The sequence below is a fragment of the Drosophila ananassae genome, chromosome 2R (assembly GCF_017639315.1).
Source record: "Drosophila ananassae strain 14024-0371.13 chromosome 2R, ASM1763931v2, whole genome shotgun sequence".
In the NCBI taxonomy this organism is placed as follows: Eukaryota; Metazoa; Arthropoda; class Insecta; order Diptera; family Drosophilidae; genus Drosophila; species Drosophila ananassae.
Window position 1 is genome coordinate 26772610 of NC_057928.1, and position 113288 is coordinate 26885897.

The window sequence follows — 113288 nt, forward strand, 5'->3', positions numbered from 1 at the left end:
GGCTGGCATAAATTAGCCTGTAATTATAGGGGGCCTGCTGAGGGCTTCTTTGTTCCACCACCCTCCCCCGGCAATTATGCTAATTTTTTGCCTTTCGGCCACCAACTGACGCGCAATTTAGGAATTGTTAAATAGCCGAAAATTTTCATAGCCAAGGTCCGAGGGCTCTGGCCTTGATGGGCGCTTAATTCACTAAAATTTGTAGCAATTGCAGTTGAAATTTCTGGACCTGGTCCCGGCCCTTTCTGATTTATAATTAATGGCGATTCTGATGATGATTTGGCGGGAATTGGTGCAGAATACTTAAATATTTTCAGCTGGCGAGTGCTTGTAAAGGATTTTTAATTAAAGTACTGCCGGGGCAGTGTAAACTAGCCAAACTCCACTGGGAGCTATAATTTTATTGGAAAAGTTTCCGAATCAGCAGTTTTAATTATTCTAAAAACATTTCATTCCGCCATATTTAATTGGAAAGCTATACGAAACTTTTCGGCTCCAATAAGGGTCGATTATCTTGCTCAAGAGCGTTCAACAAGTTAACAAAAACACAACGACCCCAAACTGACCCGAATTCCCCAGAAACTTTTCCAACCATAAACTGTCCAATGGTCAGTGTGAGATGGTTAGGACGTTGGACGTACAGTGGGAGAAGCTTGGCGAATATTAAGCATAGAAATATAGCTGAGCTGAAACGGTTCTCGCAGTGTTCTTCTATGTGTCCTCAGGTTTGTCCAAACCCCTTTGATTAGTTTTCAGTTTATACCCGCTTATCCTTCCGCGCCCGGCATCCTGGAACAGCTGCAAATTGAGTTTACTTGCATGTTCGGCACATACCACTGGACAGGGAATTGGCCGGGCCAGAAGAGGACCTTGCTGGGCAACCATATCATACCATTCATACATTTTCAATGGCATTTAGCTGGCACTCGCATGAAACATGAAAAGATGGACTCTATTGATTCAGGGCCGTTGCTTTTGTTTCATTTCATCGGTCTGGCCGAGCAAATTGTAAATACAATTTGGGATTTACAGATGGCCCTGAATGTAATTTAAAGCAAATACCAAAGCTTTGGTTTATTGAATAGCCGGACTGCCCGACTGGTTCCTAATTGCATTTCGGGGAGTGGAGTTTCGCAAAAATATAAAGTTTACGAAGTTCGTAATACGAACTATAGGCAAATATTTGTGGGCGTCCTTGGGCAAACACTTGGTAGTTAACTCTGCGTTAGCTTTGTAATTGGTACTGGAAGTGCAGCAGTTAATAATATTACCTTAATATACGGGGCAATACCTTCCAATTGGTTTTCCCGATTCATCATTTGCATAATTGAGTTCGGGAGGCTTTCATTTAACAATTTAGCCCAATTATATGCTAATTTGTGAAAACTCCCATCGAGAGAGTAAAAATCTGTGATGCAATCAGAGCAAATCAATTCAGCCGCAATTTAAAATTAAATGCTAACGAAATTGCGCATTTTTGATATCAAAAATTAAAGTGATTTTACTGCCCGCCCTGTTCCAGGCAATTAAAATAAAGAAATTATGCAGGACAGCGTCTGTCGGGGACTTAATGCGCATCTGTGTCGCAGTAAGGACGCGCCCCCTTCCGAATCTTGGAGGAACCATCCACAAAGGCCCTCGGGACTGTTGCATGAGTGATGGATGCTTGGAATTTTGAAATTTTGAATTTATCTGCGCCGTCCGTGACATCTCAATCGATTTCTCGCATTTCCGGTCCTCACAATTGAAGCCATACATCATATGTACCGGAATTGCTGGCCATTTTCATCCACCAATTGGGTCATCAGCGCAGCCTCCTTTATGGGCTTCTCGAGTGCGTGTCCACCCACCACTTCGCTGCGGACTGGGGCTGTGACAAATTCGCTTCACCCTCTTGATTAAAATTACAATTAATCAACGCCCTTGACGCTGCCATTTGCTTTTCACTGACTTTTTACTGTCATTTGTGCGTTTATTGTACTTGTCCCTGTAGCCGCTCGAGTGAAATTGTGCGAGAAAGATACCCAGTGCTTGACTTTTAAGTGCCAATCACGAATGGCTTTTGCTACTTTCGGGGGTGTAACCTACCGAAAATGAAATTAAACGAGAGTTTCTGAGTTTTCAGGTCCCGACAAAATTTCCTAAAGCCCAAACTTCCACTCCAAATTATCAGAATCATTCCAGAAATCGAATAAATATTTATTTCAATAGAAAAGAAATTATATCTCTTACCAACTGAATCGCTCGCAATATAAAAAGCTTAAAATTATAGTTAAACTATAACTAAGTCGTTCTTTTTAGTAGACGCGCTTCGCACTTACACAACTAGAGTGAAACTTAGTCGATTGTATCACTTATCAAGCTGGCTTTCCCTCAAGTTTTCCAGCAGAGCGAGGCCAGAGCAGATGGGGCTCGAGTCCGCTGAAGCAACGCTGGCGGAAAAGTTGTGGGGCAGCTTCGATTCGTTCGTTAATTGGTCTGTACAGGGAACCTTACTCTAGGGGTTGTAATTTACAGGTGTCGCTAAGTCTACAAATAGGTTACACTCTCACAGCCAGAGAGCGTCTATGGCGTCCTCCACGTCCTCGTCGAGCTTCGCTTCCGGCTGGGCCGGCTGCTGCCCGCTGACTAAGATAGTCTTGGCCTTGACCTCGTCGGAGGTGCTGAGCAGGACCATTAGCAGCACACTGCTGCGCCGACCGAGCTCTACGTCCTGATCAGTGCTGCTTGGTCCGGTCTCCCGGGTCTTCTGGTTCCTCAACTTCCGAAGCCACTCGGTGGTGGGCCAAATGCACTTGCCGCTCCCGCTGCGACGCCTCCTGGCTTGGTGGCTGCCGCTTCCGGAGAAGCTCTCGCCTTTCTTCTTCGGGCCGTGTAACATTTCAACCAGGCTGATGTCGTTAGCAGCCTGGGCACATCCATCAACTTCAGTTGCCACTGTCACTCCAGCAGTGGATGTTGCTGTTGCCGCTGCTGCGTCTGCTGCTGTTGATGTTGCTGCTGCGGCCGACACAGTCGCCCGGCCGCTACTCTCCTGCTAGACATTCGTCACTTGCGTCGTCAGGCCCAGATCGATGGCCAGGCTCTTGCTAACGGCATCCGTGTGCAGCAGCCGCTGCCGCCCATAGCCGCCCAGACCGTTCCCGCTGCCTCCGCCCCGCGCCTCCCCGTCCTGCTGGGACAGCGGCAGCCATTTGTCCAGCCAGCGTGGCCGGAAGAGCAGCGCGAACGTGCTTCGGAATTGGCGGCTCATCGAGCAGTAGAGTATGAAGTTGATACTCGAATTAATAAGAGCCAAGATGTCCATTAGGTCACCTGCAACGGGACATTGAATCGCAATAAGTCCAAGGACATGTAAAGTCTCTAGGAAGGGGAGAGGTATAGCATAGGTCTTATTGGAAAATGTTCGTCATGTCATAAAAATTGAGTCGAAATAAAATTGTTTGTACTAGTACATACAACATGTCAAGGCCAGCACCGAAAACATCGAAGGCTCAAATTTGCGGTGCAATTATACGATTCAACGGTGCGTATGATTGATGGCCTGGCCGACCACTGACGAACGAGCCATAAATTCAAGTCAATTATCATACCCAATAAAGCAATTAATGGAGGAAGGGGTTGGAGTACTCACTCAGCTTTAGGTAGCATTGGGTGAAGAAGGCGTCGCCCAGCACTGCGTTCAGTAGGCCCATGATGCCCTGCGGGAACTCGGTGATCAGAAAGAGCAGAAGCACCGCCAGCAGCATCCTTGTGGTGCGGTCCGTCTGCTTCTCCTTCTCGAGGAGCTTGCTGCTCTTGGGCTGCGAGATGGCGACCACTTTACCGTTGACTATCGGCTGCATATCGCTTGCTGCGTGGCAGGCGAGGATCTTCCGTCTTCGCTTGGCCTCCAGGAGCGCCCCGATCAGGCGCACGGACAGGACGGTCAGGGCGAAACAGGGGATTAACTTGATGAGGACACTGTATATCAGGAAGGTTGCGTGCTTCAGCTGACGGTCGTGCAGGGCCAGGGCGCTGTGGTACAGCCTGTAGACGGTGACGTTCCGCTGCCCCAAGGTCGGCCCCGCACTGAGGGTCCCCCTCGTAGTGGTGCTCAGAGTGGTCGGGGGCAGTAGAGTGGTGGTGAGGCTTAACAGACTTACGGCAGTTCCATTGGCCACCATCGAAACACTGGGAACTGCCCAAGGACCATCTGGCGTCGTGCTGGACACCAACTGCACCGTCATGTCCTCGTCTCGATTATAGTCCAGGATATACTGGCTGAGGGGCACCGACCGGATCGTCTTGCCACTGGCGTCCAGGGTCTCCAGGAACTTGGCAATGGCGGTCACCAGGTAGAGCCACGGGGATACCACCAGCACGCACACCACGTACGCCGTAGCAATGGTGATCAGGGTGGTGCGCATGCCGCACCATATCCGGTTCCGCTGTGGATAGCTCACAGCGATATAGCGCCACACGGCGAGGGTCACCGTCAGCCAGATGGAGATGGTGTGCAGGACCTGCGGGAACACCGAGTGAAACTTGATGAAGCACGCCCAGCTGTAGCTCAGCTGCTCCTCCCGCGGCAGCCGGGCGCTGAGTATATAAACGTGGACCGTGTAGGGGATGTACTCCAGCATGACTGCCAGGTCGGCCACCGCCAGACCGGTGAGGATGGCGTTGGTGGGAGATCGCATCTCCCGCCGAGTCAGGACTATGATGTTCAGGGTGTTGGCAATGGTTCCCAGGATGCAGACGATGAGCGAGAAGTAGCCGTGGAAGTACTTGTAGCTGTTAGGAAAGGGACGGAGCTTAATTATACATCAACTTTTTAGCAGTGCTTCATAATTCAACCTATTGACCCCCATATTCATTGGCCTTTGACACCTTGGCCGGAGGCAATTACACACATGATTTGATTATGCACGCCCCGGCAGACAAGGCAGCTGGCGAATCATTATGCAAATTGCATTTAAAAAAATAATTAATATGCAGACATCCCCCGGGAACGCGGCCCACCCCACGCCACTCACTTTGTGTGAAAATCATCGATCGCCGTGCCGCAATAATGCGGCTGCGACATATTCGTGACCATGCTGTCAATGATAAGCTGACTGGATGGATGGTGTCCTGGTCGGCTGACCAGCGGCTGACTCCCTCGTGGTCGTGAATCGGCTTCAGCTGCCAGCTACCAACTCAACGTCGCCTCATTAATATTTCCTTTTCCGAGCTCCCGTGTTTAAGTATTCCTGGTGCGTGGCGGAAATTTCCTGCAAAGTAAAAAAACAAACGCGTTAGCTGAATCAAGAGTACGTGCTCAAAACAATTTAATTTTGTCACATTTTCGCAGATCAAATATCCAAAATAGCTGCGCGTAGCATGACACATGCAAACGAAGGTGGCATGCCATGGAGTTTTAGGTGAAAGTTCAGGACGGGCGGATATACGAACAACCAAAGAAATGTCATGACCACTCTCGACCATGGTCAACAACGGGGGAAACCCAAATAATGTCGGCAATCAATACGCCCGAGAATCGGGCAAAACAAGATAGTTGACTCATTTTCCCCAACCGACTGAAAGCTAAAAGGCGAGGGCCTGTTCGGGGAAATGCTTACCGCTTTGTGGACATGATTCCATCAGACAAGTGCAGAGATACACAGACCCTGGAAAAAATCAGATGCAAGACCTCCGCTGTGGATCTTAAAAGTTTAGGAGGGAACTGCAAGTATAAACCTAGTCCCCAGGACTCTACTCTAGTACTCCACTAAATCTAGGGCCCATTCAGCAGACGGTTGGCCGAAATTGGCCGGATGATTGTCAGACATAATACAATTTGGGGCAGAGAATTGATCTCCTTTTCCATTCGTACTTTTCGTGTTTTGTTTGTGATTTCGAGCAGAAAATCTTGTTTTTGGCTCTGTAAGCTGGTCCAAATTCCTACACAGTGATTATGTCTTCACAAAGAGCTCTCCTCTGACCGACCCAGCTTATGCCGTGTGACTTGGCTAATTCCTGGCCCTAGTGTCTCCTCCCTCCAGCCAAGCAGAATGCGCTGAATTGCCAAAGTTTTCCTGACCATGATACCGATAAATAATACTTGTCATGAATGTTGAATTATCGGCACAGACTCTGAATATTTTGTTACACTCCCCCTAAATGAATTCCGAATAACAGGCTAATTCTGGCATGTGGGGCCTCATAATTGAATTCCGTATTGTTGCAATATTTCGGACAAGGCCGGCAAGAAGTAAAGACCAAGCCCGCAATGTAGGGCCATAAGCAAATGCGAGACAGGGCTGCCGCTAATATAACTAATTCGCACCGTATGCCGCACATTACGGCTGATCTGGGAAGGAAGTGCAGGAACCTGAGGCTAATGAAATAAGTGGGGAACAAGTTAGGAATGATAAAATCCATCTATCCCAGAGCTTTAATAGTAGTTTCCGTATACTCTTAAAAATATCTTAAAGCGCACAAAAAATACACAGTGCTGTAAGGATACACTTTGAACTGTAGCTCCCTACAACAAAAATGCCTTTGGACATTGACCATCCCTAATAGCAATGTCAAGTGCCTGGAGTGTCTCTTTAAGTTGTGTCGAGTCACGTAAATGCGAGGACTTGTTGGCGATGACAGAAACAGCTGAATATGTCGTCCTGCCAGGCAGGGGAAAGGTGAACGAGGGCCGGCTGGCCCATCTAAGTGCCTGGCGATGGCAGCTGACTGGCAGGACGAAAAGAGGACGGTCGGTGGTCGGCATCGGGGGACAACACTCGCCGCCTAATAGACAACGCAACACAACACACAACAGCCATTTAAACGATCTAATGAAGCCATCGCGACCAGTGCCGCTGCATTATTAATGCCTCCCCCTCTGTCCAGCTTAATGGCTCCACATAATCAGCCATATCCTTCCTTCCCATTGGCAATGTTTTAATTAAAGCCCGCCACCACACCCTTCGACATTTGGCCGCAGAAATTGAAGTTTGATTGTGGGCGGACATCGAAAGAGCACATTGTTGTAATAGCATAATCTGATTGTCTGCAGGCGTTAATTTGTTTAAAGTGGAATTGGATTGGGATGCGATTATGGAGTTAAGGGAACAGTAACTGTGTCGTTGGGCTCACAATTAAGGTCGTGTTCACAGCACTTTGCTGTCCTTCTGGGACGGAATAATGCCCTACAGCCCCCCATCCAGCTATGAGCTCTGCCGAAGCCATTTTCCGGCCAAGTACAATTACATCTTGGGCAGCTCCTCGAGGCAGGACAAAGCAGGCCAAAGCCAACGAGTACACCGAATGTCCCTGTGATTCTTTTGGCTCTGGGCCATACAATAAGCATATAGTGCTAGTGTTCGACCACACTCCACTCCACCCAGGCTACTGGCATCGTGTGGACTGAAAAGCAGCTTTTCCCGGCACATTTCACTGCCCGGAAGTGTTTTTCGCCCCTGAGAGCCCTCAACCTGATGTGGTCGGATCCGCTAGAAATTTATGAATCGAAGAGCTTCAGCATACATTATCCGCATGCCGGGGAGCCACTGGGGATGGGGAATTATGCTGGGAGGTAATGCGGCGATGAACATAACAGCCACGTGTTACTGACCGGGTTCACCTAACTTTAAGGTTTCGGGTCGGAAATCCGGTTTCGCGATGCCACACGCACACATGCCCCTGCGTTCGCATATTACGAGCCCGGGCTCGAGCACATATTTACCGGAATTCAACATTTGACTTTCAACTCGACGGCGAAAAGCAGTGTGCTTTTAAAGAGGAGTGCGCTTTTAAAAAGTGGACCGCACATGGTAATGGGAAAGTAAAAAGGCTGCAGCCGGAGATGTATGAAAATATTGATCTAAAATACAGAAAGAAGTAAGTAATGCTCAAATATATGAAAGTGGGGCATGTGAAGTATTATATTGAGTATTATTTTGTATTCCTTCTCTGGTGAAACTAATTTAAGGCCTGTGAAAGCCAACTATACGAGTTGATTGAACACTTGTCAGGAACAACACTGCGTATGTGAAATATTCGTAAAGTGGCAATCAAATCTCTACGAGTCATAAACAACATGTCAGGGAATTTTTCATTCGATTTTTCTCTCTTTTAAGTGACCAGCGGTCGAAACACAATCAAAAATAAAACGCAATATGACTTGCGGCTTATTCAGAGAAATCGAAAAAAAACTGAAGCTAAATCGGGTTTTTCATTTTTCCACAGCTGTGCTGACACAGAGTCGGGCTGGGATACAGCTGGAGGGTGATTTTCTAATTCCCCATTTCACACACCGCCTACATCCTTTTTGCTCCTTTCAGCCTCGCCAGGCCACGCAATTTCATTTGGGGCTCTGCATGAGGAAATTCCTTGGCTCCGCCGGTTGCCTAATTGTTGTGGTGGCCGGTTGGGGGCACGAGAAGGGTCCGGCTTTATTTTTTACAGTTTTTGTGCAAACTTTGTTGCATGTTGTTGCTTGATTTTGGCCCTCTCGACAGAAGCCCTCTTGAAAGTTTTCACCACAGCGTGCTTCGGCTACATTCGTTACTTGTTTTCTGCAATTTTCCACTTCGATGTCGAGCAAGTTCTGGGCCTCCTTGGGAGTTTAGCCGGAAGCACGTGGTGGGGCACATTCGTATCAGTGGGCCGCTAAATTAACTGGATAATTTATAGAAACTTTGACGGACAGCTGCCGCTCATTGATTAAGGTCTCCGGGCAACCGAAGACATTCGTCTTGGCAAGATTGAAGGGCATTAGTACATGCTTATGAGTGGTCCGGGGTACTATTCTTCCATTCAAAAGACACTTAACGGTCTCTGAATGTGATTGTGGGGGCGCTCCTTCATTTTTTTGTTCTCGCATGTTTGCCAAAGAAGTCCTGCCGAAGATCCTGTGTCACTTATTGTGTAATGTAAAGTGCTCTGCCCATGAAAAAAGTGTCACACTTTCCAAAGGTTTTCTCGCTACGTCTCAGGACCTTACGTAACATTTTGATTTAAGCCCTACGACTTTACTCGGTGGCATTGCAGTATTTGCCTCGATTTCTCCCAGTGTACTCCCTCTATTTGCTCATTGATTTAATGCTCGCTTTATCGGAGCCCAAGCCCCGAGCTGACTCAGCCGCGGATGTGTGCCCCAGCTGCTGTGGGCGGCTTGGCGTCCGTAGCCGGAAAGTGTCAACATGGCGACGTGGCGAGTGTCAACGTTTCGCCGGCGCCTCGCTTAAATATTTACCAAGTTAAGGCTGCCCGAAAGTCGACGCTCGTCGCCGAGCACGGGCGCCTTTTTTAATTAAGCATTCACAAAACGCTGTGGCCCAGTAGAAACAAATATGTAACCCCGCTGACAGGTGGGGCAGGGGGATCAGGATCAGGACCCACAAACATGTCAGCGGTTGTCTGTCAATTGGCAATCAGGCAGCCGCAGCGGAAAAGAGAGGCCTCAACTGCACATGATGCATCTATAAAAGGTATTATCTGGCCCCGGCCATCTTTTCTCTCTTGGCCAGCGACTTTCTTCATCTGTGTTTTTAAAACAACAGAAGAGCCCCAGTTGGCAATAAAAAATGATTAGTAAGTACATTGGCAATAAGGGAGTATGAATTAAAGGACTTCTTGTTTCTAAAATCATGCTGTGGCAGTGATATTCGAGCCACTTGAGTTACAGCCATTGTACTAGCCATTGTTTGCTTTATTTTACCCAGATTAGCTTCGTCTGCAATTTTTTGTCTTCTGGTGTATTTAGGTTAATTAAAATGTTAGACAATGCCATCTGCATTTCGTAATTGCCTGTGGTTGAGTCTCTATTGCACAAAAACATTTCAGTTTTCTGTTTCTGATTTGCATGACTTTGAACGAGAGATGTTGGGTGGGATGGGGCTTCCAATGGGCTTATTCGCCATAAAATATTTATGGGCCTAAATGCCACTTATCGCCGCCGGAAAGCGCCCAATAAACCTATATTAAATAGTCATATATGTGATTGATAAACTATTAACGGACCGTCGGCCATAGTGCATCCATTAGATTAATATTTCTGCCCGGAATAAAGGCAGATCTCATTTGGATCCAGCGGAGTATAAATGGGGCTAGTGTCACGCCACCTATATTTCGGTTATATCATTATTGGAAGCCACTTGTTGCCCCAATTCCCTCTCAAAATCGGAGACATATGGGCTGTTTACTAGCACTGCTGGCTCAGCAATTCATTTCAATTTAGGGGCTCTCATGTGTGAGCTGACACTTTTCCGTCTCTGTTCGCCGTGGGCTGTTTGCTGTTCACATTTTAATTTGTTTGCTCATGGCTCATGGAATGATATTAATCTGCCGGGCTTATCGGACTTGTTTATTGTAGTATGTAGTCAGGCCATCGGCACTTTATTGCTCATCGACAGGTTTATTACAGTGGAATTCCTCTTGCACCTTCCACAGGCCATCCGCACATCCGCACAGTTGATTAGCAGCATAAGCCCTGGCTCTCTAGCGATTATTCCCTTTGTCTCCCGACCCATAAAGTGTATCAATAAATTACCGACATTTGTATATGGGTCTGTGGGGACAGTCAGACGGAGCCGGCGATAAATAGAATTTTTCGCACCTCATTGTTTTAGTGACGAGCAGGTTTATTTTTGGTCGGTGAATGAAGCGATTTTTGATAAATAAATAGCATCAGTAGTTTACAGTGTGGGGTGTGCTTTGAAAAGAAACCAAATAGTTGAAAAGCGTCTTTATTGGCCTGTTTTACGGCCCTACATTTTTTAATTATCCTAATTTTACGAGGGAAAAGCCCCAAGACAGCTCTCCCTGTTTATTGACTAATAATTTCCACACTCCATTGGCGATCATTAACAGGCTTTGGCTTATCCAATGGCACACACTGTGTATCTGCTAAGCAGCAAAGCAGTAAATAATAATTTCATTTTTCAGAAGCAATCAACTCGCCTTTCCTCTGCGGACTAAGCCACAGCAGCTGTTTCGGTCGTAAATTCAATTCGCTCTGGCCGGCAAAAGACAAAACTCTGTTGGCCAGGTCCTTATGGAGCTTAGGGGGCTGGCATTCTACAATGCTCTCGGCTTATCGTAGCTTCGGAATCGAAAATCGACAGGGCCGTACCCGTTCTCGCTTCCAAAGGCGGAAACTGAGCTTAGCTGCTTCACCACCGGGGGCTGTCAGGCAAGGAAAATAATATCCGTTTCTGCCATTGAACCTAACAAGCACCCCAAATTTTTAAGAGGAAGTGCAGTGAAATTACATAAAAACGAAAAGCGTAGGGGGAAATTCAAAGTAGAAGGATACACCGCCAAAGGGAGGTATTTTCCATAAACTGGTTAAGAGACGGTCCAAAACAAATTTTATTTTTCAAACCTACAAGCTCTATATACAATGAAAGCCATTAAACCGTTTTAGAGCCCGACTTGGCCATCACTCTAAGGGCCCGTTTGCCGCGGCTCGCATCGAACTACACTACTCCTCGAGAACAACCAATGATACAAATCCCTGCCACTTGTGGCAAGCACGTCCTCGTGTCGCCATGGCGAATTTCGATGGCAAGGACATGACAGGCAATTGCCCGAAAAAATCCACCGAACAAGAAAAACTTGCCCAAGTCTGCTCAATATTATTTTTCAATTTATTATCAAGTACCTGCTGCTGCTTCGCGGTTCGGTGGTTTTTATTTCGCAGAATTTTCTTTCTATTAAAGCGCCATCAATTCGGCGGACTAGCCGTCATGCTACAGCATTTAGTGTACGTCCAAAGGCCAAAAAAAATATAATAATGGCGTTAACTGAATTTCCAGACGGCTGTAGGGCGACTAGACGAGGGAAAAATGACCAGCACTCGGCACAGGCGGGGAAAGTGGATTCGGGCGAATGCCATCAATTTTTCATAGTTAAACATTTTAGCTTCCATGTCATAATAAAATTAAACGACTTTCCCACAACCAGCTGGTCGCCGCCGGCGATTGTTTGCTTTGGCTCCTAGCAACTTTTTGCTGATACTGCCACTTTGCTGGTTGCCCAGGATGTCCACAAATTTCAGGATATCAGAAGCAGCTTTAGCAGTTTAAAGTGATTGATCGTTACTTAATTCTCATGACTCTTTAATTTAATGTCTGCACTCGTTGGAATGTTTCCCAGGCATTTCTCATTAATGTGCTAAAAACTTTTCTTCAAGAAATGTAGGGCCCGCAATTAAAAGTCCCGGCCCGAAAGTTTGTTCCAAACAATCCCACCTTTGCAGGAACAATTGCCCCGGGCCGTTCAATACTTTAAGAAATAATATTTCCCTGGATAACTTTTCATTTTCCAGCTCGCACTCGCTTCGCCTCCGGCCAAAGTCATAATGCCTCGGTTCACCTCCGGCTGATCCCATTTTGCGCCGTTTTTCGGGCCCCCCTCCCGGTTTTTGGGAGCATCAGACCCGCGGCAAGCTCCATTTAGCACGCAGCCACCGTCGTGCCATACATACTAATACATACTAATCAATGGCGGGGAGGGGGCGCGGATAATGTTAATTTGGCGGAGCATTCCTGGGGGCGCCCAGCACCGTCGGAGGCGCCTCCGATATGGAGGCGTGTGTGCGAATAATATTCATTAGAAAATTACGCACATTTTTTACACGCCCACCCCCCAGCCACACACGCCAATTGGCCTTGCAGCTTCATGATTATTAATAATTTCTGTCAGCATCCTGGCGGGTAGCGCTATTTAACAAGTATTTTAGCCATATTTTTTAGCTGGCAAGCTTTTACCTGATGCTTTGCGTATTTTACGGCCACTTTTTATGTCCTTTTGAGACGCGTGTCACGAGCAGGAATAACCTAAATTGTATCTTCGTAAGTTATTCCCACGGAAGCCCACACTTAAATAAAGCAAATGCCGGGGCCTGGGCGACACATTATTGGAATTAACCGGCGGAGTCTGTCGGGAGCACTCTGCCGGCTGTAGGCTCAGGCCTCACACCTCTGGCTCGTTGACTTTATATTGCTCATACGCACTGTTGGCCGCGCACACACTCTGTGTACTCTGAGCACACTGCGGAAGGTGTACATGTTGCAATTAAGTTTTCTCCCCAAGGCTGTTTCAGGCGTTTCTGGCTCTTGAGGTTTTCGCATTTTATGGCAGTGGCTTTTGTACTTTCGTGCCAGTCCTTTTTTGTGTCAATCGAACAACTCGACGAAACTGAACCTGATTGAAGCTTTAACAACAAAGATTTAAAATTCAACCTTTCCTTCTCTTTAATAATCAATGACAAACCTTTAGCCTGCAGAGTTACTTCGTAAAAAATGAATATTCAGCAAGAAACACAAAGCAAGTCGCCAAATTTGCAAAGCTCTTGTCGCCAACGGTCGGTCAAAGGTAACAAATTCTTCCGAGTCAACAAAGGCCGACGGGGAACAAAAGCCGTCTTCAAATGCTCGGTTACCTAGAAGTAGACACCACTGGGCTGCCCAGAAGGAACTCGACTCGACTACAACTAAACGGAAACTGAATGACCAGTTTCGGGGATTTTTCCACTCTCGTTTCTGTTTGCCTTCCCATTTCTGCCCCGAGACTCCGGTCTCCTGAACTTCCTTTCGGCACTTTTTTCGGCAGGACTCTTGAATCGTATTAGAAACTGTTTCAGAGTGGCACCTGCCACCTGCTAAGCCGAGCCCTGAGATACAAAGCAAGTGTTTTAATTAAATTAAAGCTGCTCAAAAAGCTTAAAGTCCGGGCCCCGAGTTCCTTTGAGGAAATTCCTTTGAGGACTCGAGAAAATTACACTAGGCCGAGTAGGTTTCTTGAATGGAAATGAATGCAGAAAGCCCGAGCCGAAATAGCTCTAACTGCGAGAGACCTGCACCTAGTCAAGGCCAAGTGGCTTGCAACACACTTGGGTCTACGAGACACCCCCCTGCACAGGCAGGACCTAGTCCTAGAAGCTAGCACGCGCATGGTACAGAGTCTCTGACTGAGTGCCTGCCAGAGAAGTCGAATGGCAAAGTGTTTTTCAGACGCGTTACGTTTCTAAACCCCAAGCGAAAGCCACCTGCCACCATATAGCATCTGAAGGCAAAGCAAAGTGCTCGGTTCTAAGTGAGTGTCAGCCCGCCAGCCACGCCCCCTGTAACCTCCTTGCGGCACCCGAACTGGACCATCGACATGCATTCCGGAGGATTTGGGTGGGCTTTAGTTTTTATATTCTTTGCTTTTCAGGTCTTGTGGTTGAATAAATAGTGACTGGCTTTTTCTGTGCAATCCTCGTGGCGCCTTCTGGCCCAGGTGAGGTATTGGACAAAACGGAAGCTTGGGCTAATGCCATTACCTCATTGCAATCGGTTCGAACCTATCGGTTTCAAGCCCGAAGGTGCGGGCTCAGGTTGAATAAATTGGTTGATGGAAGATGGCCAGGATCTACTGATGACTGCCTCGAACGGCATGATATGTGGGTTTTTTCTCTCGGAAATGAACAAAGTCATGCCTAGTTACCAACAGAACTTGGGGCACAGTTTTAGCAAAGTAATCCCACCTAAACAATAAAAAATGTTATTCGATTTTTACTAAGGGTATGTGGAATGCACTTGTTTCGGAATGGGTAGTTCCCGTGTAATTAAGCTTGCCGTATTCAAAGACGCTTTCAAACCAGCATGGAACAATAGCAGTGGCATAAAAATGTTACAATTCTCCCTGGAGGAGGAACCTTAGATCTTTCGCCTGCCAAGGACCTCACGTTCCACGCCTGGCTGCTTGTGAAATGTCAACGGCAGGTAATGCGTCCTCACTGTTTCCTGTTTATGCCCCAGAAGTCTAAGCGCAGCAGTTTCCCCCAAGACTCGCACGGGGCCCCATGCCCCTCTCCAAGCGCCTTCAGTAGTGCGACTTGCCATCTGTCTTTGCCGGAGCTTGTTGATGCCTCGTCTGGTTGCAATTTCCATTTCTTTTGTTGCGGTGAAGAAAAGTACCGAAAGAATCTCGAGTTGAGAAATTGGACAGCACACATCAGGACGGTGTGGGAATGATATGTGGTTGGCATGCCCCCGATAAGCGTATGTAAATTAGACTGAGAATCCCATTTGTATCGTGAAACTTAGCAAGGTGAACGTGCCATGCTTCGAGCACAAACTTTTCAGAAAAGTAAGGAATGGATTTAAAGTCTCCAGATGTCCGAGTGTCGTAAAGCAGTCTAGTAACTGCCGTAAAGACCACACTTCAGCTTAATGTATCTACTAGCAATAAACGGGAAAAAACCTTTTAATCCAAACCCCCGACTCTTGGATTAATAATCGCCGAGGCGATGTGTCAGGACAAGAAACTCATAACTCAGGACAAGTGGTCCTCAAGCGTATCCCGCGCCTGGACGGGACATAAACATAAAGGAATAACGCTGAATCGTAACTTTCCGCTGCCACTGATAACTGATTCTGGACCAGCTCGGCCATATTGACAGATACCAGGCAAGCAAACGAGAAAACTAGCCAAGAAAGATAGAAATAATGAGAGCCATCTACGATACGACTTCCACTTATGCTCTGCTATTTGCTACATGCTGAATGCCACATCCATTCGACCAGATTGAGCGCGATTCATGGAGCATGAGCAACAGTTTGTCTGGCCGTCAGAAATCCACCCACGTCCCACGTTCCGCGCCCCACGAGCTCCCTTTATAATCTTTTAAGGACCGCTCTCTGACGCGTCTTTTGTCTATTTGCCGCCTGCCCTTGGCTTTGTTTATTTTCGCAAGCGTGTCCAAGTCTCTTGCCCCCAAAAAGGCACTTGAGCTTAAAGACCCTTTCCAAATAAAGAGACAGAATAAAGAAAACAGTTTCGGGAATAGTTCGGTTCGGTTTAAATGCCACGCCAAAAAGAATAATTGCATTGTATTGATACTGTCGTCTGGGATCTGATTAAGCTGGGTCATATTTATCCTTTCTGTGCCAAGGAGTCCTATTTAAATTTATATTCTCTTTACAAGACCTTAACTTGAAGACGAAGACCCAAAAAGTAATCATTTTCTGATAATATGGTAAGTCGTGGCATTGCATTCGTGGCTTGAATGGCGCTTTTCATTTAATTAAACACCCGACAGGATGCACAATTTCTACTGGCTTTTGGTAGCATTCGTCGACATCCACAGCACTTAGAGGCAGCCATCGCTTACAGGCGAGACTCCAGCGCAGCGCTGACAGATTGCAATATGGGTGCCTGATATGGCTTTTCCGACTGTTGCCAGATCCGCCCCCTGCGTATGCGTAATACTTGCCCAGATTTATGCAATGCTATTTTCCAACTGAACAAGAGCGGGGTGGCTGGCGGGGAAGGAAGTAATATTTATACGAGATATGGTTATGGCCCGCTCAAGCATGGCATGTGTGGAAACTTTGCGATTATGATGGGGCCCTGGTTTTGACCTTGCATTTAGTGTTGCATGAAAGTATTACGCACCGCCCCTCAACCCCGCCCCGCAACCTCTCTACATGCCTCGGCGCGACCCCGATTCTTTTCAACTACTCGATGCTCAGTACTAGTAAAATGAATTATTGATCCATTAAACGTCTTAATCCTCCCTAGCAGTGGGCCACATCAGAATTAAATCTTCAAAAAGGAACGGATTATGCTTTTTTCTGCTTAAATGTCTGCGTAGAGCTTAATGGGCCTAGGCGCCTTGAACGGGGGGCTTGAATGGCAAGAAGAATGCAGAAAACCAGCCAAATCCGTTGACCATCTTTTCAAGTTTTCAGGCTCATTTAAACTTTTTTGTTCCTTGCCCACACACACTCACTCCCTCGCAAAGCAACTTAATGTGGCACTAAACTCTTCTATATGTGTGTTACATGAGTTGTTACAGCACAAAACTTTGCGAAGCGCAAACTTTTCAAACAGGCTGTAAAATGTCCCCACTTCCATTATCAAGAGTCGACAATTTGTGCGAGTCACATGTGGCTCAACGGCTCAACTTTTGGCCTCTGCAGCCCACATTTTCGTTAAGCAGATGAAAATTATTATTACAAGCTATTATGATTTTAGGGACAGACCCTCAAGCTCATACGTAATGCATTCCAGTAAGTCCTGAAGTCAAGTTAGGAATTAAGGACTCATTAAGTGAGTTTTTAGCAAGCCAAGAGAGTAGTTCTCAAGCTAAACATCCTTCGTAATTATTTTTACTTTGTCTGGGGCTTGTAAGGTAAAGTTTTGCCTTAAATTGTGTTTATTCAAATGATACTCAGAGCCAGATGCAGATGCCAGTGGCGGAGTGACCGAAAAGCAGTAGCTGCGGAGTGTCTTGGCCAAAAGCCAAAAGGCAGCGGTTGGAGCCATTGGCACGTGGCTCCGGTTGCCCTGAGGGTGTTGCGGCGAAGCCCCCCACCCCAATGGACAATTACTGTCTCATCTGGGCGGACTTCGACTCGGGGTCTGGCACTGGCAGCTGGCACAAAAATTAATTAGCTGCGCAACTTAACCGAGAACGCCAAATGCGAAGGCGAAAAGTTCAGGCTGCACAATGGACTCGTCGCGTCTTGGCTTTACTCGGAAAAGGGATCGTGGGGATGGGTCTGGTCCGAGCTGAAGTGCATGGCAACGGCTCTTGACATTGACATTCCCCGACAAGACACCCAGTGGACTGAAGAACGGGCCTCCGTTCGGCGCAATAGATGGCGATTCTATTTTCCGAACAGACTAGAACAAAACCCATGCTAAATGTGTCAACAATTGGAACGGCAATTACAGCCAGCGGGCAAGTACATAAATTCAGTCACATTACGGCCTTCGCACATGCAGCTAATTGCTGCAAGCTGTTGACTGGCCGGGCACATCCAGTGGCCACCATAAATTGAATGCTTTATGCATTGTGTGCTAGTAGCTGTCCCGTCATTTCCTTAAGGGAAATTAGGAAACTTTGCGCTATCTGGGCTGCCGTTCGGTTGCTTTTTGTTTGCTGACTGAGGCTCCTGCTTGGCCTCTGCAAATATTTTCGCAACAAACCTTTTGTCCGATGTGGCGGCCATTGTTGGATACATGTGTCCCATTCCATGGTGCGCCATAGTTGACTTTTATTTATTGTGGGCCATAAAAAACAGCAGGCAGCAAACAAAGTTGAAAGAAACCCAAAAGGAATCTAGAACAAAATGCTAAAAATTGTATACATTTGTTTGAGGTTTTCTTTGCGTTCGCTTCCCTCCACGGTGGCCGCTTTTCCCGCATTTTCACTGTAAACTCAAATTTTATGCTTGCCAAAAATATCTGTTTCTCCTCAAAACCCCACTTTTTACGACTTTTTCCTACTTTTCCGACTTTTTGCTTTGCATTCGTACATGCCATTTGCTTCTCGCCCAGTCCGTTTTATTGTTTATTTGTCCATTGACAAGAACATCTTGGAAACATACTCCTACTTTATGCTTTCCCCAGAAAACTCTTTCGCAGCCAAAGGTCCTGGGATATTGGAGAAAGTGCTCCCTGGTCGCCAGTTGAGTCTTCGGCCGCTGGATTGCACTTCTGCGGCCACACGATCATAAAAAGTGTTTGATAAATTTATTGCCGTGTAAGATGAGAAAAGTTAGCTCGAGAAATGCAGATGAGGGATAGGTCTGAAAAGTTTTCGGGGTGTTCTCGTGTGAATTACACGGCTGCATATGGGTAACGGGTGCCTTAATTAATTGGTAAAGTTTAAGATTTAAAAACAACAATGCAAATAAGTTGGAACATTAATATGAATTTTGTGCAAGTTTGGTACAGCTTGGCTAGTTCCTGGAAAGTCTCTTCTTAACTTACAAAAGGAGCTAGAGTTTCTTGGAATTTGTTGATTTTCCGAAAGATAAGCCCTTAAAAAATTACCATGAAATTATTGTTCGTAGAATTCGTTTCGAGACAATGTGGGCGAGTTCTGATTCCTAAATTTCCAGTCCACTCAATTGCAGGGAATCAGAGTTCCCTTTGAGCCACCTTTCCCAATCTTGACTTGGAAACTTTTCCTTTGTCCTGTTTTTCACTCCTACCTACATATATCAATCAACGGTGCACACCCAGAAGATTACACTAAATACAATTTGCAGAACATTAAGCACGGGTCCCCAACGGATCTGGCAGCCATTATGCTAATCAGATAAACCTTTTTGCCGGCCACAAATGAAATAAAATATTTAACTGGGCCCAGCACAGATGCCAGGTACCAATAATGGGAATAAAATGGCCATCGTGCCGGACAAATATTCAGGCTCCGGGGCTGGAGTTCAACGCCCAGCGGAGTGTCTTTGAAGGGTTTTCCAACTTACACGAGTCTCGAAACCCACTCCGATAATCGCGCCAATAAAATGTCACTGCGCCGCATGTAATCGAAACAACTATTGGTTTTCAAACAAGCGCGAAGTGCTCTTCCAAGTGGCACATTTTGGTGTTTTTCGAAGCCGAAACAAAAAACTTTCGTACCGAGAACAGTGCCGCGGAGGAGCGAAAATATTCCGGGAGACGTGCGTGCGGCACCGCAATGAAAAGCCAACTGGAAAAGCGTGAAAAACCTCTGTGCTGCTGCGGCGAGCAGCTCGGAACATCTCGGGGCGACGCTCGGCTTTTCCTGAGCGCCTGTCGAAAGTGTTGCCAGCTTTCTGGCGCCGACGCCGACAGCGACTGCGACCGATCAGCTGGTCGGCGGGCGGGAAATGGGACCCACCAGAAGCAACTGGTGCGGCTGGACGGGGAAAACAGGGTCCACTTGGCGCCCACAGAAGCAGCAACAGCTGGACGACTTGTTGAAGTTGCAGCCGAGAGAAAGAAGCCAGTGGCAAAGAAAATCGTTCACACTCTCTTTGTCTGCAGAAGCTTTGCGTTTTACTTTTGCTGTTCCGCTGACTTTTCCAGTGGAACCCATTCGACTCGTTCTTATGAATGAAAGGTCCTAGTTTGGCTTTTTGGCGCGCAAAGTCCGTGGAAGAGCGACAACCTTCCGAACTTTTCCTGGTCAAAGTTATGGTGTGCGCAGCCCATCCATATGGTAGTAAACCCTTTTTCGGGTCGGATCACTTGGCGTATGAGTAATAAATCATGAAATAAAATGATAAACTGCGCCGCCACTTTCTCACTTGCGATTTTGTCGGTTTTGGGCCAACTACACACATCGAACACTGCCATTACATAGTCGGGGCGCAAATGGGTGTTTAAAATCCCCTAGAAGTGCTCGTAAAACGTTCGTTTATCTTATTTGGAGGCGGTATTTATTTGCTTTTTATTCTATTTTTCACATTTACAACGGATTCTCTGGCTGGATTTATGGGGGCCCGAACCGATTGAGAAGAGGGCTCTGCAGGGCGAAATTTATGTTTGCATTTCAATTTACTTCGCCCAGAAGCCCACATTTCGGGCATTGTGTTTAGCATGTTGATTAAAGTGAGCTATTTATGACCCGATTTCCTCGGGATAATCCCAACGGCTAATAAAGAAAAACACTGAGGAGCATCTGTCTGGCAGTTCAATCACCAGCACAAGATATAGAATTCTATAGAATTCTAGAGAGATCTGCAAATTTAAATTTCCAGTTTCTTTAATATCCTCGCTGCCGTAATGCCATGTTTGGCCTCGGACTGAAAGGAATTCTGATTGACAGAGCCTCTGGGGGCGGAATTAGCTCCCCTTGGAAGGAATACACAGCATTTCCTTTGCCGAATCATCCTTCAATTTATGTCACATTTCGAACAAAAATCTGACGCTTCCAGCCTGCACCTCTTGTGCTCGGATGGGGGTGCCCCCAAGGCGGGTGTCTCAATTATGAGCGCCTAAGTGCCGTTAAAACCAAATCAATATTTTGCCTCTTCTCCGGCAAGAGCGTGCGTGGCATGAAGAATGCGGAACGTTGACAATGTCCTGAATTCCTGCGAATGGGGCAGCCATTAGATATGCGAGATCTGCGAGTATGGGCGCTGCCTCGGCATGAATTTCAAAATGACATTCAATAAGCATTCGAGGTGTTCAATTATTTTTCAATTGCATCGATTTGCGAGCCTCCCACCGAAGAAATTCGATTATACTTGATGGGCCAACAAAAGATGTACACTGGAAAAAGTATTTTACATGGAAATATAAGTGCCACCAAACTATCATGAAAAAATTACAATATTTAATACATTGTAAAAAGCTCCTGACACCATTCGTTTAAAGAATATTACTCAGCATATGCTGGTTCCAGTCTTATTCTCTTTTCAAAGTGCAGAATTTTGTGTTTCGGTGCCCTTTTCTTCTTTTCTTCCTTTTCTTCCCCGCACGTGACCCATTGAAATAAGCCTTGGCGGAAGTCGTTGGGCAACCATTTTTTGGCATGAGATTTGGCCAGCTCCCCCGCGTTGCCGCTCCATTTGGCCTTCACACATGCCCACGTTTGCTACTTTGCATTAAAGCTCCCACCAATGGAAGTGTTTAGTAGCAGAACTATACCCCGCAGCATATCCCATATCCTCTGGAACTCAGACGTCGCCTGTCCAGCCGCCCGTCCGCCACTCAATGGATATGCGTGTTAGGATTCCCAATATAAAGCCCATGGAGCAGGAGAAGTAGACCAATACGAAGGATACCGGAAATGCTGACTTGACAACAACAGACCCCAAAGAGCTTCCGTGGCTTCCCAACCGCAGACAAAGCCTCCACTCCGGTGCGTGCTGTTTTCGGAGCCCAAACCGATAATCCCAAAAATCCACATGAAAATGTGGGCGAACTGACCATTGTCACAGGATAGCCTCTGGGTACCCAGTGACAGAACAATAGCCTGAAGAACTCATTAGCAGAAATCCTCTTCATTTTTTTTTTAATTTAAATTTTTGCCAAACATATGGGAGGAAAAATGATTATAGCATAATAGAATTTCAAGAAAATTCTAGCAAAGAAAAATCCGAAACAGAATCGGCAGTACTTTTTGTGCCATCCCACTTGTAAATAGGAGCGCTTCTCCTCGGGTTCTGCAGCTCAAGCTACTTTAAGGACTCGTCCAGAGTGTTGTATGTTGTAGCACAGCTGCTGCCGGAAGCTGTTGATATTTTGTTAACAGATTTATTTGCGCAACGTGTTCACGCTTTCATTTGCAATTTTCCACCGGCAGTCGGTAGTCTGTAGACTCGCACTTTCCCACTTTTCAGGCTGTTCGATTAACCAGAAGAGTGCTAGTGCCTGGCTCAAATGTTTTGTTCCATTCACTGGCACTCGCAGACAAAAGAAATGAAAGCATTTGAGGAGAGGCTGCCATTCCCTGTCAAACCCATCTCAAGGGGGCGCAAAACTGAAGCGTTCCGATCCATTCAACCGACTCCCCCACCAGAGGTCTTAGATTTGGGCCTTGGCTTTGGGCATTGGGTGTGGGTGTAGGTGCGGGTATGGTGTGGTGGGAGTGGGTGTGGGAAAAGTTTGACAGTCCCCAATCAATCTGTTAGTTTGGAGCATGGAGACCAGCGGAATGCGGCCAAAAGGAACTCGGCTCGGCTCTGTCAATCTCCTGCCGATTGAAGTTGATTTATCCGGGTGAGAGCTTTAAATGGCTTTAGACATCACTGAACTGTCCGCAGACTTGATGAAAATTATAAAAGGCAAGCTTGACTTACGATTTTTGATTATCTTCCCACCAATAGTCGAGGTAATGTGTGCCTACAAATTTAAAAGGTCATTTAAAGTGCCTTTAATTCATGGCTTTCTACGTGACTGCGCCTCAAAGGGGCGGAAATATTAAAATTTTCATGTGGCTTGGCCGGGCTTTCTTGCGCCGGGGCATGATTTAATTAAAGGTATCCCTCGGGTTTTATGCAAGCCCCCTGAAAAGTACCTGAAAGATACGTATTCGTTCCTGTGCAGCGGAAAGCGTTTGTAAGTCCGGGGGAAGCCGGAATCTTGACGGCCTTGATGCCTCTCCATTCTCAGTGTATGCGGCTTTGTTTTTGACAACACAGGACACAGGCAGTCACAGAAGGCATCAAACCGTCTGTCTGCGGGCTTCTTCATCTTGTTGTTGGAGGGAGAATTTTATTTTAAATTTGTGTCACATCAAAGGGCGCCATTTCAGTTTCGTGGCAGAGGCAAGCCTTTGGGAAAACCTCTGCATTAATTCGACGAAGCTTAACCCGCAAAGTATTCATTGAACTTGGAAAGACGAGTGCGTTCCGAGTCCTTAAAGTTAATTTGTTCCTGTCATTTCCATACCAGTTACTTTGCGCCCTCGACATTCTTTTCTTGTGGGTTTTGGGATTAACTGCAAATTTCTTCAAATAAATATTTGTTTAAAATCTTGGTGCTATTTTATGCCTTGACCTTGGCATTCACTTTTCGGTTATGAAACACCTAAATTTTGGCCAAAACTCTCTCGACTCGAGCCGCGTAAATCAAACGAGGAGCACGAGTTTATTGTGGCTTTCTGTTTGCAGCTGCTCCCTGTCCCACGGGGGATTGGAGTTCCAGATACTTTCACTTTTGGAAGCATTAAATTTAGTTTGGTATTTTTATCAGTTTCTCGGGGGAAGGGACAAAGAGAGCCACCGGAAAATTTGCGAAAATACGCTGCAGTACGATACGGCCAGAAGCCATAACGCGGGGGTCGAAAAACAGTGGAAGCCACCAGACAAGAGCTGCTGATTAATTGATTCTTTATCGGGAACGCTTCTGCCCGACGCCTTTCGGCTACAACGCCTCAACTTTCCCGGCGCCGCTGCCCACGCCCTTTCCTTCCCAGGAAGATGGGACGGAGAATACAAGAGGGAAAACGAGTGGGAAAACAGACGCCACGCCATTTATCAGAGAACCTCGAATTAACAAGCTTTAATGTCGCGGATCTCCTGGGCAATTAAGACGGAGACTCCGCACTTCCAGGCGACGTGTGCTCCTGTCAGGAGTAAGTTACCAGATCCGAGGGCAAAGTGGAAAAGGATGTAGGGAAATGGCGATGCAATCAGCTCAAGTGAGTGCTGGCAATTTGTCGTCATTGTGCCTGTGCCAGCGTTTAATGCGAAAGCTTCCAATTAGCTTAATTAATTTCGATGCTTATTTTCCAAGGGTAAAAAACAAAAAGTCCGAAGGGTCAGTGCGGGAAATCACAAAGGAAAGGCTGAAAATTAAAAGGAGTTGAAAGTGTTCAAGAAAAGGGCTGAGGTCATTTGCTCATACTTTTGAAGAGGTCTTTCGTAATGAGAGCTTACCAATTAAGACATATCGGGAAAGACATCTTCAAAAAATTATTAAGAAAAACAACTGGAGACCTAAACTCCGCTTGTTATTCAGAGTCCATTGGTCCCGTATTGAATTCCTTTCGATCCAAAAACTTAATAACAAAAGCCAATGGAGACAGTTGAATGAACCCAGCTTTTGGGTGCCAGTCGATACCATCGGCAAACAATCAAAAATATCTACTCTGCAATGTGTTTACAGCCATGAAACGTTTATTTGCTTAACTTAGATAACAACAAGGGCGACCAAAGTCATTAGTTTATGTACAAGAGCCAGCACCCACTATGAATAGCACTCGAAAAGAGAAGAGCCCCGGATGGCCATTTTCTAATTCCCGGCTATGGCCATCCCAACTGCAATATGCATGCATATGTGTACTGCGGCAGGATTGGGCTCCCTTGGCTACCAGCAGCCCTGCATGAGACCCAATTGCTGGATGGCCCCGCAGCCGACGCGGTTCTGCATGTAATCCGGGAAATTGCTCTGCAGCACTCGCATCGTATTCCGTTTGTAGTCGGGCACCGCGTGGGTCACCAGCTGACAGGTTTGACTGCGGTAAACCGGCTTAAAGTTAGTCTCCGCGAACGTGGAGTTCGTGTCCCAGCGATACACCTCCGCGTCGCCCTCGTTCCGGAAGAAAATAGCCGAGCCATTGTCAGTTCCGATAATGACCATGCGGCTGGGTTTCTTGCCGAGATCTGCGGGTCATACAGAGTCAGTAAAGCGTTTAATTTTATTTCTTACGAAACTCACCCAAAATTCGTCCATCGGCCACTCCGCTGCGCAGGTACTCGGACTTAAGGGAGAAGAGCTTGCTGGTGCTTAGGTAGGTGAAGTAGAGCTCTGTGGAGCCGCAGTCGCGGCGGATCAGGGCTATATAGAGCACGTCCCGGGAACGGCACCCAGCGGTGACGGCCTTTGGCAGCACCACCCTGAACCCGCGGTCCGCCTGCAGATTGTAAACGATGATGGCCCGATTGGCGGCATCACTCACGTAGACGAAGCAGCCGCCATCGGGGGCGTAGTCCACCACCAGGTACTGCAGGCGGGAGCTGCTCGAGGTCAGTCCCTCCAGAGACACTGTCTTTAGCACCTTTCCAGTCTTGACGGACATGGCCACCACTTTCGGGGGGCACTTGCGGACAGGGGTCTCCAGGGTGTTGACTATGCCCGTGTCCAGAACCCAGAGCACCTCGTTCTGGTCCACCACCAGGTCCACCACAGACTGTAGTGCCTTGCAGTTGCCCTCCTCCTGCAGGTCCCAGCAGGGATACGGCTTGAAGGTTGTGGAGCAGGTGCCCGGCTTCACGTTGGTCTTAACCAGAGTGGCTGGAACGCCCTTCCGGTAGCGGGGCAGGGCCAGGTAAATGGTGTCCCCGATCAGCTGGGCCCTGGTGGCGATCACGTTCTTGGGTATAAACTTGCCTGAGCTCTTGAAGAGCGACTTGGTGCTGGCGCAAGGGAACTCGAACTGGCCGCCCGTCCACTGAATGGGCTGGGCGTCGGAGTGGGCGCGGTCCGGGGTCCACAGTCCGTACTTAGTGCCCTGGGATCGGACCAGCGAAACTGGCACTCCTAGCGCCAGGATCAGGGCGAGCAAAGTACCCGCGAGCAGTCTCATTTTCGATGCAATTTGGATTATAGTCAGCCGAATTGTGCTCCGAGTGTTGGCCAAGAGGCGTGCTTATATATTAGCCCGCTTGTCCACTGAATCTGACCAGAAAGTGGCAACGTGCCGCGCGGCCAATTCTCAATTTCCAAACTGATTTTTTTGCAAACAAGAACCTTGGCCAAAACTCATTCAAAAACGCCACAAAAAAGATAGCTATTAAGTGATTAAAGACCCGTTGAAGTTCTGTAATGCAGAAAATTGTATAACTTAGGCGACTCTAAGCCAGACATTCCCTTCCGTATGCAATCGTCAAACAGCCCTTAAGGCAGCTGCTATCTTTAATTACCGTCTCTAGCTAAGCGTGGGCTGTGAAACCGCAGAAATTCCGCGGAAAAGGGAGGAAAGGAATTCCCTTTTGTGTCCTTCCCTCCTCCATTAATCAGAAAAATGGCAAAGCGACATTGCAATTACTGCAATCAATTGGGGACGGAAAACCGACAAGTGTCTCCTGATTGGCGGCGATATTTTTAGCTAATTAATTGCTGGTGCAACATAGGAGAGAGTAACCTCCAATCTTAGTTGTGATTTTCTCTGCCCCAGCACACAAATCTCGCCCCAAATGGAGGAAAAAATTGAGGAAAAATCACTTCGGAGCAGCATCTCTTGCCGTAAATAGGTTAAAGCCCCTCGATGGGGCAGACTACCCGGAATCGCCCCCGGCCGGATTCAACGTGTTTGGCATGTTAAATTGTCAGCCAAAACCCGCATTCCGGGTGGCACTCCCCCCCACCCGAGCCAAGTGATTTATGCCAACTAGCAGCCGCCAACCACCAGCTCCGGCAGCTCCCACACTCGGAGCACAATCAAAAAAATTCATGACAAGCATTTCCGGGCTTCTCATCTGACATAATTTATGTAAACACTAACCGGCAAAAAATCGGGTGGAATGGAACGGTAAGAGACTGCCGGCTGACCCCCATTAGCCCACCCAAGGAGTCAGCCTACTCCTCGGGCCATTTTCCACACATTACATTGACAGTTTTTTTATTGCCGCCTTAACGAGGCGTATGCGTCATGAGCGAGCCAGGTCCGAAAGTTTCGGCCAACTTCTTTAAACTTTCCGCCGCAGAGTCGGGGCGTATGTGTGTCAAAATACGCAAATAAGCCAATAACAATAACAATAAAAGCAAAAGAACTGTCTGTGGTCACGTTTGATTCGGTTTGCTAAATGGGCCGCATTCACTTTTCCGCTGAGGAAGAGCAATTTTCGATTAGTCGGGAATTTATCATAAATTAAAAGTGAATCCGTAGAAGGTCACTCCCAGTACAGAAGCACCATTTGTAACCATAAGAATCGGCGGTTAATCGGAGGGGAAGAGCATTCAAAAGTCGATAGTCCCTCGTTTAAGAGTGTGTATTAGCTGATCCCCTAATATATGGGCTTTCACTTAGCTGGCTTCTTTGTTCGTCTCCAAAGTTTTTGTTTATGTCTGCTTAAAGTTCGCCACTGGGCTTCGACTTCAGCACTTCGATGAATTGCCATAAATTGTTGTTTTATCGAGCAGCCATCTCCGTTTAATTATTTTGCAATGATTAATTCATTAGTTCTTTGGTTTTATTTCAGATGCGAATTCTTTTTCGCAAATGGCACTTGGCAGTCTGCTTTCCGAATTCTCTATTTGTATTATTGGATTAGGATGAGCCCTTGTTCTCGGAACAGTGAATCCCCATTAGCCCGTTTGTGAACCCAGTCTTTAATAAATAAATATACCGGAACGAAAAGAGTATTCAGCTTAGCATCTCGAGTTGAATTTTCATTTCATATATGTATGTTCGTTTTATTTATATACCCCGTATACATATTTATTCCGCCATGAAGCTGCGGACGGCAGACTGGCTGACATATCAGCCCTTATTTGGGCGTGTGTCTGCTATAAATTCGGAGATTACGATCGGGACGGGAGGCAACTTATGGCAGTTTATTAAATCGGATTTCGCTCAAATTCAATCTGCATGTAATTTGGCTTTATTGGGAGCCGAGTCTCGGTCAGCCCGCTTGCGGAAAATACCGAAAAGGGTTATCTTGCCCATTTGTTGGTCCTCGCTTATGAAAATATTGACCAGCCGCCGGACCTATTTTTTTCGAGTTGCACGAAGATTAAACTTTATGAGATTTAATGGCAGCCGACTTCTGGCCATAATTCAGTGCACGTGCTGACCACTTTTCCGCCCGCACAAAGGCCAAGACAAACAAAGGACTTTCCTTTAGGACATCTCCCTTCCCTTTCCCTCTCCCGGAATGTGTCAACGCATTTTTTATATGTCGTTATTTGATGCGTGGGCATAGAGGTCTGTCAGAGTTCAACGTCCACGACGGCGGAGCACACCTCTAATGCAATTCAACTCATAATCGACAGGCGTTCGCATAAAAAAGTATTAAAAAGTTACCAAAGGGGGCACCCGGATTTGAACCGGGGACCTCTCGATCTGCAGTCGAATGCTCTACCCCTGAGCTATACCCCCGACTTGGTGTTGAAGCTCTGGGAGTGCCTGTTGAAGGCACTGGCTGATGAAATATCACTTGTATCTTAAAATAGAAACTGAATCAATGGAGACTGTTTATGAATCGAATGCGAAACAAAAGCTGCAGGCCCGAACCCGAATTCTGCTTAATTTTCGTGTGATTCACATGGGCTGACTTCATTGATTCTCCGGTGTTAACATTACTGCAATCTTATCAGCCAGAAGCCAGCAACCGCCCCTTAGCCCGCAACTCTTGGCCAACTGATAGCTGGCAGATGTTATTGTCAGCTCGAAAATATCTGGAAATCGTACCAAGCCGGGCAGCCAAAGTTTCTGTCGCAGACGTCAGTGCTGGTATCCAACTTTCTTCCCATTCGGAGAACTGTTTCGGTCTGACCTCTGAACTTTAGTTGGCCAACAAGCGAAAATCAGTTTCCAGTTGGCAACTAAACAATTGATTGATGGGGGCAGAAGCAGTAACGCTGATTTCAAACAAAATTCATTACTAACGTTTTTGTACAAGGTATACTCAACGGACGACTGTATCCTGTTCGTTCAAAGTCGAATGGAAGTCCGAATGCAATTGTTATCGTCTGCAGAATGGGCTAAGTTCCGCATTGCATAGAAACCAAACTCTAAAGCCATTGGGGGTCTGGCCGATTTCCGGCGTGGGCCAGACGTGCTGGCTGGCTGTGTATCTTTGTGTCAAGGGGGGTTTGCGGTGAAGACACTTGTTCCCCCCCATGTTTACCAGCCGGCTACCTTGCTGCAACACGCTCCGTCAGCTCGGTGCACCAATCTGCAGGTCTTATATTTAAACACCAGTCTGTACGCCGCTCAGACAGTTCTGGGTTCTTTTCAGACGTGGCTCCCAAGATCTGAGCTCCTCCGTCCGCCGCTACACCATCATCCGAAATGGCAGCCCTGCAGCCATTGATGCTCCTGCTCCTCGCAGCCTTTGTCCTGGGAGAGTACAGTTCCTCCACCGACGAGTCTTCGGACAGCGCCTCGAACGCCGTAGGCGGCTCCAAGTGCGACAAGAATCCACTGGGCGAGCTCACCTTCCAGCTGAGTGGCAGCAGCCTGCATTGGCCCTGCGAATCCACCAAGAACATATACGTACAGTCGGGAAGGTACGTGCCCCGCAACGTGATCGTCACCCGGGCCCAGCTGCAGCGAGACTCGGCCTTCGTGGCCCTGCCTCGGTACAAGCAGGGCGTGCCCTTTACCCTCGGAAAGGTTAACCTAAAGAAGGGCGAGTGCCTCACGAAGATCGCACCGTACCCCTGCTGGGCCATCCAAGAGGAGGGCAACTGCCAGGCACTCCAGTCCGTCGTGGACATAGCCGTGGATCAGAATGTGAGTTAAATTAACGGCAGTGCTGTTCAACTGCCATTTGTGACTTTAATTAAGGCTGGGTCGCGGGTCTCCGCCACTCTGATGGCATCAAAATACTTTTTATACCTTTATGGTGAGTTGATGGAAGCTAGTTGAAGGTATATATGTACATATGACTGCAATATCAATACTCTTCAAATTCTTCAATTTATATGGAGTTGCTGCCTTTCTACTTTTTCATTTCAAGCAATTGAAGTTTATATTTTTGAAACAAACAAGAGGGCACAAGCCTCTACAGATCCCAACTAGCCACCGACTCCAGGGTATCGCTACCCATTACCCGTCCTCGACCACACTTTTTAACTGCTCGATGCTGACGACCAAAAATTGCTTTTTTAATCAAATAAACGGGGCGACAAAAATGCAGCGCTTCAAATAAAACGCGTGTCTGGCGATTGGCGCCAGTCAGCTGGTGAGGAGAAAGACCCCAACAGACCCCAACCGACCCAACTGGGTTGAAAAAACTGTTGCGTAAATGAAATATTATAAAAGGGCAAAGGCTGTCGCTGAAGTGCCCAGCCAGAAATGCAGCGAAAGGTTCTCAGAAGCAATTTCCATCCGATAGGGAAATGTCAGACCCAGCCAGTTCACACAACTTCTGTTTCGATTTCCGCTTAAATACTTGTCAGCGCAGATATTTCAAAGTTGGAAGCTGAATGTTAAAGACTGATAAGCTGTGACAGGTTTATTAAATATTGCCAATGTGCATGTTACATGTTACATGTTTGAAATACAAATGATCTGTTTGCAAGGCAATCCGCAAGTCAATACTGCGACTCTAATAGTTAGCCATCAATCCACACTCATTTAAATGCCACACACAGACTGCAATTGTGCAACTGAAGCGTTTATGCAAAGCACTCTTATTTTATTTGCACAAAAGTGGCAATCGCAATAACAATCACTGGGATGTGTGCGAATGAATTTATTTGTTTGCACAATTTTCCATTCAGTTCATGTATATTCATGCTTTTAATAATTTGTTTTTATGAGAACGTGTGGCGTTTTTAACGACAATAATGTTTTAATCAACAACCACGGATGAAGGGCCCGTGAAAAGCAATGAATATGATTCGTTAATTGAACGCATCTATCCTTCTGGTTTTAGGGACTCCTCTGGGCTCTTGACGTGGGCATTGTGAACACCCTGGAGCAGCCCATCCGGCGCTGCAGTCCCAAGATCGTGGCCATCAACACGGCCAACAACAAGGTGGTTAAGAGTATCGACCTCAGCGACCTGGTGACCTCCGAAAGCCGCCTACAGTTCATCGTGGTCGACTACTCCAAGGACAACAAGCCGTTCGTGTGAGTACTAGAATATAAACTCTTCAAAAGCACCTCCATAAGAATCATCTCTAGGATCTAGTTTCACTCGCACCTCATAAAAGCCAACTTTCTCCAGTTGCTTAAAACGTATAGGTTCCTAATCGCTACCTCTTCTTTTAAAACATAGCTACGTTGCCGACGCCGGGGCCCGCAGCATACTGGTTTACGACATCACCGGAAACAAGTCGTACCGTATTGTCCTGCCCAAGGCCACCGCCCCCACCAATGATGTCCTGTACGTCGCGCTGACCGCGAAGCCAGATGGAACCTCTACCCTCTTCTTCAGCTACCTGAGCTCCCCCCGCCTCTACTCGATCAAGGGAGAGTATCTGCGGGTGGGACAGGGCGCGGGCTCCATCATTGACGTTGGCCCCAAGCCCTACGGAAAGCAAGCGGTGCTCCTGGGGGCCGATGGGGGCACCTCTCTTTTCTTCCGCTACAAGGGCGAGAACGACATCTACCTCTGGGACTCGGAGACGTGCTTCAAGGCCTCGAACCTGCAGGAAGTCCAGAGGGGCGGCGACTGCAGACTGTCCACCCAGGTCCTCCCGGGTCACAAACGCTTTATGTGGGCTCTGGAGAGCAATTTCCACGACTTCATCTCCGACAAGACGGGGTGCAACGGGGCCTCCATCGTCCTGCACCCAGTCGTCCGAGAGTGTGACGACTGAGCCTCCTGGCTTATCGTCCTTTAAATTACCTCTAAGTTTCCTCTTCCTCTGTTTTTGTTATTGGGGCTCAATAAAGTTTGTTTAAATCTTAAAAAAGACGATTACTAGCCGAGGGTCTTGCCTGGCCTAATCAGACCGCCTATGTTTTGACCGATATCTTCGCCTACGTCTGGGCTGGGCCCGTATGAATTGATAAAAAGTTGTATTGCTATCCCTTATGCGGACTCTGATTAGGCGTTTTGTTTGTTTTGGGAAATAAGAACGCAATTTCATTTTTCGCCGTGCAGAAATAATTTTAATTACTTTGAAACCCAGTTGACACTATAGTATCGGTATAGTTCTACGAATGGGCTATTCTAAGAGCTTCTTGAGCCAATCTTATTTTCTCATCTTCGTCCATGCTCAAGCATAGTAGGGCATATTCGTTGAAGACTTCTCCCTTGGGGCAGCTCCTTACTTCGAGCTGCGAGCTCATGCAGAGACAGTACTCATCCTTGGCGGGGTTATTGGGGCACATCATCACCTCGAAGTCGCGACAATCATAGATTCCGCTTTCTGTCCGGCAGGCCAGGATCTTGGGGTCGAAGTGGTAGCCTGCAGGGCAGGTCCTGGCCTTTAACTCTCCATCAACACACTTGCAGTAGGAGTTTCCCCAAACGTTTTCGGTGGAGCACTCGTAGTTGTAGTTGCCGATGCACTTGGGAGTCTCTTTCGCTTGCAACTCCAGGTTGCGGCTGCTAACAACACATCCGTGGTTCTGGAAGATATACCCGTCGTCGCACTTCAGTAATAGGGGATAGAAGGAGGTGGATCCATCGCTCATGCAAATGTAGTAGAAACGAGAGTCACCCAGCCACGCTCCAATCTGGCCGGATTTACTACAGCTGTACTGCTGACTCGTGCACTGATCGCTCTCCCGAGGCAGGACACAGTCTCCCGTCAGTGTGGAGTACCCGGCTCCATTGGTGCACTGCCGCGGAGTGTCCACGTTTAGGGCACTGCACTCGTGATACTTACGGCAGTCGTAGGGATCTGGAAACACACCCGGCTGCTGACAGCTGAAGGGCCCACGCTGCGGCACCAGGCACTTGGACTGCCAGGTGCATCCAAAGGTGCCCTCGTCGCTGCAGTAGAAGCTATGGTCCGACTGGCACTCTAGCATGGAAACTGTCTGCCACTGGTCACTGGAGTCGTGGATACAGTACCCCAAGGTGTTGCAGTCTAGGCATACGAAGCCCGACAGGCGCACGTTCTGGCAGGGGTTATCATCCTCGCTACCAACCCGTGGGGATGGGCCGATACTTTCGCCCAAAGCCCATCCGACGGCAATGGCAAATACCGCTGATAAAAGCTGATGTGATGGCCGCATTTTGAAGACTGTTGGTAATTTTTGGGGAACTGTCTATTTATACGGCCCGCCTCCTATCAGCCTGCCTGTGTTCTTTCCTTAATTAAAAAGATAAACCCAAAAGAACTAACAAAAATGAAAACAAATATATCCGCTTTAAGTTTCCAAAGAGTGCAATAGCTTTTGTGGATTTAGTACACGGTCACTAGCCATAACGATATCTTTGCCAACTGACATCCTTGAGCGGAATATCATCAACGAATTATTGATTGATTAAAACACATACATTTTAAAGCGAACACCCATATGCCACTGTTTTAAAATTCAGAACCCACTACAACATCATTTTAAAACTTTATTGGTATTCTAAGTTATTCCTCGTTGTAGTGCGGACCATAAAGTAATTAATTAGCAACAACTTGCTAACAACTACCTGGCACACAGGCAAAAGACGTTAAACTGAAGATAGTTCCTCCCAGGCATGTGAAATGCTTGATTTCAGCCCCCTTGTCGGAGCAGTGATAGTATCCCGAGCAATCAGCTGGATCGGCGAAAAGCCCGTATCGCTGACACGTTTTGGTACCATTTTCACTGTCTTCACTTTCCCCTTTGTTGGCCGGAAAACAAAACTTTCTCTCGGTGTCAAAGGAGTATCCATCGGGACACGTTTGAGTTACGTACTTTCCGCCGATGCACTGGCAGAAGACGTTTCTGGCGCTTCCATTGGGGCAGGCAAACGGGGTGAACTCGTCCTGGCACTGAGCTGCACCGATCCTGCAAACAGAATGGCTTGCATCGAAGTGAGTTCCCTCCGGACATGCATGGATCTGCAGGTGCTTATTCCAACACAAGCAGTATTCTTCAACGGTGACGGAAGTAGGGCATCGGCTGATCTGGTAGTTGGTGCACTCTGTGCTGTTCTCAGAGACACACAGATCAACATTGTCATCGAAACTGTATCCTCCAGGACAGGAATAGTCCGCCTCCCTAGAACCTCTTGGTGGGGGCACTTCAGCTACTTCCATCGCGAATGTCAAGCAGGCAAGAATCAAAACATGCTGGGGCCAAGGTGTCATGTTGGAAGTGGATGAGGAGGAGTCGCCTGGAACTCTCTTATATATGAGTAGATAACCGATGAAATAATGTTTCTGGTTGATTAAATAGACAAGTTCAGTGAATTCCAGTGGTTGGCCTTGAAGAACCTTTGAACTTTCTTGTTTTCATGACAGACTCACAGATTGAAACTGAATGATCTCTTATATTAGTCTTTCTGATAATGAGGAAGAACATTACTAAGTTCGCAAGTTATTTAAAATCTCTACCATATTTATGCTTTTATTTTTCTTAAGGTTTCTTTAAAAATACACTCAATTAAGGACAACGCCACGAACTCAACAAGTCCCCAGGACGCAGGAGGACAGCTCGGGACGGTAGTAGGTTCCCACGGGACAATCCATGTGTCGCAGAGTGCCATTCAACGCGGAGCAGTAATAGTACTTCCGGCAATCGTCCATGTCGGCGATGAGACCCACGTGCTGGCAAGTGGTGGGCATCACGTTAAAGCCTCCGTCGTTCGGGTCCTCGATTATCTCAGACGGATTCGATGGATCTGTGCTGGGGGACAAGACATTCGATCCGGCACGGCACACATAGTCCATGAAGATCTCCCCGTCATTGCAGCGATGCAGCGAGGGATATATTACGAGGGAATCGTTCAGGTTCTGGTTAACTGTCGACTTGCAAACGTAGAAAATATTGGGGTTAGAGGGCCAGGCGGCCACGAAACCGGCGTTGGGGCAGTTATATTGCCGCTGCAGGCAGACTGGGTCATTCAAGGTCAAAGTGCACTGACCAGTCCGGGCATCAAAGGCCTTGTCGTTGCCACAGTCCACGGCAGCGGCCACCAGAGTTGCGCCCACGAAGTAGCACATGTGGTACTTCTGGCAGTCGTATGGGTCCGGGAAGATGCCTTGTGATGTGCACTGGAAGTTTCCCTCGATTCCAAACGGGTGGCATGGACCCGTTTCGTTCGTGCAGCTTCCTAGGCGAGCGTTGCAATAGTATCCGTTGGCCACGTCACACGACTCCACGGGGATATTCACCCAGCCATTGGAGTGTCGCACGCAGGTGGCGAGCAGCTCACAGGACTCGCAGATGGGTCCTGGAGTCTGGCGGCCCTCGCAGGAGTTCGACTCCCGAGGCTGGATGCGCCTGGTGGTCACTGTAGCCGCCAGTAGAGCTGGCACAGCATTAAGAATCAGCTACAGAAGAAATTTTAACTCCTTTTAATAAAATATGCCAGTTTTAGATTCCCCGCCGAAAGATTCTTTAAATACCAAAAACTCTAATTCCTTAACACCTCAGATACAATTTTTAAGAGAATTACATCCCTAACTCGGATACAATTTAAAAGAGAATTACATACCAAAGTTATTTGTAGTTTTTTGGAAAACATGGTGACGTATTCCCTTCTCTTTTGTAGATTGAAACGTTTGTCCTACTCCTCCGAGTATCGTCAGTGGTTTGAAGCGATGCTGCCTCCGACGACGGCAATGAAAGCTCAAAAATAACAGTAAAGATAAGGGGCCAGGTCTTTATATCTCTGGCCGGGTGTTCGGTTTGCCTATCTGCTTTCGAAAGTCAATTGGAGTTGGGCAAAGATTGGAGCAGCGAAGATTCTAAAAGCAACAACAGTTCCAATGCCGCAATGATGGGTGAGTAAACTATTTTCTTTTCCCCTAACTAGATCTTTCTCAGGCAGACAAGATTGTTTAGTGAGTAAATATAACCGATTTTCGCTTCACAAAATTGATGTGTTTATGGGTCAATATTTGCAACTCTTTCTCTGCCAATAGCTATGGCCGGCCGGCTTATTTGAATTCGCTTGGTAAGCTTAAATATTCGGTGTACTCTGGGCTTTGTATGAATAGGATTTGAAATGGATTTGAAGTGGAAAAGAACCTTTCCATCTAGACAATAGCCTAGACAATAGCTATATAATAAGCTTACTGTTTATAAGTTTGTACTTGTTGCTTTAAAATGGTTTCGCAGCACTAAAAAACTAAATGGAATTTTAAAGTTCCCTCCTATATTCGACATATACGGAGCAATCGACTATCGACTTTGAGCGAAGACACGAACCATGAAGCCGAACGTGGGTTTCCCTGCAAGAGGTCATCTGGCAACACTCTCATTATAAATAAATATCAGAGGTTGAAAATTGGATTAGTTTTTAACTTTTTCTGTATTAAAAAGGCTAGGACAAAGAGCAGGGACTGCAAACGCCTCAGCTTTTTGCACGACAACCTTTGTTTTGCCCAAGAACAGCGCCAGCGGCCAAGGATACCTTAACAGCGAAGGACTCGTTGAGTCATCGCCCACACAGGAGGGAAACAAAGAAACAAAGGATGAGCAAATTAGTTGGCGGAAATCTTGAGTTTGTGCGAGAGGATGACTTTGTGGAGTACTACATATTTCCCAGACTGCCGGACAATCTGCGGGAGCCGACGAAGCTTCACCAGCAAATGGTCGAAGTTCACAAGGATATAAACGCCATCGTGAAGGAAAAGACGCTTGAACGAAGCTACCTGTGGCACAAAGATGAATTCAAGCTCCAGATACGCACGGGCAGCCCTGAGGAACGCCTTCTAAACGAAGAAACCAACCCAGAGGAGGAAACGAACATGGGTATAATGCTTATTCTATAAATAGTAGATTACAGAATTGTATATTGTATTCCTTTTCCCTGCCCAGGTGACCTCCCGCCCCATTTCCATGGCGTAACCCACTACGGCGACAACATTGCGGACGAGTGGTTCGTGGTCTATTTACTTACCGAGATAACACGTGCACGCGGTGACTGCATTGCCCGCGTCTGTGACTCTGACGGAGAGTTTCTGCTCATCGAAGCAGCGGAAGCGCTCCCGGACTGGGCCTCGCCGGAATCTTGCGAGCGGCGCGTCTACATAGTTAATGGGGGCCTCCAACTGCTCCAAAACTCTGCTGCCACCAGCCAAGACGCTGTCATATCGATGGCAAATGCCCTCCAACGCATTCGCCTAAATCCCACTCTTTACCGCTGTTCCCGCGAAATTCAATCCTGTATCGATACCCGACTAAAAGAGTTCCAGATCGCCCAGCCCCACTTCTCTATACACCGCCAGGTGGTGGAACTTCCTCAAAGTGCGGCTCAGCTCCTGAAACAGCAGCCTGGCTTGGTCTCATCGGCTGTGAGGGCATTCTGCGATCGCGATTCTCTTGACACTAAAGCGCTACGCACGATGCGGTTCTTTCCCCCTGAGGCGCCCCGCCTACGCACAAATGTGGGATTCACTCGATGTTTATACGCCATGCTGATGCACCAACAGTACACACCTGAAAAACGACTCGGCTGGAATCTTACGGATTCTATAGCTTATCCAGAGCTATATAAGGAGCAACTGCTAGGCGTGAAACTGGCAAGCGGCCTAGAGATTTTGGCCAGTCAAGCAAAGAGAGTCGATGGGCAGAAGCTGGAGGAGATGCCCGCCTGGCGCGCATACCTTCGGAGCCTACAATCGAAGGGATACTTTAAGGATAATCTGGAGGGCAGTGCCGAATACCAGCAACTATTGTCAAAGGCCATGGACTACTTCCGCGGAAATCAGGAGCGCTTTCGTACCACTCCGCGAGTGGGAGCGGAGATTCTAGAACTTCTTCTTCATCCGGCTGAAGCAGCCTCTGAGGAGCTCCGCGACGAGGAGAACAACCTGCAACCGAGCGATTCAGACGATTGGCTAAATATCAGTGCTGAAGATCTGGATTCCATGTTACAGGATCGGTACGGGCCGCACAAGCTATATAAGCCCAATGGGGACATGAATGCCGAAGAGTTCACCAAACAACTGTCTGATTTCCTCGACCGGCAGTCCAACTTTGAAGGCATCGAGCACCAGGGCCACGAGCTAGATTCCGATGACGACGAGCCAGAACCGAGGAAGCCCGACGATTCCACATCGTCTGGAGCCAAGGTGAAGAAGAACCCATCGATGCGCAAGGCTTGCCAACGGAATTCTCTAATTCAGCAGGAGGAGCCAGACAGCACGCATGTGCGAAATTTCCTTGACTTTGTCATACCCGAGGACAACTGGGATTCCAACTCCGAAATGAGCGACTATGCGGACGAAGATGATCTCGAGAGTAATTTGGACCGAAGCCTATCTGGCTCCGGGGCCGGCAACGTGTTCCCATTGGACCGTCAAATAAAGTCGTATATGGAGCAAATGGACCGGGAACTTGCGCAAACCACTGTCGGAAAAACTTTTAATGGCAAAAAAAAGTCGGCGCAGGCCGAGGAGGATGACTTTGACGACATCGAGGATTTTGAGCCCATCAATATAAATGTAAACACTCTTCGCAACATGATGGACAGCTACAAATCACAGGTTGGCGGGTCCGGTCCCGTCTCCAATCTTTTCAGCGCCATGGGCGTGGGTATGGCGGCAGCTTGCGAGGATCAGGACCCCAAGAATCTCTCCGAGTCGGCCGTGTGAATAATAGAATACATTATAGAAGTCAGTCGAAATTAAATGTGCATAACTGATTGTAATATGGGGAATATTCTTATCTACTCTATAGCTAATCCTTGGAGGCAGGCACAAAGTTTCCGTAGTCGCGACGGACTTTCATTGGCGGCTCGTTGTTTGGAGAATCGCGGCGATCGTGGGTGCGCTTGTAGCCACCAGACCCATCACCATCACCGCGATCCCGGCGGTCGCGGTTGTCGTATCTGTTGTTGCGCCGGTTGTCTGTGAACAAAATGTCAGAAATATTCCATTGATTGACCTGCACCTAGATCGTACCTCTAAATCCTCTGTCGTGGTGGTTGTAATTCCCTCCTCCACCGCGCCGGTGCCAGCCCCTGTCACCACCTCGTTGATGGTGTCCGTTGAAGCGATTGTGGTTCTTGTACGGATAGCCAGCGTCCCTTCCGCTGCTGCCCCCGCCGCCTCCACCACCACCTCCGCCAGTCCAGTTTTCCACGATTGGCGGATCCGGGAAAGGTTTGCTGCAGTGCGCCATAAACTCCGGGTCATCGTCTGTGAAGCGCCCGGTGAACTCCAACTCGCACTCCTCCAGAAAGCTGATGTCCCTATCAGCCAGACGGTTGATCTTGCGATTCGGATCGACCATGATTCTGAGGCGCAAATCTATAAATTTAGCTTATTTATGTTTTTAAATCCTAGTCTGTTTAGTTTAGCTCAAGCTAGAGATGAGATACCATCGATAGGCGCCGCACTACATTTTAGTGCGTTTGTCAACACTGAAAATCGGTCGAATCGACACTGTAGTTCCACAAATCCAAGAGGAATAGGGGGTGCCTCAGATTAAAAGCAATGAATCGCGGTTAAGATGTCTTCAATTAGCAAAGCGAAGGGACCTTAATGAAACAGCCGCCTGCAGTAGACATCGAAACATGACCCGCCTCGCGGCCACAGCCAATCACGAAAAACAGTCTACACGCACAAGCAGAATAAACAGGAGCACCCCACCGCCCTGTTAGTGGCAGGAGAACTTGGAATCTTTGCCTCCTATGACCATGGAGCAGTCGGTGTCAGCGCGGTGGGTACGTCGCTATCGCGCCTTCTTCCTCGTCCTACTGCTAATCGTTGGCATCCAACTGTTCTTGGCATACAAGTCCTTGGACATTGCCGGTGGCAGTGGCTCCGGATCTGATGAGATCGAGCTGCCAGGCAGTCTACCACCTCCGCCGGCTGTAGGCCAGACCCGGCCGCAGGCTCCGTCTATTACTAGGACTAAATTGACTGCTCTCCAGCTGGGCTTCCAGCCAGAGTGCGACATTCTTGCCAAAGAGGCCATATCTGCGCTGCAACGCGCCAAAACGAAAGACTGCCGAGAACATATCGCACACACAGCATGCGCCATCCAGTCGGGTCGCTTCTATGCACCCCAGCTTCGTAGTAGCTGCCCGGCTGGCAACCACACGGCCAACGTGTCCCTAGGCTGCTTCAAGGACGAAAAGGAGCGGAGGATTCTCGCGGGATATTACAGCAGCGCCAAGTCCTCCAACTCACCAAGCAGTTGCGTACACCTTTGCCTTCAGAGCGGCTACCCGTATGCAGGAGTACAATACGGGAGAGAATGCTTCTGCGGATTCGACCCACCGCCAACGTCCGCCAAGCTGCCGGACTCTAGTTGCAACATCAAGTGTCTGGGCAATGGAAAGGAAATATGTGGAGGCTTCTACGCTATGAACATATACGAGACGGGTATAGCCAGTAAGTCGGACTTGAATTTGGGAGATTCAACTTTAGTCCTTTGAAACCCGTTAGGGCTAGAGGGGATTAGAGTGGTATCTCTACTAAAAGTCTTACTGATTTTGAACATCTCTCTTGTATAGAATTTACTGCCCAGGTAGCAGCTACAAGCGCACCGGTGGGAGCCAAGCGCGTGCGGATCGCATTTCTGCTGACTCTCAATGGAAGAGCGCTGCGTCAAGTGCATCGACTGTTGAAGGCGCTCTATGCACCGGAGCACGTTTACTACATTCATGTGGACGAGGTAGGTCAACGACCGGAACTGAACAATTAAAGTGCGCTGAAATAATTGCGCTAATCCGCACTATTTAAGTGGGTCTTTCGTTAGCTGGGAATATGTTCACTCGGAAATTTGCTTACTGCAAAGATTAGTTATATATACTATGTTGTATATGCATATATCTATGTAGAATAAACCAGCTCTTATGACCCATTTCTTAAGAGTCTGGAATCCACACTTTTGCAGACACATAATTGACACATAAATTGTATTATATTTTCATTTTCCGTTCATTTGTTTAGCGCCAAGATTACCTTTATCGGAAACTGCTGGAACTGGAGCCGAAGTTCCCAAACATTCGCCTGGCCAGGAAGCGCTTTTCTACCATCTGGGGAGGAGCCTCCTTGCTCACCATGCTGCTCCAGTGCATGCAAGACCTACTCAGTTCGAACTGGCATTGGGACTTCGTTATTAACCTAAGCGAGAGCGATTTTCCAGTAAAGACTCTTGACAAGCTGGTCGATTTTCTGAGCGCTAACCCGGGCAGGAACTTCGTGAAGGGTCACGGCCGAGAAACCCAGAAGTTCATTCAGAAACAGGGCTTGGACAAAACCTTCGTTGAGTGCGACACTCACATGTGGAGAATAGGGGATCGGAAGCTTCCAGCAGGGATTCAGGTGGACGGAGGCAGTGACTGGGTTGCTCTCTCCAGGCCATTTGTGGTCTATGCTACCCATCCGAGGGAGGAGGACAAGCTGTTGCAGGCTTTGCTGAAGCTTTTCCGTCACACACTGCTGCCAGCAGAATCTTTTTTCCACACCGTCCTGAGGAACACCGAGCACTGCACCAGCTATGTGGACAACAACCTGCACGTGACCAACTGGAAGCGGAAGCAAGGGTGCAAGTGCCAGTACAAGCACGTGGTGGATTGGTGTGGTTGCAGTCCAAACGATTTCAAGCCGGAAGATTGGTCCAGACTGCAAGCCACGGAGCAGAAGTCACTATTTTTCGCACGGAAGTTCGAGCCTATCATAAACCAGGCCGTGCTGCTTCAGCTGGAGGAGTGGCTTTACGGTCCCTACACTAGCGAGTATGCTAACCTACACGGCTACTGGCAGTCGGTGTACCATCACGAGGATGTGTATGGGTCGGGAAACGACCTGGCGAGGAGCATCGGCGATAGCGTTATGCGATTGTCTTCCCGCCAGTGCAAAATCGATCCTCTGGAGCTAATAGAACTGACACACTACCTTCATCGCGACCAGTACAAGGGCTTCCTGATGCGCTACCGGGCCAGAGGAACAGCTGGAAATCCATTGCATGTGGAAACACGAGTGCGCCCTGTGCAGCATGGAAAGCTGGCGAGGAATGCTCGGTTCAGCAAGCGGCTGCGCAACTTCGAAGTATCTACGGATTTCGATCAAAAGGAACAGGTAGCTCGAAACTTTGGCAAAATGTTGGGCCCCCAAAGCGAGCTCCTGCTGAGTTACACACTCCAGGCTTCTGCGGACTCTGGAGGAGCTGCACATTCCTACAACCTCACATTGCTCTGGATCGACCCGTTGGGGCGACTGCAGGACTTTAACGAGCTGCATATTGAGGACTCCGCCAGCGATGTGATCAACCACTCGAAAACGCTGCTGAAGCCACCACTTACGCCGGGAATCTGGACGGCGAAACTAATAGGACGCAGCTCGATCTACGCGCAGCTGAAATTTTTGATATCGCCACTAGCCTATTGGAAAGGTTACCCGGTGGACACATCTTCTGAAGCGGAGCGTTTGAACGGAGGCTTGGCTGTGGCGTTACCCGACGACTTTGAGCTTCCCGTGGAATGGCAGCAACACCTTCACTCTGACGACGAGCAGTTCACACTGCGGGAGGAAGCCACGGCGAGAGGAAAGCTTGTGGGTCGAGAACTGCACGGTTGGATTGATGGATTGGTGGCCAAGTTCTTTCAGCTGCGCGAGAGCTGTGTGGTGGAGGCAGATACCGAAGTTTCGCTGCCACTCTGCAGCGATGTGGCGTGGAGCTCACTGGCTCCCGATCCCAAAAGCGATGTGGATGCCCTGCTCAAATGAGCCACGATTGCCAATGATGCGTATTGTTATTAATTGTTTAGTGTAAATACTCGCCAGGTTTAGATACTTTTCGAAGAGTCAATTTTATAGATAGTTTTCTTCCCCCGTTTAATTTTTTAATAGATTGTTGTGATAAATGTCAAATTGTAACTAAGCGCCATCTAGACTGGGAGCGGATCCTCTTCGCTCCTTTAATTTCCATGTTTTTTTATTTTTAAAGCAAAGCATTTTGAGTATTAGATAAGAGAGCTAAGTAGGATCGAACGCCTTGTAAATATGCAACGCACTGGACACCAAATGGACACCTTGCAGTCAAACATCGTGGATATCCCCCAGTTAACTGTAAATAAGTTAGCTAGACGCAATTCCTTAGCTAAGTCATAAGTTAAGACACCACCAGATAGCAATTGAATCGGTTTATCAACAGTTTCTTCTTCGATTTCTCGCGTTTATTTCACATATCAAATTATCCAAAAATAAATGAGCAATTCTACATGTACTAGAGATGTGGTCTTCGACAGATTCCAATTGATTTGCATCCAGGGAGCTTGGGGCTGGAATTCCAGGTATCGGTTTTGAGGTTAGACCTAAGTTGACTTAAAGCCCTACGTTTGTACTGCCGTTCGGCCGCCGACTACTCTCGGCTGACGACTGCCTAGATGCACAGGTCCTCGTCGGGATCCTCCTCGTCAAAGTCGTCGTCGGCATCGGGGGTGTAGATGATGTTTCCCTCGGACGGTTCACTGGCGCTGTAAAATAAATGGTTCCACGTTTTCATTTTTCGCTATCTGGTATTTCCCACGCTCACCGTTCGTAGGGCAAAGTAAGGGCGTTGCGGGCCACCACTTCGTCCTCGTCCAGCTCTATCTTAAAGGTGCTGTTGACCGGCTCGGGTGTCTGCTCCTCCTCGGCAGACAATTGGGGCGCTGGGGCTGCAGGCCCTCCATCCAGAGGCGTTACCTGAAACTCGTTTTTAGTCACTTTGCAGGAGTAGCGTTTGTTGGTCACGCCGCCGCCAGGCTTGCGTGAGATGAGAGATAGGAGCGTGTCGGTTTCCAGGCGCAGTACCAGTTCGGCAATGTACTCGCAACCAGCCAATATATAGGTGGCATCGGGGTGCTGCAAGTGCTTCGGAGAGGCCCAGAGGAAGACGCGGCGGACTTCCTCAGAGCGACGCAGACGATTCAGGAAGCCAAAGACAAAGGCGGGTGGCTGGTAGCAGAGTAGGTCGGCCAGAGTAGGCAGGATGATGTTGTAGCCAGCGGGTTTGGCTCCCGGACAACCCACTGTTTGCTCATCTGCCGCCTGCGTCGTGGTGCCGGAGACACTGTTGGTGGCACACTCCGTGATCAGGGCATTGAAGCTGGACACGTGCTTCAGATTGGCGCCCGTGGGCAAGGCCTTGATGGTGTCCGCTTCCTGACCCTGCTCATGCAACAGGCCATCGATGAACTTCGGCGCGAGGCGCTCCCGATTTAGCTCATCTATTTAGGGTTTGGAGGAAGAGGAAACCATGCCAGGCGGCTGTTACTTTCTTGACCTCTAGCGGATAATCTTTTCGACTCACCGATTATCAGGACCACCTTTTGCTGGGTCACTAGGAGATTGGAAAGCATTTTGGTTTGTGCTGCAGAGCATTAAGTGTTCCAATTTAATTTATTTTGAATTTTATCCGAGCTTTAAGTCAGAGTTGCCAGCTTAGCTTTTTTCCCTCTAAATTAAGCTATTCTGAATGGCACTTTGAAACTCTAAGCTTGTTACTCTGGAATTTCACATAATTATCTCTTTATGACGGCAATTACGAAGAAAAATAAAAATAGCAAACGACGCAGATATAGAATTGACGGCCGATAATTTTTGGTGGAGATGATTCAGATGTAGCCTTTTATTGGCTTCTTTTTAGCCGTTTCTAGCCATTTTGAATTTGAATCTTCGGACACCTGGTTCACAATAGTTCCATGCTCTTCTTCTTGCTGTGTTTTTCCAATCGAGTAAACAAAACAAACCGCAGGGGTATTAAGTTTCACCTTTAAGCGTAAAAGTGATTTTCCTCAACCGTGCATTGCCTACACATGAGATATCAATGAATCTGAGGAGTATTATAAGTATAGTAACCTACCCTCTGAAGTCTTGAGAACAAAGCCTTCCGTTTTTGTTTTTGAAAATATCTGAAGATCGAAGTATAAATCATTGAATACCGCTACCTGTAAGTTGATGCCATATTGGAAGTTATCCGTAAATTTCCGCCACGCTTAAATGTTCTTTATGAAAATAAATATCAAGTTAGAAAGTCAAGAGAACTCCAGTTTCTCCATTGCTAGTACTCAACAGGTGGTAGTTTGCCGACGTGTGTGTTTGTGCAATGCATGGGCGTAGTAAAAGGGGGTCAGGAGCTTTAATAAGATTGTAATCTTTCCTCTTAACACGTTGTTCCTCAGTGACTAACCTTTCGAAACTCATTTTCAATAATATCCCTCTTTAGAGCGCTAATCCCGTCCCTGTTGCACTCTGGCTGTTTTGAGCTTGCTAACAAAAGCTCTGTGCGGGCTAAGGGGTGGTGGTCGGAGGGATTCTGGGCTTTCACCGCCTACGCAGCCTTTGCAGACATTTTCACCGCTTTTCCTCCATATGGAAGGCGCAGCTTCCTGCATTCAAGGCATTCTGTTCAACAAGTAAAGACGTCAATCCCCGAAAATCGAATAAAAACTGTGAAAACCCGCACGTCACCGACCCAAAGAGCTGTTGAGCGATAAAGATACCGCGGAATCAGTGCTAAACCATTCCATTATCTGAGGCGAGCAGAAGCATCCACTTTGTGCCATGTTATTCTCACTGGGTAAGCCATTATCAACGATTACCGGAGGAGCTGAAAAACGCAATTGTCATGCAGCGCAGTGGCTCAAGTCTCAATAGGCTAGGGGAATTTAAAAGAAGTATTTCGCCTAAGCCCCACCCCCTTCCCGAAGGCTTATCCTGGTCTGGCATACTAACCAGCAATACTTGGCACCCACTCAACAACACAACCCCCAACCATCCCACCCCCCTAGAGAGTCCGTATCAAATACCAAACAGAAAACAAAGTCAATATCGCATGCGAGAACTGGCCCGAAGCGAGTTGGAAGAGCTTTTTCTGTGAGAAGCGGGTGGCGGCTGGCACTTTAAAGTTTCATATTATTTTCGACTCTCCCAATTGGAACTTCGAACCGGTAATGCATGTACGAACCGGGCTAAGATCGTGGTGTGAGCCCGGACAAGTCACGGAGAGTCCGAGCCCGGAGACTGCCTGGAGAGTATTCGCGACAGTTGATGAGTGGCTGCCCTACGTGGAGCCTGGCTATCATTCGCGCCGTGCACCTCGAAGTGTTCGGTTGTAGTTAAGCGGTTGATTTCGTCTGTCGTAGTTAGTGGATTCGTGGGTGACGTTAATTAGCCTAGATTTGTGTCTTGCGGCAATTAACTTGCCGTTGCATGTGTAGTTTGCGGATTATTGATTAACCAGCGCTAACCACCAACAATGTCGAAGGACGCGGACGTGGAGCAGGCGACACCCGGCGAGGAGCAACAGGCCGCACCCTCGGTAGAATCAGCAGCCCCCACCATGGTGTCCACCGCAACGACGGTGATCGCAGTGACAAATGGAGAGGCGCCAGCAGAAGTGTCTCCCGCCGCAGGAACAGAGGCGGCACCAACACCAGCAGCACTACCAATGGCAGAGCAAGTGAAACCAGCGACAGCAGCAACAACCATTGCAGGCATTGAACTGGCCGCCGACAAAGGTACACATGCAGCGCACCTGCAACAGGTAGACAGTGAATGGCATTGGATTTGGCTTCAAGTTTGATTAGTGCAAAGTAAAATCAATTGCTGCCAGCAGCAACAAGTCGAGTTTAGATTTAGTAAAAGTTGTGGCACAACGCACACACCGACTGGGAATGGCAGAGAAAGACTGCAGCGGCGCCCATCCGCTCCCCCTCGGAGGCACAACCCCAACCGGCGCATCACGACTCGTGCCGAGCCAGGTTTCACTTCAGTTTTCCAGACAACACACACTATTGACTCGCTTTATTTATTTCACTTTTGCTGTCTTCGAATTTTTACGCTTTTCCAAAGTCATCAGTCCGGTCGTCATCTCACCCACTTGGTTTTACTTTCTGTGTGCTGGGCTTGTGCAGACTGTGTTTTTTCTTCAAATTTTGCGCACGATCTGCTGCAACGCTTTGCTGGCCGGCTCTGCTGACACGCCCACTTAGCCGTAATAATTAACAGCCATAATCGCAATTGATGTGCCAATTAATTTCCCTTGCCCAGCGCAAGGTATTTGTTGTGGTATCTGGTCTCGAAGAGGCTAAATGGAACGGCCCATCTTTGAAGACTTGTTCGATAACCGACTGAGGGGCGCGAGGCTGTCGTGTTGGGCATTCTAAATATTCTGTTTACTCATTGAATAGGTCGTATGGTTCCACAACTCCTACTTCTGGGCTTCTGGGGGCACTCTCATTACCCGCAGAATTTCGAGAAGAGTTTAATTTATTTAATGTGTCATCGGCATACCACACCTCATAGCACAACAGGTACACGCTTCAGATGCTATTTAAAGCTATTTATATCAGATGGTTCTACATGTGGACCGACTGATAACATGTCCCGGCCGCAGTCCCCGCCAGACAGATAAAACACAGAATAACCCTTCCTTGGCGCAAACAGTTCTGGGTAAACAACGACAATGTTTACGCTGAATTAGCCAAATTAGGCCTCCCGAGGGCCTGCGAACAGGCTTTCCCCATTATTATGAAATACGATAGCTGAAATTTTTGGATGTCGAAGCCGTCAGTTGTTGGCCTCATAGGAACAGTTGTTTTCGAAGCAAATTATGCCTGCCATCCAGATCGAATCGAACGGAAGCAAATGAGTTCAAGGGGGCTTAACAATTCCCTTAACTTTTGCCTATACACATAGCAGCAGGCATTGAGGAGCAGCATAATCGCGTGTAATCAGCAAGTGTTCGAGGCTATCTTAATCTAAGGTCCCCAGGAAAGGCGCCGAGCCATAAACCCATTACATGTGTATGTGGAGAGAACTCTGTTCTGTTCTGTTTGAAATCTATATCGAAAGATTAGATAGATGATAATGGGAGAAATGTCTAAGTAATCAGATCTCAAGATTTTTTTCCGCACTTTAGGCAGCAACAAAACCAACATGGACCCGGCGCTGATAAATTTCAAGGTGCTCTATGTGCTGACGCAGCTGGTGGGCCTGACTATGATCGTTCTGGTGGGCACCTGGATCGGTCAGCACTTTGGGGGCCTGGGCGGCACATCCAATCCCAAGTTGGAGTTCAACTGGCATCCGCTGTTCATGACGATCGGCTTCATCTACCTGTATGGCAACTGTAAGTAGATGCACCGCAAGGCGCGCCACTAACTGCACTCCCATTTGGACTTTGATTTTAACTTTTTGACGCCAATCCCACAGCCATACTCATCTACCGAGGCTTCCGCACCACGCGCAAGAAGACGCTGAAGCTCACCCACGCCGGCATCCATCTGGCCGCCTTCGTTCTCACCGTGATTGCTCTGAAGACGGTATTCGATTCGCACAATCTGGCTAGTCCGCCCATCCCAAACATGTACTCTCTGCACTCGTGGCTGGGTCTGTCGGCGGTGATCATTTTCTCGCTTCAGTACGTGGCCGGTTTCGTGGCCTTCTTGGCTCCTGGTCTGCGGGAGAACTACCGGATCGCAATGATGCCGCTGCACATATACTTCGGGCTCTTTGGGTTTGGCCTGGCGATTGCCAGTGCCCTCATGGGCCTCACCGAAAAGGCTATCTTTGCCATGTGAGTATCTGGGATTGAATCATGGCTAGGAATCTCATGAGCTTCTCAAATTTGCAATTAAAATTTTTCAGCACAAACCCACCTTATTCTACTCTGCCGCCTGCTGGTCTCCTGGCCAATGTGATTGGAGTTCTTTACGTGGTATTTGGCGCCCTAGTCGTCTACCTGGCCACCGAACCTTCGTATAAGCGCAAGCCGATTCCCGAGGACACGGCCCTTCTCACCTCGAGCTCTGCCAACGAGTAAGGAAGTTATTGGATCCCCTGCCAGCTGCAGTACTTACTTGGAGGCCAAACTCTGTGCACAAAACCAATCACAAACCGAAAACCAAACAAAACTGGAACCTGATCCCATGGATGGTGCTTTTTCGAAAGAACGGGGATACCTGCTGTTGTATTCGTCGAGATGAATGTTTCTTTCTGTAGAAAATAGATAAATTAATAATGACTATGTATATTATGCGTTGTATAACATCGATCTATCCACATACGTATACCTGTATCGAAAAGGGTGCGAAGCGAGTGCTCAAATTTAACGTGCTTAACCTCAAGAACTTATGCTGTAAACTGTACGAACTATGCTTTATTGTCTTTTTGTGTTATAATATATATTAAATAAACTCGAAACACTAACAGTCACCACTGATTTCGCTTCCCCCCGTCAGGAGATCTGTTTCCATCGACTCCTCCTCCAACTCATCCTCCCCCTCATCTAACCCAACTCCGGAACTGGGTGATATCGGGCCAACAAAGCTGGGCGCGAATCTCAGGCTCAGCTTTTCAAAAAGCATATAGTCGCTCTGGTTGTGTTCTGCAGGGTGGTTGGGCAGGAACACCAGCCCTTGTTCCAAGGCAACCAAGAAAGTTGGCACCTCGCCCAATCCCTTCACAAATGTCATTCCTCGGAAATTGCAGCGAATATTGTAGCGTCGCAGGACTAACGCAGTCTTCAAGGTTACCTGGATTTCGTTGAGAACTCCCGTGCTGGTCATCCGGGAGGCCATGTTAACGGTGTGTCCCCAGATGTCGTAGTACGGCTTTGATAGTCCAACCACGCCGGCCATTACGGCCCCGTGCGAGATGCCTGAGGGGGGTTCATAAAGGGTTGTTTACAAAACCAAATTGATTCAAAATTGAGATTTATGATTAGGATAAACTGTTGGGCTTACCAATTTTGAGGTTGCCCTTCAGCGCTTCCTGAATCTTCCGCATTATTCGCAGGAGTCCCAGGGCGAAATCGGCCATCACAATGACAGCCATATCGTCATCATCGTGCTCGTTAGTCTGGCTGTGTACTGAGGTCGCCTCCCCTTGCTCAAGTGATCCAAAACGAACGCTTACTGCAAAAATAAAGTTGTGGTGGTCAGGTAAGATGGTCAGATGGCGAGAAGCAGATCTACCGTTGGACCGCCGACGGTCGGAGCTCAGCTCGGACACCCGTGGAATATTTAAGGAAGAGTCCGCGCCGTGGTCTACTTCCAAGCCACAGGCCACCATATACGTCCATCCCATGACCTTTATCTTTTCGATTTTGTACTTATTGTGGTAGGTGGCGAGCAGATCGTCGAAGAAGCAAATAAACTCGTGCAGTGCTCGCAGCCCCATCGTGTCCACCTCACAGTTCTCTATAGAGGCGAACATCACGGCAACCTTGTCAAAGTTCTCATAGTATAGTTGGTCGTGGCGATTGCGTTCCTTAAAAACCTCGGCCACATGCGCGGGCAGGATATTGGCCATGATGATCTTCATCGAGTGCGTCCGAAAAGTCGTTTCCTTGAGCTTGTCCTCGTATCTGAGACGCATGCTGCAAGATAGCTGGAGGGTTAGTGGATATCCCTTTTAAGATGTGTCTGTGAGTGTGTGAATACGCACAAAAAACAGGACTTTTTAATGTAAGCCAAGTGGCGCCCCAGCAGCGCATAAATTATAAAAAAGCTCAAGAGATACCACGTGTGGGCGTAATCCGACCTAAGACCCTCGAATGTGGATTCCGAGCGCTCGAAGGCGAGCCCGTAAAAGGCGTGGATGGTGCCAAGGTGGGAGGCCACCAGAATAGCACCCACTATCAGCTTGAGGAAGAACGGAAATCCGTCGATTATGAGAAGGATGAAGAGTATCACCGTCACGCCATAGGTCACAGACTGCAGACACACCCCACAACTTAGCTTTTAAAGTGCATTCAATATAAAAGCGTGACATACCCAGGGCATAAAGCAAGTCATTAAAGGATGTTCGTTCAGTAGATTGGACACGATAATCTCCACCTCCAGCTTTGCAATGTCACAGGCAAACTGCAATGGGTTGGTCAGAGATAGGGCCAAATCATGGAATAAGTTTTTCTGGATACCCACCACCCGCAGCGAGGTAAGAGTGTAGAGCAGGATCACTCCTTGGATGACAAGTGCCGATCGAAAAAACACAGAATCCTCAATGAGTTGCGAAAGTTTGAAGAGCCAGAGGCTGAGGAAGAACGAGGGATAATCCGAAACCGTGTGTCGCGGGTTTTGCAGCCACAGCTTTTTGTAGGCGGCTACAAAACACAGAACAAACAGAGTCAACAGCAAACCCACAAGTATCGGTAGGTGCTCATTGCTGGAGCTGCGGAGCAGAGGTTAGGAGAATTCTTTTATTTCCGAGGAGCACTTACATGTCGACAGTGCCCATTACAAATATTACCAGACCGCCCAGGAACATCAGTGCCATGCTGTATGAGATTAAATTGTCCGGTTGATTGTGGAACCTCTGCTCCCGCTTCCAGCTGCGAAATATCGGAATAAGGAAGTGCACCTGACCGTTGAACATGTACCGTTCAGTAAGCTTTTCCATTTGATCACCCCTATCTTTGCAGTTGAATCTGTCTTCTCGACCAACCGGCAGTTTCTCCACCTCGTGTACCATTTCGCGCACCGTCTTGGTCTCGATGTCATCGAAAATGTGACCCAGGCTAAAGCGGTAGGAGGTCACCGAAGAGCTGCTGACAAGCTCTTCCTCCGGATCGGTAAACTCATAATTATTGTCGTTCACTCGGCCGCTTATTAGGTATGTGTGTATCATTGCCTTTTTCAAAATAGGGTCCTGATTGGCCTCTTCGGTGCCCTCCTCGTATAAATACTGATCGTCCAGCAGCCTCAACGTCCGCGCCGACACGTGTACCATTCCGGGACGCCCGGACACTTCTAGGCGATTGGTGATATCGACGTCCTTCGACCAAATATCGAACTGCCACCTAATCCGCCCGATGATCCCCGCCAGCAACTCTCCGGAGTGAACTCCAATGCGCAGATTAATGCTCAAATGGCGTCGGTGGCTCAGGTCCTTGGTAATACTGATCATTTCCAGAGCCTGGTCCACGCAGCTGTTGGCGTGGGTGGGAAAGTAGGTCGGGATGCCAGCCACACAGTTGTAGGCATCGCCCAGGAACTTTATGCGAAGCGACCTATTTCGCTTGGCTGCCAAGTCGAAGTTGACAAAAAGCTCATGCAGGATCTCCACCAGATCAGACGCTTCCAGTGTCGTGGTTAGATACGTATAGTTCACCATATCCGCCACTAGAATGGACACCTCCGGGAAGGGCTCGATGTATAATTTTCTGTGGAAAGTACTCTTTGGGATAAACATGCGACGGAAAAGAACACTCACCGTGTAATGGAACCACTACGTGCGAAGTTATCGTCGTCTTGGAGACGGGTCTTGACATCTTCTTGAAGGGTACGCACCATAGTACGTGGAAGAATCGACTCTAGCAAGTCCTTCTCTTTTTTCATGACCGCCTTTGTCAGAAAAATAAATATTAGTATGTAAATCAGGAAAATTTTCAAACACCCACCTTTAAGGCTATGTTCTGAAAGACTAACTGAAATCGTGTTAGTATGACGCGCAGAAACCTGTACTCCCTCGCGCAAATAAAAAACACCAAAACCAGATTGAGAAAAACTAGGTACGAGGAGTATGCAATGATCGCTGCCCCTGAAGCTTCCCTGGCATCGACCGACCAAGCAACAAAGGAGATGTATATTATGGACACTGCCGCGCCGAGATAGATACTATTATAGCCCTGGTAGGCAACGGGCAGCATCGTGTAGACTGAGAGAATTACTAGATGATCGTAGCATGGTACCAGGGGAAACACGGGTTTTCGAAAAACGGATTTTGTGATGTCTGCGGATGAGAAGGTCAGAGATTGCGTTGACTCTTTGTGTTCTCGTTCTACCCATTAGTGATAGCAAGATCCCCGTAATCCAACTGCACATCGAGTGGACGAAGTAGTAGCTTTCGTTATCTCTAAAGCTTAACAACCAAACGAGCGGCATAATTAAAATCAATAAAAATTCGGGCAGCAGAGTAATCCATACTAGATCCTAAAAACAGGGCAGATAAACTGTTTGTCTTTTAAAATTCCACATTTTTAAACCTTTATCATGACGAACATTAGTATTATATGAACAGTCAACATCACTTCCATGAATATAATAAAGCGAGCAAAATTAAATATTGCAGCGCGTACTCGGTGGCGATCGTCGATTCCTTCCAGGTTTAAGTCGCTACACTTTTTCTAATAATCAAGAAATGGTTCTAAATACATACGTTTTGGGTACTCATATGTTTTAAGTCTACCCGCAATTGCAACCATTCCAAGCCTCGGATGCTGGTCAGCGAGTGATAGTCACACGCTGCGTCCTTACCCGCTGTACCTTTCATTGCCACCAAATACTTATAGAATCTAAAAGTTTTAAAAATTTTTGCTTTGGGTAAAAGGCAGTCAGAAACAAAGTATTCTAGGACCCCTGGCTGTAATAATTTGACACAAATAAAAAATCAACCTATTTCTCTAATCTATATCATATAAAAAAAACAGGTTGTTACCAAAATTCTTAATCGTGTGTATTCTTTATAAATGCTTCCTTCTACCACCGCATATTTCATTTTATTTTAATCTCTTTATTTGTATAAATTTTTTTAATAAATACATATACGATTTGGTGCTAAAATACTCACAGTTTTTCATTTTTATTTTACAAATTATTTCTGAAGATGGTTTGGATTTGCATTTTTCTTGCGCGCCAATTCTAATTTCTCATCGTTTATTGGGTATAAATAAATTTCTTTCCTTTGATTTGTATACTTGATTAGGTAATTGGCTCATTTTTTACCATTCTGTGGTGTATTTGTAAATTTAGAATCGTTTCTCTTTGACACTTACGTGACATAGAGACTGTGTGTATATGAATATAAGAATAACTAATGTGTAAAGTGAATAATACCATTTTTGAGTCAATAATAGTAATGATATAAGATCTGATTTTTGCCGTATGTCTTCGGGTACTAATAATAAGATAGTTTTCGTTTATATTCGTATGGAATAAGAAGAATCGTGATAGTCTTAGGAGGAAGATTTGAAAGGGCTGTATGCGCATCCGGATTTCACTTGGCCCCACTAGTCCTCGTCGTCCTTGATGGCTTCGCTGTTGCGCGACATCTTCATGTATGCGGCACAAATGCACTCACACACGAAGCGGTACTGACTCTGTGATGACAGTTTGGCAGTTGAAGTGAGAAATGAAGTTACAACAAAGCCCAAGAGCTACTTACCACATTTTGAACCATGCAGGCACGCTGATCGCGCATCGTGCGAACAATGTCCAACGGATAGACTGGTTCCCGGGCCTCCATCAGAGCCAACGCTGTGTCCATCAAAATAAGCACGCCGGTTCGCCCGATGCCCGCCGAGCAGTGGACAATCACAGGGGGGTTGGCGGCACTGATGCATCTGAAAGCAAATCCACATTGCTATTCAATAATATATTCAATATATGTGTTTCATCAGGCACTTACTGGTGAACGCTGGTGGAAACGGGTGTTTCATCCTCGGGGGTGGCTCCATTGCTGGCTGCGCACTTCCGCTCACGCATAAGGCCACCGTTCTCGTCGGCGTCAGCGTCCGCGTCCATGAGACGAACCTGCTTGAGGCTCTCCTCGATCTCCTGAAGAAGTGTGCGGCTGCGGGCGGATCGCACTCGTTCCGTAAACTCAAGGAAGAGAATTGGATCGGAGGGCACGCAGTGGTCCGGCCAGGCCAGATATTGCATGTGGTGTATGTGTCTCTGCTCGTGCTTGTCTTTTAGAACGAATTCGCGGAAGACGAAGCTACCGGTTTCGTCTGGAGTCTCGCTAAGACAGCGTACTGAGAAGCCCTCTGCTAGCTGCAGCTCCTCGCCAGTCACTGGCCAGTATTGATGGCACTTCTGGCGACCGGCCTCCATCACTGTGGTAAGCATTACTAACAGGTGGCTGCTCTCCTGTTGCACCATGCGCCAAAAATCCGTTGTTGTACTGGCCAGTGGTCCCTGGGTAGCAATGTAGCGGTTTACAGCTCCGCCGGGAATCTCCATGTTAACATAGTTTGCGTTTATGTAGTCCCCAGTGAGCGAATTGATTAGAGAGACTCGTGTGCAATCATCTATAAAAAATGTGTTGGTTTAGTCTAGTCTTTCACATAGTAACTACATTTTGGATGGACATAGATTCTTACTATATTCCTACTGAGTATATTCAGTAAGAATACACTTACATGGCGAAATGTCCCGATATCTATTCTTTGCCGCATTAATGGGTTTCCGAGCTTCTGTTATGGCCAGGTCAGGGTTCTTCCGATACATGAGTTCGTATTGAGCGAGCAAAGCACCCGAGGCTAGCCCATCGCTAAGCAACAGCAGGCTCTGCGTGAACAAAGCGTCCCCGTCCAGAAGATTGGAGTGCGAACCGATTTCGTCGCTTTCAGGCACGTACTGGTATAATGGCTCCTCCTCGTACAGTAGTGGCACTGAGCGGTGGGGTCGTACCGTGAGTAGCAGTTCCCCGCTGGGCTGATGGCGGCACTCACGGATCATGGCTACCACCTGTTCGTGGCGGAGGCCGTGCACGTCTCTGCCATTGATCATTAGCACTTCGTCGCCCTCGCAAACGCGCGGAGTGCAGCGGTCGGCAGGCGTGTGGGGAACCACCTTTGAAACTAGCACGGGTAAGTTTAGATCCACGCCTCCTTTGACATTGAAACCGTAGCGACCCTGTTCATCCGCCTGCAAACGGATGGTGATGAGGTCGCTGCCGCTGTCTGGCTGTTGCTGCCCTACTGCATCGGCGATTGTCGTCGGAATCAGCAGCGGGCTGTGCTTTCCGGAACTGTAGGCTGGCGGCATGGGCGAAGGCGTGGCTGATTCGTAACGGCGAGTGCACTGCTCGATAAACCCGACGTCCCTGAAAGAAGAGGATTTAGGGTTTGATTCATACTTTAACTGTGAAAAACTTACAGCTGAATATCATACTCGTCGCTTTGCTGCTCCCATGCTTTCCTTGGCTTAGACTCAGCCTCTTTAGAAGTCACCTTGTTATCATGAGGACGACTCGTCTTCGTGATGGTTAGAATGGTTCCTCCGGCTGACGGTCTTCCATTGTGCGAGGTGGCGCTCTCCGATCCGCTGTTCTGCAAAGGTGTGCCGCCAGAGGACCCTGATGCACCGCTCGCCAGTCCAGCTGTTCCGGCTGCTCCTAGCAACCGTTTACTCGGTGAGCGCACAAAAACCTTGTGGATGCGTCCTCGCTGTTTGGAATCCTGAACCGCTTGCAGTTCTGTGCGGCCGGAGTAGTAGAACTTGCTACCAAGACTCATGTTGAGGAAGCGCGACAGGCGGTGCGGACGCTTCAGACGGAAAAAGCTGTGGTGCTCCACACACGACTTCCACAAAGCCTTGGCATGCTTGTGGCTGCACATCCCGAAGCCCAGAAGTGTGTCGTAATTCTCGCTTAGCTCTCGTCGCAGCTGGATAAAGAAGTCCTTCCGCTTGAAGGACACCTTGACCATCTTACTCCATGAAAAGGTGTTCACTCGCAGAGAATGCTGAAAGACGAGCAGGCCCACCGCAGAGACTCCCAGCTGCAGCTCCTTTCCATTCGAATCGGTGGCCTTATGCAGATCTATTCCATACAGCTCCAAGCGCTTGGCGTGCTCGAGGTAGTTGTACTCTGCGTCCGCCGGAAGTTGTCCACGGTGAAGCTTGTGCAACTCGCCCACTTTGCGCTCCGCCTCGACCGTCTGTTCGGAGAGAAGCTGCAGGCTGCTCAGATAGCCCGGTTGATGCTCCGTGGCGTTGAAGTCTCCAAACTCGGCTGTAAAGGATCAGGCATTTGGTGAGAAAATTTTTGATTTTATCTCCCATTGACTCACATTGCACAGTGTAACTGGCAAGCAGGCACTGCGTGTTGTTGGAGCATGGCAGGATACCCGACAGGATGTGGCGCTTGATCTGGAGATAGAACTGGTAGCGAGTAAATTCCTCCTGCAAGCGGCTGGGGTCGCTCACAAAGAACTGTTCAATGTTGTACGATTAGATTTGAATTCAAAAGGGAGTCTACGCCTTTACCTTAACCCTAAACTCTAATAATGGAACGGAATCGTTGTCTATCGGGACACTGCTGCACTGCTTCTTGAACTGTTTCTGAGCATCCACCCATCTCTAAAAATAAGATATAGGAAATGTCTGGTTGATACGAGGCGACAAGGCTGTGGAGTAATCCCTTACCACAACGTCCCCTGGCTTTTGGGGAAATAGAAGTCCGAAGTAGTCCCTTTCGGATAACTCGAGGTACTGGAAGACCTGCTCTAAGAGCTCAGAGCCCTTCGCCCTCCTCTGAAACATAAAACAAACATTATTTCATCCAAGCGATAGTAGACAGAGGAATTGGAAAGCGAAAACCATCCTGAAGACTAAGATTGAAAGTCTCTGAGTGCCGGCAAGTGCGTGTTTGGACCAATTCATATCGAAAAATGGATATGAAGTGAAAATCCAAATCGGACGAATATAAATAAATGATCAACACTTTCAAAACTTTCATTACTATGTGTGTACACCGTATAATTACGCGCATGGGTAATGCACTGCACTTCGCGATATGATTGCAGAAAACATAGAAGGGGTGGTTACCTCGATCCGAAAGGTGTGTGTGATGTCATCTAGGAACAAGACGGTGACGCATTGCTGCCGCTGGGGGTTCTTCTTGTCTCGCGCCAGTTCTGGGCCGCCTGCTCTTAGACGGATGTTTTTGCTCAGATTGCTCAGTCGGAAGCGCTCAAACATGACCGAACTCCATCCTGGACGACTGCTCACTGGAATGAGGCTGAGTCTGTGTTCGGGGTTGACGTTTGGGAGTACGTATTGCGACTTGGAGGGCTGTGTTGCGGATGAGCGGACTTCTCTGCGGACTTGCTCTGGCTCGGTTTCGTTTACTGTTTTCCCAGGTTGTTCGACAAATTGGAAGGAATAGCACGCAGACTTGGCTATTGGTTACTGTTTTTCCAGATAGCTTCAATCCTTTCTCTCCACAGCCAACAGATCCGTTTGTATCTGAAAGAGTCAAGAAGATATATACATAAGTACTGGTGGCTTCAAACAGTTTTGTTCCCTTTTCTCTTGGTTTAGCATGCCACAGGTTACACGCCGCAAAGTGCCATTCAAATGACCCACTCTAATGTAATTGGCTTAAATTGACTTTTCTAAACTGTGTCAACCACTTTTCAACCAATGCTTTCGAGTTTTTGCATATAGGAGCATTTGACTTATATTAGAAACTATTATACGAGGAACTGGTCCGATCTAAAAATGTTTATTGCAAGCGACCAGCACCAGCGGATTAGTAGCGGTTGAGTTTCAAGCCACTTAAGATAGAAATTCAGGAAGCCATACCTGCTCCCCGGTTCCATATAGTTTGGTATCTACTTTAGTTATAGTATCTATTTATGACCCGATTCAAAATGAAATTTTCTGTTATTGGCTGTGATTCAATAATAGTTAATATTTTAATATTCAAACTTATGGTCCGTCGCAGATATCCGAGTTGCAATGATAGTGCCCAGCGCTCTTCATCAAAGCCATAGGCGGCTGGCGGTTGGCAAGTCAACAGCCGTTCGAAGCTTGCGTCCTGAAGCTCTCGAAGATACTTTATTTGAATGCGACTGGGAATACTGGTAGGCATGGAGAATCAATTTTCTCTAAAAGAGCTCGCAAGCGATTGATTTTCTTTCGTGCCAAGAGCGAATGAATTACACACAACACTTGCCGGCATTAATTATTGGCTGGGGCATGCATTTGTAGGGTTTATGTCTAGCCCGTTATGCGCCAGGGTTGGCAGGCACGCACGCTGTTGGGGGGTGACTGGGAAGAGAAGATGGGAGGGCAGGGGCCTGACGAGGCAGGGTTTAGTCCGCTTATCGTTGTTTGCCGTCTTATTTTTACGGCCACTGCTAGTGGAGGGGCCGTGGAGGTCGGGGCTCATCCGGGGCGCACCCCTTGTGTTTGTGTAGCGCTCAGCATTCCTCCTATGCTATTTTTGAGTTCTTCTTCCACATGCAACTCGACAACAATACGAAAACAGCCCCAGCTAAAAACCCGGGCGACATGTACCCATGTACATATGTTGTGAACAAATTGAAAAAAAAAAACACCCACGCTTTTCTTCCTAAGGACACCTATGTTTGTCGCTATTAATAGTTAGTTAATAAACTAGTTGCAGATGAGTTTCTACTTTCAGGTATTTGCAGTGCGTTTTCTCCCACCATATTTCCGGTCGAGTAATTAGGTCTGCAGCTAGCTCTTTTTTTTTTAACAATTATCAATTGCCATGCGAGAGACAGGGCTGACCACCTCATCTGCGGTTCGTGGGACTTCCATTCCATGTGTGCTTGGGTTGCATCTCCCTTCTGAAAAGGAACCGGCTATCAGCTCCTTATCTGAGTAGGCGGCTGTTGCGGGTGCGTATGCAAGAGAGCACTGCCAACCACGACAAAAAACAATAACAATCTCAGTCGATGAAATATCTTTGTTGAGTCACCAAAGAAAGTAGAGAAAAGTCTTCCCTCGTAAACATCTCACCTTTTTTAAGTTCGGCTACTTCGGTGCTCATGAGTTGCGACAACCAGATTGTTTTGGGTACACACACTCTTCACATAATAGATTTTCCGTTCACGAATCTCAGTTTTTTTGTACACATAGGCAAAAAACACAAACTAAATGGAGCTTGGGGCAATCAACACAAATTCACAAACAAAACACAAAAAAACATATATGTACCCATGTACATATGTTGTGAACAAATTGAAAAAAAAAAAACACCCACGCTTTATAAAGTGTATTTAACTTGTTTTCTAGAGGTGGAAAAACATCGATGGAAACATCAATGTATCGATGTTTAAACATTTTTTGAAACATCGATGATTTGTGGCCACCATCGATGTCGGAACAAAAGAGAACAGCTGTGAAAACATCGATATTCGATATACTTTCGAGGTCCTATCGGCTAATCGTGATAATGCAATATTCTCACCACAACGCTTGTTTGTCGATGACAAATATCGATAAAAATAATAAAACGTACTCGACTTAGCGTCGAAGTGGAACGATGGAATCGGATCAACGCGATCCATATTTTTGCGTATTTGCACACATGTTAATAATAATTAATAAAAAAATTAAATATATTTTTACAGATAAGTGGGTATTATTTTAAGAGTGAATAACAAATTCAAAAGTTCAGTGCTTTCATTACAAACCTCTCTGTCACTTGCTGCTGTCGCATGATGTGAATGATTTTTAGCTGTGTGCCGGGAGCGGTCGACTATATCTGCTTAATTGATCGGAAATGGCGCAACCTAGCTATTTTTAAAGATGCTTGGGGTTATTTTAAACATTTTATTACCAAATTAATTTGATAGTGAAATTCTCAGAAGGATCGGCCAACTATATAAGATTCGATATATATATAATAATATAAACTGATATATAACCGGAAGGGTATATCAAGCTCGGCTCCGCCCAAAAGTTTGCTTTCCTTTCTTGTTTATGTGTAATTTTGTACATTTTATTATTAATAACTTAATAATTTCCCCTAGGAAAATTGAAAAAATATTTCGTTGTCAGGTTTTGATGCAGATTGAATCTTTGATGCGGGGAATCGATCCAGAAATCGTTTAAGGCATTCCGCTTGGGAATCGGTTGAGAATCGCCAGAGATATAGGCTTCGAAAGAGGCCATAGGGGTTTCCAGGATTTTGCAGGGGTACCCCTAGAAAAATTGAAAAAATATTTCGTGGTCAGGTTTTGATGCAGATTTATTTTACTTCGCCAAAAGGTTTTTTTATATGATTTATTTTTGACTTTTTTATTTTAATTTTTTAATTTCTTCAAGGGCATGCTGGCTGATCGTTCTTGGCTTAGAATTGCTTCTGATTAAAAGTTCAACGGGGGATATCCCTGACTGCGACTACTATGATACCGTTAATCTCTCGTCTAGCCAGAGACTCAAAAATAACTCGTACCTGTATGAAGATGTGTTGGTTCCCGCTTATTTGACTGGCGAATATGACTATAAATTGCTACCTGATAACTCCAGGGCGTCAGTGGACAAGCACTGGAGGGGATGTGTCTGCAAGCTCAGGCCTTGTATAAGGCTCTGCTGCCATCCCCACCACATGCTCATAAATGGGGATTGTGACGATAGCCTAAAGGACCAACTGGAGCGTCAAGACCTCTACATAAATGTGACCCTCGAAGACGGCTCAGTGTCTACGCGACACTTTCGCAAGGACCTTATAGTGCAATGGGATCTGCCCATGCCATGTGAATATTTGTATCCCGTGGATGACCAGAATGAAGAGGATCAGTATACCATCTATGAGGTTGCATTGTCCATTCTTTTAAACTTCCTGGGATTTAGACCCGTCTAAAACGAATTTTGGTTTTTAGGATGGCTCATTTCTACGTCACTACGATAACAAAACCTTGGGCAAAAGAGAGTACTGTTTACAACCGCTTAAGATTGAATCAGAGGACGAATCGTCCTTTCGAATTTTCCCGCACAACTGTGTGATTGAGAGCGAACCTGATTTAGGAAAGACAATCAGTAATAATCTTCTTAATTATTGGCATTTGGCATATAATATTTCAAATTTTTTTATAGTGATATCACTGTCGCTGATATGCATAATCCTTACAATCTCCGTGTATGCCTACGTAAGGAAATTGAAAACTTTCCAGGGCAAGTGCTTCATCAGCTACATGATTTGCCTATTTCTAGGCTACTTGTGCCTGCTTGTGGATTTATGGAAACTGGCAGATCAGTTCTGTGAAGCACTCGGTAAGTTTTTAAACTTCATACATACTTAGAAGGACGAACACATTCTAGGTTTTGTCCTATTAGGTTACACCGGCTATTTTTTCGTCATGGCCGCGTTCTTCTGGCTCTCCGTTATCAGCCTTCACCTTTGGATCCTCTTCACGGGACGCAATCTTGAATCCGTGCCGGAGAACCAGTTCCTGGTCTTTAATATTTATGCCTGGGGTATGGCAGGAGTCCTAACCGGAGTCATCTTCATTGTGGACCATGTTGTCGACGGCAATAACGATGAAAACGTAAAGTGGATGCCAGGCGTGGGTTTCTTCAATTGCTGGATCAACAGTGAGTTTGGTTACCAAATATTAGCTATATGCTGGGACTTCATTGGGGACTTCTTTGACATTTTAATCCTAAGCTAACGGATGGTCTGCCCTCATGTATTTCTATGGACCGCTGGCGCTTCTGATCAGCTTTAACATAACCATGTTCATTCTGACTGCTATTCGCATCGTAGATATAAAAAGGAACCTTACGAACTTCATTGTCCAGCAGGAGAGGCAACAGAAGCTTTCATCTGACAAGCAGACGTAAGCAAGGAGTCCGAAGTGTCCTTGACACACTAAATGAGACGGCTTTCCCTTATTCCATACAGGTATAGCATCTTCCTACGGCTTTTTATTATCATGGGCTTGACTTGGAGCTTGGAGATTGGATCCTACTTCGCCCAAGGGCACGAATTTTGGGAAAACGTGTTTCTGGTGGCCGACTACTTGAACTGGTCCCAGGGCATCATTATATTCGTATTGTTCGTCTTGAAGCGCAGTACTTTACGGCTCGTTATCCAAAGGTGAGTTTTGCATACTAGGGGTGTCCTTTAATGAATGTTTTAATACCTGCACGAGCAGAGCTCGGGATGGGAAGGACGAACAGGACGGCGATGGGTGTGAAGAGGAGATTTCCCTCGAGGATAGGTTTTCCAGAAACCTTCAATAGGTAAAATCTCAACATTTTTTACGGTTTCTTGGTGTTTGTCAATAACAATTTAACTGACTGCATGTCGTGACTGTCTATGTGATCCTGCATGTCGGATCAGTAATATTTATATTCGTTTCTCTTCTGGTATTGGCTTGCTTCTTGTTCTTGTGTGCTTCTCTTATTATGATTTGTAATGCAAATGTTCGCTAATTTGATATCTCTTAATTCATTAAATATACTAATACTGGTTTTCTTTTTTTAGGCCGCGTTCAAAATATATATTTAAGCCCAACACAGCCGACCCTAAAACTATCAGGGTTTCAACGCTTCGCAACATCAATCAAAGAAGAGGAAAGGAGTCTTCGTGTCAAAATTCTGCCTTGATGTAGGCCCCATAGCTGCCACGTGATAGTTTAGTGTCGATGCCGACAACTTGAACTAACATTCTAACACAAAAAAATCTGTTTACTTATTTACTAAGTGACCTCCTCTTTTGAATCTTGCCTTGAACCTGAGGGAATGCTCCTCCTCGGAGCATGGTGACCCTCCAATGGGTGAATTCGGAGTTGTTTGAGAACATGGAGAACTGGTTTATCCATTGGAGGGATGGAATATCTTTGGCTGCTGGTGCATGCCCAGCTCTATAAGACGCACCAGAGATAGGTACACCTTCTCAAAACGGACGATCTTATCCAGATGCGAGTCATACTCGTCACAATGTAGCAGTCATCGGTGAGCAGCAGTATAGAGCCTTAAATTAACCTTGGATCAGCGTCGATGATGCCCCAAGTTCCGACAGGATAGTGAGCCGATCCCAGTAGCAGACGACGGCAGTCCTCCACAAGCATCTTGGCGAGTTCAGCGTTTTCGGAGGCATCGTTCTCATCTGGCGCCGCTTGACCACCCAGAGCAGTGAGCAATTCCGAGAAAACCTGATTGCCCAACATCGGATCAATGGTGGCTGCCGATAAGAGTCCTTAAAGCGAGCCAAATAATAACTGAAAGATGCAAATCTTTAATAAGCGGATGCTTGGATGATTCAAAAAAGGATAAGGCATATATTATATGGGTAGAGTTCCTTGTGAGAAATAAGAATCAAAGGATATATAACAATTGGAGCAACTAAATTCTTTAACTGCATGGGCTTGATTTCTACTCCATCTTTGGATCGCCTTTGAACTGCGCACCTGGTCATGACGACGGATTCGAGCAACTGCAGCTAGGGCCCCCCAGTGGTGGCTTGTATTCGGGGGTAAGAATCTGGATAATGGTGGCCAGCACATCTTGTGCTGGAGCTTGTCTTGTTCATGCCCTTGAACAGCTTGGTGCTAGTCGAGGAGGCTAGGACGCGAATGGAAATTTGAAAAAACGTGTTGGAAAAAGATATAAAAGTGTGACCAAATTTTCGAAGCTAAGCCCGAAAGTTTTTAAGGTTTGAGAGCCACTGTGTTTTGGAATCAAAACGGTTTGAAAGCCACTTTAGTTGTGTTTTCCAACACTTGAAACCAAAAAGCTTTTGAGAGATAAAATTAATGTGTTGCACAACGATGCATTTTACAATTCGGCCCGATTCGGATGTTGCCAGACCGCGGAAGAAGTCGAATTTTGAGCGGTAAGCTGGATACATTCAATTCAGATACAAAATTATCCGAACAGCGAAACGGCGCGGTGCAAGCACACTCTGCTAGTAATTAACAAAACAAATTTGCACAGTGCCGAAAAAGGCAAATTTACCGAGTGCTACGACCAAGTGTGGTAATTAAGAAGATCCTGCTGATGAAGATCTGAGAGTTTACTTCATTGAAGGTCTCGGCATCCGAAAACATCAGCAAACTTATCTAGTGCTTATAATGCGATTTAATTGTCTCGCGCTCCCCAGCTACAATCAGGCGCGTTGTGTGAAGACAATTTTGAGTTCGTACTGATTTTATTACTGATTTCTCCGTGTCGGCTCAATGTCAAAGCCAGTGTATGGCTTTTTTGAAGTTCAATAAAATCGGTTAAAAAAGCTGGCTTGTTTCGGCACGTTTGTGCCATAAAGCTGGATCAGTGGGCATTTAACCATAAAAATAAAATTTGATAACTCGTAACGGTCCCGTGCAGGAGCTTGAACCTTCGGCCGAAACTTAGATTGTGTCTATTTAGCCATTAAACAACTTTTTGGGCTTCTTCCAGGCATAAAGGTGCTGTTGAACACGTCGCGTAGTTTTTAAACTCGACTCTACGTGCCAATGAATGGTTGCGCAAATGAAATGGGTCTTTTTTGACTTTCCTGAATCTGTCTGACAAGTGGCTTCAACGCCCCAGAAAAGGTTTGGGAGCTGGAGACACACATCGAGGCTTCAGAGCAAGTTATAATTAAAATAATTAATTTTGGCGTCGCTCCAAAGCTCCTAAGGTTCAGTTTATATGTTTATAGTTTATAGATAAGAAACTAAATAAGTGTCTTGGCTGTCTTTTATCTCAGAGAGGGGCGCTCTAGTCCACAAAGTTCCAGCGCTTGGCTAATTAAGTCACAACTCACTGGCCACTTTGAGTCATCGCAACAAGTGTCTTCGTTTCCCCCGGGGCCCTCTCTTTGCTCGAAACGACCATTCACGTCCCATAATTGTTTGTTTTTTGCTTACAGTCTCCCTTTTGGCACTCGATCAAGTTTCGCATTGTGGGTCTGTTTTGTTTGATTTGGATGGTCATTGAATCGGCGAAGCCGAACAGTTGCGGAGCCACAACTGTTTTATTATCAGTGCGGGGGGTGTACTGTTTTGAAGCCCCAAGATGTGATAAGACGGACCCCACTTAACAGTCTCTTAACAGTCTGCTAGCTTCCAGCTAACATGACGCTTTCATCCGCCGAGTAGCTCCCTGAAATTGGCGTATTTGCCAGTCACTTTGTTTCACGCCGTCGGACGTGGTGGGAATCCAAGCAAGCTCGGATTCTCTATGAGGCCGTATCACATTGGAACTGTGAATAAAAAGTGCCAGTTTTAATTAATTTGCCATCTATCGTGTGATTTTGCCGGTGCCTGAGCCCCAACCGCATATTGTGTAGATACTCTCATCCACTCCCAAACCGGTCCGCGTGTGTTCGCATATTTACACCCACTTCCAGGGGAATTCCCGCAACTCTCATTTATTTCTCAGTGGTCGCGGCAGTGGAGAGGCATTGCAAAAGGAACGTGGTCGGAGGAAACCATTTAGTTATAAACACAGTGTATGCGACGATTTCTGGTGCGGTAACCCACTGCGATCCGCAGCTTCTTTCAAAACCAGTTTTTCCCGAGTAAACTCGCCTAAAACATCAAAACTCGAAGTACAATTTAAAACACAAACCATGTTTCGTTGACGCTTTTGAAATCGACAAAGGCCCGTATCCCATAACATTCACACGGAAGACTGCGAAGACCAAGTGTTTGTTCTTTGGAAGTACCAGATAAATATAAATACTTCAGTGGATCGGCTAATAACAGCTCCAAGGTGCAATTAATCTTCGGTTGGCAGTCATATAGGTGAGTCTGACACATTTCTAAGTAACTAGTATTCCCGCTCTGAATATATAATATTCAGATATCTTCCGCTTTCTGAATTCATGCACCCCCTGGATTCCTGGTAGAATATATAGTCAATAGACTTTAAAGTTAAATCAGGTTAAATCAAATTGTAACTTATTGTTGTGATTATTGAAAATACTTTACGAAAGACAACATTTTACGACTACAAATCTGAGTGAGAAAAACCAGAATGGAAAACTGATTCCATGACAAACTACTTACTATACAGGAGAATGTCCAAGCACCTGTTCTCGCTTCAGCTCTGGATAATGAGTCATGTAGGAGTAGACACTAAAGACGGCAATAGCTGACCACCCCCCCAAGGATGCATCTGGGCTAGCCACCACTAGCCACCACTGCGAGCAGAATACGATTTAAATAAATGTTTATATTTTCGCACTTTCGGATGGGAATGGCTGTTGAAACATCTTGAAAATATTGTTTATTGTTTATACTGAGGTCTGTTTATTTCACTCTAATTTCTTCGCCGAGAGAATAAGATAAGAACTCATAATAGCCGTTTGCCCTCCCTGGAAATAATATACACTGATAAATAGTAGTTGGTCCGAAACTCCAAGGCAGAAAATGCGATTAAACATACATGCAATTGGTTTAATCACGCACATGGGAGTTCCGAGAGGTTGAGCTCGGTTTTAGTGTCTCGTTTTCCGGTGTAGGGTTTCCCCACTATGAAATTTCATGATAAGCTAAATGCACTTACAAATTAATTATCGTTGATGCCCTGGACCGTCGTACTTCCTGGACAAAACAGCTACAACAAAAGTCCCCTTTCAGGTGGATGGACTTTCAATACATTTAAGTGCTAATTACCTTGTCTAGAGGAATGAAATAGTTCTTCTAACAATCAGACGGATCGTGTTGACGGCCATTTATCTTTTCAGTTCTGGGCTCCGCGTGGGATCTAATCCAGTGCTGTCTGAACCCGCTTCTCGGTGGGATAGCTTCTCGGTGGGGCAAGTGGCGGGGATACATTATTTGGCCAACTCGCCACCCGACGCCCACTCTAATGGCAGCAAATTGATAGAACGAATATGTGGAAAAGGCCCTCGCCTTTGTTTACAAGTCATAGACAGTGGCATCAGAACCGGCGGGTCTAAAAATACTTAAATTGGAATTTTCTCACGAAATCTTCGGTACCATCAGAGAACCGAACTCGTCAACGGGTCAGCTATTGAAATTTGTTGTGCGAAGTGTTTGTTTGCGAGGAAAACAGAGAACACCAAGCTAGAGGTAGAACACGAAAGGGGGCCTCACGGGACGGCGACGCCCCTGTCATCGAGCGCTTATCGGACCAAACCCACCGCAGCGGTGCGGTGAGTTCTCCAGGCTGGAAGTGTCCTCTGTCAGTGTGCGGTTAGTTCCACTTCTTCGTTAGGGGCAGCTACCCGGGCAAGAAACCCGCGTGATAATGAATGTTTCCGAACTCAAAACTTGAGTAAGAAGCCGCTGAACTTCGGGCATACGTGATAAGCGCCAAAAGTTTGGCACAAGAGAAAAAACAAACAAAAAGCCTTATACGAACAAAGAAGAAGTTCCACTGATATCACTTTTGTGGGTAAGCTGAGTTCGATCGAGCTCGTTTTCGCTTCCGTGCAATCCACCTCGCAAAGTATAATGCCTATGTCCGCCTAGGACTGACCGTCTTAGCCTCGTTATGCTCACGCTCCCGGAATATTAATTCATATATTGACGACGTCGCTGTTTGTTTTCTGATTATTGCGCATACGCCGCGTGAACCGAACTCGACATTTTCATCGTGTTTTTAATTCTTAACGGCAAGTGACTAAACCAGGGGCTGACTCTTTAAGTATTTGTGACTCACTCGCGCTTTGCGAGGGATCCTGGCCATGGAGAACAACCAAATTATCAGAATAGATCATATTATCGCCCAGTCTAAGACCAGCACCCTAAAAAGTCGAATCGCAAAACATCTGTAAGTAATCGCAGAACAGCTCATTTCACTACAACTGGGGAAGCGGCGAACGCCCCTCTACGCTCATGAATTAGTAAGAAAGTCGTTTGCCTTTGTCAGACATAAGCTGGCGGCGTTGGCCAATTGGTCTTTATCTCTTCGATAAGCGACGAGAAAGAAAACCAACACACTTTGTAGAGTGCGTCGGGCAATGTGTGTATGTACATATCAGCCATCTTTGCAGGTATTGGCGTTTCGATCCACCCTCTTTTGAGCTCTAAGACTCATTTACCATTGAATATTACCAGTGAGATGAAGATTCCATTATTTCCTAACTAACTAACTCTAACTTGATGTTCTTTACTGTTTCAAGAGTGATATTCATCCCAAAAATCATTGGTAATTGCTCCCAAATGAACTTCAGATCAATCATTCAGTGTAAGCTCCGTTTAAAATAATGTATTATTGCTTCATTGATCACTATCTGATGGCACACCCAGTACCCTTAAGTAAATATTATATTGTTTGGCCCATCGAGCCTCGGAAACCCAAACACCGTCGAAAACAAAAATGGAAATTCGAAATGAAAATTGTTTTCGAATGCTTATAAAGGGGGTGTTTGGAGAATTGATAACATACCGTAAATCAATTTTATGGCCAATTGTTTTCTCTATTTTAATGTTCCGCATGTTTTGATTATTTTTCAAACATTCGAACTTGAAAACGCTCGGCGTTGTGTGTGGAAAGGCCAAAGGTGGTCCGTTGAAATGTTCCAAGTGTAGTGCTTGCAGATTAATTGGACCAATTTTCTGTTAAATGATAAGTGCCCCACTTCCACTTCCACTCCCACTCCCGCTTTCACTCTACCTCATTGCCTATCAATATGGAGTTAAAGTGTTTACTCTAGACCTCCGGCCCCGCTTCTGTTCCCGTAAATTTATGCTAATTTGGTGGCCCACGCGCTTGCCGCAGGTTATCCCTTCGCGCCCTCCACCCCGGCCCTCCCAAAGGCAAACAATCAGCGGATCAATGAATTAGGACCACAGCCTAATGACGCCGATAAGATAGCCCATCCATTGGAAGGTATACCATTTCGCGTTTGTAATGAATTTATGGAGGCTCGTTAGCACCGCTTAAAAAGGCAGAGGAGGTGGAAGCCAAACAGAAAAGTCAGGAGCAGATTGTCAGGACGTGGGAAGCTCGGCGTCGCCGTTATTGACAGACTGCGGCAGTTACTACCAATTTAACACGAATTCATATTTGATGTCGAGTCTATTTAGACGCGCTCCCCGCGGGCAGGACTTATGATTGATGTCCTGTGGAGCCTCGCATTGGGTGCGTTCGTCCTCTAATTGCTTCCTTCTGTCCGCCAACCTGTTGCTCGTGGCATGATTCACTTGGCTTGGCCAACTGTTTTCTCCGTTTTCCCCCATGTCCCCAAATTAGAGGCCCCAATTTACGACTAACTAAATGCTCATACTTTTCGGCCAACTAGGCACTTATTTGTGCTACTCTTGAGGACCGGTTTCCCTTGCTAATTAATTTCTTAATAGAAAAAACATCTCAAGGGAATACTCGCGTATTTATGAAGTGCATTACAAAAGAACGCTCCCACACGCTTAGTATTTTAATTTCCGTTCTTCTGCAGAAGCTTCAGCATGCCGAAAAAAATACAGCAGAACGGCGGATCCTTCTATTGCGGAGTCACCCTGCTGGGGGTCTTGTGCCTATTCTTCTTCCGCCTCATCCCAGGCCTCAGTTTCGGAACATACGTGATGGCCGAGCCGCCGCCAAAGGAAGGCACTCATGTGGCGTGCAAGTTCCATGACACCGTCAACCTAACGGGTCACACCCGCTTCCCGAACGGAAGCTACGAGTACGAGGGCATCATTATCCCGGAGCACCTCGTCGGCAACTACGACTACGTATTCAGGTCCCTGGCGGACCGCGTGGAGGTGCCGAACCACGTGAGGGGCTGCGTCTGCAAGCTGAAACCCTGCCTGAACATCTGCTGCCCTTGGGGCCAAATATACAACTCGGGGCGAGGCGAGTGCATGAACGACACCATGGACCACCGAGAGTGGCCCAAGCCGGTGCTCAACGTGACCTTCGCCGAAAACATCACAATGGAGGTGAACATCTCCCAGCAGTTTGCCGTCCAGAGCTTCCGACCCTGCGCCAAGATGTTCTCCCTGCAGCCGGAAATAAACGATTTCGATGCGTACCTGATCTTCCAGAACGGGTCCATGTTCCGCGTGGACGACAAGGTCTTCATAGAGAAGAATCAGTACTGCCTGGTGCCCACGTTTGTGAATGAATCGGATCTGGTGTACAGCCTCAATCCGGCCAACTGTGACATGGCGGACGAGCCCAGCACGGTCAAGATTATTAACTCCTACGGTGAGTGGACCATTGGGAGTGATAGTTTATACTGCTAAGATATATAAATCTTATTCTCGCTCCAGCTATGCTGTTTTCTATTCCCTTCATGATGCTGACCATCGCCGTGTACCTGCTGATCCCCGAGCTGCGCAACCAGCACGGCAAGAGCCTCGTCTGCTATCTAGTCGGTCTATCGGTGGGCTACACGTCCCTATGCGTGGTGCAGCTGAAGAAGAGCATCAACCCTGACGGCATCACCTGCAAGTCCTTCGGCTACACGGCCTACTTCTTCTTCATGTCCGCCTACCTCTGGCTGAACGTGATCAGCTTCGATCTGTGGCACAATTTCCGTGGCACGCGTGGCATCAACCGCTTCCAGGAGAAGAAGCGCTTCCTCTTCTACTCGCTGTACTCCTGGGGCCTGGCACTGGTTTTCCTGATCTTCACCTGGGTCGCCCAGGAACACACCAACTGGCCGTCGAATCTGAAGCCGGGAATCGGCGACGGAGTGTACTGCTGGCTGGACATGACGAACTGGTCGGCGATGATTTACTTCTACGGTCCCATCATGGTGATCGTTGTGGCCAACACGGTTATGTTCATTATGACGGCCATCAAGATCCACGGCGTGCAGCGGGAAATGGCGAAGATCATAGCTGGGGAGAACAGCACCAAGAACCTGCGCACCGAGAAGGACAAGTAAGTGGAGTGCAGCTAGTGCTTCCCATTCAACTCCCCTAAGACGGGCCCGTCGATTTGTCATTTTCAGGTTCGGTCTCTTCCTGCGCCTCTTCCTGATCATGGGCGTCACCTGGCTGTCGGAGCTCGTCTCCTTCTTCGTCGGCAACGACAAGAACTGGTCCAGGCTCTTCTACATCTCGGATCTGTGCAACGCCATGCAGGGCTTCCTAATATTCATGCTGTTCGTTATGAAGAAGAAGGTCAAGCATTTGATCACAAACAGGTGAGTCTGGCTCTCGGGCCTCTCTTTGAATTCTTCGTACCGTTCTCCGGAAATGTCCCTCTAAAGTAGCCGTGTCCGTGTGTATCGTTTTGTCCCAACTGCCCTTTACATCTGTGTTATGTTACATCTGTTACTCCAAAATTGAACATTCCCAGAACAATACGGGTGCGCAGTCTCCGGCAAACTGAGAGCATGACTTTGGGGGCGAGCACGGTCTCCATGCGACAGCGTTTCATGGACGCCTCCAACCAGATCCGAAAGTTGGTGGTCATTCGGAACGCCTTCTCTAATGGCTCCGCCAGCGGCATTCACTCCCACGACGTCTGATTTGGGACGAAGCCACTCTTATCCATTCGAGTAAGCAGCTCCTCTGCTGATTGATGTGCTTTCCACTAACCAGAGCTTCAGAAGGCTCCAATATAATGGCTCGCAGATCCTTAGAACTGGGGGCTATTTAGGCCATTGCAGCAGGGAGAAATTGGGGCCGAGCGGCATGCTCCCAGCCCAAAATAGCCCGACTAATCGCAACCGATGACTATATTTTCTGTTGTACTGTTCTCGTTGTCAGACCGCTTTCGATGTTGCTTAGCCAAAAACTCACCAGCAACAGAAACAGCCAGCCATCTAGCTTTAAGCCCGACACTGACAAGAAACCTAATCCCGAATCTTCAGCCGATCCAGCTTAGCGCTGCGTCCTACCTTCAACTCGAAGCCACAAGAACAATATTAAAATACCACTAAACACTGAAACCAAATACTAGCGCCCTCTTCTAAACACCACTTATGTTTGCGTCTATAATATGTGTCCATTTGTAAACGTGTCCTCCATCAACTCTGTCCTGTGAAGATTTCTGGAGAAAAAGGGGTCGAACGGCTCGAGTTCGGTCACCACCTCGACTTCCATCGGCTCGGACTCGAACGTGCTGCCATCTGGCAAAAGGATACATCTGAAGGCTGTTGCCAATGCCACCGGCCTGCCGACAAACGCCAAGGCCACTATCTGATTACAGTGTCACAGGTCGCAGGTAATGCCGAGTGCCGCCGTTTCAATCCAAGTAGATAAACACTAACGGGTACTCCTTCACTAACCTCCTCATCCTCGAAAATAACTCTTAAATGTGTCATTACATGGTAATGGGCTGTCTATGTATGCTTTATCTAACCCAATCCACGACGCCTAACCAACACGTTCTAATTAGATTTTTCGACATTGTCTATTCCTCACTGCCGACTCAATGGACGTCGTGACCCCAGGTGCTCGAGTATGGGCGAGGGAAGCAGCCAGCGTCAGAGCCAGTACTCCACCAAGACGACGTCGAGCAGCGTGGCCAACCTGTCGTTGCACGAGAAGCCGTCGGCGGAGAAGCCGTTGATGATGAGTGGCGGTGGAGTGGATCCTCAGCGCACCACCAGCTTCCGCTGAGCATCTGGACTTGCTGCCGTCTCGGGCCGAGTATCGAATAACCTATTTTGTCAGGACTATGGAGGGAGATCTCTTGGGCCAATTGATTAGCTTAGATAACGTAACGCCTTTGATGAACTTTGCAAGGAGCACTAGTCGACCATCCCAAATCTAGAAGCACATCCACACGATCCACCCTCACCAGTGGCAGCCATATTCGGGATGTACTATTGGAAAAGACACTACTTAAGAAGGAAGCCACCATCCCAACCCAACCACCCTCTCCCACCCAGTTTCTCTGTTATGTTCTGTTACCCGTGAACAACCTGATTAGTTATATAAGCACGCTTCGCAGCGCCATACCTAGTATTTATGAAGCTAGATTATTTGAAACATGCATAGTTGGCTTTAAACGGAACCACAAACCTGTATACAACATCTGTGTGCCTTCAATCTGAGAATTGTAATATTTTTCAACTCATTCATATCACATACTATTACGATATCTACATGGTTATACTAAAAGTAACTGAAGTTATAATTCTATGTCAAGCTTAATAAAGCCAAAGATGAAATCGAAGCATTGGTATTTACAGCTTTCAGCCCAAGAGTGGACCAGCTTTCAGCCCAAAATAATGCACGTTAGCTGGGAAACGCACTGCCAGAATTTGATCGTAAGTAGTCTAGACCGGACACACACCTTTCCAGCGAATAAAAGCTTTTGGGGCCAACTTTTTGTATCGCCAGCGATCCATTGGATCCATAAAATACGATCGCATGAGTTCGTTAGTTGATACCAACAGTTTAAATCGCGGCATCAAGCTGCACAAGTACGGAAAACAAAGGCTTGGTTTGCGAGAAGTAATGGCGCTATAACTATAAATTTATAGGTTTATTGGTAATATGAATTCGTAGAGCCATCGCTGGAACCGATAAGGTGGTGGCATCATTGGACGAGCCATCACATCACAAAAGCTAATGTTGAGATTGCTGGCAGAGCGACTGCTTTACCGGCTGGTTGTGGACAGGTCTGGTTTTGGGGCTTGTTGACTAATCAGCCAGTCTGTTTTTTATTCTTGGCCAGTATGGAGCTGCCCTGCTGTGGCGGGTTTGTCGTCTGCTAGTCGAGAGAGAGGAGAATGGGCCGGAGAGTCTACTCGGCGGACGTTGTTGCTTGCGGTGGTTCTTTTTGGCGTTGTCGTTGCCGCAATCGCAGCCGTTTTTAGACCGCGCCGTCGTCGGCGTCGTTGTCACTTTCGGATCTCGATTGTTGTGGACTTTTGTTGGCTGTTCTTTACTTTGTATTAATTCGACGGCAATCGCCCGCGTATTTGTTTGTTTAATTATCGAGTTGTGACGTCAGAGCAAGATTGCTTCATGGCGCTGCTTTGGATCATTCCCCTGGCTCTGGGGCTGTCCCTGGGCGTGGCTGCCCTAGAGATAGCCAGCATCGATCACCCATGTGCCTACGCAAACACGGTGAACATCACGGACGGACTCCGCCTGAAGGACGGCTCGTACTCTTACGCCGGACTGGTGATTCCGCCAAACATGATAGCCGAGTACAGTTTCAAGGTAAGCTCGGGGTGGAGCGACGGAGTCAAGTCCCAGTAACCCCCATGTGCCGCCTCCAGGTGATCGACGGAGTGCAGTACCGCGCCAAGAAGCACCTGCGCGGCTGCGCATGTCTGCAGAAGGCGTGCATCAGCTTCTGCTGCCCACCGGATCTGGTCTTTGACTCGAAGCACTGGAACTGCTCGCAGCCCCACCAGATCAGGGAGTCCACCCATATTGAGCTGACCTACGGCAATCGGTCGGTGGAAAATGTTCGCATCAAGGATCGATTCCTGGTTCGCACAGAACTGGGCTGCCGCAACAAGTTTGTGGACCGGAAGCACGAAAGCTTCTGGAAGTGGGACCTCTTTGAGAACGGCTCGCTCTTCAGGGAAAACCGGGTCTGGAGCACGGACGAGTACTGCTTCAGTCCCCTGGAGCACAAGCCCGAGCAGTGGGAGTTGGCTCCGATCAGCTGCGAGCGATTCCAATCGGGCTATCGGGTCTGGATCTACGCCATATGTGAGTGGGGTCGCCAAGGACAGTAGTACACTTTGGATAACATATTTTTCCTACAGGCTGCATTATTGCCATTATCATCCACATCTTTATCGTCTCGTTGCTGGCATCCGTGCGAGAGGCCAGGAAGAGCCACTACGGCCACTTGATCATCTTGTACCTCCTTTGCACGATCGTGGGCTACTCCCTTCTGGTATACTTGGCCTTGAAGAACCCTGTCAAGCTGTCGAAGGGGTCTTGCAGGAATATAGGTAACTCTTGACAGCATCCTGAAATTAGAGCTAAAGATTATGATTTCTTTGACAAGGTTATCTGGCGTACACCTGCCTCATGCTGTCCTTTGGGTTCCTTGCGATTTGCAGCTTCGATTTTCTGCTCAAGTTTCGTCAGAACACTGTGAGGAACTGGGTTCGCCAGCTGTGGTACGGCTTGACTGTTTTGGTCGTCATTGGCCTGCGGTTTGCTGTGTCCTTCGCCCAGGATTCCAAGCTGCCGAAGCACTACAAGCCTGGCATAGGAGAGGACTACTGCTGGTTTGACGGTAGAGTGTATTTAACCTTGACCGATACTGGCCATAATATACTGAGTGCCATGTCTATTGCAGTTCGTCTTTGGGGCATTTTGATATACTTCTACACGCCCGTCATAGTCCTGCTGGTATTCAGCTCTGTGTGCTGCCTGAAGGCGTACTTTTCCATATACAAACTGCCCCCGGACACCCAGTACATTCTCGGATCTCAGTTGCGGATTGTGAAAACCCAGTAGGTCCATCCATAAGTTATCCCACCAAGTTCAGCCTAATGCCTTCCCCACACTCCAGCTTCTACGCCTTCAGTGCCTACATAGTGGGCGTGTTCGCCGTCTGGATCCGCGAAATAGTGGTCTTCACCATGGCCAGACTGCGGGAGCACTTCTTCATCATTGACTTCTGGAGCGGCATCTGCATCCTGGGCCTGGCCATAGCCGGGTTCATCCTGTTGCTGGGAAAGAATGTCCACGTAAAGTCCTGGTGGGCCATCAATGTGTAAGTTGTTCTTTTGCAAGCCATTTCACTCAGCCTAATGGGGTTATTTTTGGTTCAACAGCGAGTCCAGCCAGACGGACCTGAGTGTCATCAACGCACGCGTCTACAAATTCGATGAGAAAGGAGACCTGAAATCCCCAGGTAAGAGCCACATTTACAAAGAATTTGTTCTCCTTCTGAAAGCCAATCTCGCCACAGATTCTCCCTACAAGGCTACAGTGACATCACTCTAGGCGAAGGGAATATGATTGCTACAAACTCCGACGTACATTGAATGGTTTTCTTTTGATTTCACACATGCCGAATAAATATCAGTGTGTTTATGTTAATATATTCATTAAAAATCTTTAAAAATTTGCATATCAGACGTCTTTACTTTTGAAACAGACTTTCGGCCAGCCCTTTCCATACTTCGAGAGCGCGCAGCCCTACTCCTTACTGCGCCAGGTGCTCAAGATCCACCTGCCGCCCAATTTACGCTCTGCCGCTCTGTACGTCATCAAAAATGTACTTCTCGGTTTCCATCCAGTCGAATCCATTCCATTTCATTTTCTTCTCGATTCAGTTCGATTTTGGTTTGGCAATCGTGTGGAGGTAAACACGCATAAATCCGGCGCTGTGGTGTAAACAAAAACACGGAGTCTGTAAGTGAGATCGCCACCGCACACGACCGAGTTCCTGTTCCAATGGCGCAGTTTCTTCTTCTGGGACTCCTCGCGATCCTCTCGAGGCACAGTTGTCTGGCCTTCCACGAAGAGACCCGCTATCCCTGCGCTTTTATTGACACCGCAAACATCACCGACACCCCTGGAAGAGTCGGGGACAATGCGACCTACTTCTATAACTGGACACCTATTCCGCACCACTTGGTTGCCGTCTATGACTTTGTCATCGATAATGGAATCCGCATCCCGGCTCGGAAGCACCTCCGCGCCTGCGTCTGCCGCCTGAAACCCTGTGTCAGGATCTGCTGCCCGAGCGGCCACCTCTACGACGCGGACACCAGACAGTGTTCGGTTCCCAGAAGCGGCCTTCCCCCTCTTCCTGCCCACAGCCACATGGAAGTGGAGCTCCTCAATGGCAGTCTTCGGAGGCTGGAGCTGGGCCCAGCATTCAGTATTCACATTGACACTCCGTGCAAGCACATGAAGCCTGTCACCAAGGGTGCCGAGTACGTGCACTGGACCCTCCACGAGGTTGGAACTAGAACTAGAGCAGAGGTTCTTTCGGATATCGGTAACCCTTTTCTGTCCCCAGAACGGAACGGTCAGCCATCGGGGACACGTCTTCTCCAAGCACTACTGCTTCACACCCCTGCTCCTGGGCAACTCGACCTGGGACTGGCAGCCCCTTGCCTGTGCCCCAGAGAAGTTTCACTTTGTGCTGGGAGTGCGGGAATGGACCTACGCCATATGTAAGTAGGCCTTGTGCAGCGATACAGTCAGTTCAATAGCATCGGCAATTACAAATTGGCTTTCCATTTCTGGTGGCCCACTGTTTGTGTTTTAAAAATAGTACGCGTATGAAAGTAATTACTAAAATAACAAAAGAACCCGCTGGTGGCGATGGATGGTTTGGAGGTGCGAGATTATCTTCCCCACACTGAAAGAAACCTTCCGCAATATTATACGGAACATAAAACTTTGTATTTTATTATTAGGGCTCCCAGTTGCTAAGAAAAGTGGTCCCACTGATAGAAAAATATTGAATTGGTTGAAAGTTCCAGAGAAATGTGCCTCACCTGATTCTGTTTGTGTTTCTGCTTTGCCACCCCTCCTACTCGACAGGTCTTCTGATCTCCATAATATCCATGTTTATTGTGCTAATGGTGTATCTGCTCTGCTCGGAGATGCGCAACAGTTTCTACGGTGTGGCGATAAAGGCCTACTCGATCTGTATGATCCTTGGATACGCCCTCTTGGCTTACTTGACGCTCCACAACCCGGCGAACCTCTCCTATGCTGCCTGTCGAATCCTCCGTGAGTGAGCCCGGGGATGTAAATTCTAAGCGACCAAACTATTTGAATTTCCTCACCCTCAGCTAGCTTGACACTGATGTACTTGGTCCTCTCCTTCTATATTTTGAGCTTCATCTCGTTCAAGCTCTACTTGAGCTTCCACGGTGTGGTCTTCACGAAACTGATGTTCTGGCTGATCTTCACCCCCATAGTGATTATTGCCATTGGATGGTCCTTCTACGTGGGCTTCAGCTACTACGGAGCTCGGCTGGTCTTTGGCGGTGACACGTGCTGGTTTGATCGTGAGTTTTTGGGATTCCCCTGATACTAGTTACTTACTGCAGTGCATCAACAGCTCGTAACTGGTCCATCATGGTGTACTTATACGCCCCTGTCTTTGTGGCCTGTGCCATCAGCGGGTTCTTCTACATTCTTAGCTTGATATACATCAGCGAACAGCCGGAGATTGAGACGGAGAAGAGGTTTGAGTCGATTGAGCGGAACCGCTTCCGATCCTTCTGGAAGTACTTTGTCTACACGGCGGTCGTCTGGTTCGTGTGGGTCTGCTCCTTCGCCTTCAACTACTACAGGGAGGAGCGGTCGCACCTCAACTACGCCGTCTGCTTCTGTTCGGTAAGTGGCTCCCAGGCTGGTATTATAATTCTTTAATCCGCTGAAATTTTCAGGCTTTCCACGGATTCGCCGCCCTCTATGCCCTGATTGGGAAGAACCAGCAAATTCAAAACTTTTTGAGGCGCATCGACAAGTGAGAAGCGTGTATCTATAAATTGCCGATTAATTCCTATCTACCATCTCCCCCACAGTGAGGAGGACACCTGCGAGAACTCTGTACCCCTTTCGAGTTTCGGTTGACACCTTGGAAGTTCAAACCAGCAGTTTGGCGGTAATCAGTGTTGAAAAATACACAATTATCTGTACTTGTAAAATAGATTTACTTGACATGGTGAAATATACGTATGTTCGTGGAAGTAGATAAGAGCCTCTGCCGATTCCCGCATTGGCGCTTTTCAAACTAACTTTCGTTTAAAATTCGACTCGAAAATAAACAATATTCGGGTTTATCCAATTACTTTATTGAAATTTGTTTGATTTTCTACATTAAACTTAAGAAGGTTGTTGTAGCTCGCTGGATATTTGACCCCGAATACCTTGGGGCAATCGTCAAAAAAGTGTCTAATGTGCTGGCGAATTCAATTTGAGCCTTCCCATCGACCCAAGGAACACACAACAAAAGCGATCCGAAACTCTGGCCAGCAATATTCCCGTAAATAGCGTAATTTACACAACACAAAACAAACTCTGAAGTTGGCCGAGGGGGCTAGGGAATGAGGGATGAGCGGGGCAGTCCTGGGGCACCACAGAATCCAATTCACGGCAATCCAGACCAAAGCACCCTTCGCCCGACCCTCTGGATTTGCAATTCCCTGGACCGTGGTCGAGTGCACCCTCCCCGCCCAGATGCCCCTCCCACATGCACTTCTCTATTTAATAAGTGCCCGCCGATTTTGTTTGGCATCAGAGGTCAATGGCCGCGCGGAGAGCGAGAACCAGAACGAGAGCGGGTGCAAGAGAGCCTGCATCCGACCAAAGGATTCAAGGATGCAGGGGAGCTGCTATCGAGCGCAAGGAATCAAGCGGAATGTGAGCCGGAGTGGGCTCTCCGCCAGCCGCTCTCTGCCACTACTGCTCTGGCACTGCGATGTGGCCTCGCCCAAGTGAACCCTAGGCGGCACACGACCGAGCTTCGGCTTCGGTTTGGTCCTGTTTCTTTTGGCTGGGCGTACAGCAGCGGAATACAGGATACACACTGCGCGGCACACGGAGGCAGGGCCCGACAGAGCACGACGTGCGTACGTACATATAGACGGATCGATAAAACGTAGTAAAATGCCCGTAGTAATGGAAGCTGGAACGGCACCCGGCAAACACAAATGCATTGCATCCAGCAGCATCCTGCGCACTGGAAACGCGCGAGAGGTAGGACATGTTTGGCGCGTTTTTCAGGAGCGATGTGCACTTGTGGTGTGTGAGTATATCGGTTCGAGTAAACGTCGACTAGGTGCAGCAGCTTTTTAACCCAACTTGGCCCCGCCCTCCTCGTACCCCCCCTCGGAGAGATACTACACAAAGTGGCCCCCGCCCTCAAGTCCTTCCGCCCGACCTCCCCACCCACCCGGCGTTTGTGTTTCCTGGAAACGGAACTAACATGAAAATTAATTACTAAATGACATTATGCTTTTTAATGGCCCGATGGCAGTTAAAGGATATTAGACAACCCATTAAGTGGCTTGCTGACTGCAGGATAGCCACGCCCGTGGAGCCCACGCGGTCGCACACACTCAGGTTGATGGTCGCACTCAAAAGTAATCAGTAATTAACATAAACTCAAGATAGTCACTGCCAGAAATGGCCCTATTGAAGCACTAAACTATCAAATAAAAGCATCTACTGCCTATTTTTCAGAAAGCAAAGCAAATACAATAAATAACTATAGTTTAACCGCAGCACGTTGAGGAAATATACAACTCTAAGATTAATTTATGCCCACGAATGTCCCCGACAAGCAATTGACAAACATTTCCACCCGTCCCCTCTGCGAGTCACGTTTCATAATTTATGAGTAAAAAAACGTGATTAAATGATTAATTAAAAGCAAAGCAGTGGAGCGCAGCTCGACAGCCAGAACGCAACCCATCATAAATTCATTCATGAAAACCTAGGCACAGTTACATGCATAGGTGCTCCGGGAAGTAAATATTTTGGATTGGAGGTAGAGGCTTTGATTTCTTGCAAGCCGTATCTCTCCCCCTTCCACTACAATGGAATTGTTCGGGTCGGGAGGTGTCGAGCCATGCTCCCAAAGTGGTAACCGCGTGTGATCTCGATTCTCAGCTGCAACGACACCTTTTCATTCAGCTCACTTGTCCGAGAAACGAAGAAATTTTATTACTTTACCAACTCCATTTATACCTTTCATTATTTGTTCGCTCTTGTTTGTTTAGCCTTTCTGCTATTGCTGTGGGACTCTGGCTTCTTCGAGCAATGCTCGAAGCGTTTCATTTCTTCAATTCACACGACCACGGGCTTTGGGCGATCCATTGACTATCGCCAGATCTTGATGCCCTATAATTGTATGGGCTTCCGATCCAGTCAGGCATTATCACACCTTAATGATCACCTAGGAATGTTGCTTAATTTGAAGCTTCTATGTACTCCCCTTGACGCAGCACAGGATACAGTATTATTTCCTTCACATAACCTCCTTTATAAGAGACTCGCCTCACTGCCCATTGCTATTGCCGAGCATCACTGGCCGGAGTGAGCGTGGTTTGATGATATTTTATGGTTGCGGCACGTGTAAATGCTTAACACCATTTCTCAAGTTTTCTTTTGGCTTTTTGGGAGCTCTTGGTTGGCTTTCTATGGCCGATGCGCCGTAATCGTTTCAAGCGTTAAGAGCAGCAACGCGTTTGCGGAAGCAATTAAAAGAAGAAACCGACCGGCGCTTGACACATTTCTATTATATGATCAGTCCCTCTAAGAGCTATACTTTGAATTAAACCTTTAGTTCAACTGATCGCTTAGCAGGGCGATCAGTTGAAGGGAGGCCTGATGGGCCGGTGTACAAAAAGAGTTTCAACATTCCAATTCCAGGCCTGCGGCGTGCCACTTTCGCTAGCGAGGCCCCCATTCCCATGCAACAAAGTTGCAAAGGAGCACATCGTGCCGACAGCGGACGTTGTTGCAAATGCAACAAATACAGGAGAGGCTACAGCGACATCGCCGTGGCATGAGTGTGCGTTTTTTGTCTTCCGAGGGTATCTATGGAATGCATTCTAAAGCGATCCGGCTAGTCCCGAACTATGAACCGAAAATATCCCACTGAAGATATTTATCTTTCGCCGTTACTCCTGATGGTTTGGAGAAGAAATACATTTCAATAATGCCCCTCCGTCTGTTGCATTTAAACCAGAGTGGCCCTAAGAGATATCCGCCAGTCTACTAAACTTTGGCCCACTTGGCGGGGTCTTCTGTGAATGCTTCAGCCCATTGAGGGCGGTCTCCGAGGCATTCCAGCGCCAAGCAAGCTTTTGCCGTTTGTTTGCGGGTCAACAACTACAGAACCAGACGATCCGATCCGCCGCGGCAACGGGAAAGGACCCCAAGATCCAAGCATCTTAATGGCTGCAGCGCTGGTGCGGAGCTCAGAGCTGACGGTAGAACACTGCGAGGGAGCTGCAAGGGGGAGCTGGGTGCCGGCGAATCCATTAAGTCAAATGATGGGCAGTCGCCCAGATGCTGCCCGAGGCAACAATGTTGCAACTTCAGCAACGACAGCGACGGCGGCACATTAATGAAGTGATTTGCACTTTTTCCAAATCCTTTTGACCACCAACAGCAGTGTGAAATTGGCGGGAGGCGGGCAGTCCGTTTCCTGGAACAATCCAATCCGGACCCATCGAGTTTCCCGTTCGGACTGCAGTGGGTGAGATTTATGACGGCCGAGACCGCCGCATCACTTGTCAGAATCCGAGGCCAAAGGCACCGCATTCCAATCAGAAACTATCAAGCGCCGAGAGAGATCGGATGTGTGGCAAGTGCTTTAATTGAGCCGACCCCGGGACAGATCTTGACATCTGGGAACTCGGGGTGCACAAAAGCTTGCAAGTGAAAGGAAGTGCTTTGCTTTCTTTCAATTCCTTATCAGTTTCTGTACTGTTTGCATCCGAATCCAGTTCGATTGTCCAGCCAAGCGTGGGCTGAGATCCCCTATTAGATTTCACTTCCACTTTCTGGGGAGACTGGGGAAAAATTTGGCGCATAACTTATATTTTCCTCACGAGATCCCCTGCCGTCGGGGAGGCCCGTCTCCGCTGCCATCTTTCACTCGTCGCTTCGGTTCTCGATGTGGATGCTGCGTCTGGCCAAGTGGACATTGACCGTCTGCGCGAGAGTCAACGATCTCCAAACGAGTCAAACATTAAAAATAGCAACCGATGCTCTAACGTCTGACCTCCGCATCCCCGCGGAAAACCCCGCTCCAAGCCCCCCGGCCAAGAAAGGTAAATATGCAGACGTCCGCAAAATGCCAAGCAAAGGCCCAGAGAGGCAGCCGAAGCCACAGCAACGCCGAGCCAGCAGAAGAAACAAAGCAAGGCAAACCAGAACGGCTGTCGGCCGAGGGTCGACTTCAGTTACCCTGCAGTCTTTTCACACCGAGTAACTGGCCTAAGTGCCTCAAGACAACCCAGCCAATACTGATAGTACTGATAGTACAGTGTTTCTTAAGACCATTCGTCGCCTCTAACATACCCTTTCTATTGTTGGCATTCAAGGGTAGCCGAGAAATACAACAGGATCTGTGGATGTTGGCGGCGCTATCAACGAAATTCCAGAATTTGATCGGAGAGTAGGCCGGGGGCAGAGCCCGCCAACGCGGCAAGGGGGAGGAATGGCGGAGAAGATCGCCGACCAAATGCAAAGAATCAAAAATGATGCACTGTGGTGTGGGGCTGTGAACGGGAACCTGCGATGGGATGGGCCGATCCGAGGAGACTGAAAACTGACAAAGCCATTAATTACTGATCGCCAATACCCGGCGCTCAATGAAACATCGACCAACCGTGGCCAGGGAGCTGGGGAGACGAAGTTGGGGCATGGACTTCGTGTGCACTTCTCATGTGGCGCTGCTCGGACAGGGGCTCGGCACGGGAGGGGCACACGACCCCCCTGACATGGCGCTAAGCGAAGCGAAGAAACGCTGCCCGAAGACGGCGCAAGTGGCATAAATCATTGTCTGGATTGACCTGAAATCCGTTTTCAGTTATCAGTTAGCCGTCTTCAGGATCTTTGGCTCTTAATAAGACTAAGGCGTACTTCAACTTCTCAAGCCTCTCCGGATAATTACTGAAAGCATTACTAAATAGCTTCTGCTTCGGGATACTCTACTGTGATATTTTAAAAACACCTATAATCTCTGGTAATCTTTACCAGTCCTGGGACCTCTGTTTTGTATTCACTCCTAGCTGCATGTCACCTTTGCGATGAATTCATTTGTGCGGCCAAATACGATCCCAAACAAGCACCGCTGCCCCACCGATCCCAGCGCATTGTTCGGCCACTCGAAACAGATTGTCCTTGAACGTTTAGTCGAAATTTATGGAAGCCATTGAACTCTGGGCACTAAATTAGTCAGTTAAGGCACACACAGCGGAAAGCAGAAAAAGTAATCAAAACGACGAAGAGAACATGACAAAAGTTTCGCCGCTTTCAGCGCATTAACAGAAATTCGTCGGTGATCAGTAGGAATGTTTAGACTCCCGAGTCCGGAGTCCGGACGCCAGAACCAGAATTTGAGCCGGGAATGAATCAGTGGCCTGGCATCGTTTCTGTTATCCCGAGTTCAAGGAGGAAGCCCCCGAGTCGTTGACCCACTCAATTGTCTCGCTCTGGGAGCTGCACGGTTGCGAATGCGACGCAGGGGCTGCTTCCAATGAAATTCAAAATTTAGCGGTTTTCGATTGAAATCGGTCCTCCTTTCGCTTTCGACTTTCAAAAACAATTCTACTGGGCCGTGATTATACCCAGCCTATAGTTAACATTTTCGGGGAAAGCGCACAAAAACAGAAGCTGGGAATAGGAGCGCGTTCCGAATATTAGCCAAAGGAAAGTCTCTAACTTGGAATTTACATAAACCCTCTAAGAATCATTCTTTTTATACTCGCCGAATGAAGCTCGCCCTGCAAAATATGCAACATATTTTTTCCTCATTTTTTGGTAGAGCGGAAAGCAACATTCGCTCAATTTAAAGTCAAGTGTCAATGCAAACTCTTTTAGTCGCGGAGACTCGAATGGCTGAGGGCCCTCAAAGGCTCTCCAGGATCTCTCATGCAGGCCCTTCCCATCGCGATGCCCACACCTCCACGACCTGCAACCTTCACTCTTTGACATGCAAAACGCGCGCGCTTCATTTGACATTTTCCTATTTTTGTGGAGTGCCCCCGCGAATGGGAACGGGTTATGGCAAGTTGGGGCAGCATCCCCTTCCCTCGTCATCCCCCAGTTCGGGCCACCCTTTGTTTTTGCTTTTTGCCTTCCTAACTTCTTTAGCGAAGGCGCCAGAGGTTTTTTGAACCTGCTCGCCACCTTTGTTTTTCATTTCCTGAGATTGAAGGTTATAACATATACTAGGGCTTGTAACTCTGAAATTATGGGCAATAACTCCTATGGAGTTATGAACATTATCATGTAAGTAAACTGATAAATAGATTTCTAAATAAATAGACTTCAGGTCTTGATATGGGGGTGCCGGAAGCTTCAACCTCAGGGTCTCTATCTTGTAGGGTGTGGTCAGACTCCTACCTCACAGACAACGAATAGAATACTAGCTGCATCCCCGGAGGATCTATTAATGTTAGGAGAAGCAAGAAGAACCGCCACCAGGAACAGGCGACCAAAGTACAGTCAACGGGCGTGGAAAACATCAGCGGCGGCGGCCATAAAGACGTCTGCTGCAGCCCGACGAGGGCGGTATTTGGCGCAGAGAGGAAGGAAGCATCCTCCAAAACCCACTGATGTCCTCCAAGCCACACACTACTACTATTACCTCTGTGGCCTCCCCCGGGTTTCCTTTGCTTTTGCTAGTTTCCCATAAAAGCTTTTTTATGTTTAAAAATTTTGGGTGATTCTCTACCCTGTGTAAGAAGTGCGATTATGACAAAGGTATGATGGCCAAGACACTCTGTTTGACATTAAAAATAGACTATTCTGTTCAGAAATCGCTGTGTGCCACCCACCCACTATTCAAGTTCAGGTCCTGGCCCAATAAGACTAATGGAAACTTCTGCAAGTCGATAGAAAAGCTGGCAGTTCTGCTTCCTAGCATTTTATTTGTTTTTTATTCTCTGTTTTACTTTGCTTCTATGCTGGGCTTTTCGGGGGTTGAATTGGGTTCGCCGATACGGACTAGCACCACGACAGGCGCGCAGACGAGTCCTGCGAACTAGCTCCGCGGGGCTGTATGCGTGAGTATCTGTGTGCGCTTAAGCAGGGCATTGCACTCGCCTGGCAGTGAGGCTGCCAAATGTACGAAGCTTTCGCATCCTTTATTTCCAGCCTCACCCCGCCCCTTCCGCACTCCCAAATTCCCATAGGCGTTTCGGGGCACCACCAAAGCTCTCTCTCTCTCAGCCTCGCTGCTGTTGGGGTTTGCTCTCCGGGAGCGTAGACACCCTGGTGGAGCCCAAAACCCGCACCTGGACCTGCCCCCATCTCCCGCCCGCAATTACAAGATAAGCGTTCGAAGTCATCGGCGCTCAGAGGCGCGAGCGCGGCGATATTACGACATCCCTCAGGAAGCTCAATTGCCTGCCTCATGAATGGAATTCTTCGTGGAACTCTGCGCGGCGCTCCTTGGGTGCGATTTCTTGGTGCCTGGTTAATATTTGCAGAATCGATAAGTTCAATTTATTGGAAATCGGCGACTGAATTTGAAGGTATAAACACGGAAGGAGGCAGTGCGGTCCCTTGCAATGCCCCTCCTAACTCTGGCATTATAGAACTCCAACAGTCCTAGCAGCGACTGTGTTTATAAATAGATATACGGCCCATAGCATCCGGTTTTAATGTCAAAAAATTACCGTTGAACGAAATGCATTAGCCCCGTCTATATGAATGAGACCACCCTAGGGCATTTCCCGCCCACACAGCGCCCCTACAGTGGTGGTAGCCCCTCCTTCCCCACCTCGCAGGTTGGGTTGCGGGCTTGCCCCGAACGGGATTTTCTGTCCAAGGCGCTCAGAAAGGACAGCAACTAAAATCGCTGTTGCGAAGTGGAGTACAGTATATGGATGTAGAGCCTGCGTCCTGTAGGACACAAACAAATCAGTGACGGCAGCAGAGAAATCCGAAAAGCAAACTTCCAACAGGAAAAAATATGGAAGTATGACTTTTTATAAGCTACACTGGTCGCCTCGATGGGTTAAGGTGGGAGGAGAAAGTAAACTTAAAACTTATAAAAACAACATTTCCATTTCATACAAAGTCTGCTGGAGTGCCGCTTCACGAATGCTGTACTTCTGCTTGCCACTGACAATGATAAAAACCAAACCCAATTGTCGAAGCAGACGTATTTGCAATTGGACTTTTAACTGCTGAAAAATAATGTGCGGCGTTCAGAGAAGGACACAGAATGCAAAATGCCACCCCCTTTTCCGCTTGGGAATCGGATGTCTTTTGGCAAAGATGTGGCGCTCGCCGTGGGCCATATTGGCGCTCCTTTCATTTTCCAATGGGATCCCTCAGAAAAATGGACAAAAAATCTAAAAAAAAATTTGATCCAATGTTTTGATCCAGATTGATGGACGATCGATCTAGAAATCGTTTAAGGTATTCCGCTTGGGAATCGGACGTCTTTTGGCAAAGATGTGGCGCTCGCCGTGGGCCATATTGGCGCTCCTTTCATTTTCCAATGGGATCCCTCAGAAAAATGGACAAAAAATCTAAAAAAAAATTTGATCCAATGTTTTGATCCAGATTGATGGAGGATCGATCTAGAAATCGTTTAAGGTATTCCGCTTGGGAATCGGACGTCTTTTGGCAAAGATGTGGCGCTCGCCGTGGGCCATATTGGCGCTCCTTTCATTTTCCAATGGGATCCCTCAGAAAAATGGACAAAAAATCTAAAAAAAAATTTGCTCCTAGGTTTTGATGCAGATTGATGGAGAATCGATCTAGAAATCGTTTAAGATATTCCGCTTGGGAATCGGATGTCTTTTGGCAAAGATATGGCGCTCGCCGTGAGCCATATTGGCGCTCCTATCATTTTTCAAGGGGATGCTTCAGAAAATTTGACAAAAAATCAAAAAAAAAATGTGCTCCTAGGTTTTTATGCAGATTGATGGAGAATCGATCTAGAAATCGTTTAAGATATTCCGCTTGGGAATCGGATGTCTTTTGGCAAAGATATGGCGCTCGCCGTGGGCCATATTGGCGCTCCTATCATTTTCCAAGGGGATCCCTCAGAAAATTGGACAAAAAATCTAACAAAAAATTTGCTTCAAGGTTTTGATGCAGATTGATGGAGAATCGATCTAGAAATCGTTTAAGATATTCCGCTTGGGAATCGGATGTCTTTTGGCAAAGATATGGCGCTCTCCGTGGGCCATATTGGCGCTCCTATCATTTTCCAAGGGGATCCCTCAGAAAATTGGACAAAAAATCTAACAAAAAATTTGCTTCAAGGTTTTGATGCAGATTGATGGAGAATCGATCTAGAAATCGTTTAAGATATTCCGCTTGGGAATCGGATGTCTTTTGGCAAAGATATGGCGCTCGCCGTGAGCCATATTGGCGCTCCTATCATTTTTCAAGGGGATGCTTCAGAAAATTGGACAAAAAATCAAAAAAAAAAAGTGCTCCTAGGTTTTGATGCAGATTGATGGAGAATCGATCTAGAAATCGTTTAAGATATTCCGCTTGGGAATCGGATGTCTTTTGGCAAAGATATGGCGCTCGCCGTGAGCCATATTGGCGCTCCTATCATTTTTCAAGGGGATGCTTCAGAAAATTGGACAAAAAATCTAACAAAAAATTTGCTTCAAGGTTTTGATGCAGATTGATGGAGAATCGATCTAGAAATCGTTTAAGATATTCCGCTTGGGAATCGGATGTCTTTTGGCAAAGATATGGCGCTCGCCGTGGGCCATATTGGCGCTCCTATCATTTTCCAAGGGGATCCCTCAGAAAATTGGACAAAAAATCTAACAAAAAATTTGCTTCAAGGTTTTGATGCAGATTGATGGAGAATCGCTCTCGAAATCGTTTAAGGTATTCTGCTTGGGAATCGGACGTCTTTTGGCAAATATGTGGGGCTCGCCGTGGGCCATATTGGCGCTCCTATCATTTTCCAAGGGGATCCCTCAGAAAATTGGACAAAAAATCTAACAAAAAATTTGCTTCAAGGTTTTGATGCAGATTGATGGAGAATCGATCTAGAAATCGTTTAAGATATTCCGCTTGGGAATCGGATGTCTTTTGGCAAAGATATGGCGCTCGCCGTGAGCCATATTGGCGCTCCTATCATTTTTCAAGGGGATGCTTCAGAAAATTGGACAAAAAATCAAAAAAAAAAAGTGCTCCTAGGTTTTGATGCAGATTGATGGAGAATCGATCTAGAAATCGTTTAAGATATTCCGCTTGGGAATCGGATGTCTTTTGGCAAAGATATGGCGCTCGCCGTGGGCCATATTGGCGCTCCTATCATTTTCCAAGGGGATCCCTCAGAAAATTGGACAAAAAATCTAACAAAAAATTTGCTTCAAGGTTTTGATGCAGATTGATGGAGAATCGATCTAGAAATCGTTTAAGATATTCCGCTTGGGAATCGGATGTCTTTTGGCAAAGATATGGCGCTCGCCGTGGGCCATATTGGCGCTCCTATCATTTTCCAAGGGGATCCCTCAGAAAATTGGACAAAAAATCTAACAAAAAATTTGCTTCAAGGTTTTGATGCAGATTGATGGAGAATCGCTCTCGAAATCGTTTAAGGTATTCTGCTTGGGAATCGGACGTCTTTTGGCAAATATGTGGGGCTCGCCGTGGGCCATATTGGCGCTTCTATCATTTTTCAAGGGGATCCCTCAGAAAATTGGACAAAAAATCTAACAAAAAATTTGCTTCAAGGTTTTGATGCAGATTGATGGAGAATCGATCTAGAAATCGTTTAAGATATTCCGCTTGGGAATCGGATGTCTTTTGGCAAAGATATGGCGCTCGCCGTGGGCCATATTGGCGCTCCTATCATTTTCCAAGGGGATCCCTCAGAAAATTGGACAAAAAATCTAACAAAAAATTTGCTTCAAGGTTTTGATGCAGATTGATGGAGAATCGCTCTCGAAATCGTTTAAGGTATTCTGCTTGGGAATCGGACGTCTTTTGGCAAATATGTGGGGCTCGCCGTGGGCCATATTGGCGCTCCTATCATTTTTCAAGGGGATCCCTCAGAAAATTGGACAAAAAATCTAACAAAAAATTTGCTTCAAGGTTTTGATGCAGATTGATGGAGAATCGATCTAGAAATCGTTTAAGATATTCCGCTTGGGAATCGGATGTCTTTTGGCAAAGATATGGCGCTCGCCGTGAGCCATATTGGCGCTCCTATCATTTTTCAAGGGGATGCTTCAGAAAATTGGACAAAAAATCAAAAAAAAAAAGTGCTCCTAGGTTTTGATGAAGATTGATGGAGAATCGATCTAGAAATCGTTTAAGATATTCCGCTTGGGAATCGGATGTCTTTTGGCAAAGATATGGCGCTCGCCGTGGGCCATATTGGCGCTCCTATCATTTTCCAAGGGGATCCCTCAGAAAATTGGACAAAAAATCTAACAAAAAATTTGCTTCAAGGTTTTGATGCAGATTGATGGAGAATCGATCTAGAAATCGTTTAAGATATTCCGCTTGGGAATCGGATGTCTTTTGGCAAAGATATGGCGCTCGCCGTGGGCCATATTGGCGCTCCTATCATTTTCCAAGGGGATCCCTCAGAAAATTGGACAAAAAATCTAACAAAAAATTTGCTTCAAGGTTTTGATGCAGATTGATGGAGAATCGCTCTCGAAATCGTTTAAGGTATTCTGCTTGGGAATCGGACGTCTTTTGGCAAATATGTGGGGCTCGCCGTGGGCCATATTGGCGCTCCTATCATTTTCCAAGGGGATCCCTCAGAAAATTGGACAAAAAATCTAACAAAAAATTTGCTTCAAGGTTTTGATGCAGATTGATGGAGAATCGATCTAGAAATCGTTTAAGATATTCCGCTTGGGAATCGGATGTCTTTTGGCAAAGATATGGCGCTCGCCGTGAGCCATATTGGCGCTCCTATCATTTTTCAAGGGGATGCCTCAGAAAATTGGACAAAAAATCTAACAAAAAATTTGCTTCAAGGTTTTGATGCAGATTGATGGAGAATCGATCTAGAAATCGTTTAAGGTATTCCGCTTGGGAATCGGATGTCTTTTGGCAAAGATATGGCGCTCGCCGTGAGCCATATTGGCGCTCCTATCATTTTTCAAGGGGATGCTTCAGAAAATTGGACAAAAAATCAAAAAAAAAATGTGCTCCTAGGTTTTGATGCAGATTGATGGAGAATCGATCTAGAAATTGTTTAAGATATTCCGCTTGGGAATCGGATGTCTTTTGGCAAAGATATGGCGCTCGCCGTGGGCCATATTGGCGCTCCTATCATTTTCCAAGGGGATCCCTCAGAAAATTGGACAAAAAATCTAACAAAAAATTTGCTTCAAGGTTTTGATGCAGATTGATGGAGAATCGATCTAGAAATCGTTTAAGATATTCCGCTTGGGAATCGGATGTCTTTTGGCAAAGATATGGCGCTCGCCGTGAGCCATATTGGCGCTCCTATCATTTTTCAAGGGGATGCCTCAGAAAATTGGACAAAAAATCTAACAAAAAATTTGCTTCAAGGTTTTGATGCAGATTGATGGAGAATCGATCTAGAAATCGTTTAAGGTATTCTGCTTGGGAATCGGACGTCTTTTGGCAAATATGTGGGGCTCGCCGTGGGCCATATTGGCGCTCCTATCATTTTCCAAGGGGATCCCTCAGAAAATTGGACAAAAAATCTAACAAAAAATTTGCTTCAAGGTTTTGATGCAGATTGATGGAGAATCGATCTAGAAATCGTTTAAGATATTCCGCTTGGGAATCGGATGTCTTTTGGCAAAGATATGGCGCTCGCCGTGAGCCATATTGGCGCTCCTATCATTTTTCAAGGGGATGCTTCAGAAAATTGGACAAAAAATCAAAAAAAAAATGTGCTTCTAGGTTTTGATGCAGATTGATGGAGAATCGATCTAGAAATCGTTTAAGATATTCCGCTTGGGAATCGGATGTCTTTTGGCAAAGATATGGCGCTCGCCGTGGGCCATATTGGCGCTCCTATCATTTTCCAAGGGGATCCCTCAGAAAATTGGACAAAAAATCTAACAAAAAATTTGCTTCAAGGTTTTGATGCAGATTGATGGAGAATCGATCTAGAAATCGTTTAAGATATTCCGCTTGGGAATCGGATGTCTTTTGGCAAAGATATAGCGCTCGCCGTGGGCCATATTGGCGCTCCTATCATTTTCCAAGGGGATCCCTCAGAAAATTGGACAAAAAATCTAACAAAAAATTTGCTTCAAGGTTTTGATGCAGATTGATGGAGAATCGCTCTCGAAATCGTTTAAGGTATTCTGCTTGGGAATCGGACGTCTTTTGGCAAATATGTGGGGCTAGCCGTGGGCCATATTGGCGCTCCTATCATTTTCCAAGGGGATCCCTCAGAAAATTGGACAAAAAATCTAACAAAAAATTTGCTTCAAGGTTTTGATGCAGATTGATGGAGAATTAATCTAGATATCGTTTGAGGTATTCCGCTTGGGAATCGGACGTCTTTTGGCAAAGATATGGCGCTCTCCGTGGGCCATATTGGCGCTCCTATCATTTACCAAGAGGATCTCTCAGAAAATTGGAAAAAAATTCTAAAAAAAAATGTGCTCCAAGGTTTTGATGCAGATTGATGGAGAATCGATCTAGAAATTGTTTAAGGTATTCCCCTTGAGAATCGGATGTCTTTTGGCAAAGATATGGCGCTCTCCGTGGGCCATATTGGCGCTCCTATCATTTTCCAAGGGGATCCCTCAGAAAATTGGACAAAAAATCTAACAAAAAATTTGCTTCAAGGTTTTGATGCAGATTGATGGAGAATCGATCTAGAAATCGTTTAAGATATTCCGCTTGGGAATCGGATGTCTTTTGGCAAAGATATGGCGCTCGCCGTGGGCCATATTGGCGCTCCTATCATTTTCCAAGGGGATCCCTCAGAAAATTGGACAAAAAATCTAACAAAAAATTTGCTTCAAGGTTTTGATGCAGATTGATGGAGAATTAATCTAGATATCGTTTGAGGTATTCCGCTTGGGAATCGGACGTCTTTTGGCAAAGATATGGCGCTCTCCGTGGGCCATATTGGCGCTCCTATCATTTTTTAAGGGGATGCTTCAGAAAATTGGACAAAAAATCAAAAAAAAAATGTGCTCCTAGGTTTTGATGCAGATTGATGGAGAATCGATCTAGAAATCGTTTAAGATATTCCGCTTGGGAATCGGATGTCTTTTGGCAAAGATATGGCGCTCGCCGTGGGCCATATTGGCGCTCCTATCATTTTCCAAGGGGATCCCTCAGAAAATTGGACAAAAAATCTAAAAAAAAATTTTATCCAAGGTTTTGATGCAGACTGGGAGATGGAGAATTAATCTTGATATCGTTTGAGGTATTCCGCTTGGGAATCGGATGTCTTTTGGCAAAGATATGGCGCTCGCCGTGGGCCATATTGGCGCTCCTATCATTTTCCATGGGGATCCCTCAGAAAATTGGACAAAAAATCTAACAAAAAATTTGCTTCAAGGTTTTGATGCAGATTGATGGAGAATTAATCTAGATATCGTTTGAGGTATTCCGCTTGGGAATCGGACGTCTTTTGGCAAAGATATGGCGCTCTCCGTGGGCCATATTGGCGCTCCTATCATTTACCAAGAGGATCTCTCAGAAAATTGGAAAAAAATTCTAAAAAAAAATGTGCTCCAAGGTTTTGATGCAGATTGATGGAGAATCGATCTAGAAATCGTTTAAGATATTCCGCTTGGGAATCGGATGTCTTTTGGCAAAGATATGGCGCTCGCCGTGGGCCATATTGGCGCTCCTATCATTTTCCAAGGGGATCCCTCAGAAAATTGGACAAAAAATCTAACAAAAAATTTGCTTCAAGGTTTTGATGCAGATTGGTGGAGAATCGATCTAGAAATCGTTTAAGATATTCCGCTTGGGAATCGGATGTCTTTTGGCAAAGATATGGCGCTCGCCGTGGGCCATATTGGCGCTCCTATCATTTTCCAAGGGGATCCCTCAGAAAATTGGACAAAAAATCTAACAAAAAATTTGCTTCAAGGTTTTGATGCAGATTGATGGAGAATCGATCTAGAAATCGTTTAAGATATTCCGCTTGGGAATCGGATGTCTTTTGGCAAAGATATGGCGCTCGCCGTGAGCCATATTGGCGCTCCTATCATTTTTTAAGGGGATGCTTCAGAAAATTGGACAAAAAATCAAAAAAAAAATGTGCTCCTAGGTTTTGATGCAGATTGATGGAGAATCGATCTAGAAATCGTTTAAGATATTCCGCTTGGGAATCGGATGTCTTTTGGCAAAGATATGGCGCTCGCCGTGGGCCATATTGGCGCTCCTATCATTTTCCAAGGGGATCCCTCAGAAAATTGGACAAAAAATCTAAAAAAAAATTTTATCCAAGGTTTTGATGCAGACTGGGAGATGGAGAATTAATCTTGATATCGTTTGAGGTATTCCCCTTGAGAATCGGATGTCTTTTGGCAAAGATATGGCGCTCTCCGTGGGCCATATTGGCGCTCCTATCATTTTCCAAGGGGATCCCTCAGAAAATTGGACAAAAAATCTAAAAAAAATTTGCTTCAAGGTTTTGATGCAGATTGATGGAGAATCGATCTAGAAATCGTTTAAGATATTCCGCTTGGGAATCGGATGTCTTTTGGCAAAGATATGGCGCTCGCCGTGGGCCATATTGGCGCTCCTATCATTTTCCATGGGGATCCCTCAGAAAATTCGACAAAAAATCTAACAAAAAATTTGCTTCAAGGTTTTGATGCAGATTGATAGAGAATCGCTCTAGAAATCGTTTAAGGTATTCCGCTTGGGAATCGGACGTCTTTTGGCAAATATGTGGGGCTCGCCGTGGGCCATATTGGCGCTCCTATCATTTTCCAAGGGGATCCCTCAGAAAATTGGACAAAAAATCTAAAAAAAAATTTGATCCAAGGTTTTGATGCAGACTGATGGAGAATTAATCTATATATCGTTTGAGGTATTCTGCTTGGGAATCGGACGTCTTTTGGCAAAGATATGGCGCTCTCCGTGGGCCATATTGGCGCTCCTATCATTTTCCAAGGGGATCCCTCAGAAAATTGGACAAAAAATCTAAAAAAAATTTGATCCAAGGTTTTAATGCAGACTGATGGAGAATTAATCTAGATATCGTTTGAGGTATTCCGCTTGGGAATCGGACGTCTTTTGGCAAAGATATGGCGCTCTCCGTGGGCCATATTGGCGCTTCTATCATTTTCCACGGGGATCCCTCCCCGTGGAGGAAAATAAGACGAAAAATTCAAAAAAAAATGTATCCAAGGTTGAAAATTTAATGCCTTTCGCCAAAGATGTGGCACTCACCGTAGGCCATATAAGCTTTCCTATTTTTTAATAATCTAAGTGTGTGCTGTTTATTATATTTATGTTATTTGTGCTATTTATTTATATTTATTATATGTGACTTATTTATTAAGATATGACTTTGGAAGTGAGTTGATCCTGCTTGCTAGGCTCGCCGTGTTCTAGCTTTTGTTTTCTGATGGGGAGTTGTCCATGCCCACTCTCGGCAAACCCCAGTTGCGTACCTTTTCGCCCTTGGCTGTCCCCTTCCATCTGGTTACGTATCTGGTGTATTTGTGCCTATATTTGTAGTACGAATAAAATCAGGGCTGTAGAAATCGTGGGCTTTTAAGCCCGTCGCTCGAATCGTTTGTTTATAAATAAAGCATTAAGCTATTGATTAAAATAAAGCCTTAAAAAATTCATTGCTCTTAAAGTTGCGTTGTGGGAGACGACCCTTCCCCTGTGGCTTTCTGCTTTTGGTCGAGTGCGAAGCACTCACTCATACTGTAACAACAAAAGTATCCTTCATGAGAGGACTGCCTGGCGGCTCTGTCCTGCGACATTTTAGATGGGTTGAGGGTTTAAAGTTCGTTTCATGGGCTTAAAAATGCACCAGAAAGTCGTTGACTCGACTAGAAAATTTGATTACAAAAAGTCAACAGCCAACATCGATCCCCGACGTGTAATAATTCGAAGGGGAAAAGGTGGTGGATGACCGTTTTATAGTCAGCGCCGACACATGGCTTTGACACTATCTGGCACGAAGATTACAAAAGTTGACTTCATTCTGATTGCCTTGAGTCTTGAATGAATACTCGTCATAAAAACGTTTAATAGACAGGCTAAAGGGCCGGATCTCCTTCCATGGATCTCGCTGAATTCTGTTATCAGGAACTTATCCGCCTTCCCGCCGAAAAAAGTGCAGCGTCATAGCGAAGAGTGGGGGTGGTCGTGCTCGTGAAGATCTCAGGAAGGTTCAGGTAGTTCAGACAGCGGGGCTAGGCCGCTTTAACAAGTTACTGCGGAGGTCGCCATGCTCGGTTTATCTGATATTTGCATTGAAAAATATTTACACAGCAGAGCAGGCCTCCACGAAATCGTCCCAGTCTTTGTCAAGCAAAGTACGAAGATACGACATAGATATGCAGGTTTCAGAAGTGAAGAGTGTGAGTAAAGAACTTCCTAAACATAATTCTTAAATGCTTATAAAGACACCACAAAAAATATAATATGGGGACGTCTTGAAGATCCACTAGTATATGTATGTGGCCGGGCCAATAGGTGGGCTGGGCTTCTTGGGAAACTGCGCCTTCCCAGCTTCAAGGCCTCACCAAGGATAACAAGTCCATTCTCTTTGGCTTTTTTCCCAGCGTTCTTTTGTTTGCGGCTCAAGAGGAAAACTGCGAAATCGCTTAACACGCACCACGACCAACGTACACACGTCCACAAACTTGACCCAATTCCTGCGAGTGAATCATTTTCCGCCCCTCACTGCCTTGCCTTGCGCTTTCCATTCTGGTGAAAAATGTCGCTTATGAAGCGCTTATTGTGTTTGGCTTGCCGCATCCTCCTTCTGCGCCATCCGGTCGTCCCCGCCGCTCCCATCGCTGTTTCCGCTTCCGCACTTGAATGACGTGCGCCACAATGGCTGCTCCCTGGCGAGTCCGCATTCCCTTCCCCGCTCACAAAATCGGGAATTCGCCCACTGTCGTTTGCGGCATGCGCTGCTGCCTCTGTCCAGCTTTCTCCAGCCCCTTTCTCCCATTTGACATGTGTATGCTGTCGTTCCTAATACCCTGCATCTGGATTTGGACTTTTCGAAAAAATGAATTTCGAGTTTTTCAGCCTGTACTTGACGGGTAGATCCAAATCGTCACTCCTTTTTATCCGACAGACTCGCCCCGCAACTGTGCGAGGGATATCGAAGAACATGGAAGAGTATCGAGGGACATTTCCTCTCCTGTCCTCCGTAACAGCAACGGGAAGCGGAAACGGAAATTTTTTAGCCATGTGTTTCAGAGGGGAGGTCCTTGGGAAACGGCCAGTGCCTGGGAAAGCGTCGGACATGTGGGCTTTTGTACTCAAAGAGGGGCGGGAGACACACCGCCTTCTCATAAGGGAGGAAGAAGCGCAGCAGTTTCTAAAATATTAATTTGTAAACTTTTTCCCACCGATAACTTTCTGCAGCCAAGGTTGAAGAAAAATTACATAAAGGATATCGATACATCACACTACTTACCACCCATTTTCGGTCTAAGTAGTCCCAGTTTTTAATCCAAAATTCCAAAAAGCCAAGAACCAATAAGGCCAGTACCTTATTTGAAGAACCCCAACCCAGTTCCGGACTCCCCATCTTCCACTCCTCGAACCCATATCAGTTTTTAATAAAATGTAAATTTCTTCACGCATTTTTTGATAAATGTCTATTGAAAAACTTCCTTCTGTTCCACTTTTTGTTCTTGTCTGTTTGGTCTGTTGTGGTTTAGGTCATATTTTATTCATAGTTGACACGAATGCTTAACAAATCGCTTTTGAGCAGTCAGAGTCCAGTAAGCAGTTTCTGAAGGACATGAAGGAAGCGGAGCCCGGCGGGAAATTTATAGTTCGGGCTCTGGAACACGTTCTTTCCCCCAATCAAAAATAAATAAATATTATAGACGGCGTTTCGAGGAACTTTGGGTAATAAAATGAGAATAACAGCCGCACGATTCTGAAGTCGGACCATATTATAAAGAAGATACTTGCGCTTAAGATGGATTTTACACTTTCGGGGACTCCCATTAATTAGTGTGAGAATTTATCTTCTCGGTGCTGGAAAAATATGCTTTATTGCTTATTTTGAATGGAATATTTTGTGCCGCTCAGCAGAGAATTGTTTTATTTACCAAACGAAGAGGGAGCGGGAGCGGGAAGCAAAGCCCAGCCGGAGCCCAGAAAAATGACAACAAACAACAGCTCTGGTTGCAAATCCCATTCCAGCCTCAGTCTGGGCCAAAAAGTGCAACTCTGCATTTGTCTGCCGATTTTAATTTGCGCGCCAAATTCGGATGAGGCGGAGGGGGCTCCTGGGATCGGTTCCCCTCCAGCTAGGGTTCTCTCCTGACGGCGTCCGTAACTTGACATCGCCGGAGATGAAGATAACGAGCGCCACTGAAGAGCCACAGGGCGGGGGATCGCCCGCGGCGGAGGCTGGTGGTCGGTTTTCGGTGGAAAGCTTTGTAAACAGGCCCTGGCCGCGAGACTCTGTTCCACATTAATTCACGCCAACGTGGCCAAAAAAGCAAGGACACTGGCGGCACGTCCTTTTTCCAAGAGACCACACATAGGTGTTGCAGAAAAGGAGCGGAGGAAAAACGTCTGGGAAGGGAGGAGCTGAGGCCGATAGGGGTCGACCATGTCGCTCTTTATGAAAGACAAACAGTTAAGCGGCGCGTGTGAACCCACGCTAATCCATTTTCGCAAAAACACACACAGAAGTGGGGTGTGGGCCAAAGCAAACAGATCAGGAGTCATCTGACTGAGTGACAGACTCTGCCTTTCCGCCTGGCCTGGGTGGCAGCAGTTACGTAAGTGGATCGTGGCGTACACAGGACGAAATGTGGCAAGACAAAAGCCGGCTTCGACGGGGATTTCCCCCTTTTTCTGGTTTGTGGAAGCATTTCTTCGCCCGGTGTGGTGCCCACAACTGGCGTCTTGTGTTTCGCGTTGGCAAGATTAGTTTTATGCAAATGCCGGGCTCATAAGTTGTGCTCCATAAAACATTGCTGCGACGGGTGTGCAGCTGGTTCGCTGCAGAGAGGAGGCGTCGGCGATCGCGCGGGTAGAGGGGCGGCAATAGCCAACCACTTTCGCCTGTGGCAGTGGTGTTCGAGTGACTTTGGCGCAGCAGAAGCGAGATAAAATCCTGACCAGGTGGCCAGGAGACACACTGTGTGCCGAATAATGCGCCAGATATGGTAGCCAGGTGGGCATTGGGAGTCCACTTCGTCCAGTTGTGCTCTATTACTCGAAGATCTCTGCCCCAAAAAGAGTTGCAAGTGGTGCGCTAGTCCGCACCTAATTACCACCAAACAAGATGTTTCCAATCCCCCAGCAGTGGCTGCTCCTCAGACACACTCCCCCCACCTGAGCCGGGCCATAAATCAGTCGGGTCCCATAACTTAATCATAATACAGGGTCGGGCAGCCCGTCACTGTGTGTACCTCCTTAGCATTCAGTGTCCCTCGGAAACGCGGCTTCTAAGCGATCGTTTAGCGAATCGGTGGAGGTGGACGTGGGGCCTGGGACACGCACTCACGTCCGCAGATAATAACTCAGAGCGACAGTTGGAGGGGAAGGGGACCTGTGCACCGGGAGAAATATTTTATATATGTGACTCTCATGCAGTCGCTTCAAGAAGGCTGCTCCCGCAGTTTCTCCCGGTGATTAGTTATGCCTCAAATTGAGTTATGCCTCGTCTGGAACTTTGGCCCCGTCCAGAGCCCAGGGTGTAGGTGCGAGTGTGGCAAGACAGCTGAGTTATCGCCTTGTTTACCCACCTCCGAAATGCAAGTACTGAGTGAGCCCGAGTCGGAAACCAAATCCAAAGACCCCGAGTGCAGGAGAGAAGCACAATGCACGCAATGGGCGTCACGTACGCACTCGGGGGACCCAGCACACCCCATATCTCTACGCGACTTCCAAAACAAACTCAAATCAAGAGGCGGCGGGCCTTTGAAGTTCTGTTACGGAAGCGTTTAGCGGATCGATCACGATCCTTATCAGGAATTTCGATCGCAGTCTTCTGTGGCCAAGGTAGTGGCTGCATGAGTTCACCACCTGCTTGAGGATTAACGGGAAACAAGGTACAGGCATTATCTGTCCACACTATAGAACCCATTCTATCGAGACTTGGCGCCATTGAGACTTGACTTCTAAAGTCCATCAAGAGGCTCCACCTTATGAAACAGAACATCTTAAAGAAAATGGAACAAAGTACTACTACGGGAAACTTTCCCCGGAGCCGAAAGTGTTTGGAAAACCTTCAGAACTGGCAGTTCTCGAGTGAGTTTTCCGAATTACATGATGGGCGGCACGTACCAGAGGAGGGAACAGACTCACAATGGTCTCGGAGGGCATGTAATGCTTCTTCTTGCATCGGTTTTGTTTTGTTTCGACTTTCGTTACGAGCCGTTATACACGCGCCCGCAAAACAAAAACAGAGAAGGCTAGGGGAAAGCCGAATTTTATGTACCCTATCGAAGTATTTTTATGTGTGTGTACTGACAGCTTTTAAAATCAAATATGTTAAGCCGATGGAAAGAAAAATGGGGTCTTGATGGATGAGTGGTCTAGACAGGCTATGAACTTTGCTGGGCACCAGAATCTATTCAGTGCGCTGCAAGTGAAATTGGCACACCGTCGGCGTCCCAGCCAGCTTAGCTGTGTAAAGTCCCCACCCACTCGCCGAGGCATACACACACTGCCGAAGTTTATAATTGTTTGTTATTCTTTTGTCCCGCTCGCACACTGGTTATCGGATTTCAGAGGCAGCACAAGAAAAAGAAGCAAAGCAACTGAGAAAAATACTCAAATACTACTACTACTGCTAGTACGCCCTCTCTCGCGCTCTCTCATTCCATTCATGCGGACGAAGAAGCGTAGTAGACAGAGACAAAAGAGCAACAGACGAAGACGGCGAAAAAAAAAAATTATTTACGATTTATTTTGATTTTTACACAGGCGATGGAAGTTGTATTGGTGTCACCGGGGGGTTGGGGCGTGGACGCGGAATGGAATGGAAACAGGTACAGTTTGGCATTGGAACGATTGGAAGTGGTGAGCGCGCGAGTTGAGTTGTGGAACGTAAGTGATGCCTCTCTTTGGATCGATTCCACTCGTTCCGCTCTCTTAGTTTTTTCGCGTTTGTTTTTATACATTCACTTTCGTAATAGTAGCGCTCTTTCGCTCTTCCCCACTAGTTCGTAACAAACTGCTTCTTCTTGTTGTAAACTGTACGCCACTGAGGTTTCGTTCTCCTCCTTCCACCCCTGCTCTGCTGCCAGCCTCGTTGTAAATCGTAAATGGTAAATTGATCACAACTTGGTTTTTATTTCCCATTTATGTCTGCATTTATGCTCCATGCCTCCGGGGGCCTCTTCCCTGGCCCGGACTGAACTGAAAGATGGGGTGTACTGTACCTGTGCATCGGTACAACGGCACAACGGCACAGTTGTGTAACGGCAACTTGTGCCTGCCAATCCGCCCGCCAATGAACCAGAATCAAAATAAACAATCCACGTCGTTCCATTTGGTTTCAGTCGCTGTCCTTTTTGCGCCTCTGCCGTTGCCTCTGCCTCTTTCCGTTCTTTCGTTTTATGTCTTGTTTGCCTTTCCAGCCCCACGAGGCAGGTTGAACGAACTCGTCTCTCTTCCACACAGTCTGGCTCTCCCTGGTTGTCGGCCCGCCTCTCTGCCCCCACATCTGCCAGAGAATCAGGGCCCACATCCTTGAAGCCAGAGAAGAGAGTTGGAAGAGATCCCGCCATTTCCGAACGAAGAATTCTTCACGTTTCGGGCTCTTCTACGGAACGGGCATGAAAGTGCTCGGGGAACAGTCCTCGCAGGATATCCAGGAAACCAAAGTCGAACAAAGTATGCAAATACGGACTGGCTGAAAGGCGCCCGACCGAGGCGGTCTGGGCTTTGTTTTATTATAAACAAACCGCTTCGAATATTCATCAGGGAAAAAAACGAATCAATCAACCCCCGGGCAGGGCCTGGGGGCGGAAAGCCGTAGAGTGTGGGGGGTGGGTGTCTGGTGCGTGAGGCCTAGAGGGGTAATGGAAGTGGGGCTTCTCCGTCATGGTTTTCCATGTGATATCAGGGTCAAACAGTCAGTAGCGATGGTATTTTTGGGTCTCCCCAGTTAGGAGCTTAAGCGTCGCTTTTCCTTCCAAGTCTCCATCCCAAGAAATCCCGGGGAAATCGCGAAAACCCGCGTCCGCATCCGCCGCAGAGACAGCCATTGGCATGCGATTTCTGAGCCAGGTTCGCGTGCTCAGTCCAAAGTCCAACTCCGGGGCAGAGCACTCGCTCGTAACGGCTTGTTTTTCTGTTGAGATACTCTACCGGACGGGGAGTACTGCCGTTCTGATGGGGGCTTGGCACCCAAATTCCTCGATGATGGACAACCAGTCGGACACCACTACCATTCCGAAGATAGTACTTGCTAAGTCTGGATTTTAAAAGTTCAGCATTTTAAGTTCAACTTATTGGATGTACTTGAAAGAAAGAGTGGTCTGTAGTCGGCACTAGCGCAGTCTTCAATGTTTATTTATCTTTTAGTTCGAGTTTCAAAAAGTTGGCTTGCAGTTCCGTTGAATTCGTTGCTGTTTCGGTTTTCGCCGCCGACTGGCGACTCTCGACTCTCGACTGTCTCCTGTGCCCCGCGCCCGGCATTGTTTGTGCAACTTGTTGTTGGACTGTTTTTGCACATTGCATAACTGTTCATTAGCGAAGGCCGTCCACAGCAAGACAAACAAACGAAAAATATTTAAAAACTGAATGAAAACAAAAAGTTGCCAGAGCACGTCGCAAATCGCAAAACACTGAAGCCTCCAATGCCAAATTTTAACTATTGTATAATGCACTAACTTCTCATTGCCTGGCGTTTCTTGTTATTCTAGAATCTAGATGGAAAGGCCGAACCAATGCTGCAGAGAGCAGACCAAAATAGACTACATTGTAGTGTCCCTTCTGTCTGAAATTGTCGCCTCCACTTAGACCCACTGCAGCTTCCGGGATTCTAATTCGGGGGCCCTCCCAAAAATTCAACACAAGGTTGTCAAGACTACATATTTTGAGGAAAAGAACGGGGTGCTTCCACAAACAAAGCGGCTAGCCAGGGCAGCGCCCCTACCTCCACTTAGGAGGACCCATGTTTTCCGCTCCGCTAATGTGTCGGTGCCCTCGCCACTCCTGTCACGACTGTCATTTCTCTGAAGATGAGTCGAATCGCAAAAGATGACAAATTACTTAGAAAACGCAACAAAGTTGCACTGCGCGTGGTGTGGGATTTGCCCCGGCGGTGGTGCGACCAAAGGGGAGAGCAGTCTTCCCAAAAAATCTCGCCTCCAACACTTGCAACTGTTGCGCACAGCCCACAAGTGACTCTTCCCCTGGCTCCCGCCGTCGGGGCTCTGTGTTAATTGCTGTCACATGACAGGACGACAAGCAAAAGGATGTGTCAAGTGTACAGTGCCAGAGATCAGCGGCGTCCGCTTAATTTTCCAAGTGGGGTTTGCCAAAGTCATTCCAAATACACGAGTAGAAGGGTAGATTGAGCTTCTCACAAGAAACAATGTAACTTATCGACCCCCCTTACTACGCCCCTGACAGAACCCCCTTGGACTCCCTCTTTATCCTTTTTTTTGAGTTCCCGTTGATGATTCAATTTCGGGGCGAGTGCAATCTGTCGCGTGGAGTCGTGCGAGGGCGGCTCTGGGGAGCTAGGGGGAGTGCCGCTTTCCCGCCTTTTTCCTGCAAGCTGTCGCAAGTGTTTTGTGGAAAGTGTTGGCCCGAAAACTGGCGTGGCGCACTTTTTTCGCCCTGCCACTCTCTCTGCCTTCATACTTTGACTTTCCTTAAAGTTGTGTTGGCACTGAACGGACGGGCGATTAGATAACGGATGGGCGAAGCACGACGCAATTGCAAAAGCCGTCACTAGTGGCAAACAGTGCAACTTTGTTGCATTTACCGTTCGGCGAGGTATCGACGTCATTGTAGAACTGAGCTAGCTTCTAAAGAATCTTGAAGGTACATACCCCTGCGCCTTGAAGATATCTCAGCGGACGCTCCTCCGAGGTGTCTAGAAGCCTGCAGCGAAACACCATCCAGAAATATAATTATACATATAGTTATGACACAAAGTCAGGGACATAAAGTTGCGATAAGTTATTGGGAATTAATAGCCAAGTATTTTGCATTTCAGACAGTGGCTGCGGCCACTGCCAATACGGTGGGGGTGGTGGGCTCTGGCCCGTTCCCCAGCTGGCACTGTTAGTTTGCTCATGCACTTGAGACGTCCGCCTTGGAAGCTCGGCACTTGAAAAGTCTACACGCGCCGACATTTGGCCTAGACTCCCCCGCTTACGCCGCAGCCCTACTGCGCTTTCAGCTCACGGGTTGGGCCCTCCCCTGCCCCCCTTCCGCATTTCTCACCTGCTCACACACGGGCCTTCCCTCCCACTGGCAAGCAGAGGCAGAAACTTACAATAAACAAAGCGTAAATGCAGGCCAAACAAAGTCCGATAATGGCAAATAGAACGGGACCCACGTGGGGGCTCGCGCTGGAGAAAATAGTGGGCTGAAGATATTGTATCTCAAAGTATTGTATCTTTTCTCAGGGGCGCAGATCCCAACAGCGCCCCCCAATTGATATCCAAATATTACAATGTAAGGTGAAATTACCCCGCAGTAGACTAGGGCAGAATTTGTTTCAGTGTTCGCAGATAGATAGTGGCCGTCGAGACCCCTTTCCAGGGGCCGTTCTTGCTGTTGTTGTCGTCTTTCACGCTCACTACAAAGTAAATGTCAAGTGCGAATCAACGAGCGAGTGCTCGTGCGACTGGAGGTGGGAATGTTGCTTTGCATGTGGGAGCGTTACAAGTACTTTGTAGTAATGTGGCCTTGAGACCGTTTGTTAACCTCGTTTTGATAAAGTAACTACAACTACGGAGCACAGCAGTGGAAACACAAATGAATCGCCGGCAGGCACGCCAAACAGGGGCGCAGGGCGACAGGAGGGTGCCACTATGCACCCTGATTTTCTGAACTTCCACGTTAGCTTCAACTTTCAACTAAGCCCTTTAAACCCATGGGTAATCCATTGATATAAAGTTATGGATTATATAATGTATAGTACATAAAAACGTTCTATTATGACATAGGTAACATATATTATGGCCGGAAGATAGTGGTGGAGGAACGCCTTCGCCTTGGTTCCATTTCGAGCACTGGGTTCCTTACTTTTCTACCCATTGGGCCAACGAGAGATACAGAGTCGGAAAGCCAAAACAAAAGGCAAACCCCCAATGTGGATAAACGTGCGAAATACAATTCGGTTCCTACACAGGTGAGCGCAGAACGAAAACAAACTGCGAGCGAGGTTTCCAGAGCCAAGTTGAGGGTTAATGACACCTCGGGCAGCGAAAAATTGCCATCAACCACTTCTCTCATTAAAAAACCAAATACGAAATCGGCCCCGAACCATAAAAGAGCTACAGCACTAAAGCGAAACAAGTACTTTGTACTCGGCTACTTGGGAAAATGTGTGATGGACTTTTCTAACCATTTTCATTCTGGGATCCTTCCTCAAACTGATTGAAGGCCGATTCCCCATGAACCTCTGAACTCGTATGTATAGCTTACTTTCGCACTGATGGCAGGCCCCCACCCGCCCTTCTCCGATACTCGCATGTTCCACTTTCAACCTGGCTATTGCGACTTAACCCGAAAAACCAGGAAGCCGAATTCTGCTGTCGGTTCAAAATCACAGCAGCGGCCACAACAAAACAACTTTGGCAGTGCGGTCCACAGAACACAGAACTCTTGGCCTGCCTTCTGCTGATGTTGCGAATTATATTTAAATTCTGTTTTGGTCCCGTCTTCGTCTCGTCCGGCTGTTTGTAATGAAAAGTGCCAACCAGCTAATGATGAAATATCTCTCCGACTCTGCACTGCGCAGTTTTATTCGCACACGCGCGTGCGGGCTACTTCTACGGCGGGCATCTGTATTTGGTATTGTTTCGGGGCCAATATCCGCATACTCCCGGCCCTCTGGACGGGCGGGAAGGTAACGAACTGGGCTGGAGCCGAAGCGAAGCCAAGCCGAGGCTCCCACTGAAGGTGGCTAGCCGTACTAGGCGTACAGGTCGTATGCGTAATATTCTCGGAGTTAGGCCATTGACTCTGCTCTGGGCCCATAAACCGAAGTGCCGTCAACAATTTCGGCGGAAAACGGCACGGCGAACGCGCCTTTTCATTCGAACTTGATGAGATCAGAGCAGAGGTCGGCCATGAGGTGAAGGCAAATGTGATCAGGGGGCTGCTGCAATCGACATCAGAGTTCAGATGGTTTTGCCAGCGAGACTGGGCTCTTGTCTGGCACATAATTCGCAAGTTGGCGTCGCCACTAACCAAACACCTAGATCATGTGCGAGCACCCCCCCAACTTGGTCATATGAGCCCATCACCCACGAATCGCGATGTGACTCAATGCGACTCTTGGCCAAAAATAAATCACTTTCGTTTCTATTTACGAGGTGGCGCGAATAGATCGATTCGATTTCACAATTTTATCTCAGACTACGAATATTTTGGCGCAGAGGCCAGTTCTGGTTGTCCATGCAAGCACTATAAATAGACATGGTAGTTGGGATATCTCCTCCGATTAGTGATTATCAGTTGTCGGCCCCCCATTTCAGTGGGCAGTGTCGCTGTCTGTGTTCCGGTGGAAGAAAAAATCACAGCAGCAACATCAGCGGCGAGAAATCAGTTAACGAAGCTATAAACAAATGGATATTGCTGTTTGTTGTTTACGACTTGTGATTAACACTTTGTCGCCGATCGACCCCGGCCAGAATTCGTGGAAACCCATTGCGAACAAAGCGCGTGCCGACCGCCAACCGGAGAGCTTTGGCGGTCCACGAAGGCTTTCGTCACAATTCGCACTGGGCCTCTAATCATGTTGTTTGTCCAATAGTTTCTTACACACGTAATTAACGCGCCCGAGCTCTGGCTCTGGCTATGGCTCTGACGCTGGCCAAGATGGAGAGCAAATAAATAAAGAGCACCTCGATACTGCCGAATCATGCTCGGGTTAAAGACCGTCCTAATACGCCAATTCGAAGCCCCTAGATTGTTAGGAGTAGCCTGTAGTAGATGGTGTTGCTAAAATGAGTTCAATGTTCAAACTTCAAGGAGACTAGCATGCTAGCTGAAACTACTTATCAGCTAGACCAGTGATCCTTTTGAGAGCGACCTTAGGCCTTAAGGGATCTGTCATGAACTAAATACCAATACAATATTACCTTTTCTTGTGGGTACGATATCTTTAAACACTGTCTTTCGAATATTGCTCTTAATGCTGAATGTAAGGTATATGTGTATCTTTTAGTCATGACAATTGCATATAATATTTTAATACTCTTTCTAACACACTCATTTAGTTCGTCACAAGTCTTCAACGTATCGTTGGAAGAATCCCCTCGAATACGTTTTTAAAAAACCCCCTTTTCGTAACATTGGAAAATCAAAAAAAGCTACACATGACAAAAAATTACACCACAAAGTCCACAAAAACAATCTAAATAGTTTTTATTTGCTTCGGTTTAATTTTTGTTTTGTTTTTTTTTCGCGGGGAACTTTTGCCAAGTGACTTTGCGGCGGGCTTCTGGGAATTTTTTGTTGACGCTCGCCCGTGCAATAAATAAGCGAATTTGCATTCAGCTCAAATACAAAAACAAATGCATAAACAAATGAAAGCAATTCCAAAAATTTCGCACACGACCTCAATGAGTCATGTCGGGAGAGTGAGTGGGAAAGAAATTTGGGGAAAGAGACGGACACCTCATCGGACAAACAACAACACCTTTCCAACAAAGTCTGAAAATAAACGTCGAGTCGAGTCGAGTCGAGGCGCGAAATTTGTAAACGGAGCAACAAAAACATTGAAAATATTTTGTAAACAAATAAGTTGAGAAGAAATAACATAAAAAACAATTAAATCGCCGTCGGGCAGGTTTGGAATTCCCTTTTCCGCTGCTGCTCCCAGACTTAATTACAAAATATATTGGCCTCAATAAATTTGGCTTCAGTTTGGCGAATTGGACGAACTGCGATCTGGGCGAGGCGGTCGAGAGGACCTTTCCCAAGTATTTGTGGGATTGGCTTCGAGTCGCCGACGGTTCGTTCAACTGCTGTGGGTGAGTGGTCTGGGGTGTATGACTGACCACCGATCGATTACAGTCCTAGAGACTTCCGAGGGGCTGCAATCCCCTTTCATAATACGGCTTTCGGAGAACAGATCCTCAACTGCCTGATTAGTCACACGACTTGCAATTTCTTTTGAAATTACCAGGAACAATGGAAAATCTTGTCCTCGGACACACATAATTGCATTCATTTATCCTGCCAGGCAGGGCAGGTAAGGACGAGCAAGAGGGCTCAGGTGAAGCAGATGGCGGCGACCACCGCGATGCGAAAACAGGCGGCAGGTGCGCGAAACTTCGTTCGCAGCAGTCGGCACAACTGCGGGCCGAGGTTCTTCAACCTTAGCTGCAGGACGCCCTCCGACGGGCTCATGTAATTGCCCTTTTGGAGGAGAAGGACCATCTGCTCCGCCGATTGTCGAATGTTGAATGCCGAATCTTGAATGGAGCAACACGTGGCAGGTGCGAGTAGCACGACTGCGGCCGAAGCAGCTGCAGTCGGGACTTGCCCTGTAATCCTCCAAGGTTCAGAGGGTTTTGATATGTTTAGTCCTTCATCTACATAGGGAGTTGCATCCTATGAATATTGATCTTGATAGCACTTCTAATTTCAAGCAAATCCAGCACTGCATTACAGGTAATTCGGTGGGTATGAAGCTCCTTCTAGGGTATCGTGTAGTTGTTTCTTCCGATCGCCTCTACCACCTCGATTGCATTGTTTGGCTTTCTGTTTGCTTATGTGGCTGCAGCTGCTACCCATAATAAGGAGAGCCGCTGCAAGGATCAAGGATCGTTGGACCTGGACAGCACCTGTCCTTCTGTTTCCCCCTTTCGGTAGTACAGTTTTTCGGCATGGCTTCAACTCGGGGACTTGACTCGTGTTAATTATTAAGGGGACTTTGGCAATAAAGTGCCACTTTTCATGTACAAATAGTGGAGCACTTTCTTGTTAAGATATTTCGCCACAGATCATGTAACCTTGAACTGCAATGGGCACTTCCTCGCCAATTTTCGGCTTGCCAGTTCAACAAATCATACCATTCATCAATCTGGGCTGCAAACGGATCGCCGACATGCGTCACGGAATGTCAAGCGAATACAAAGTATCTAGTGGGCATGTGACAAAATTTCGGCGAATGGGAAAAACAAACTGCACGCTGAACTAGCAACCCACTCGTGAAATATTAGCAGAAATGTTTGTTTTTCTGATCTTCTGAGGTGATAGCCTGCACCCCGGGCATAGGAAGTATGAATGGTACGAGCAATTATGAATCTAGAACGGAGAATACTATGTGGACCTGCCACCCTACAGCCCATCCCTGTCCCCGTCTCCGCTAATGTTCGTATCGGAGTGAATGAAGTCTGCGAATGCCGTTGTGTATTTCACTCACGCGCCTGCCAGCAGCAATCACTCATTTCAGTTGCCCCTGCCCGTCTGCAGGCCCAGCCCCTTGCTCCCGCCCCACCAGATAGCCTCTTTCCGCCGCCCCCTGGCTGCCTTATCCTAAAACGTGTCATCATGGCTTTTCCTCTCGCCACTAAGTCAATTAGTTTGGCTGCTTGGGGCTACCCTTCTCTGGGGGTACCCTAGACCGTACATGGGCTCCTGAAAGTTATAAAAATATAAAAACAAACAGTATATTTTACATTTTTACATTTAGTACATTTTTCACTGGATGCACTTTCTGGATCCTTTCATTAAGTGTCCCCTTCGTTCTGGAAGAGTATTCGCCATTCCCCCTCTTGTAGCTGCCCAGCTTCCCTTCCTTGTTTGTTTTCTTGTGGGATTTGCACCAATGTAGGCCAGGAATGACGCACAGTTCCAAATGGACTATCGCACCAAAATATCTAGGTAGCAGCCGGACGGGGAAGACTAACAACGCCGACCAGTGACGGCCTGTTCCTCTTTATTTTTACCATATTTATATTTTTTTGGTGTCGCCACGCACTGCAAAAGTCTCCCGTCACTTTCCCCCATTTTTCTGGGTCTACGGAGCGTCGAAAGACGTCAAAATATTTTTAGCTGGCGCCGGAAATGCGAAAGCCTTTTTGGTATTTCTACATGTTCTCTATATGTTTTGGCCTTCTGCGTGGAAGGGGTTCACGGAACCTGCTGGCTGGCTCAGTGTATTTTTGGATAATCACGCGGATAATCGCAGCCGTCATACGCTTTAGAACTCGAAATAGAATCTCAACACGGTCGCTTTTCTGTTAAATAATAGTGTTTAGCATATGCGAATGTGTACATACTTAGATATACAATTTATTTATTCGATTTACAGTAGTCTCTTTGGAAGGATCTCCCCAATATCTGGTATTCGGGATTACTTCTCCAACGGAGCACCAGCCAAGACCTATTTCTTCCGACAGCCCTTTGTGATTTCGGCCATGACGTGAGTGGAAAGCAGCAGTGACAGGCAAAAGTCTTTCCAGCAATATCGATTCCCCCACTTCGTTCGAGGATAAAGGATACTGGGGGCAAACAAATGCTGTGGAGAGGGCGAAATGAGGAAACCAAATGACAACTCATTCGGAGCTGCAATAAGTCACCCTTCTCCCAGAAAAAACCGGATATGGAAGTTGACTGTTAAAGTTTAGCGCCAACAGGCAACAGAAAGGGAAGCGAAGGATTATGTATGTTGGGAGTACAAGTGGGACGTGAGCTGCGTTAAGTTACAGCGAGGCATGCAGCCGAGCCCTGTTCAGCCCTGGATGGACTGACTGGGCTATTAATTTGGAGGCAAACAACGCACGAGCCAGGAATTAGGCATCCGAGTGCCTGGAAGTGCGGCGGAACTCGACTCGACTTGGAGGAAGCCCCGATGTCAAATTTGTGAGCGAGTGCAGCGGCTGATAAGATTTATGGGACAAGCCTGGGGAGGGCGGAGGACCGGAAGCAACAGGACTCTGCACCCGCCCACCCCAGGAACTACACATGGCTGGGGGAGGCAAAGCCCACGACCTCGCCGAATGACAAATAAAAGATTTTTATTATCGCATTATGCGGCAGCAGATTTCCCTTAGATGTTGTCCTTCCGTCGCAGGGCCATTGTTTTCTTGTGGGTTTCGGGGTCTGGGGGAAACCAGCTAGAGATGGGAATATTTTTGGGAGCTTAAAAGCAGGAACAGCAAAGGACAAGCGCTTATTGTCGGAAGAGATGAAATATGGAGTCCATTCCAATAGATTCTCAGAAGATCTCTATCGAGATGCGGAGTGACATTGCCAAAAGTCTGTCGAACACTTTCGTGACTCGGTGTTAATTAAAATAATTTGATCCCAATAGCGAGTTTCGGCGCCTTTCACAACTGGAAGTCTACTTTCTCGAACGGCTCATCTCCAGCAGTGCCGAGTATTTCTCGCTGGACTAGTTTTCCTTGTGCTTTTGTGTACTTAAGCCTCCTTTTGGGCTCGGGCCCTGTTTGACGAGGCAGGTTGAAATTCAATTTGCGAAATGAAGTTCTGGGCGCACAACAAAGGCGGCTGCCTTTCCAGCCTCATCCCGAAGATCTTCCCGCCCATTAACTGAGAATGGGAGAAGCAGGGGATAGGTATAATACTCCTCCTGTTGCCCGGCAATGCAGTTGCCCCTGTCAATTCGCCGCCATGCGTCGCTGCCAAGATTGATGCCACACGCGGCGTATACTTAATGTGTCCCTTGCTCTTGCAGTGCCACATGCATGTTTATGTTCTGTATTTACGGTATATAGGGCAATGCGGCGGCTCCTAATGTGCCGGTAAGCAGTGGATGCACAATTGGAATGGTCAACGGAGCGCAGTGTCTGCGGGCACCGAGTGGAACGGCTTGGAAGATGAACACTAAGTGGCAAGCGTTGGAGGAAGTGCGGGGAGGAACCTTACAAACTGGGGCAGGAGCATATCCTCTGCAATCTCTGTTCCAATGCAGATTTCCTTCACGACTGATCTAGTGCCGGGGAGGAACTGTATACACCTTTTCCGAAACCGATCTCCAGCCTCATACCTCGTCGTGTTCGCATTCCATCCAAGGCCTCCCCAGATCCGCTTCCATCACCGTCAGCATCAGCCTCTCCCCTCACCTGTGACGGCAGCGATCGCCCCAACTACACTCGCAACTCGCAACTCGCAACTCTACTCTGACAAACCGCCACTTTTCAATGAATTCGAATCGTCATTGACACAAATAGCTTTCAAATTGCACATGTTGAATGGGTTCAATGGCGCCTGGGCTGAGGCGACGGTGGGGGCGGGGCGGGGTGGCAGTTGCATCGCTGGGGCGTGTAATTGTTGCTGCTGCAATAGAGCAGCGGCTTCAGCGGAAATTCCGAAAATAGCTACTTGCTGTACTGAGAGTTTTGACCAAAAGCAGCGACGCCTCTGTTTTCATATTAAATAAAAATATTTGTTACAGAATTGCTGCCTCACTGTGGTTGCAAGAGATCGCTGCTGCATGCCCCAAGGTGGTTAGACTAGCCGAGGCAGTTCGCCGGCCGTTTAGCTGCTTGCCACAACAAGCTTCATGCCACAACATCGAAAACAACCGCAGCAACATTCGCCAGCAGTTGCAAGTTGCAACCTTCCCTCCGCCAATCCAATCGAGCCTAGTGCCTCCCGCCTCCCGACTCGCGACTCGCGCCCCCTGCATCCCCCACGGGGCTCACCTGGTCTCACCTTGCCACCCCTATCCCCCACCTGTGCCCGTCCCTGTCTCGCATGGCCACAGACGACGGGCTGCGGGCTGGCCGTCCCACTCGCACACTCACAATGACCCAGTTTCCAAAGCGGAATGTAAACAAATTTGACCTGGAAAAAAGAGTTTTTGTTTTGTAAACAAACCGCGGCTGAGACTGAGACTGAGACTGCGACTGCGACGCCGAAGCTAACGTTGACGTTGACGTCGTCGCAAGCGACTAAGGTGGCTTGAACGAACTGCGTTTTGGGCCACAATAGAAGCAGCCGTATTCGCGAAAATGGCTGACAAAGCCATTTAGTTGATTACACTGCTGCTGAAAAATTGAGAAACAACTGCCGTTTGGGGCAAAATTAATGGTGTTATATGCAATAAGCTATTTGCTTTCCAGTTCTCTAAGCGCTAGCAGATCCAAGCTCCTAGTATTACAGTGTCTGA

At 47.2% G+C, this 113288-nt stretch overlaps 17 protein-coding genes and 1 non-coding gene across 31 annotated transcripts; 8 read left to right on the top strand and 10 right to left on the bottom strand.

Annotated features, from left to right (window-relative positions):
* Positions 1 to 2181: 2181 nt before the first annotated feature.
* Positions 2182 to 19548, bottom strand: LOC6507540. Its single transcript, XM_001955846.4, is given in 4 exon segments — positions 2182 to 3315; positions 3635 to 4776; positions 5019 to 5255; positions 19233 to 19548. Coding segments are annotated over 3 exon segments (1971 nt in total). The 5' UTR covers positions 5081 to 5255; positions 19233 to 19548; the 3' UTR covers positions 2182 to 2548.
* A 4786-nt stretch (positions 19549 to 24334) lies between these two features.
* On the bottom strand, positions 24335 to 25810 carry LOC6507539 (protein yellow). The gene is made up of 2 exons (XM_001955845.4): positions 24898 to 25810; positions 24335 to 24842 (listed from the first exon to the last, which is right to left on the bottom strand). Exons 1-2 carry the CDS (start codon positions 25763 to 25765, stop codon positions 24547 to 24549), a joined length of 1164 nt encoding a protein of 387 aa, XP_001955881.1. The 5' UTR covers positions 25766 to 25810; the 3' UTR covers positions 24335 to 24546.
* A 2397-nt stretch (positions 25811 to 28207) lies between these two features.
* On the bottom strand, positions 28208 to 28279 carry Trnac-gca. The gene has a single exon. It is a non-coding gene; the product is annotated as a tRNA-Cys (tRNA).
* An 843-nt stretch (positions 28280 to 29122) lies between these two features.
* Positions 29123 to 31770, top strand: LOC6507499 (major royal jelly protein 1). Its single transcript, XM_001955844.4, has 3 exons — positions 29123 to 29638; positions 30786 to 30982; positions 31131 to 31770. Exons 1-3 carry the CDS (start codon positions 29195 to 29197, stop codon positions 31672 to 31674), a joined length of 1185 nt encoding a protein of 394 aa, XP_001955880.1. The 5' UTR covers positions 29123 to 29194; the 3' UTR covers positions 31675 to 31770.
* A 176-nt stretch (positions 31771 to 31946) lies between these two features.
* LOC6507538 lies at positions 31947 to 33050 on the bottom strand. The gene has a single exon (XM_001955843.2). The coding sequence runs from the start codon at positions 33041 to 33043 to the stop codon at positions 32015 to 32017; it is 1029 nt and encodes a 342-aa protein (XP_001955879.1). The 5' UTR covers positions 33044 to 33050; the 3' UTR covers positions 31947 to 32014.
* Positions 33051 to 33387: 337 nt separating this feature from the next.
* LOC6507537 lies at positions 33388 to 34106 on the bottom strand. Its single transcript, XM_001955842.4, has one exon. The coding sequence runs from the start codon at positions 34096 to 34098 to the stop codon at positions 33445 to 33447; it is 654 nt and encodes a 217-aa protein (XP_001955878.3). The 5' UTR covers positions 34099 to 34106; the 3' UTR covers positions 33388 to 33444.
* Positions 34107 to 34331: 225 nt separating this feature from the next.
* LOC6507536 lies at positions 34332 to 35599 on the bottom strand. Its single transcript, XM_001955841.4, has 2 exons — positions 35448 to 35599; positions 34332 to 35283 (listed from the first exon to the last, which is right to left on the bottom strand). The coding sequence occupies exons 1-2, from the start codon at positions 35475 to 35477 to the stop codon at positions 34414 to 34416; spliced, it is 900 nt and encodes a 299-aa protein (XP_001955877.1). The 5' UTR covers positions 35478 to 35599; the 3' UTR covers positions 34332 to 34413.
* A 572-nt stretch (positions 35600 to 36171) lies between these two features.
* Positions 36172 to 38609, top strand: LOC6507501 (protein ecdysoneless). The gene is made up of 2 exons (XM_001955840.4): positions 36172 to 36709; positions 36776 to 38609. Exons 1-2 carry the CDS (start codon positions 36430 to 36432, stop codon positions 38551 to 38553), a joined length of 2058 nt encoding a protein of 685 aa, XP_001955876.1. The 5' UTR covers positions 36172 to 36429; the 3' UTR covers positions 38554 to 38609.
* Positions 38586 to 39305, bottom strand: LOC6507535 (RNA-binding protein cabeza). Its single transcript, XM_001955839.4, has 2 exons — positions 38863 to 39305; positions 38586 to 38808 (listed from the first exon to the last, which is right to left on the bottom strand). The coding sequence occupies exons 1-2, from the start codon at positions 39191 to 39193 to the stop codon at positions 38639 to 38641; spliced, it is 501 nt and encodes a 166-aa protein (XP_001955875.1). The 5' UTR covers positions 39194 to 39305; the 3' UTR covers positions 38586 to 38638.
* Positions 39306 to 39344: 39 nt separating this feature from the next.
* Positions 39345 to 43143, top strand: LOC6508045 (xylosyltransferase oxt). Its single transcript, XM_001955838.4, has 3 exons — positions 39345 to 40299; positions 40422 to 40582; positions 40861 to 43143. The coding sequence occupies exons 1-3, from the start codon at positions 39594 to 39596 to the stop codon at positions 42637 to 42639; spliced, it is 2646 nt and encodes an 881-aa protein (XP_001955874.2). The 5' UTR covers positions 39345 to 39593; the 3' UTR covers positions 42640 to 43143.
* On the bottom strand, positions 43067 to 44577 carry LOC6507534 (elongator complex protein 5). Its single transcript, XM_001955837.4, has 3 exons — positions 44207 to 44577; positions 43448 to 44123; positions 43067 to 43388 (listed from the first exon to the last, which is right to left on the bottom strand). The coding sequence occupies exons 1-3, from the start codon at positions 44253 to 44255 to the stop codon at positions 43295 to 43297; spliced, it is 819 nt and encodes a 272-aa protein (XP_001955873.1). The 5' UTR covers positions 44256 to 44577; the 3' UTR covers positions 43067 to 43294.
* A 129-nt stretch (positions 44578 to 44706) lies between these two features.
* LOC6507502 (plasma membrane ascorbate-dependent reductase CYBRD1) lies at positions 44707 to 49113 on the top strand. 5 transcript variants are annotated; one of them, XM_014909783.3, is made up of 5 exons: positions 44713 to 44845; positions 46163 to 46415; positions 47819 to 48028; positions 48112 to 48475; positions 48547 to 49113. In XM_014909783.3, the coding sequence occupies exons 2-5, from the start codon at positions 46238 to 46240 to the stop codon at positions 48719 to 48721; spliced, it is 927 nt and encodes a 308-aa protein (XP_014765269.1). In that variant the 5' UTR covers positions 44713 to 44845; positions 46163 to 46237; the 3' UTR covers positions 48722 to 49113. The 5 variants fall into 5 exon arrangements, with proteins under 5 accessions (XP_014765270.1, XP_014765269.1, XP_044570479.1 ...); XM_014909784.3 differs by lacking the exon at positions 46163 to 46415 and having other exon boundaries at positions 44707 to 44845; XM_044714544.1 differs by lacking the exon at positions 46163 to 46415 and having other exon boundaries at positions 44727 to 44845; positions 47800 to 48028.
* Positions 49030 to 53223, bottom strand: LOC6507533 (adenylyl cyclase X E). Of its 3 annotated transcripts, none has more exons than XM_001955835.4 (12): positions 53089 to 53223; positions 52886 to 53026; positions 52685 to 52832; positions 52301 to 52632; positions 52114 to 52244; positions 51122 to 52063; positions 50826 to 51072; positions 50676 to 50765; positions 50347 to 50615; positions 49875 to 50278; positions 49644 to 49814; positions 49030 to 49558 (listed from the first exon to the last, which is right to left on the bottom strand). In XM_001955835.4, the coding sequence occupies exons 1-12, from the start codon at positions 53170 to 53172 to the stop codon at positions 49104 to 49106; spliced, it is 3414 nt and encodes a 1137-aa protein (XP_001955871.2). In that variant the 5' UTR covers positions 53173 to 53223; the 3' UTR covers positions 49030 to 49103. The 3 variants fall into 3 exon arrangements, with proteins under 3 accessions (XP_001955871.2, XP_032309501.1, XP_044570477.1); XM_032453610.2 differs by having other exon boundaries at positions 52886 to 52998; positions 53059 to 53135; XM_044714542.1 differs by having other exon boundaries at positions 52685 to 53089.
* Positions 53089 to 59737, bottom strand: LOC6507531 (tyrosine-protein phosphatase non-receptor type 4). The gene is made up of 10 exons (XM_001955834.4): positions 59397 to 59737; positions 57453 to 57872; positions 57051 to 57158; positions 56892 to 56984; positions 56696 to 56837; positions 55782 to 56637; positions 55043 to 55728; positions 54307 to 54931; positions 54064 to 54241; positions 53089 to 53998 (listed from the first exon to the last, which is right to left on the bottom strand). Exons 2-10 carry the CDS (start codon positions 57603 to 57605, stop codon positions 53909 to 53911), a joined length of 2931 nt encoding a protein of 976 aa, XP_001955870.2. The 5' UTR covers positions 57606 to 57872; positions 59397 to 59737; the 3' UTR covers positions 53089 to 53908.
* Positions 59738 to 59882: 145 nt separating this feature from the next.
* Positions 59883 to 63089, top strand: LOC6507503 (G-protein coupled receptor Mth). 2 transcript variants are annotated; one of them, XM_014909787.3, is made up of 9 exons: positions 59883 to 60014; positions 60708 to 61197; positions 61265 to 61421; positions 61479 to 61655; positions 61719 to 61976; positions 62050 to 62221; positions 62287 to 62481; positions 62540 to 62627; positions 62872 to 63089. In XM_014909787.3, exons 1-8 carry the CDS (start codon positions 59923 to 59925, stop codon positions 62625 to 62627), a joined length of 1629 nt encoding a protein of 542 aa, XP_014765273.1. In that variant the 5' UTR covers positions 59883 to 59922; the 3' UTR covers positions 62872 to 63089. The 2 variants fall into 2 exon arrangements, with proteins under 2 accessions (XP_014765273.1, XP_044570478.1); XM_044714543.1 differs by lacking the exon at positions 59883 to 60014 and adding an exon at positions 60636 to 60650.
* Positions 63090 to 65233: 2144 nt separating this feature from the next.
* LOC6507504 (G-protein coupled receptor Mth2) lies at positions 65234 to 73418 on the top strand. 7 transcript variants are annotated; one of them, XM_014909791.3, is made up of 6 exons: positions 65234 to 66115; positions 69739 to 70490; positions 70556 to 71171; positions 71242 to 71436; positions 71592 to 71793; positions 72691 to 72828. In XM_014909791.3, exons 2-5 carry the CDS (start codon positions 69749 to 69751, stop codon positions 71761 to 71763), a joined length of 1725 nt encoding a protein of 574 aa, XP_014765277.1. In that variant the 5' UTR covers positions 65234 to 66115; positions 69739 to 69748; the 3' UTR covers positions 71764 to 71793; positions 72691 to 72828. The 7 variants fall into 7 exon arrangements, with proteins under 7 accessions (XP_014765277.1, XP_014765278.1, XP_014765275.1 ...); XM_014909792.3 differs by lacking the exon at positions 65234 to 66115 and adding an exon at positions 67529 to 67733; XM_014909789.3 differs by lacking the exon at positions 65234 to 66115 and adding an exon at positions 67741 to 68111.
* Positions 73419 to 73872: 454 nt separating this feature from the next.
* LOC6507505 (probable G-protein coupled receptor Mth-like 9) lies at positions 73873 to 76295 on the top strand. The gene is made up of 8 exons (XM_001955830.4): positions 73873 to 74413; positions 74473 to 74914; positions 74971 to 75162; positions 75219 to 75452; positions 75516 to 75672; positions 75732 to 75935; positions 75997 to 76076; positions 76134 to 76295. Exons 1-8 carry the CDS (start codon positions 74216 to 74218, stop codon positions 76166 to 76168), a joined length of 1542 nt encoding a protein of 513 aa, XP_001955866.1. The 5' UTR covers positions 73873 to 74215; the 3' UTR covers positions 76169 to 76295.
* Positions 76296 to 76390: 95 nt separating this feature from the next.
* LOC6507506 (probable G-protein coupled receptor Mth-like 8) lies at positions 76391 to 78995 on the top strand. Its single transcript, XM_001955829.4, has 7 exons — positions 76391 to 77131; positions 77193 to 77349; positions 77723 to 77914; positions 77977 to 78195; positions 78249 to 78526; positions 78580 to 78659; positions 78718 to 78995. The coding sequence occupies exons 1-7, from the start codon at positions 76622 to 76624 to the stop codon at positions 78764 to 78766; spliced, it is 1485 nt and encodes a 494-aa protein (XP_001955865.1). The 5' UTR covers positions 76391 to 76621; the 3' UTR covers positions 78767 to 78995.
* The last annotated feature ends 34293 nt before the right edge of the window (positions 78996 to 113288 follow it).

Coding starts and splice junctions, on each gene's coding strand:
- LOC6507531 (XM_001955834.4), bottom strand. CDS start 57,605: ATGTTTGAGCGCTTCCGACTGAGCAATCTGAGCAAAAACATCCGTCTA. Junction 56,838..56,891: donor TATTAGAGTTTAGGGTTAAG/GTAAAGGCGTAG, acceptor AACATTGAACAG/TTCTTTGTGAGCGACCCCAG. Junction 54,242..54,306: donor GTTTCCACCAGCGTTCACCA/GTAAGTGCCTGA, acceptor ATTTGCTTTCAG/ATGCATCAGTGCCGCCAACC.
- LOC6507538 (XM_001955843.2), bottom strand. CDS start 33,043: ATGCGGCCATCACATCAGCTTTTATCAGCGGTATTTGCCATTGCCGTC.
- LOC6507533 (XM_001955835.4), bottom strand. CDS start 53,172: ATGAAAGGTACAGCGGGTAAGGACGCAGCGTGTGACTATCACTCGCTG. Junction 52,833..52,885: donor TAATGTTCGTCATGATAAAG/GTTTAAAAATGT, acceptor CCCTGTTTTTAG/GATCTAGTATGGATTACTCT. Junction 49,815..49,874: donor CGACCGTCGGCGGTCCAACG/GTAGATCTGCTT, acceptor TTATTTTTGCAG/TAAGCGTTCGTTTTGGATCA.
- LOC6507506 (XM_001955829.4), top strand. CDS start 76,622: ATGGCGCAGTTTCTTCTTCTGGGACTCCTCGCGATCCTCTCGAGGCAC. Junction 78,196..78,248: donor TGACACGTGCTGGTTTGATC/GTGAGTTTTTGG, acceptor GTGCATCAACAG/CTCGTAACTGGTCCATCATG. Junction 78,527..78,579: donor ACGCCGTCTGCTTCTGTTCG/GTAAGTGGCTCC, acceptor TGAAATTTTCAG/GCTTTCCACGGATTCGCCGC.
- LOC6507536 (XM_001955841.4), bottom strand. CDS start 35,477: ATGTTTTCCAAAAAACTACAAATAACTTTG. Junction 35,284..35,447: donor AAAAACTACAAATAACTTTG/GTATGTAATTCT, acceptor TTTCTTCTGTAG/CTGATTCTTAATGCTGTGCC.
- LOC6507534 (XM_001955837.4), bottom strand. CDS start 44,255: ATGCTTTCCAATCTCCTAGTGACCCAGCAAAAGGTGGTCCTGATAATC. Junction 44,124..44,206: donor AAAGGTGGTCCTGATAATCG/GTGAGTCGAAAA, acceptor AACCCTAAATAG/ATGAGCTAAATCGGGAGCGC. Junction 43,389..43,447: donor CTTACTTTGCCCTACGAACG/GTGAGCGTGGGA, acceptor TTTATTTTACAG/CGCCAGTGAACCGTCCGAGG.
- LOC6507502 (XM_001955836.4), top strand. CDS start 46,154: ATGTCGAAGGACGCGGACGTGGAGCAGGCGACACCCGGCGAGGAGCAA. Junction 48,029..48,111: donor CATCTACCTGTATGGCAACT/GTAAGTAGATGC, acceptor CCAATCCCACAG/CCATACTCATCTACCGAGGC. Junction 48,476..48,546: donor GAAAAGGCTATCTTTGCCAT/GTGAGTATCTGG, acceptor AAAATTTTTCAG/CACAAACCCACCTTATTCTA.
- LOC6507539 (XM_001955845.4), bottom strand. CDS start 25,765: ATGAGACTGCTCGCGGGTACTTTGCTCGCCCTGATCCTGGCGCTAGGA. Junction 24,843..24,897: donor GGCCGATGGACGAATTTTGG/GTGAGTTTCGTA, acceptor TATGACCCGCAG/ATCTCGGCAAGAAACCCAGC.
- LOC6508045 (XM_001955838.4), top strand. CDS start 39,594: ATGACCATGGAGCAGTCGGTGTCAGCGCGGTGGGTACGTCGCTATCGC. Junction 40,300..40,421: donor ATACGAGACGGGTATAGCCA/GTAAGTCGGACT, acceptor TCTCTTGTATAG/AATTTACTGCCCAGGTAGCA. Junction 40,583..40,860: donor ACTACATTCATGTGGACGAG/GTAGGTCAACGA, acceptor TCATTTGTTTAG/CGCCAAGATTACCTTTATCG.
- LOC6507501 (XM_001955840.4), top strand. CDS start 36,430: ATGAGCAAATTAGTTGGCGGAAATCTTGAGTTTGTGCGAGAGGATGAC. Junction 36,710..36,775: donor AGAGGAGGAAACGAACATGG/GTATAATGCTTA, acceptor TTCCCTGCCCAG/GTGACCTCCCGCCCCATTTC.
- LOC6507537 (XM_001955842.4), bottom strand. CDS start 34,098: ATGACACCTTGGCCCCAGCATGTTTTGATTCTTGCCTGCTTGACATTC.
- LOC6507535 (XM_001955839.4), bottom strand. CDS start 39,193: ATGGTCGATCCGAATCGCAAGATCAACCGTCTGGCTGATAGGGACATC. Junction 38,809..38,862: donor CCACGACAGAGGATTTAGAG/GTACGATCTAGG, acceptor TTTTGTTCACAG/ACAACCGGCGCAACAACAGA.
- LOC6507504 (XM_014909789.3), top strand. CDS start 68,026: ATGGAGAACAACCAAATTATCAGAATAGATCATATTATCGCCCAGTCT. Junction 71,172..71,241: donor CTGCGCACCGAGAAGGACAA/GTAAGTGGAGTG, acceptor TGTCATTTTCAG/GTTCGGTCTCTTCCTGCGCC. Junction 71,437..71,591: donor AAGCATTTGATCACAAACAG/GTGAGTCTGGCT, acceptor GAACATTCCCAG/AACAATACGGGTGCGCAGTC.
- LOC6507505 (XM_001955830.4), top strand. CDS start 74,216: ATGGCGCTGCTTTGGATCATTCCCCTGGCTCTGGGGCTGTCCCTGGGC. Junction 75,453..75,515: donor GGACTACTGCTGGTTTGACG/GTAGAGTGTATT, acceptor TGTCTATTGCAG/TTCGTCTTTGGGGCATTTTG. Junction 75,673..75,731: donor TTGCGGATTGTGAAAACCCA/GTAGGTCCATCC, acceptor CCCACACTCCAG/CTTCTACGCCTTCAGTGCCT.
- LOC6507499 (XM_001955844.4), top strand. CDS start 29,195: ATGGCAGCCCTGCAGCCATTGATGCTCCTGCTCCTCGCAGCCTTTGTC. Junction 29,639..30,785: donor ACATAGCCGTGGATCAGAAT/GTGAGTTAAATT, acceptor TTCTGGTTTTAG/GGACTCCTCTGGGCTCTTGA. Junction 30,983..31,130: donor AAGGACAACAAGCCGTTCGT/GTGAGTACTAGA, acceptor TTTAAAACATAG/CTACGTTGCCGACGCCGGGG.
- LOC6507503 (XM_014909787.3), top strand. CDS start 59,923: ATGGAATCGGATCAACGCGATCCATATTTTTGCGTATTTGCACACATG. Junction 61,422..61,478: donor TGATTTAGGAAAGACAATCA/GTAATAATCTTC, acceptor ATTTTTTTATAG/TGATATCACTGTCGCTGATA. Junction 61,656..61,718: donor TCAGTTCTGTGAAGCACTCG/GTAAGTTTTTAA, acceptor TTGTCCTATTAG/GTTACACCGGCTATTTTTTC.